We start from the raw sequence: 121896 nt of genomic DNA on the forward strand, positions 1-121896 counted from the left end.
AGCATAAATCTGAAAATTTCCACACGAAATAAAGGCCTAGTACTAGAACATAAATGCACTGTGGAACGAACATGTCCACTTAAATTTAAATTTAAGGCAGAAACAATGAGCGTATTGAAGTAATGAATACTTGTTTGTTAACAAATGATTATGAAAAATGTAGTATTGGTGCATGTTGATTCCGAGTTTGCATTATCTGAAGTCTTCGCAGAACTTGCTGTATCTGAAGTCTTCATAATAGGCTGGGTACAAATTGGAGCTGGCATACTCTCTAGTTACCTCAGATTGGGCATCCCAAGATAAAACAGAGAAGCAAATAGAAAATAATTAGCGTAGCTGCTGTTCATAACATTAAGCAAGGATAATCATGGGCATTTGATCTGATAAGGTTATGAGATCATTATGTGAATGCTTGGTTAAAGAGATGTGTCTTTAATCTAGATTTAAACTGGGAGAGTGAGTCTGATCTGAACATTATCAGGAAGGCAATTCCAGAGTTTAGGAGCTAAATGCGAAAACGCTCTTCCTCCTTAAGAGGACTTAGATATCCTATTAATAGGTACTATCAAAAGCCCAGAGTTTTGTGATCTTAAAGCTACAATATGTAAGATTTTTGTAATAAAATATCCAAAAATCACTTGCACAGTGATATATTTCCTGCAGTTGTGTCCTTAAAATATCCCAAAAGTTCCCAAAGATTTTTAATTTCAGAAAAATTCAAATTTTAAATAATGGCACGTCCCTGTCACTTGTCGCCTGTCAATGACGTAATATCCGCGTTATACCTGGTTTCCGCTCACACTGCCATAGTAACCACGGCGACAGACGTGGACCACTGCGTTGCGTCTAGCGGCACGCTCACGCTGTTGTTGTTTCATTCAAACATTATGGACCATGGCAAGCAGAGTTTGAGACAAAAGGAGAAATAAAACAAGGATCAATATCAGCGTGGCGTTTTTGAGATGCCGAGAGCTGTGACAAACTTCGACTTGACAGATACCCCTCAGATTACCCGCAAGCATTTCTGGGAAAGCTAAGATGTATGGCAACATACACAGTGACGTAAAGACGTCATTCACTGGGCTCTCTAGTCAGTAGAAAAACAAACAGGTTCTGAGAAGGTTCGCAAGTTGAACCAACTTTTGGTGCTTTTCCATTACCAGTACCAGCTCAACTCGACTCGGCTCGGCTCGCTTTTCGCTCCGTTTTCCATTGCAGATAGTACCTCCACAATAGTACCTGGTCGTCATAGCGACACCGCAGGAAACTGCCGAGACGGAATCTTCTACGTGACACACACCCGCTACCCACACACACAGGACAATGTTGGAAATCGAGTGTATGCTGTTTTTGGATGTTTTTGTTTTTGCTGTTTTTTATTCAGGATACTCCGTCTGGCATGTGCAATGATGACGCAGTGAATAGTGACGATTCTCTCTGACCAATCAGCAGTCTGCCGTGTTTTCACATCACATTTTAGTATCGCCTTAGCTCGCTCTAAACCTCGCCGGAGGTGGTACGAAAAAAAGTAGGGAAGCAGGTACAGGTACAACTTTTACACAGTGGAAAACCAAACAAAGGCGAGTCGAGTCGAGGCGAGCTGGTACTTTTCTGTGATAGAAAAGCGAACCAGCACCAGTTCCGAACCAGTTCTTTTTTGGTGGAAAAGGGGTATCAGACGCGCAAATGTAGAGGTGAGCAAATGTACATAAAACTAATCAATATACTATATACTATATAGCTCAACAACATGATGAAATGTTAGAATATGATCAGTATGTTATTCTAATGTTGATCTAGCTTACTGCTAGTCTCATACAGATAAATAACATTATAACTTTCAACACACTCAAATGCAGTTTAGTATGATAGTGTAGACCATGTGAAACAGCGCTGCGTTACCTCACAAGTTTCATTCGTCTAATAAACTGACCTGTGTGAGTATTATTCAGCACTTGGTAGTTCGGTAGAATCATTCCTTTATATCCGCGGGACTCACGTGTGTTGCTGATATCTGTCTCTCATAAGCAATTGCGACCTGCTTCATACCACAGTCATGTTAAAAAACATCAATGTATTCACTCATCCATAAACATTATTAGATCCTTCGGCATGATGGCAAGTTCCATAATTCCGCTTATGCATCATCAACATACGCCTTTGTTATTGTAAGAGGTTAGCGACCCCTAGCGATGAAAAAAAATACATTTTGTAGCTTTAAAGAGTGTGATGGATTGTAAGGCGATAGAAGATTAGTTAAATACACAGGATCTAAACCAATATATAACTGAGTATCATCGGCATAATAGTGAAAACTAATTTAGTGTTTATGAAGTGGCAGCATATATATTGAAATGAACAGAGGGCCTAACACAGATCCTTGGCAATAACTCTATAGCACAGTCATAGGGACGATGCGGGGGAAGAGAAGCAGCCCGAGACTTACTGAACACCTCATTCAGGTCCAGGTACTCCGCGGGCATCTTAGATAAATCCACTGCCTCCTCCTGAAACACAGGGACAGAAACAGATGGACAAGCAGACACAAGACAAGACTTATGTCAAAAATTACTCCACGCCGACACAGACTTTAACTGCCAGTCCACTTTTGGGGTTGTGACGGGTGAGCCAGGGGTGACCAAGGACGATGGGTGCGAGAGGAGTGTCCAGAATGTAAAAGGAGATGGTCTCAGTATGATTGCCTGATGTGATGAGGGTGATGTCTTCGGTGGCCAGTGAAATGGTGGGGAGCTTTTGACCATTGAGGGCGTGTACTGCAATCTGGTCTTCTCGGCAGAGATCCCACCCGACAGTAGCCTCATACTTACTGTCGGGCTGGGCCTATTTAACGGACAACTGTAAGCGAAATGTCCAGTTCCTCCACAGTACATGCAAAGGCCCAGGGATCTCCGCCTCTCCTTCTCCTCCCAGGAAAGCCGGGCTCGACCCACCTGCATGGGCTCGTGATCGTGGACGGTGCTCGCCGCGTCCCCGCCTCCGCCCCGCTGTCCCTCGATCCCTCCAGAAGGACGGTTAGGTTGACAACGTCGATCTACACAAGAAAGACGTGCATCCACTCTCTGTAACGGATGACAGACAGGATGTATATGCAACAATGCTCTTTATTGAAAACACACAGGTGGTCAGAAACTCAGAACACAGATGAACGCCAACACAGCGGGACAGGTGGGCGGACACAAACGCTGGTGGTATGGTGACGCAGGGACCATGGTGGGCAACTGGTGCTGGTGCAGTAATCCAGTGATGATCCCTCGTGAAGTGCTCGATGATTCCGTGAAGAGTGCAGGTAATCCAGGAAGACACGACAAAGACAAGAAGATTCAAAACGGCACAGGGAACACAGGAACAGGCACGGGAAACACACCGGGAAACCACAACGATCTGACAACATGAGACACCAGTTACTGAGCTTATAAAGGGACATACAATTGAAACCAGCTGGCGCTACTGATTACTGATGATCAGTGACCACGCCCACAGACACACACACACACACAACAGCACGTTAGACGAGAGAGAGACAGTGAATTCATAAACCGTGACACTCTCAGGGCCAGAGCAATGAGGTCATTGAGCTTGGTGGGAAGGTCCATGGCGTAGATCTCCTTTTGGACGCGGTCAGCCAGCCCATGCAGGAACATGTCCCACTGCGCCTCCTCATTCCATTGGCTCTCTGCTGCAAGGGTTCGAAACTCAATCGAAAAATCTGACACGGATCTCTCACCTTGTCATAAATCTGCCAGCACTCTAGCAGATTTAACATTGTCCCGGTCCAAAGCTACCGGGACAATGTGTGTAAAACGGCCAGCCATCTCTGTATGCGAACCGCCGTATTCAAGCACCGAGAGCGTACGCGCCTCCGAATCAGGTCCCCGAGCCTATGCATCATGGCTGTCGGAACCAGGAGGTCATTCTGCCATTAGCTGTACATGCGAAAGCATGGGAAGCTATTCCAGGCGTGTCAGAATGGGTGCTGAACACAGTAAGAGAGGGCTATTCACTGCAGTTTGCTCTCCGTCCCCCGCGCTTTCGAGCGCGAACCGAGACGAGAGTGAATGGGGAAGTAGCACACCTACTTCGTGCAGAAATAACGAAGCTGCTGTGCAAAGGGGCTATAGAACCGGTACACCCTTCTCTGAGCGAGGCAGGCTCTTATGAGAAGACCGTTCAAAATGCTCACAACCAGACAAATTCGCGCGCAGATTCGCCCGAGAGACTGGTTTATTTCCCTCGATCTGAAAGACGCTTACTTTCAGATCCAGATAATACCCCGTCACAGGCCATTCTTGAGATTCGCCTTTGATGGCCAGGTATATCAGTACACCGTCCTGCCGTTCGGCCTGTCTTTAGCACCCCGTACATTCACAAAGTGCATGGACGCGGCTTTCGCTCCCCTGAGAGGTCAGGGCATGCGAATTTTGAACTATCTGGCTGATTCTAGCACAATCAGAGGAGGAACTTCTCTCTCACAGATTAGTGCTTCTCAGCCACCTGGAAAGCCTGGGTCTCACAGTCAACTGGACCAAGAGCTCATTACTGCCCAGTCAGTCAACCTCTTTTCTGGGTTTGGAACTGGACTCTGTGGCATTGACGGCCCGGCTGTCGGTACAGCGCGCGTGCCGTATCCAACACCTGGCCGCGTCTTTCCAGATGGGCAGCACCGCACCCCTGAGAACATTTCAGAGGATGCTGGGTTGTATGGCATCAGCTGCAGCAGTGCTTCAGCTGGGTCTACTACATATGCGCCCTCTACAACGCTGGTTGAACGCTCGTGTGCCTCACCGAGCATGGGCGTCCGGCGGCATCCGAATCAGAGTGACTCAGAGCTGCGTTTCAGCACTGAAACCCTGGTTAGCGGCCGACTGGTACCAGCGGGGAGTGACAATGGGAGCCGTCTCACACCGCAAAGTTATCTCGACGGATGCATCCAACTTAGGTTGGGGAGCTCTGTTCGAGGGCAAACCGGTCTTTGGCCTGTGGTCAGATCGGGAGAAATGTCTCCATATAAACTGTTTGGAGATGATAGCGGTCGAGAACGCGCTCAAACACTTCCTCCCACATAAACGGGATCACCACGTGCTAGTCCGCTCAGACAACATGTCTGTGGTGTCCTATGTGAATCGACAGGGTGGTGTCAGATCCAGAAATCTCTGCAAACGTAGATGTGAAAGATATGTATAAAAATGATGTTATTTAAGCCAGCGCAAATACCTGTGTTTACATCCTGTTTTCGGTTGAAGTCCATAGTAATCGATTGCCGAGTTCACGCGCGTGATCATAGGTAACTAAACCTATGCGCGTGAACTCGGCAATCGACTACTTTGGACTTCAACCGAAAACAGGATGTAAACACAGGTATTTGCGCTGGCTTAAATAACATCATTTTTATACATATCTTTCACATCTACTGCAGTCAGATTCACTCGTGTTCACTCAGAAGGAATCACTCACATTTTCTGTGCACTTGTAATGACACATCAAGGATGTTAAGAGGCTAAAAGCAGGTTTAGTACTTGCCCCATTGAAGTCAACAGGGTGCAAATTTTAAAAATAGAATAACTCGGTGTAGGCAACACCGATTTTTGTCGTTGTTCTCTGTATTGACAGCACTCCAAATGTACAAAAAAATGAGCTCAATGTTAAAATTGACCGGAGTTCTCCTTTAAGAACACATTACATAAACTTCCCTGAAGCTTCAACCCAGGCTAACCACAAGGTACAATCCTATGAATATGGGAACTTACCAGGGACTCAGAGGTTGCATATTAAACCCATATTCCCATAAAATGTCCCTTAACTCCAGATGCTTAGGAATACAGGAACTGAAAGAATTGGTTTTCCATAAATGTCCAAGGTATGTGCACTCCCCAATTGCAGTTTTCAAATATTGTTGCACATTGGAAAGGTGCAACTCATGATTCCCGGATTTTCCTCAACTTATCACACTCAGTTTGAAGAGGAGATAATCATGGAATATTGCTACAGTGGGTATGCTCAGAAGAATCTTTAGTTTACACCATACTTGCACCCAACAACAGCTGAACAATGGCACTACAACCAGGCTCATCAGCGCACTAGGGGTCTAGTAGAGCGCATGTTTGGTGTTTGGAAGAGTCACTGTCAGTGCCTTCGGAAAACACTTTGGTTCAAACCAAGAAGATGCTGCACTATCATCATTGAACAGCAGGGATGCCCAGATCCCCCAATAGAAGAAGATGACAATCCAGATGTGCCACCATTTCTATCAGACCATGGAGAAGGACATGCATACAGAGAAGCTTTTCCGTTGTGCCACTTTAAATAGATATATTTACACTGTTTACCTTTTCAACCCTCTCAGATCTGATACATTCTCACATGTAATAAGCAAATAAAATATATTTTAAAAGTAAAATGAATATTTTGTCTGGTATGTTACAGAAACAATATTTATTTCACAGATTTAAGTATTAATGTGACATTTGAGACTGCTCTTTTTCATCTTCATCTCCAGTTCTACTTGCAGTATCTTCATCTTCATTTCATGCTCCTCCAAGATACTTCAACGTTCATGGAATTCAATAGCCAGCCTTCATATGACTTTCTCCTTAAAACAAGACAAGTTCATATATATATCAGCTTCTTTATTTGCAGGTCCTCCGCCAATCCTAAATCTCTCTCTTCGGGCTTCAGCAGCAGTTTTTTTAGGTTTATTTTTACATTCATTTTTACATTTACAACCCCTGGATATATAAAATGACTACTGTAGCTTAACTACTTTTAAGCTTTTCATGGTTCATTCCATGTTTTATAGGCAAACTCCGGCTAATACAGATCTGCACAGGTGGTTTTAAATTAACCTAGTTTATTTTAGTTCAGGACTCCATAGTCCAGGTGTTAGTAATCTGTACTTAATCTGGGTTTCAGAAAGCCATTTTCGAAAGATGAAAGATGGTGATGATGGGGAGTGCCCGATGCCACAGACCCAGAGCACAGCAGGGATGACAGCCCACGGAGGAGTCGAGGGAGTGAGGAACCAAGGCATAGATGTGGCTGATGACATCCTGGTGAAGACAGACGGAGGTGGAGCCGAAGGATCCCAGGGCACAGAGGGAGAGCTGATGGTATTGAGCTACATAGCTGGCACAGGGGGTCTATAGGCAAAGCTGCAGCGATGAGCGTCTGATGCTTTCTCTGCTTCTACCCTGCCTATCTCTCCAGTAGTTGTTGCTCTGCTGCTGTCACTTCTCTGCAGTGTTCGACTTTGAACTCACCTAACCTCTTTGACCAACTATTACTGATTGCTTTCTGGTTATTGATACTTGTTTACCATTGACCACCTTGGCTTTCTTTGTTTTCCCCCTTATGTTCTCTGGCCAGGTGTTGTCCTGATCATTCGGTGACTCTGCCCTAGGCTGTTATTCACTTCTCCTTTTTTTTCTTTTTTTTTTTTTTTATTAAAACTGACCACCAACAAATACTTTTGAAAGTAACTTGAAGCTTCAAATAAAGATTGCATCAATCACATTGTTACAGCAGTAGGTGGTGACAAGTGACTTAAAAAAAAGGCATTTGTGTATTTCCGAGTAGGCCAATAAATCATTTTTAATAATATATATATATATATATATATATATATATATATATATATATATATATATATATATATATATATATATATATATATATATATATATAATATACTGAAGCATTTATCATTATGTCAGAACCTTATTTTGTTTAGTTTCATGCTTCCAAATACACATATGATAGACATTTCTGTAAAAATTTATTAGCCTTTCTTTCTTTCTTTCTTTCTTTCTTTCTTTCTTTCTTTCTTTCTTTCTTTCTTTCTTTCTTTCTTTCTTTCTTTCTTTCTTTCTTTCTTTCTTTCTTAGCTAGAGAGATGATATTCATATTACACATGCTCAGTTAGTTTCTCAGTTAGTAAGAAAGCAGCCACATGTGACCTTCCTTCTGATAAAAATTAATTTGAATTTAAAAAAGTTTTTTTTTATGATCAGATCTTTTTGTCATACTGTCTAAACTTTGTGCGTGAAGCATTGTAAATTCATATCATTTTAATCATGTTTTCTTAGCTTCTAAAAGGCATAGCTAGCATGTGTTAAAATCTATTGTGTCAAGCTAGCAAGTTTTGTCATGGCTGTCAGTGTAGCAACTGTCCCTTATCACAACATTGATGCAAAACCTTGTCATAACATAACATAAAATTAGAATTGTATGTATTAATAAACAACCCCGGTTAATAGTCAGGTATCTCCCCTTTTTTATTTAAGTAAACAGTTTTTGAGTAAAAATCAGACATACAGGCTTACATTTGATCTGTTTTCAGTATATGCCACAAAAGAGGAAATGCACACCAGTGTTGCTCAGTTCTGATGCAAACATAGTGAAGCATAAAGGCAGGACACTAATCAAAACCAACTTTAGCTGGACAATAACTTTATTCTAGAGATGCTGTAAAGCCAAACCAATCTCCGTTACTGTAATTTCCTATTATCACTGTAAAGCTGCTTTGAAACAATCTGTATTGTTAAAAGTGCTGTATAAATGAAGGTGACTTGACTTGACTTGACTTGACTTGACTGAGGTCTGACACAAAAGATTTGCCATTTGCCACATAACCTTGCAAGAATATAGTGCAAAATTAAACGCACACAGTCCAGTAAGCTTTCATAGAAGTTTACAGAAGTATTATTAAATTTCAGTGTTGATTTTGGTTTTAAAAAATTATTTGGTAGGTCAAATGTATTGTAAAAATTTACCAAAACCTGACTTTAAAATACCCCCCCCCCTTTACTAGTCTTTGTCTTTATACAAGTCTGTGCACAAGTAAAATAAATAAATTTGAAAATGATGTTAAAGAATGATTTTATTACATTTTAATAAATGTTGCAACCGTCCCCTGTTATGGGGTCAGTTGCAACATTTATATAAGTATATATTCACATGTTGCAGCAGTGTGGGTGGGAAGCTGACAGATGTGGGTTTATTGTATTAAAATTTTGTCTTTCCAATACAGTCTCCGAGAAACTCAAAGAAAAAGCAAAAAGTGTTGCAACCGTCCCCACTCTCCCCGAACATGATTGTATTCAACACCTTTTTTGCTGGAAACAATAAAAATATGTGAAAAAGTGGAAACAATGAAAACGTAATATTTAATATTTTAAATGAATGCAACAATAATTTCTGTATTTTAGTTCATTAAAATTGACTGCTTGTTTCTTGGATCAACATGTAATTGGTCTCGGTTTGGGGCTCTTCAAAAGACCTTGGTCTAGATCTGCATTTCAGTGGGTCTGGTATTAGTCTGGGTTTTGGAGAATCTGGGGCCAGTTAAACACAGTCACTATGTTAAGTCTAAGAACTAGGCTGACCAACTTGCAGTTAGCCAAAGGGTAATCAGACTTACTTTTCGGATCCAAATTAGACCAACCTGTTTAAGTAACTCGCTTAAAAAAAGTTATAACCAGAAAAAAATTCACTAACTTGTACGACTAGTCTAAGCAGTTTATGCGTCTTGACTACATCTGTGCCTATTTGGTCAAGGGTTCATCCTAATCTAAAGCAAGAAAACACATAGACTAGCCTACCTCCTAGAAAGAATGCTATGCTGTTATGTGTTTTAATCATAGACGGTTTTAATCCAAGTAGGCCTACATTAAACTGTGAACAATTCAAAACATTTAGGTGTTCTAAATCATTTGATCAGCAGTGTATGCCATACATTCAATTTGTGAACATGTGTGAACATTTATGAACCTGGTTTGGCAAAATCTTTTACATTTTACAGAAATGTAGGCTACTTCACTTTTGTGAGCAGAAAACGCACCCCTGCCACATTGACGGTATGGAGCATCCGGACCCACAATTCACCGCGGCGCTCGTCTGAGAGTCACATGACCATGACATTAAAGCGGAAATGACAGTTAGCGATCCACAGTCTCACGGCAGATAAAAGGTAGGGATTAAAACATTTATTGTCTGTTATTATTGACAGAAAACGTTTAAATTGCACATGAACTTGCTCGCTTTTATAGTGGTTCTTGACGATTTCAAGTATATTGTGACTTTTCTCTATAAATTATGTGCAGCTAGTCAAACATCGTCACTGTCTTACACATGCATTAAACTTAAGATTATAAATGATCATAAATCTGTATTAGCTGCAGAAATTATATTCGGTTGAGTCTTTCTGATGTCTAATTCGGAGGCGAAAAGAAATGTGTTTATAATCATCCGACCCTGATGTAACGTTACATACCGAACAGTTAACGTCAGATGATTACTGTTTGTTTGTGTCTGATCATCACAATCGTTTCTGACCCATGAAGCTGTCAGACTCGGATATTCACAGATTCACCGTTTATAAACCATATTTTTGGTTTATAAACCATAACCATACAACCCGGCTTTACTGTTGACCAGCCTAACATTTTTTAATGCTTTCACAGTTTATGTAAAATTTTCCTGTATTAAACTGTAATATTTGTGTGTGAGTGTGAGTGTGTGTGTGTGTGTGTGTGTGTGTGTGTGTGTGTGTGTGTGTGTGTGTGTGTGTGTGTGTGTGAGGTGCTCTTATGATCACTGTGAGTTTAATGCTAGATGAAGCTCTCAGTAAACGCACACGTCTATGGTTTATTATCGTCTGATTATATTTCACTGTAGATGAGTGAATATGAGTGATGATGAATGTGTGTGTGTATGTGTGTGTGTGTGTGTGTGTGTGTGTGTTTCAGGGCTGTGATCTGTGATGTGATGTGATGTGATGATGGCAGCTGCCAGTGTGTCTCAGTTTGCCAACGTTCAGGCCACAGAGAAATCACAGTTGACCTTGAAAGGTAAGAAAATCAGCTTTTTTTTCTGGATCCAGCCTGTGTTAACATCAGCACTGTGCACTGTAAATGACTGATCTGAAACTGATCATTTTGATGGGATTTACCAGCTCATATGACGCATCAACTTCAGCATCAGAGCTTCATGTGTTTTTGCACTTTGCAGTGTTTCCTCTAGAGGGTGATGTGTGCTGAATAATTTACTTCATAACTGCTAGTCCAACTATGAGCATTCATGTCAGGACACATTACTCACATTTCCTGGTACAGCAATTAAAATTATAAATGTTTTTGCCACGTTGGAATCATGGTTTCACTTTAATTTGATGGTCCCTTTAACACATTCTGTTGATTATGAGTAACGTTGCAGCTACATGTCTACTAACTCTCATTAAAGTGTTAGTAGAGTATTAGTAGACTGGTAGGGTTTGGGTTAGAATAAGTTAAGACATGTAGTTGCAAAGTTACTTGTAGTCAGTAGAATGTCTGTTGGGGGAACATCACAAAGTGTTAGCAGATATTAAGCAGACAGTCTGCTAATACTCTGAGAGTTAGTTGACATGTAGTTGCAAAGTTACTTATAGTCAACAGAATGTTCAAAAGCGACCATCAATATAAAGTGTTACCGGAATCATAGTCATTGCCACATGCCACTTAGTAATTATTGATATAAATCTGTTGTCCATTAACCGCCTCTAAGCAGTAATATGTCTTGTACGCTGAAACTTTTCATAAACGTTCCCTACTCTTGAGAAAAGTGATATAATAAAGGAAGCAGTTTGTTATGAATTTATTATTGTTGTTATCAGAGCCGGCCCTACATGGCCTCAGTTTGCTTGGTATAAATAACTTTGATAAAGTTTGCTCGTATCACTCTGTGCATTAATGTTTTAAAATAAAGAGTCACCACAATCAATCTGGTGCAGAAAACAGGAAAAAGACGAAAGAAAGGAGCAAGACAAGGGTAGTCTAAGTACTGCATTTTGACAAGATATACATTTGTTGAAATGGTGGTTGCTGCAGCGTGTCTTATCGGTTCAGTTCAGCATTTCAGGACTGCTGTTATTTGAAGACGCTGTGCTTTTGTAACAACAGTGTCACTGTCACCTTATAATATATTGCGGCACTGAAAATGCACAGTGTTGTTATCGTGGGCACTTAAAAATTCAGTGAATAATTCTAGACACCTTCTGAATTGTTCAGATTTTAGTTGAATGAAATTGCACATTCACACTCTGACAGTAGGTGGTGTATATGGAACAGCAGAAAAACAGTAGTTATTCAAATTACCCCTGTACACAAAGCAGTGCAACTTTCTGGACTAAACATGCCAGTTCAGAAAATATTTCTATATATATTGATTGAAAATATTCTCATTCTTTAATAATTGTTCTTTATAGTTGTGTACTTGTGCACTTTAATCTGTTTGAAACATTTGTTTACTATATACTTTTTATCAATGTGTATTGTTTGGTAATTCACGCTACAAAAATGGTATTATTACTCAGCAGTTTATTTATTATTTATATTATTACTTACACTTTACATGGGACCGACCTATTTTGAAAATCTGCTTAGGGCCCCCAAAATGCCCTGTATATGTTACCTGGTCTGTTATTTCTGGTAAGTTGTAAGTTTAATAACAGTGAATATGATGTGAGATGAATGGCTCTGTAATGATTTGGATCACAGTGAAATGCACAATTTCTCATTGAAAATTTGAATAATGTTTGGTGTTTTTCTGTTGTACTCATTTGACAGTGCTGTCTGCTAAGCCTCAGTCTCCTAAGCTCCCCAGTCGTCACTCTCGTCTGAGTTCATTTGTGGAAGTGACCGCTGATGGTCTGACCAGTGAAACGAAGAAAACAGGCAAACGCACTGGACACCTTGAGCTGCAGTGGAATGAAGACCTCACCCTGTAAGGCATCACATGACTAAGTTTATATATATGTTACTATATATGTTATATATGTAAATGTTTTTCATTTCTCATTTAAGTATACAATTTGAAAAAATAACAAATAATTACCTAAGACCATTGGAATTGCTCTTTGTAATCAGTAAAGTGAAGAAATCTGCTTTTCTGAGTTGGTTGTGTTCTACCTTTTGGTTTGTTTTTATTTACATCTATTAAATAACAATTTATTAATTAAAATTTTACAGGAACGTGACTCCTCAGAGTCGTTTGGATCTGAAGTTGTGGAGTTGTCACACTTTGAGGAAGGAACTTCTGGGCAGTGCCACCATTGACTTACTGGAAACTCTACGAACACATGATGGCAAGAGTAAGTTGTCATCACAATATAAAACCACCATAAATATATTTTTACATTGATTCTCCAAGTTAATGTTGAAACAACAGAGACAGTGTAACGAGGTTCATTGATAAGGGAAGAAGGAGGCGGGAACCAGCAGACATTTCAAAACTTTAGTCCAAAATAAACAAACACAAAACGAAGGTAAAAGATAAACAAAGCATTACGTAAATAGTCTAGGCCTGCTCCTCTCTCTTCATTCACTGTCGTCGCTCCTCTTTTTATACTTCTGAAGCTCCTCCGTGAGGTCCTGCTTGCCACAGACAGTATTTTAAATATTTATTTAATGGTGTCTTTTTTCACTAAGTTCTATGAATGAAGCCCAGTATTACTGATAACAATACTGATGCCTTTTTTAAACATATATATATATATATATATATATATATATATATATATATATATATATATATATATATATATATATATGTTTGTTATGGGGATAAAATAAGAAATTATAGCCATTCAACATTAGAACTAAAAGCATACAGATTCTGCGTTAATTGTGGTAATTATTTTAAACAGTTTAAACATTTAAAATCAATGCTGATCACCTCAGATCTTTTATAACTCCTTGTAACTGACATTAAAGCAAAACAGGTCTTATTTTTACAATTTAAAATATGTCACCTTTATTTCTATAGCACTTTATACAATACAGATTGTTTCAAAGCAGCTTTACAGTGATAAACAGGGAAATTATGCTTTTTGGCTGTTGTTAAGATCAATAATCTGATCAATAATATGTTTGAATATGAAGTGTCTCCAACTGTGACCCCCCTGTTATTAATACTTTTGCATTCCTGTTTCTTTTGACACTACTGGCCAAAAGATTTTGCATAGGTCTGTATGAATTCCTTTCCGCTCAGTGCAGTGTTTTTCCTGAACATTTGAGGTTTGACTTTCAGCAGAGTCACTCCGCAATTTTAGTCCTGTGTTTTTGGTCAAGTTGGTAAAGTTGTTTCTGAGTCAGCTGTTGGCTTCACATTGTTCAGAGAAATTCTTGAACTTTTGTCTGTCTAGCAGAAGACAGCTGGGTTTGCTTAAAAAAAGATTATATTTAGATTCAAATCACTGTAAAATATCACTATATTTAGATTCGCAGCAATAAATGTATTTACATATACATATTTTTTTTTTACATTTACAAGACAGGATATTCTTCAAAGATGTTCTTTATTGTTGCACAGAAGAACTTCGTACAAGTTTAGATGACATGAGTGTAAATGATTTTAATTTTAATTTTGATTGAACTGTTCTTTTACTTTCTTAAAAAGAGAGGCTGTTTTTATATTTGCTGTTATATAAGGTTCTGACACGTGTCTGAACAAGATTATTATGTCAGCACGTGTTCAACAGATCGCAGTGTCAGAAATGCATGATTTCTATGATTCAAAGACATGTTAAGGCTAATGTGGGATTGAATGAAATCTCAATGAACATCTGAAAACTCCCCCTTTAAACCAGCTTCACTTCTTCCCTGCTATTTTAAAACACAAAATATGAACCTGTGAGTGTTTTGCCAAAACAATGAGTCTGTCAAATAAAATGTCATGAATGTAAGTTGAATATTTAGGTTTTTAATAAAAAAACACAAATGTATCTACCAGCACTACCAGCACTAATGACAATGAGTGAGTCTGTCAAATAAAATGTCATGAATGTAAGTTGAATATTTAGGTTTTTAATAAAAAAACACAAATGTATCTACCAGCACTAAAGCCCCTCTCTCTCTCTCTCTCTCTCTCTCTCTCTCTCTCTCTCTCTCTCTCTCTCTCTCTCTCTCTCTCTCTCTCTCTCTCTCTCTCTCTCTCTCTCTCTCTCTCTCTCTCTCTCTCTCTCTCTCTCTCTCTCTCTCTCTCTCTCTCTCTCTCTCTCTCTTCTCTCTTCTCTCTCTCTTCTCTCTCTCTCTCTCTCTTCTCTCTCTCTCTCTCTCTGACTGGCAGTGGAGAATGTTCAGCTCAGTCTGGTTCTACAGACCGAGAACAAAGGCTCGGTTGTAGCAGGAGGTGAGCTCAACGTCTGTCTGGACGGCCTGGTTGTTGATCTAGGATCTCTGCCCAATGGCAATGCTGCCTCAGACAGTAAGTCCTGTTCACAGACACACATGCACACTTCATAGAAAACACTCGTAGAACACACAGAACACATGAACAAATGCACATTCATGAGTTTGCAAAGCCTTGGCTGTGACTCCACCTAAACTAACTGCAGGAATAGAGGAGGTTGTGGTGAGAGGGGTTGGTATGGAAAGAGTTGAGTTTGACCAAGCGGATGCTCACAAGAGGGCTTTTCTCCTCTGTGTACTCACAACTGACAAACAGAGCCCAGGAGGTCAGTGGGTCTATTGACCACTCACAAACCTAATCTGTTCAGACTCACACACACTCATTTTTGATTAGAAGTAAGTTGCTTTGGAAAGCACAAAGCATTCATGTGTCAGTTAGAGACAGGTACTAAATTTATTCTGTTCCTGTAAAAAGACTGATATTGTGAGTTTACATTTACATTTATGCATTTGCCAAAACATTTTATCCAAAGTGACTTATGTTGTGTTCAAGGTACCGAAGGTATTGAGGTACCAAGGTACCCTGGAATCGAACCCTTGACACTGGCATAGCTAGCGTGGGCCACGCTCTACTGCTTGAGCTTCAGGAAAGCGAGTTTAGTTACTGAATGACCATCTCTAGCTTGTAAAAAGATTCATGAGACTTGCTCTTAAATACTCTGTGAAACATAAGGTCGACGCATGTTATAGAGCACAATCAGTCAACATATAACAATTTAATGTTTATTTGAAGCCACGAGTAGAGAAATACAGAGAATGTGCATTAAATGTATCTAGAGTTGTCTTTAAACTGTGAGATTCATTCATTCAAGATTTATTTTCAGAAGAGTTTTTATTTTCCTGGAAGGGTTGGTTGAGATTTCACCTTCAAAACATTCCCATTGCTAAACCCTCAACCTGCCATTATTTTTTTTTATATCTAACTCTATATAACTACTGTAGATGATGAGTACGTTCTCACAATGGAACCTGCCATTCAGTAGCCTATTATTGCTTTTTAGCCAAATTGAAATAAAACAAATTCTATAGCAAAACATTTAGTTAAACAGCACAAATAAATAAGCATTATTTTGAGCAGAAAATATAATTAGGACATAACAGTTACAGCAAATAAAGCATGTGACAACCCCAACCTGAGAAGTGCTATGGCAGCTGCTGACAAGTTCCCCGTGTGAGAACTAACCCGGTCTGCCCTCTAATGCAGCGTTAACTAGTCTTACGTAGCAAGACCTTTGACTCACGACAGAAGGTCTGGACCTTTTTACAGCATGTCTTTTCTAAGTGAGAAAATGTACCAGAAAAACAGTATATATAGACAAACACTCAAACAATATTACAGTAATATAAAAATTGGCATGAAATCAAAACGGTCCCAATTTATTTTGTCAATGCATGTTATTGGTCTTTTTTGTGATATTTATGCATTCATAATTCATGATAGCTATAAAAACTCAAGGTTTATGGAAAATGTTATTCAAGTTCAAGTTCATTTTATGTATATATAGCACATTTTACAGCAGCCACTGGCTGACCAAAGTGCTTTACAGAACAGCAAAATTAAAAGAAAATAATACCTGCATAACAACACAACACAACACAAATGAGCACAGCAAAGCTAAGAGCAGCCTTATAACAGGTATATCAAAACAGTATCAGACTCAAATATAAAATAGTAAAACAGAGATGGCAGTATCAGACTCAGATAAAAAAATGGAAAAACAGTGTCAGACTAAAAAAAAAAAGTAAATCAGAGGTGGCAAGGCAGTATCAGACTCGAATATATAATGGAAATAACCAGGAGTGGCAAAAACAATATCAGACTCAATGGAAAATAGTAAAACCAACCAACCTTAATTATAGGCCATGGAGAACAAGTGCGTTTTTAGAAGTGACTTAAAAGTGATCACGGAAGGGGCTATCCTAATTTCTAACGGCAAATTATTCTACAACTGAGGCCCGACCACAGAAAAGTTATTGCTTATGGTATAAAAGTTTTACAAAACCATATTAAACCAACATGACCACAAAGAGTGCATTTCTTCTTCACATATAGAAGGGGTGTAAAAATGTATCTGATAGCAAAATTCAATGTATCGATTCCAGAATTTAATAATTGATTATGATAACAATAATGTGTTACAGGCCGTCTCAGATTACACCGGTATTCTTACAACAGATGCAGAGCTTGTAAAATTGTGGAGGCTAAGTGTGTGTTCTGTTCACATTTGGCAATGGTTGGTTTGATTAAAACGAACCCTGGTGTGATTGCTCTGTTAGTGCGGTTCATTTGAATGAGTATGAACGCTGCCATCCGAACCCTGGTGCACCAAGTACGTTTCCTAAAAAGGACAGAATGCACAAGCGTGTTTTTTCTCGTCATAGTTGTGATGTTCATCTCAGTTCGGTACAGGCGTCCCCTCTTCTCTCATATCTCTCCAGTCGAGAGCCTGAGGGCGCAGATATGTCGGTGTTGTTCTGTCACGCAATGTTCTTTTATAATTGTGTTTATTAAAATAACATCTGAATGAAATTTTATATCCTTAATATTTCTGTTATGTGGTAATCATTCTATAAAACTACTCTGCTACACTCTTAGCACTCTTCTGCCTAAAAGCTCTCTTCTGTCGCGACTATAGTCACAATATAGCATAGCCTTGTGTGTCACATTGCTTAATTATATTATGGTCTGATTATATACTCAAATTCTGATCGGCTGGAAGGTGTGCGTTAAAACTGTTTAATGTATCAGCAGTTCGAGTCAATTTAATCCCCATTCTATATTAATACACTGCTTTCATACACAGAAACATTCAGGACTCAGGAGTACAGAAAGTTATCAACTCTGCCCATGACTTTTATTATTAAAATAGCTTTGCTACTTAATTGCTACATTGTTTCTCAGCAACGAGGGAGTAACATCTCTGGTTTTGAAGTAATTCAACTCACATTAAAATTAATTCAAATAAATTCTATAATTCATACATTACTACTTTATCTCTGTTTAAAGTGGGCAGATTACTAGGTCTAAAGAGAAATCTTTACCCTTCCAGTCAAACATTGCACTGCAAACTTCGCATTTTAATGCACTTTGCGCTTGGTGGTTCTTTGCCTTCATGTCATTCATTAAAATCGTTTAATGCACAGCTAGTCGTGGATTATCCCTTACTTATACCACGTTTTAGAATGTGCGATTCTGATTGGCTTACAGATGTTTGGAGGTGTTGATTGATTTTTCAAAAACTGCACAGCTAAAGTAGTTCCAACCATTACAGTTCCATATCACTTTGCGAAATTATTTTAGTTAAAGAACTACCACAGCAAAAGTCACAAACACAATATTATAAACAATAGGATAATTATCTGTTAAAGCATGTTGTCTTTCTCCTGCTCTCTCTCCCACACACAACACAGACATTCACATGCACAGAAACTTCTCTTCAGCGCTGCCTCATGACTTCATCAGTAAAATGTTGACTTTCTTGTGTGCATAAGTACAAATAATCCATGCCATTATTACACGTGTCAAGCCATCCTCCGTATTGTGTGTGATGCCAGTAAAGATTATCCACTTCCAGGCTGATTCTTAACATCTCCAATTTTAATGTCTTAATTATTGATAGTGGAACTGATAGTGGGCATTTTAATGGGCATTTTCAACAATTGTTCCATTTTCTTATAGCCCTTTACTGATGTGTTTCATTTCTGCACATTGTTACTGTATTCTTTGGACTTTTCTATTGTGATGGATAGGAATTTGGCCTGCATATTTACACCCCAGTTAAAAAACAGGAAGTCATGACTCATGGCTGACCACTGAAGTATTCCTAATCAATCAAGTAACCTCAATGTACAAAATGAATGGCAATGTGACCAGTTAGATTTTTTACTCATGACGCATATTTTTTTCGGCATGCATGTTTACCAATGAGTGCATTCACACCGGGAGCAGGAGCGGCGTGTGAGCAGCAGTGGAGCGGGGCTTTCGGCACAAGTCTATTTTTACTGCGCTGCTCACGCTTAATTAAAATAAAAGCACACTTGGACAAAATAAATATGATTTCACACAAAAAGTGCCAAAATGCACAGAATAAGCATGTCTTATGTGTTTAAACAAGAACTGGAGTATGTCAGAAAAGAAAACTTCCCCATCTTAAAATTTCAAGACCATCAAGTTGTTGATGTAGCTGACGATGAGGTTAGATGGTGTTGTTACGCTGGCTGTGTTGTTACACTGATGGTGTAGATACGCTGACGGTGTAGATACGCTGATGGTGTAGTTAAACTGATGGTGTAGATACGCTAATGGTGTAGTTACGCTGACGATGTGGTGTAGATACGCTGACGATGTAGTTACGCTGACGATGTGGTGTAGTTATGCTGACGATGTAGTTACGCTGACGGTGTAGATACGCTGACAGTGTAGATACGCTGACGGTGTAGTTAAGCTGACAATGTAGTTAAGCTGACAATGTAGTTACGCTGACGGTGTAGATACGCTGACGGTGTAGTTAAGCTGACGGTGTAGTTAAGCTGACGGTGTAGTTAAGCTGATGGTGTAGTTACGCTGACGGTGTAGATACGCTAATGGTGTAGTTACGCTGACGATGTGGTGTAGATACGCTGACGGTGTAGATACGCTGATGGTGTAGATACGCTGACGGGTTAAGCTGAAGGTGTAGTTAAGCTGGCGGTGTATTTACGCTGACGGTGTATTTACGCTGACGCTGTAGATACGCTGACAGTGTAGTTACGCTGACAGTGTAGTTACGCTGGCGGTATAGTTACGCTGACGGCGTAGACACGCTGACGGCGTAGTTACGCTGGCGGTGTAGACACGCTGACGGCGTAGTTATGCTGACGTAGTTACGCTGACGGTGTAGATGCGCTGGCGATGTAGTTATGCTGACGTGAAGCTGATGTGGAACTCAAGCTTGCGGTGTGAAATGGCTAATGGTGTAGTTACGCTGACGATGTGGTGTAGATACGCTGACGATGTAGTTACGCTGACGGTGTAGATACGCTGATGGTGTAGTTAAGCTGACGGTGTAGTTAAACTGATGGTGTAGATACGCTGACGATGTGGTGTAGATACGCTGACGATGTAGTTACGCTGACGATGTGGTGTAGTTACGCTGACGATGTAGATACGCTGACGGTGTAGTTACGCTGGCTGGCGGTGTAGTTACGCTGACGGCGTAGACACGCTGACAGCGTAGTTACGCTGACGTAGTTACGCTGACGGTGTAGATGCGCTGGCGATGTAGTTATGCTGACGTAAAGCTGATGAGGAACTCAAGCTTGCGGTGTGAAATGGCCATAAGACTTTGTGAATATTTTGAACAAAAGACCAAGAGCATAGACAGCAAAGACACTAATACTCAATCTAACTAATACAGCATTTTTCTGTTCATCAGAATTATTGATGAGCATACAATTGTCAATCCTACCTTTAGGGCAGGTTTACTAAATGAGGCGAATTAGTGAGAGCGAACAATCCTATAAAAACTCAGATGGGAGTGTGTAGTTCTGCAGGTGATCTACTGACAGAACAGCTCTTTTCCATTATGACCAACACAATACCAAGAGCGTAGGGTCGCAAACAAGCAGAGCCTATGATAATCAGGTGCAGATAATCTACTAACACAGGAAATTTAAAATAACAGTGTTTGGCAAATGATATGTTTGGATAACATCTTCCTCTGACATTCCAAATAAATCAGCAAGTGGAGGTATCAACAATGACCGCGTCGGTCCGCGCGGACTAAGATTGACAGCTCGCTCACGAGTCTGTGTTGAAACGCTGTTTCAATCAACAATTGTGGGAGGGGCGTCGATTTTGTGACGTCACAGAATCGAACGGCTTGATTTGAGATGGGGGAAAACATATAAGAAGATTAAAAAAAAAAACACTGGATGGATTTTTTATCATTTTATGATGGTTGTGTACAGGCACTGTCAACACACATTTCAGTACAATCAACTTGCAAAAGTGCATGTACCATTACGTAACGTTCAGCCTTCTCGGTTGAATTACATTAACTAAAATTGGGGTCAGATTAAACTGTGAGAGTTTGTAAGGTGTTTTAAAAGATGAGACAACAACAGATATATCCGGAATAAAAGTGCATTAAACAATATTCACAAGGAACTTAAAACAACACAATAAATACAAGAAAACTAAGTCTGTTGAAAGCGTGGAGTCCGTGGCACCATACCATAAAACAGTCCAAAGAATCCTGGTGTATTGCTTGTCCCAAAGTGAATGTGAGTAATGTCCACCGGTGTATATACAAAGTCCACAGAAGTGATAATCCAAAGTGCTGGAAAGGCAAGTCCACTGAAGTAACTCCACAGTCCAGTTTGCTGGTGATCACCTGGTCATCTTGTGAGCAAGACCTCAATTGTTTGGCATGTTGCCTTCTTTATACGGTCTTGTTCCTGTTTCCTGTCATGTGATTACTCACATGACAGGCAGACCAATAATAATTTAAAGACATACACACATACAAAAGATAAGAGGAATAAAATGGATTAAAATGACTAAGACAACATGTAAACCTATTAAAACTCTAATATACATAAAATCAATATAATATATAGAGTGGTTAAAACATGTGTCATGTGTGACAGTGTCACAATTATATGACCCCTTTAAAGCTAAAGTCCCAAAAAGTTGGCGTGTTCCTTTAAGTTCAACGTTGATTCATTTCGGTTGTAAAAATCATTAGTTATTAATTTGGTTGATTTATCTATACAGCAGCTTTAGAGAAAACAGTGTTGTCATCATCCTGCTCAGTTCAGTTCTCATACAGCAGCGTCAGTGCAGTCAGATCAATAATATTGCTGAATATTAAGTGTCCCCAACTAAGCAAGCCAGAGGCGACAGTGGCAGGAACCCAAACTCCATGGAGAAAAAAAACTGTGGAGGTTTTTGGTCCAATACTTCTACTATCAGCTGTGCATTTCGTTAATTTTGTGAGTTGGTAAGTTTCGTCAGGGCGGTAAGAAATATAGAGCTGAGTTTTTGTTCCTGTTGAGCAGATTGGATTGAAGCTGCTTAAAATATCAATGATGTTGCAGTAAAAACCAACACACACTCCTGCAAATGCTTCTTATGTGTGTATGAAGGGTTTTATTGTTGTTCTGAAGATAAATGATCTGTTTTTGATAGTGTTCCAAGCCAAGTCAAGTCCTCTTTCTTTATATAGCGCTTTATTCAATACAGATTGTTTCAAAGCAGTGGTAACAGGAAAATTATGCAAACAGAGTTCATTTTGGCTCTAAAAGAAAACAGTGTCATTGTTCAGCTGAAGTCAGTTCAGTGTTGATTCAGTTCCGTTATAAAAGATCATCAATTATTAAATTAGTTTGTTTCATCTATAAAGCAGTTCTGCAGAGAACAGTGATGTCCAGCTCAGTTCAGTTCTTATCTAAATGTCAGTGCAGTCAAATCAATAATACTGTAGAATATTAACGAACTAACACTGTGTGATTATGATTCAGGCTGCATCACAAGTCAGAAATCATATTGTGGATCAGTAGTTTTCAAATATTTTTTATCCAGTTCCTATCAGGTTAATGATGTTTTCTATGGCCTATCCCTACCCCTGAACCTACCTATAACAGAAACGTGCAAAATAATAGGCAATAGTTTTGCCTGATTTATAAGCCTTTTTAACTAGTGAGGACCAGTTTAATGTCATTACTAATTAGTTGTCATAATATTTCACAATATAAGTGAGGACATTTGGCTCTCACAAGTATAGCCAAACCTGTATACACACACACTTCTTCATTTGATCCTTATAGCGCTTCTTCGGCCCCCCTGCTAAGCGTTGACCATGATGTAACTGGCCATATAGTACTCTGCGGGGCAGCCGACATGGGGGCATCCTTATCACATTCCCCAACCACTGTAATTTGCGCTGGGTAATCATGGCCTCAATACTTCTGCAGTTGGTCTTTTTAAGTATTTTAATGTGAGGCACATGATTACTCCAGGTGATTCCCAGAATGCGCTGGTGGCAGGACTAGGTGTGGCAGCTGTAGGGTACCCACGCTTCACAGCTATAGAGGAGGGTAATGACACAGGCCGCTTGGTATACAGCGACCTTTGTGGAGGGATGAAGGTTCTTATTATGAAAGACTCTACACCGAAGTCTCCCAAAGGCAGCTGATGCCTGTTTAATTAGGCTCTGGATTTCATTTTCGATGCCGCTATCCTCAGAGAAAAAACTCCCCAGATATTTGAAAGATGGCACTACTGACAACTGTTTATCTCCAACAGTGAAGGCAGGTAATGTGGGTGTGACATTGGTACTCCATTGGCAGACCACTTCTGTCTTGGTGGTGTTGACAGTCAGCCCCATCCTTTTGTACGTCCTCACTGCCACAGCAAGGACAGTTTAAAGATCCTCTGGAGTATGGGCCACAAAAGCACAGTTGTCTGCATACTGCAGCTCCAGGACCTGTTCTCTACAGATTTTTTTGGTTGCGTGTAGCCTCCTAATATTAAAGAGGTTGCCATCTAATCTGAAGTCCAATGCCACACCACTGCTGTTTTCAATCTCGTTGTGGAGAAGCTTGGTGACACACAGGAGGAAGATGTTAAAGAGCACTGGCGCTAGCACACACCCCTGCCTCACCCCTGTGTATACAAGGAAAGGCTCGGACTCTTGTCCGCCTATGGTCACCCGAGTAGTCATCCCATCATGGAACTGGCGGAGGATGTTAACAAACTTATTAGGACAGCCAAACCTCAGGAGGACATGCCATAAGAAAGGAAACAGACCAACAGAAAGGAGTGATATGCTCCTACTATGCAGCAGACAGCCTTGTCACCCCTGTTCTTAGAGATGACTACAATGTTTGCATCTCTCCATTGCTGTGGGATGTTTTCATCAGTCCAGGCCTTGGTGATGTACTGGTAGAGGGTGCGCATACATATGTACCCTCTCTCCTTCAGTAGCTCAGCAGGGATGTTATCAGCGCCAGGGGACTTGTTGTTCTTAAGGGAATGGACAGATGATAGAACCTCCTGGAAGGTTGCCGGTAGACTGAGATTGTGGATGGGAGGATGTTCAGGCAATTCGGTGCGCGCGCGCGCGCACGCACGCACGCACGCACGCACGCACGCACGCACGCACGCACGCACGCACGCACGCACGCACGCACACACACACACACACACACACACACACACACACACACACACACACACACACACACACACACACACACACACAAACTTGAAAAATGACAGTTTGGCTTATATTATTATATTATTAGTCTTTTCACAACCAAAACAACAACTGGCTTTGTGATCTGATCTCAAATCTTTGTTTTAGCCACACATAGTATAAAGATCTGGAGTGTGTTCTTTCAGTGTGCAAGTTTATAGTTGACCTTCAGCAGTGGATAAAGGTTGGAGTGTGTGTAGGTCTGTTAGGGTCCTCTGTTCACTCTGAAGTCGCTCTTGTTGGTTTAAAGTTTTCCCTCATTTCCCCTGGCGTTTTTTTCTGAAACACATGTACTACATAAACAGGCCTTTGTGTACAGGCCTGGGGAAAGCCAGAAAGTCTCTCTCTCTCTCACACACACACACACACACACACACACACACACTCACACTCACACTCACTCACTCTCTCACACACACACACACACACACACACACACACACACACACACACACACACACACACACACACACACACACACACACACACACACACACACACACACACACACACACACACACACACACACACACACACACACACACACACACACACACACACACACACACTCAGTAAACAGAAACTTGTGCTTAAACTTTCTAAGCTTTCTTACAGTAACTTTTTATTTTTGTACTATAAGCTTTAATGTCACTCGATTTTAAGTTTTTGTTGTCGTCCAGCTCAGTTTAGTTCTCATACAATGTTGTCAAAGCAGGCAGATAAAAATATTAAGAATAATAAGTATCTCCAACTAAGCAAGCCAGAGGTGGCAGGAACCCAAACTCTATCAGGTGACAGAATGGAGAAAAAAAAACTGGGAGAAACCAGGCTTAATCGGGGGGCCAGTTCTCCTCTGGCCAACAAACGAACAGTGTATGATTATGATTCATGCAGGATTATAGGTCAAAAGTCAGATTGGGAATCTGAATATTCAAAATATTTATCTAGTTCAACTGGTTGAAGATCGGATTCATCACATTGGTATGGAGACAGGTTTTTTGATACAATCTCTGCTGACACTTCAGGGCTGTGTTGTGGTTGTGTCTACACGCAAATCCTCTATCTGATCTTGATACGGCCTGGATCTGGTTGACCACGGTAAACCTCGGGATAAACAGAGAGACTAATATTAGCGTAGATGTCATTCTTCTTATGATGTAACGAGTACATCACGTGTGTTATAGGAAGTGTTCCCGGTTCCGGCTGACTTCATTTATGCAGGCTTTGAGGTCATGAACACATGAACTAACTTTTCTGCATTTGTCAGAGCATATGTCATAGTGTAGATATATTTTTAAGATGGAAGAATGCGGTTTTACAGATGCTAGAAATGTGGCTTTCAAATGAAAGATTGGTATCAAAGAGCACACCCAGGTTCCTAACCGACGAAGAAGACTTGATAGAGCAGCCATCAAGCGTTAGACAGTTTTTTCGGTTAGTACGTGCAGAGGTTTTTGGTCCAATGATTAGAATCTCTGTTTTTTCAGAATTAAGTAGTAGGAAATTACTAGTCTTCCAATTTTTTACATCAGCTATGCATTCCGTTAATTTTGTGAATTGATAAGTTTCGTCAGGGCATGAAGAAATATAAATCTGAGTATCATCAGCGTAACAGTGAAAACGTATCGGTTACTAAACGTAACCTCTGTTCTCTCTAGAAGAGGGAACGAGTATTGCGTAAGTAGCTTACGCTGCGGGAAAGTCTTCTTTCTCGAGATACTGAAGCCAAAAAATTATCCTTAATTTTTAATAATCTTGTCAACGCAGTGCGGCAGACCTAGGGCAGGCTTACTAGCGTGCCCATTGGCTGCCCTGCTGTAACTGCAGCAGCCTATCGCTGAGCCCATTGGCGTGACGTCACGACCAATGAGCGCGCTTGGCCCGCTTCATGTGTCACAGCCCGCCAAAAGGTGTGTGGCTTAGCGTATATAAGCAGGGCTCAGAGGCTGCTTCACTGGTTTCTGTCGCTGAAGCGAGTGAGCTCGTGGCGTGAGCACGGCGGGTTACGCAATACTCGTTCCCTCTTCTAGAGAGAACAGAGGTTACGTTTAGTAACCGATACGTTCTCTTACGAGAGGTTCTCTCGTATTGCGTAAGTAGCTTACGCTGCGGGAACTCCCTTGTCAACGCCGTGCGCGCCCAGCATCCACTGAATGAGTCCCAGGGAAAGCCCGGGGAACGTGATAGCAGGGAGCCGGGCGCCCAACAAAAGGCTAGCACAGTACACAAGCACATACTAGGGAGCACGGAGCGGCACAGCCGGTCCGAACTGACAATTCCCTGCACAGTGCAGCTCAACCAGTTGAGCTAAATCAACCAACGTAGCCCAATATTTTGGGAACGTAACCATGCCTCGGTCTGAGAATAACTTTAGAGTTGTTAGGTCCGAACTCAAGGCATGCGGCGTTAATAGATAACGCGTGAAGACAATACTTGCGATACCCCACATGTCTGTGGATCGAGCCCCTTGGCAGTGCACCATTTGCTAAACACAGACCATTTTGAAGTGTAGATTGTATGGTCGTGTTCATAACCCCTTTTGGCAGATCGTTAACCGTTGAGGCTCCATGCATGCAGAGACCAGCGCTCTGGATGGGGATGCCAGATCGAGCCGCGGGCTTGAGAGAGAAGGTCTCTCCTCACCGGTATCGGCCAGGGGACTGTGTCTGCCAGCTGTATCAGTTCCGGGAACCAAGCTTGGTTCTCCCAGTATGGGGCTATGAGGAGCACTGTGTGGGGCGCTTCCCTGACTCTCCTGATGACCTGAGGCAGCAGAGAGACCGGGGGAAAAGCATATAGCGGGCCGCTGGGCCAGGTCTGGGCCAGCGCGTCCTCGTTCTTCGTAAAGAACTCTGGGTAGTGAGCGTTGTCTTTTGATGCAAAAAGGTCGACTTTTGCTTTGCCGAAACGGCGCCACAGTGACTGGACTGTTTGGGGGTGTAGAGACCACTCCCCAGGGGGAACGTTGTCCCTGGACAGTCTGTCGGGGCCCTCGTTCAGGTGGCCAGGCACATGCGCGGCTCTCAGCGAGCGCAGAGAGTGCTGAGCCCACACGAGGAGGCGTTCCGCCAGGGTGCAGAGCGTCGTTGATCTGACACCGCCCTGGCGATTCATATAGGCCACTACCGATGTATTGTCCGTGCGGACTAGAACATGGTGACTCGGCCAGAAAACCCGAATTTATACTCTTTCTGAGATTTATCTGGGCCGCCGTAAAAACGGCGTTTGTGTGCAGGTGAGCGAGTGGTATTACTGGCTCGTTGGCTGCGGTGTAAGCTGCTGCAGTAGCCTGATTTAAGGGGACTGACAGAGCTGGGCGCTTTGATGGCGGTCCGGCCGCAGCGGGACTCTGCCATCTTTTCTTCCTTACGGGTGCTAGGAGGACTTTGCGGGCTCAGACTTCAGCGCTATCTTGGGCTGCGGTCCCCGGGGGGGCGGCGGTCTGTGACGGCTGGTCGAGCGCGACCTAGGGCGGCCGCCCTGACGTCGCTGCGAAGCAGTAGGTGGCCGAGACGAGCGCTGTGTAGAGCTGCGCGCAGGAGGCTGAGTTTGAGAGCGGCCTGCGGCTGGGCTCGAGCGGCGGGGCAGGAAGAGGTTCATGGCCTGCGACGCCTTCTGCACTTCGGAGAAGCGATCCACAATCCCGCTGACCGCAGGGCCGAAGAGGCAAGTGGGCGAGAGCGGGGCATTGAGGAACACAGCGCGCTCTGTCTCACTCATATCTGCCAGCGTCAACCAAAGGTGTCTGTCGATGATGGTGAGCGCGGCCATAGATCTGCCGATGGCTTGTGCAGCGGTCTTGGTGGCACGGAGCGAAAGGTCCGTAGCGCTGCGCAGATCCGTTAAGGCTGTGTGATCTGGGCCCTTCTCATCCAGTTCACGGAGGAGGTCGGCTTGTAGGATCTGAAGCACAGCCATCGAGTGCAGGGCAGAAGCAGCTTGGCCGGAGGCGGCGAACGGTCTGCGGGCTTTGGACGGCAGGGCAGACTTTAAGCGCCATCTGGCAGACGGCGGGCAAAGGTGCGTTGCCACAGCTTCCTCCACGGAGGGGATGCTAGCATATCCCTTCTCGACGGCCCCGTCCACCTGGGAGAGAGCCGAGGAGACTGAAGAGCGGAGTCTAGCGGAGAAGGGCGCATTCCACGACTTAGATAGTTCCGCGTGGAGCTCAGGCAGGAAGGGTGCTGACCTAGAGGCTGGCGCTTGGCGGCGGCTAGGCAGAAAACACCCGTCGAGCCGATTAGGTGCAGGCTCCTTCGGTGGGGACCAGTCAAGTCCCAGTTGATCGACCGCTTTGGTGAGGAGGCGGAGAAGCTCAGCTCCTAAGCTAGACTCCTGAGTCGAGGAGGCGGAGCGGTGAGAGCCCGACCACTCCTCGCTGTCTGAAGCAAGCAGAGAGCAGCTGTCAGCGGCGTCATCTGCTTCGTCCCCTGAGGCGACGGCAGTGCGGGCAATGGCCGGCCGCTGCGCGTCGGTGAAGGGCGGGGGAGAAGGAGAGAGCGAGGCTTGCGGGAGGGGCTCCGGCGAGCGCTCAGCTGTCATACCCGGCTCGGGAAGCCTTTGAGAGCGGCGTTTCTTCTTACGCGGCCCGGAAGAGGCAGCCGGAGAAGGGGGAGGATCATCAAACATGGCGAGTCGAGCCCGCAGGGTCGACATCGGCAAATCCTCGAACTGTTCGCAGCCGCCCGAGGAAAGGGCGCGGGCTGCATGGTCGAAGCCCAGGCAGAGAGCGCAGATCACATGGCGGTCTCCGTTGCTGAGCGTGGCTCTGCACGAGCCACAGGATGAGCGAGGCATTTGAAACAACGCCTCGCGCTCTTTTAGATGCAAAGTGTGTCGCGGGGTGAACACACAAACACACACACACAGAGCAAATAAAGGATATATTCGCCGGATAGCGAAGCAGGCAGGGAAAGCTGAAGGCGGCCGGCTTCCTCAGTCTGAGATCCTCGGCGTGCTGGTCGCTTGATTCGACGGCGGCTTCCTCAGAGTCCAGCGATGCGGAGAGCTTGAAGCAGAAATCAGTGAAGCAGCCTCTGAGCCCTGCTTATATACGCTAAACCACACCCCTTTTGGCGGGCTGTGACGCATGAAGCACGCCAAGCGCGCTCATTGGTCGTGACGTCACGCCTAGGGCTCAGCGATAGGCTGCTGCAGTTGCCGCAGGGCAGCCAATGGGCACGCTAGTAAGCCTGTCCTAGGTCTGCATGCTGCCGCACTGCGTTGACAAGATTATTAAAAATTAAGGATAATTTTTTGGCTTCAGTATCTCGAGAAAGAAGACTTTCCCGCAGCGTAAGCTACTTACGCAATACGAGAGAACCTCTCGTAAGAGAACTAACGCCATGCTTCCTAATGATATCTCCCAAGGGTAGCATGTACAGAGTGAACAGCAACGGTCCTAGTACTGAGCCTTGTGGTACACCATACTGAACTTGTGATCTATATGACTCCTCTTCATTTACTGCAACAAACTGATAACGGTCAGATAAGTATGATTTGAACCATGGCAATGCAATTCCACTAATGCCAACATAATTTTTGAGTCTATCCAATAGAATGTTGTGGTCGATAGGATCAAATGTAGCACTAAGATCCAGTAACACTAATAAAGAGATGCAACCATGATCGAATGATAAGAGCAAATCATTTGTAACTGTAATGAGAGCTGACTAAGTACTATGATACGGTCTAAATTCTGACTGGAAGTCCTTGCAGATACTATTTCTTTCTAAAAAGGAAAATAGTTGTGAGGATACTGCCTTTATCCTTTAACTAGAAAAGTTTTCGGTACGGATCCTGATGACAAAAGGGGCTTCGCACCGGAGAAACCTTTTCATAGTTCCTAGAACTATCGGCGGAAGTACCCGGATTTTGCCGTGTTCGCACCGCAGGAACTAGGAATGATTTTAGTTCTAGGAGCTCCTTTTGGAGGAACTAATTTATTTCCTACTTCAGAGTAGGGTCTAAACCAGCACTATAGGAACTACCAGTGACGTTAGTGTATGCTGATTGGCCGAATGCACGCGAAACACCAGCACCCGCCATTTTTAAAAAATCTGTGTAAACACACAGATTATAGCCTGTATATGTACTCCACAAACTAACTCTACGAACATGGAAAACCGTAGATTGACCTCTTCACCTTTTGGAGAAAATCCAACGCAACTTTGAGGGGACCAAGCCAAACAAACATGATTATGTATTTCTGCTCAGCTAGCAACACTGGACATCAACCACATGGCATACGCTAATGCTTTTTATATACTGTCTACTTTCTATGTATAACAGTTCTATCTAATAACATATTAGACAGGACTGTTAGACAGATCGTAAACTAATGAACATGGAAAATGCGAGCACTGTGTGCTCTGGCATTCTCAGTTCCGTCAAAATAACGGTCAGCCGTGCCGTCAAAATAAAAGTCATAACAACAAGCCTGTGCTATTGTTGTGGCGGAAGTACCCTGATTTTGGGACTTACGTCACTTCAGAGTTCCTTCTGCCGGTGCGAATGCAACCAGGAAAATGTTCCTAGGGGAACCAATAGTTCTCTGGGAACCACACTGGTGGTTAGTTCCTAGAACTAAGTTCCCAGAACTACCTGGTGCGAAAGCCCCTAAAGATGAATCAATGATATTAAGAAAAGGGTTTATGACTTCTGGAAGCTTCTCTTTCAGTAGCTTAGTCCATATAGGGTCTAACATGTTGTTGATTTAGATGATTTTGAGTTTGATGAGTGTAGCAAATTAGGGAAAAAAAAAGGGAAATATGAATAATTAATCATAACTCGTTATAATTTTTATAAATATTTGGATCAGTTAATCGAGTTAACTTCATGTAACTGAATTAATATTACAATCAAGTATCGTCTATCAACTCTTCAAAAAGGATATTTTCAGTAGCCACATAAAAATAACTTTCTTAGCATGTGACTGTGATCATGACCATTAAATCGACATCGATTTATAAGCAGACCAGAATCAACTCGCATGAATGTGCACAAAAGTTTTAACTAAATGACGAACACATAACTAATCTAAAAAATGGGTAAAATGGAAAGTGAAAGTGACTGAAAAACCGAAACAGAACAGAAGAATGAAGTAATTTAACCTCTTGGAAGAACAATCAGTCCCTTACTTCAAAGCTCCTTTGTTAACAAAGGGGTTCACAACTTTAGCTAAACAGCGATTTTATATATCTCAGTGGGGAAACCCAAACATCGCGGAGTCTGCCTGGGTGAGGGGTTGTGAAGATTAAGTGGAACAGTGGTGTGTTTGATTGGTCATGTCGTTGCAGTCGTTGTTGTCCGTCCTGTAGACAACGGCGAACGATGATGAAGATGCAGGAAGATCAGACACACACCTGGCACACAGGGCTGGAGGTTGTGGTGGTTTCCCTGGCCTCTGGTGTAGCCAGGAGCAAGGTTTAGGTCTCTGAGTTTGCTGTCAAGCAGCAGGTGTTTTGAGAGAGTCATTATCGTCCTCATGTCAGTTGGTGTGGGGCAGGTGGTTTTTTGTGGTTGCAGGAAGTGGTTATGGGAGTTGTGTAGTGTGAGGAGAGTTTCAAACAGACCTAATGCTGATGGCAGAAGGGCAGCAGGTGGTTGTTAGCTTCTGCTCTCAGTCACAAGAAGTCTGAAGTTTGCAGTGTCACTCTGCTCTTGCGGCGTCGCTGACTTGAGCTGGTCTAAGTGGTGTTACGGTCAGAAGCGTGCTCTTCCCAGTACTCCTCAGATGAGTACTGTTCCAGGAGCTCTCTTACTAGTGTTAGAAGCTCCTGTAGGTCCGATGCAGGTGTGTCCAGTCGTCCTTGTGCAGCCTCTGAATGGCCGCTGTATGAAGGTCATAGAGGAGGATGTTGTTGCTGCCTGCTGTTGGAGATCCTGTGGTGTCTGCAGGATGAGGATGCTCCCATCCATGGCTCCTCCCAGTGGTAGGTCTGGTACCTGGGTCTTTTGCCATGGTTACCTTTCTATCCTCGGCTGGCTAGGAGCCTTTTGGAGAAGCGTTTTGCATTTTAGCTATGCTGTGTGCCTTCTGGTGCTAGCTCTGGATTCTGAGTTTTGTAGTTCACAGTTGCTGGTATATTACAAACCCTTTTTGAGGAGGTCATGTGTTTGTCAGAAACACCCATTTCAGGTCCTAGAGTTTCTTCTAATGAGCTGATGAGTTGAATCAGGTGTGTTTGATTAGGGAGACAAAGAAAACATGCAGTGTTGGGGGTCCTTCAGGAGTAGGGTTGGGAAACACTGCTGTAGTAGACGGCATGGTTATAATTCTCTCTATAATATTATCAATCTTGCAAGTAAAGAAGTTTGTAAAGTCATTACTGCTGTGCTGTTTGAAAATATCTGTAGCTGAAGCTTTATTTCTCGTTAATTTAGCCGCTGTATCAAATAAATACCTAGGGTTGTGTTTGTTTTCTTCTAAGAGGGTCTAAAAAGCAGTTGGTAAGTCCTTTCTGTATGCAATAGTGCTGTTTTTCCACAAAATGCAAAAAACCTCTAGTTTTGTTTGTTTTCAATGCCATCAACTTCAATTCCATGTGACAATATTAGATCTAAAGTATGATTACGACAATGAGTGGGTCCTGACAAGGGTCCTAACTAGGGCTGGACCCAAATACTCGAATATTCGAATATTCGTTCGGTGGGGTGGTATTCGATTTGAAAATTTGACATTCGAATATTCGTTTTTTTTTTTTTTTTGCACACCTGGGATCCCCCGCGAAACGGTTCACAGTCGCGCTTGAATAAGGCCGGCGACACACTGGCTGCGTGGCATGAGCGTCTCAGCTGCGTAGCGTGTCCGTTTTTATTTCGGCTCCCATGTTAACAGGTTGGAGTTTGTACACTGCCTGCGTGAGACACGTTCTCAGCTCGAGCCACGCGGAAAACGCGTGCATGCTAGAAATAGAACCGACGCCTAAAAGTGTTCCAGCAATGGGAGTGTTTTCTGGCTAGAGCGCAGAACAGCGGAGTGTGTGTGGACCGAAGTGCATGCCTGAGCTTGTATTTTGGGTTAAGCTGCGTTGCTTTGACATTGTGGAAAATAGAATAATATAAAACAAAATGTATTAGCCTTTTTACCCGTTATTATCAATCTAAATTAATCTCGTTTTTAATTTAACGTAATTTCGTTTTTCTTTATTTAAATTTCGTTTTTCTTTATTTAAATTTCTTTTTTTTCTTTATTTAAATTAAGTTTTTTTCTTTATTTAAATTTTGTTTTTCTTTATTTAAATTTCGTTTTTTCTTTATTTAAATTTCGTTTTTCTTTATTTAAATTTACCCTTTACTGTGTCAGTAATTTGTTAGTCAGAAAAATATAAAAAATATTAGACTACCTTAAAAGTATTGCTTAAGTTAACAGACCTGTGTGTGTGCGTTTTATATCACTAGTGCAGTGTCCGTTAGGAGCATATAAGCCCTGCTCACGTGAGGTGCGCCGCTTCCCGCTCGCGCTGTTCTATAGTTTACTAAAAGTTTATTAATTCTGAATGTGTCGCGTCTCGCGTGTCCATCTATATTGCACCAAATGCAACACTGCACTCCCTGTGAAGTCGATTGGATGAACGGTTCTCGAAATAATCAAAATGCAAACGAACATACAGACACATAGAGTTTCCTGCCTTTATTAGAGAGAAGGATATGTTCAACCCTCTCACTCCGAAGCTTCGAATATTCGATGTTCATTACGACCGAAGCTTCGAAGCTCAAAAAACAGTATTCAGACCAGCCCTAGTCCTAACTCCAATATAGTTTAGATTGTCTATAAATGCCAATCTCAATGCATAGTGCTGGGTACCGAGGTACCGACCGAATTGCCTCGATACTATCGAGTATCGAAAAATTACATGTTTTGTTCGGTACCAGATTTCGATACCTAAGGGGTTAACTCGTCAACGTCAGTGCTCAAACAAATACATAATGAAATGCACAACGGCACACCTAAAGTCGCTCACGCACATACACGCAAACTCTACACACATGAGATGCGCGGAACTCTCCGCGCACATACTCATATGAGACGTGCGCGCGCACTCACAAACTCTCCACGCACATACTTCTGAGACGCGAGCACACACACACAAACTCTCTGCGCACAAATTCATATAAGACGCGAGCACACACACATAATACCTTAAAGATGTGGAAAAGTCGATCAAAAGATAAATAACAAAAATAAATTGCATTTTGAAATATATTCAAATAAGATTTTAAATTGTAATACTGTTTCACAATGTTACAAGTTTTACTATATTTTTTATCAAACAAATTCAACTTTGGTGAGCATGAGCTCTTTATAAAAAAAAAAAATTGTTCCTATGTGCTTTTTTTGTTCCTTTGTGCACTGGCTAAGGAGCATGAGTCAAACTGAAAAAAAAATAAAACCAAAGTTTTTCTGAGGTAATGTGTTATGTAATCTTGTTAAAATGGATTTCATAAAATTGGTATCGAAAAAAGTATCGTTCAGGAACCGGTATCGGTATTGGTATCGAAAATGTTTTAACGATACCCAGCCCTACCAATGCATCTTTTTCATTATCTACATGAATATTAAAATCATCAGCAATTAGGACTTCATCTGCAGCCAGTACAAACTCTGATAGAAAATCAGCAAATTCTTTAAAGGGCACCTATTATGACTCTTATCACAAGATGTAAAATAAGTCTCTGATGTCCCCAGAGTATGTATGTGAAGTTTTAGCTCAAAATACCCAACAGATAATTTTTTACAGCATGTTTAACCCTCAGGGGTCTGAGGGATTTTTGGGGTCCTTGAGATGTTCTGACATGCCCTGACAATTGTGCTTTTTTCAGTTGCTTATAAACATATTAATGGCAAAGGTGTAATTACACTCTATTTAGCACAAACAGGGCTAGCATGATATGTGAGCAACATGCATGTACATGTTTGTATTTTTGAGAGAATAATGTTTATGCATGGTTATTGAAAAAACTAAAAACTAAAGTTTCTGAAATAAGGCCACAAAACACATACTAAATATGTGGCAATAAGACTTTTGACGTTGTCGTTGCCTAGAGTTTTTTCTTCAAAATGATGTGAAAATCATCCTGCCTAATCATTGACATAACACAATACATTGATTTAAATCTTGTAAAACACTTTTTGTTTGGAAAGGCCATATGCGCAAAGGGCGTCAACAATTCAACACCATCATGCATATTTAGTGATTCACACCTGAGGAGACAATGGGGCCTGCATACTTAATGAGCCATTCATTCAGGTGTGTCACCTATAGCCACAAGAAAGAATGCAAGAGCAGTATATATATATATATATATATATATATATATATATATATATATATATATATATATATATATATATATATATATATATATATATATATATATATTCTACCAAATTGGTTCACAGTTGGAAGCATCTCAAATTTTAAATTTTTTTTTCTTTCACAAATTGTGCTTGCAAATTGTATAATATCCAAGGAAAACATGTCTAGTAATTGTGCAGTTAATTCTTTGTATTTTTTGCAATACTGTATTTTCAGTTTTGGAATATTTATCCTCTCCCCAAATTTGTGAATAATAAAACACAATAAAAATGATTTAAAGAAAAGGCTTATATTTACCTTTTAAAATTTGTTTACATCTACCTTGTAAATATATTTTTTTATTAAAAAGGTTACAATTACAACAACAATTCAAGTGTAATCTTTCTTTGCAAAAACTAAAGTATATATTTTATCATACATATTTCAAAGTTAAGGATTCATTACTTTGAATATAGCTTACATTGACAAAACATACTATATTTAACATATTAGCAAAAATTGGCAAACAAAAGCTTATTTGAGGTGGCAGATATTTTACAGTAAAAATGTATAATCTATCCAAAACTAGTCAACGAAATTTTGTCTTTCATATGTCTGTAACATAGGTCTTTAGTTTTTATTATAAGGAATATAAATGTTAATTTGCAGTTTAATACGTTGCTTATACAAATACATTTTATTTCAGCATATTTCAGTCGATTTTTACTCAGTATAGCAAAATAGTTTGCTAAAAGCAGATCATTCATTCACACACAGAAACGCAATTCAAATTTAAACCGTCTTTTTGCGAGTTGTGGTAAACAGCGTGCATCTCAGCCGTTCATTCATTCACACAGAAACGCGATTTACTTGAGAATGAAAAAAACTTACTACAGTATTCCATCTGTTGCTCCTCAATACCAGCACTTCTAAGGTACATTTTCCATTATTATTATTATTCCTCACAGCGCTGCGAGACACAATGATCTGAATAAGCTTGATGTGTTTTCTCGAGCTGATATGGGGGCGTTCACAGTTTGCACGGATCGCCTCAGTCATTTGCGTTTGAATAGCGCGCGCTCTCCGTGGGCGGGGCAGATTAAAACGTAATGAGCTGAGATGAGAACGACTGACATCTCTCTCTTTTCATAAAGATTACATAAACAGAGAATTTTTTAAAAAAAATAAAAATTACTTCATTTAAAAGAAGATAATTCAAGCTTCATGCCTGTGTGTCTGTATGCCTGTTTGACTGTTTTTTAAAACTATTAGTATTCGCTGAGTTCATTTTCGGACGCGTTTCAGAATGGACTTCACTGACAGAGAGGAGGCAGAACTCGCATCATGTTTATTTTTCTTTATTTGGCGAAAAACACAACACTTTGTTTTTATTGTGAGTATACACAAAAATAATACACACTTAACAGGATCGATTGATGTATAACACAAGCATATAAGATAAAAAGTAATTTTTTTTTTCCTTTTCTTTTGCACTGATAAGGAAAAAAACGAGCCTATCGCGCCGGCGCGATAGCCTACCTCAGGGGGTTAAATTGTCATTTTTTGGAGCTCAGAAAAACATGCTGTTTTAGTGTGTATCCCTTTAAAAGCAAATGAACGGCTGCTGCCGGCCCAGGGGGCGGAGCATCACGAGCTCGCGCTCAGAGCCAGGACAATCTCATCTGATAATATCAGAACAGAAACTCTCAGTTGCGGTGTTCATTTCGACTCAGAGAATATATGCTGTATGGAGATAGAACAGTTATAGTTTAGTTTAAAGGGGGGGTGAAATGCTATTTCATGCATACTGAGTTTTTTACACTGGTAAAGAGTTGGATTCCCATGCTAAACATGGACAAAGTTTCAAAAACTAAGTTGTACGTTTGAAGGAGTATTTTTGTTCCAAAAATACTCCTTCCGGTTTGTCACAAGTTTCGGAAAGTTTTTTTCGAGTATGGCTCTGTCTTACGTAAGATAGAGCGGAATTTCCTTATATGGGTCCTAAGGGCACTTCTCCGGTAAGATCACGGGCGCGCGTGCACTCGTAGACTAGAGCAAGAGCGTGAAAGCAGTTCACCATCAAAGCGCCCTGCCCGGCTTTTGGGAAGTCAATGTCACCAAAGAAGTGTGTTTTTGGTTGCCAGGGCAAGACAACCCTGCACAGATTCCCAAAGAACCCAGCGTTAAGGAACCCGTGGATGGAGTTTGTTTTCCTGAGCATAAACGAAGTTGTGTAAGACTGTTGTTCCCTGCATTTCGACGATGATTGTTTTATAAACAAAGCCCAGATCGACGGATTTGCAGATCGTCTAATGCTTAAGGATCGAGCAGTCACAATGATAAAGGTTCGCGGTCGTGCGTTGGAACGGTGTGTAAAACTGTTGAACAAATGTCTCTGTGTGTTGTTAGCTAGGCGGGTAAGCACAGCTAAGCTTCGCCCACACGACCCGCCTCCAGCCGCTCGTTTTTTTCCGGAAAGACTCGGTACAGCCTATCTTTCAATTAAAAATATAATAAAACAAAAGACTTTTTGGAGATATGAAGGATGCAATATTACTCTATAGGTACTCAAGATTAACAGGAGATTGAGTGAAAATGAGCATTTCACCCCCCCTTTAATTATGGTTATAACTTATTTGTCATCTGCTTTTATCCACTATTAATACAAGCCTGCTGTAGCAAACCTCGTCCAAATGATGACCAAAATATACTGACGAGTTCATTGAAGTTTATTGTACATCACACAAAAGATGAAGCGTTAGTTTTACTCCAGAGAATCACTGTAAGAGCTGAATAAACACAGTATAAGAAGTGCGCATTAAAGTCTTATCCATAAACTCTCTCTCTCTCTCCCTTTTATTATCATCAACATACACAGCGAAGTACACAAAACACTTGTTACAACTAACAGTAAACAAATATATACACACCTTTTCAAGTGGGTGCTTAATAAACTGGTAAACCTTATATCCGTAAAATGACTCGATGAGCTGTCATAAAGTGTGTGCTCTCACTTTCATTTCTGCCGTGGTCAGTAACGTTAAGCCTGTCGCTCCGGAGACCATAATATAAGCTGGATCACAAACAGTACAGATCCATCCTCGAGTAACAACGAGAGTAAATGAAGACTGCTATGTTCATTCTTGCATCCAACAACAAAACACCTCAATCGCTTAGGAGACATTCTTGTCTACAGCTGCTCAAGCGTCGAAACAATGGCAGACTCTGCGTCCAGCTTACTTAGGGCGGGTCTATGCTCAAACTGAAGTGTCAATCAACAGTCGTGGGAGGGGCCTGTGCAAAGTGACGTCACATTGCCCTGAATCTGAGAACAGCTTGTTCTGATACAGTGCTTATGATTTATGGGGATTATAAAAAAAGCACTGGGTGGATTTTTATCATTATAGGGTGGTTGTATACACACACTACCAACACACATTTATGTTCAAACACCATGTAAAAGTGAATGGTGGCCTGTATACAGTAGCCAGAACAAATGTCAAACAGGATTTATCACTTACACTAAGATAGCATTCTATAAAGCACCATTAATTCAAAAGAATTATATTTGAAACTAGACTTCTGAGGAATACTGAAGATATAGCTATAAATTACAGCAACACCTCCCCCTTTGCCTTTCAGGCAAGGCTCATGTCTATAACAGTGATCTTGGAGGGTGGACTCATTTAAAGTAATGTAATCATCTGGTTTTAGCTAGGTTATGATCTGTAATTATATAATTTACAATAAGTGCATTTGAAGAAAGGGATTGAATATTCATCAACCCAAGCTTTATCATTTGTTATCATTTGGGCTTGCGAGTTAACACAGCTCTTTAATGTTAATTTTAGTGATTTCCCACTGGTGAAGTCGAACATCCATAAACATGCAGACGTGAATAATAATCTTAGAGTATTTACCATTACCATTAGCATTAGCCAGCACATTTAAATTTGCTTTAAAGGGCACCTATTATGCAAAATTCACTTTTACATGGTGTTTGAACATAAATGTGTGCTGGCAGTGTGTGTACAAAATAGGGCTGTCAACGAATATTCTAAATTCGTATATATATTCGAATAGTTTTAAAAAACAGAATTTCAAATTTGAAAATTAATATTCGAATGTGGAAAAACGCCCACGGTAGCAGAGGCGCGGCTGTCTGTTTTGCGAGTGGGGACAGGTCACAGGAAGAAGGCGTTAACGTTAAACAGAAACATACATTACTAAAGTGTAGTCTACTGTACTGACTGAATAGATATTGCATGAATAAGGTAGGTTAGATACAGCAGTTTCATGCACTGCAGGCTTCCACTGGTTTGATAATTTACCGTTTCATGTCAAGGAAAAGTTCTATGTTTACTACAGCACAGCACAGCTGGCTCGGAGCGTTCAATGTCGGATTCGTGTCTACCGCGTCTAGTTGGACTCTTGAACATTTTGAATCCATTCGCGCGTGCGTCAAAAGCAAAAGTTTGAAGCGAAATTGACACGCGGAGTGCGTGACGCCTCATTCACGCCGCAAGATCCCCAGACGCGCGTAAATGCGTCTTTACATTGACTTAACATTGAAATCACTCGCGCCAGACGCTGCCTGCGAGTGAGTGAGCGAGCGAGAGTGAGGTCTGCGGTCTTGAACATTAGTTGATTTACTTGTTTTTGTGTAGGTAATACGTTGTCAGATATGTTTAAACTTAAATAAACTACCTATGTAAAAATCCACCCAGTGCTTTTTTTGAAAATTCCATACATCAGAAGCTCTGTCTCAGAACAACCCGTTCTTAGATTCGGGGCAATGTGACATACTTTTGCACAAGCCCCTCCCACAACTGTTGATTGACACTGCAGTTTGAGCATAGACCCGCCCTGAGTGAGCTGGACACAGAGTCTGCCATTGTTTCGACAGAATGAACATGGCAGTCTTCATTTACTCTCGTTGTTACTTGAGGTTTTGTCTGTACCAACTGTTCGTGATCCTGCTTACAGTCTCCGGATCAATAGGCCTAACGTTACTTATCATGGCAGTAATGGAAGGGAGAGCGCTCACTTTATTACAGTTCATCTGGGTTGTTTTATGGATATAGAGTTTACCAGTTTATTAAGCACTCCCTTAAAAGCTGTGTATATATTTGTTTACTGTTAGTTGTTAGAGTGTTTCTGTTTAATTCGCTGTGTATGTTGATGATAATGAAAGGGAGAGAGATAGTTTATGGATAAGACTTTAATGCACACTTCTTATTCTGTGTTTATTCAGCTCTTATGGTGATTTTCTGGAGTAAAACTGACGGTTCATCTTTTGTGTGATGTACAATAAACTTCATAAACTCATCAGTAAATTTTTGGCCATCATTTGGACGTGGTCCTCTACAATAGACTTGTACTAATAGTGGATATAAGCAAGATGAAAAATAAGTTATAACCGTAATTGAACTAAACTATACCTGTTATCCATACAGCATATATTCTCTGGAGAGTCTGGGTCGAAATGAACACCGGTACTGAGAGTTTCTGTTTTGATATTATCATTCCGTGGGGCTCCGCCCTCTGTGCCGGCAGCAGCAGCTCAGTTGCATTTAAAGGGATACACACTAAAACGACGTGTTTTTAAACGTGACACAAAAAGTGACAATTTAAACATGCTGTAAAAAAATGATCTGTTGGGTATTTTGAGCTAAAACTTCACATACACACTCTGGGGACATCAGAGACTTATTTTGCATCTTGTGCAAAGGGGCATAATAGGGCATAATAGGTGTCCTTTAATGTCTGGAGCTCTGACTCCCAGCAAACATGTGACTATGGTGGTGGATGTCCGTGTAATGGAATTGCCAATGACTACGTCACTTTCAACAGGATTCTCAGTGGGTGCGTCACTGAGTGGAGAGAGCCTGTTTGATATTCGAATCGGAACAGAACAGCTGTGTTTTGTACCGCAACTAGGTTCATAAATGCTTCTCATGTTTAGAAAGATGTTTGATGCGTGTTGCTTTTTCAAATGCACATTATAAACAGCATTTACTACTCATCACAGAGGCGTACGTCACTGACAAGCTGCACATAAAAATAATCGCGGCCGTTGCGATTTTATAATCGCAATAAGCCAAATTGGTTTAAGTGCAATTTCATGTTAATTGTGATTAATTGTGCAAACCTATTTCTTACCATCCTCGATTAAAGTTTGGATGTGTGTCTCTAGTTCTGAAATCTTCTCTGTCAGCCTGTCTATTTCACTGCATTTATGACATGTGTAACCCTTGTCGCTGAGAGAGAAGGATATGCTAAACGTGGCAGGCAGTGCAAGTGACAATAACAGGAGAAGAAGACATGACTCACCATGTTTGTTGACTGATCCAACTCAATGCAGCTGTTTGATGGACTAAAAGGTGCGAGTGCGTACTAAGCACGGCTGGCAGGTAGCAGGCTAGCAAAATTTTAACGTGTTGTGCTAGCGATAGAGATTTAGATTAAAGCTTTAGATTAAAGCTAGCGATGTCAGATTAATGTGGCAGACAATATTAGATAATATCAGATATATTGTTATGATGAAGTTATATTAAGCAATATAAACAGCATGGAAAGATAGAAAATAGTGATTAACAACAAAGCTATACGGAGCAACAAACACAATCCACTGTGGCAGACAGGAAACCGCTGTGCAACAGTGAAAACGGACTGTCTCAAAATTAAACAAAATTAAACCAGAACTGGGCATTATAAATGTATGGGCATAATAGTATAATTTAGTATTGTATATATCAACTCTCTCAATATTTTCTATTGTACAGTACTTTTTTCTGACTATGACTTGCACTTTGCAAGTTGTGCTTTTGTGTTTTTTTTATCCTTTTTAAGCATTAATTTCCTAAGTAATGGAAAGTAGGTAGTTTTAAACACACAGAATGCATGTTTTTAGTGATCCCCCCCCCCCCCCCCCCTGTAACACATGGCCTCTCATGGATTATTACTTTGAAATAAACACTTAAGTAGGAATGACAAACCGCATGATGTATGTGAATCAGTTGTCCTATTGCACTGATTTATGATGGTTTTGTGTGTTTTTTTCTGTGCAGAGGTAGTTCACTCGAGCAGGTCTAATCTGCACAGAGCTCATAGTGAGGAGACTCCCAGTTCCAGCAGCCCCCATGGACGGTCAGCATAAATATCTTTATTTTACCATTGTTTATGTCTGACTATTTTTTTTTTTTGTGTTTTATACTTATGTTTAATGTCTTCTGCTGTTTTTTTCTCTCTCATGTACTAGTCAACACATCCTTGCGTCCTAGTTATGCATCTAGTTTTGCAACACTAGTTATGTATCCTTGCATAACATCCTAAATGGGCTAAAGAATTACAAGTGTGTGTTAGGGGTTGGTGGTATGACCAAATTTTTATCATGGCAATGATCTGTATATAACAATATACTTTTGCTGGAAATTCTTCTATGGTTTACATATTAAATAACTATAATTATATGTACATATTTAAGTGATCCAGTGAATTAAACTTTATTTTCTTTATAATATTTGGAATTTGAGAAACGAAATCCAAAAAACAAGATTATTAATAACAAATGACCTTTATTCAACAAAAGACTCAAAATGGTTTAACATACATTATAATATAGTTTGGTAACCCTTTTCATTTAGTGAACATTAGCTAACTACATTGGTTAACATGAACTAATAATGAACTACACTTTTACAGCATTTATCATTATTTGTTAATGTTAATTTCAACATTTACTTATACATTATTAAAATCAAAAGTTGTATTTGTTAACTTTAGTTAATGCACTGTGAACTAAGATGAACAAACAATAAACACCTGTATTTTTATTAACTAACATTAACAAATACAGTAACAAATGTATTTTTCATGGTTAGTTCATTTTAGTTAATACATTAACTAATTTTGTAACTCAAATTACGAAAATTTTAGTTCTATCAAACCAGGAGCTTAGTTGCCGTACCCACCACCAGTATCTTCCAAACAAGCATGACTGGCATACGGTGGCCCAGTAGTGCACAACACAACTCAATTTAAACAACACAATGGAAACAAGCTACAACAATCCGCGCTTCGTCTTTTTTAATTAATCGCTGTTAGAATTAAATGAGCCGAGGGATTTAATGCAGGGTCTAATAATCTGGTCTAATAATCTAACAAAATCCAAATTTCAATATCCAATATGTTACAATATGTAACCCTTGAAATTTCTATGGGGCAATATATTGTCATTCTATTGCGCATTCAGCCCATTTCACGGTGCCGTTTCTTAACCACATGTGTTAAAGTTAACATGCAGGATTTATACTAGTGGCAATGGACTAATGAAATCCAAATTTTTAACAGTTTTTACCTACCAATGTTTTGTATAGACCTTTGAACACATATTACTGTTTAATTCATTTCACATAGCTGTTTCTCATGGCCACGTAAATTATGTTTTAAAGCTAAAATTTGGGCTTCGTACTGAGGTAATGGTCTAACAATATTACTAATTTTAAACAGCTTTTACTTTACCAGGCTTTTTAAATTACACTTTAAATTAATGAGTTTCTTTAGACCATTATCTCTGGTATAAAGTCCTTAGCTTTAACACCCTTCTATAAGTGGCCAAGAAAGGGAGCACTTCCGTTGTATTGTGGCTTGTTTCCGTTGTGTTGTGGCTTGTTTCCGCTGTGTTGTTTACATTTCCTTGCATTGTGCACTACTGGGTCACTGTACTGGCAAGCAAATGTGTTGTGTACATTTTAGTGATAAACATTATCTAGCTTGTTTTAGGCCCGATTTACTAAGATCCTAAATAAAGAAATATCCTTGGATAGTTTAAAATAGTTTCATTCACTTTTGGTGGGCACGCAGCCGATTTACTAAAAATATTTGCCCCACGTACAAAAAGGTTGTACACACCCATAATTAAAATTATTCACTTTGTGTGTGGGATTACAGAAGCATAACAAGAAATACACAGCACCAGCATAACCAGCACACGTGCATACAATCACTCCACTGTGTCTTATATGAATCTCTCATATATTTTCAGAAGTTCAGTTCGTTCATCTGGGGGTTCTTGTGGAGATTCTCCAGCTGACATGAGAGGAGCTGTTCTCACTAATGGTGAACTGAATGGAGAACCCGCAGAAACCCCATGCCGTCGCAACTCAAAGACGACTATCAACAGCCTGAGCAATGCTGGTTAGATACACACACGTTCAAATTTACAAACATACAAACTCACTCAGGATGCTGTGAAATATGATCAAAGCACACTATGATACAATGTGATGAGGGCTCATTTCAATCTAATACTACAATCAATGTGTTAATTCACAAAAGGTGCTTTTATTTTGACAAAGTAGTATTGAATTGTTAAAGTTTTATGAGAATTATTGTGCTTATAATATAATAAGCACATCCTGCCATTTATTTTCTTTCATCCGTGTTATTTTATTAGCTCTGATGTGTCACTAGCTTTAAGAATTCCTGCCTACTAAAAGCTAGATATGTTTACAAAATGTGATATAAATATATAGCAAAAACTCTTTCAATTGACACTTAACATCGTCACCATGATAAATATTACCCAACCCTTCTTAGGCCCTAGTAAACACTCTTTGAGGGCTCTGATTTGTTAAGATGTTAATTCTGACTTTTTTGTTGGTCTTTTTGCCTGGTGCTAAGGTAAAGGTGAGACACCTACTAATGGGATCGAGGGCGGTCACCTGTCACGTCCAGCTCTGTCTTCAACATCACTGAGCTCAGACCCCCCTGCTGGGACGGACAGTCCTGCCCCACCGCCAGCCACAGACGCCCCACCCACCACTGACCAGACCAGTATAACCACAGAGACACAAGCCACTGATGCACTGCCCACTGGGTACGTCAGAGAGATGGGGTTGATTTTAAACATGAACACATGCCATATCAGTTTTCTTAATGATTTTCATCTCTTGCAGTTGGGAACAGCGAATTCTTCCTCATGGACGAGTCTATTATGTGGATCATAACACAAAGACCACCACATGGGAGAGACCCCTCCCACCAGGGTGTGTATCTGTCTTTTTCACGTGCTTTTACATGCTGATAGCCTGGTAATGTTTATGAAAGGAGTTTGTAGTCTTCAATCTCTAACAATTTGCACATTAACATCTAAAATTACTTCACCACCCTAAAAGATGATGTTATCTAAGATTAGGGGTGCAATATTGTATTGTCTATGATGACAGTGTTTCTCAACTGATGGGTCGCAGAGTGTGTAGTCAATGAAACAACCACAATGAACGTAATTCTAAACGTTTTTCCGCATGATTTTGAAATGCGTGCCAGAATATACCCACACATGCCCACTGTGCCTGGCAAGAGGTTCCTTAGAGCTTGAGCTGATGCCCAAAAGCTTTGGGAGAGGGGAGGTACAGGTGGCACAGAGCAAACATCAGCTTCCAATATTGCACAATATGGCCTTTGTCAGGGTGGGAGAGAAACCTCAGGTGGAGCCCATGGCCTCAACTAGCCTAAGCTCGGGATTGGCAGCTGAAGGTTTACCTAGGGAAGCAGCTGAAGTTTCCGGATAACATTGCAAGGACAACATTCAGGCCAGATTTGGTCTGACTGTTCCAAGCAAGAGGTCATGTTGGAACTTATCTTCGCTTGGAAAGACTGGATAGAGGCTGCATGGGCTTTGCAGGACAGTCTGTACATCGGACACGCAGTCTCCTTGGTATTAGAGGGTTTTAGGAAAGAAGAGCCACGAGAACATAGAAGCTGCAGAAAAAGCTTCAAGGTGGCTGTGGATCAAGAGGGGTGGTCAATGGTGAGGGTGTCTGATGATCGAATATCTGAAACACCCTATGACCCTTTGTTTATCACTGATGATGTGTCCAAGTTGCACCATTGGGTGTTTCAGAAACCAAACTTGCCCTAGGTTTGACATATCATGCCATTTGTATTGCTCTTCTTCTTAGCTTTTATTCTTTTTAGCTTTTTAGTCTTAGTGCTTCGGATGAGACGTTAAACTGAGGTCCTCTCTGTGGTCATTAAAAATCCTAGGATGTCCTTCGGGAAAAGAGTAGGGGTTTAACCCCGGCATCCTGGCCACATTTGCCCACTGGCCTCTGTCCATCTGATCATCCCCATATACTGATTGGCTTCATCACTCTCTCCTTCTTTGCGTTCTGATGCAATATCATCCAAGTGGTGCTGCACATTGGTGGCGGTTGAGGAGATTCCCCCCTTCCATATGTAAAGCACTTTTTGAACACAGAAAAGCGCTATATAAATGTAACAAATTAATAAGCTTGAAAAAGAATGTCTGCCTTTGACTGTGTCAAACCAGTGTGGTGAGTCTGGTTTGAGCAACAATATCGCAACCAAACTTTTCCAGTAAATGTGGGTTAGTTCTGCACGTCAGATTGAGGAAGTTTAGCCTACTTCTCCTTACAGCACTGTTTCAGCTCTGTGATGTGGGTCAGATTCATTGCATATATCAGCTCTCTTTAATTCCATTGAATTATTATTGAATTATGGTCAAAACTTTTCTGCCGTTTCAAAACATTTACATTTCTTTTGCTTTAATCATTCAGCGTGTTTAGGGTGACTGACACCTTGAAATGTTCCTGTTGATTTTCCTGTTATAGCACAGAATCTATCTATCAATGATGGGAAGTTGCCCTAGTCCAGAGGCAGCAAAACAGCCCAACACTACTATACCACAACTGTGCTTCAGAAGTTCTGATGTAGATTTTTGTGCAGAAATGCGGAGGGTTAGCAAAATTTCTAGCATAACTGTTCTGTAACGTGCTGTTCACACAGGAGTTACAGTGGAAGGGAGGCTTTTGAAACACATTTTTAAAAGTTGATGCTGAAAAAACATGTGTGGTAAATGTCAATGGTGTTGTCTGGTACATGTTTGCATTGGAAAATATGCAAGATGTGTCCTTCAAGAACAGCCCCTGAAAGTTCAACACAAGTAATAAAGCTATAAAAGTGGTGTCAGTGGATCACAACATTGTGTGAAAAAGAAAAAAGAAAACAGAAAACATAAGTTTGGCTTCAGCTTAAACTCTGTTTGCATACATATATTTACAATTCACTTTTTTTACATGGCCACTTAATACACCTATCTGGAGCTGGTGTTAATCTGTGATTCGTGTCTGTATTGTAGTTGGGAGAAGCGTGTGGACCAGCGTGGAAGGTTTTACTATGTGGATCACAACACCAGAACCACAACATGGCAGCGGCCCACAGCAGAGTCCGTGCGCAACTATGAGCAGTGGCAGTCTCAGCGCAGTCAGCTCCAGGGAGCCATGCAGCAGTTTAACCAGAGATACCTCTATCAGGTAAACAACATATTCCACTGACCTCATGAGCAAATGTTTTTTTTTATTACTGTGTGCACAATCTATACAGTAGTGACTAGTTTTACCTTATAAAGTAACCTAGCCAGGGCTCCAGACTGCAACCAAAATGGTCGACATATGCAACCATTTTTTGAGAATGTGCGAGTTCAAATTCAGTTCGAGTTCATGGTCACGCTCTCACTCAATCGGTGTCTGCCTACCTGCTCTTGCATTAGGGACTTATCTAATCTGTCACGTATTATCGACTAGGCCAAATCGGCTACTCTCCCGTAGTAGTCGGTTACAGTAGAACGTCAAGAAGTAGCAGTTTCACACCGCAAGCGTGAGTAGCGTGTATTTTTTTCGGGATGTATGTTAACCAATGATTGCGTTCAAACCGGGAGCAGGAGCGTCACATTCAAATTAAGTGAAAGCACCCTTTTGATGGACATAATAAATATGATTTCCCACAAAAAGTGCTCAAAATGCACAGAATAAGCATGTCTTGTGTGTTTAAAAAAAGAACTGGAGTATGTCAAGAAAAGAAAACAAAGAATCAAAATATTTATAGAAGATTTACCCAAACTTGTTTTTAATTAGTCAGTTTGGGTGAAAGTATGGTGTATTATAAAAAACTAAAAATATGATATATAAACTTTCTTTTCGTTATTATGTAATACACAGACAGGTAGCCTATATAAGCTCTAGCACTAACCAAATCAAACGCGAGTGTGTGTGTTTTTTGTTTTGTTTTTCTCATCCGCAGAGTTTGCTGTCTTGTAAACATATCGAAGTATGACTGAAACAACATGATCTGAGCTGTTTTCTTTGTTGTGTTTGTTGTTCACAATTTACATGCGATTGTTACACCTCTCCATGTTAACAAACTTTCAAGACTATCAAGTTTATAAAAACAAATGTAGTTGTTTTTGTAAAAAAAATGCTCACTTATATGTAGCTTTGGAGCCGCTGCTGTGACGCTGTACAAACGCTTCCGGTATGAATACGTGCACCTGCAGCTTCAGTGACAATGAAACACAACAGAGCGCCGTTGCAGTTGTATCAGTTCCTATTATCAGTCACGTACACGCTCATGCCGCACTGATGATGAAACTCACAAATTAGGATTTTTTTTAAATCTTTTTTTTATGGTTTACATTTGATATTTAAAAGATTAAAACATTTTGCCAACACGAGGTCTCGTGTGAATCATTTTTTTGTGCAAAACTAGGGTATGCAGATTAAGACAACTATTCATCGGCATGCACTGATTAATTCCATGTTGTAGCAAAAAAAAAAAAAAAAAGGTGCGACCAAATCATGTGCTGGTGCAACCAACTGAAAAAGTTGTTAGCACCAGTGCAACCAGTGGAAAAGTTAGTCTGGATCCCTGCTAGCCATCATATATGGTGCAGTACTGGCAGTGAGTGCCTACAGTGGACTTTAAAAAGGATTTAAAGAACTAAAAACATGGATGATGATGATGATGAAACTAATCAAATTATTATTTCAGTCATAAAGGTTTTTAAAGTTTTGTAAATAATGTCGTTTAAATCCTTGCTCCTAAACCATATTTCAAGTTAGCATGTCATAGCCACTTAAACTCTGTAAATAACCAAAAAATTGCTGAATGGATTTTGAAATGGCTGAATGAAATTGGCTAAATACTGTCCATTATATCTGCTTTTCACTCAAGCAACGGCTTTCCATCTTTTTAATGTTAAAGCAGGGCTATGCAGTTTTGTGAATTTCTTCGCTGTATTCTCGCTTTTTGCTCGCAGGTTTCTCTATAGAGCTCCCCCTACAGTTTCGGAATAGATACACTGTCGAAAAACTCGTTGACGACTCTTAGATACCAGAGGCTCATAGATCAACGACATCAAAGCAGATGGGACATTCTTTAAAACGTCTTCTTCATTCGGGTTCGAACAGCGTGAGGGAGCGCAATAATGACAGAATTTTAGCAGATTTTTTTGCCGTAAAGCAATTTGTTACATCGCGAGACCTGATATCACGCGATACTTCCTGACGCTGTGGTCGGCGGCCCGCCGGCTCAAAGTTGCAAGGGTGGTTTTTCGGCTCACAGGCGCTTGGGGGGTGCGAGACGACCACCATTCAACCCGAAAAAAGTCATATAACTATTCCAATGACTCCGAAGCTGTTCAGTTAAGGTAAAAAAGTTACATAGTTCACCTTTAAGATACCATTCACACGCTCAATACTAATACTAATAAAATGTAAAAGAAATTCAGTTTTAGGATAAATTGAGTCATTTTAGCTGTTCAACATCATATTTAAAAGCCATAATTTCACATTTAGGAGGCCTAAACTGCAAACTCATTATTTTATGAATCTTCATTGGTGATAAACACTCTAAACCTTGTGTACCAAAATTAGCTCATTATAAACAAATATTAGAAAGACTGTCCTTATCCAAAATGCTTCTGGATTTCTCTTCCAAAATTTCTCTTCTGTTGACCGAGTTATGCAAGCACTGTATTGTTTCAAATGAAATCTTAAGTGTGTAAGTCTCTCCGCACCGCTGAGAGTCATCAGTTCATTGATAATGAGATCTAAAGACATGATGATCCATCACCCAGTCTCTCATTGGGTTTCTCTGGTTGTTAAACGATTTTTAATGTTTTTAAAACAAGTCTCTTTTGCTCACCAAGGCTGCATTTATTTGATTAAAAATACAAAAAACAGTAATATTGTGAAATATTTTTACAATTTAAAATAATTTTTATTAAATAAAATAATTAAAAAAAAATTTCTATTTTAATTATATATTAAAATGTAATTTATTCCTGCACTCAAAGCTGAATTTTTAGCATCATTACTCCAGTCCTCAGTGTCACATGATCCTTCAGAAATCATTCTAATATAAAATAAATCCCTACTTTTATTCAGCAAGGATGCATTAAATTGATTAAAAGTTACAGTAAAGACATTTATTATGTTACAAAAGATTATTTTTCAAATAAATGAAATATAACTTTCTATTCATCAAAGAATCCTGAAAAAATAAATTGTACACAACTGTTTTCAAGATTGCAGGGTTTTTCCTACATTGAAAATTTTTTGGCGGCCGCCAAAACAATTTTTTGTCCCGCCAAAGCCTTATTTGATCTGTAATTGGGTTTTGTGAGTGAAGCAGGCTATTGACGGAGTGACGGAGAGAACGATCACAGCGCCCCACCCCCGCGCGTGCACTCTCCGTCTTCTTTGCTCTCTCCCTCGCATCAAAATCAACTGATCCTAAAGGTCGGAAGACCGAATCCATGTTTCACGTGGTGCATTCGGAGAATATTTTTGCTGAATTAGCGCTGGGTGTGAATTGCAGTCAAAAAAAAGTTGCCTTATCTTCTCTTACATCTTGTGACAAGCATTCCGCACATGCAGCTGACATAACTTTAAATAAACGCAAAAAATCTATCCAGTTTGAAGTGGTTTAGGGGTCTCGATATGACGATTTTTGATCGTGGATGATTATAATGTCTCCACGATCTGCTTTTAAAGAAATATCGTAGAATCGTGCATTATATCTGTTCTGGCGCCTCTTTTTTTTTTTTACAGTCTACTATGGTCCCAACATACTGAACAACGCGACGTATATTCACATAAAATGTTAACGCAGCGGAACGGAACGGGACACTGCAGTTCATAATTTACATGTGCTTTAATGCCTTGTCGGTTAAACATTTAGGCTAATTCGCGTGCTGGTGCACTGTTACGTGTGAGTTCCTCAGCGCGTACATGTGAAGCTCACATGCACTAAAAGCCTGTCTACCAGCGCCTGGATACTTGACTAAGTTATCTTTCGAGTCTTATTGTGCTTATACTGTTAAATACACACAAGGTTTACAAAAAAAAATGTCGGTTATGTCTAAAGTGGAAGCAAACTTGAGAAAATTGAGAGAAAATCTGCTTGTCAAATGCGTGTATAGTAGACGCGTCGCGCACAACTCTTAAAGAGACAGTAGTAATAGTAAACACGCTGCCGCTTGTCCTTAAAGGGATAGTTCACCCAAAAATAAACATTATCTCATAGTTTACGCACTCTAATGTTGTTCCAATCCTCTATTAATTTCCTTCTAATATTTTTCTAATATTAATATTTTGAAAAATGTGGCTATCCAAACAGTAGCTGGACCCCATTGACTTCCATAGGAGAAAAATATACTATGGAAGTCACTGGGGTACATCAACTGTTTGGTTACCCACAATCTTCCAAATAACTTTTATTTTCAACAGAAGAAAGAAACTTATTCGAGTTTAAAACAACTTGAGAGAGTAAATTATGATAATTTGAATTTTTAGGAGAACTATCCCTTTAATGTTAATAAGACAACAAAATGCAAAGAGAAAATCACTCACTGCTCTTTTTTCCTGAATAAATAGGTTAAGAAAAAAATCACAAACTGTTTCTTTGTATTTATTTTAAATTTAACATGTATTGTCAATATTGGGCTTGCGGATCATGTGGGTACTAGGGTACTCTTTGCTGTGTGTGGATGACCATGTCGGTCAGCCACCACCGAAGACCAGTTTTGACCCAGGAAAAACCCTGGATTGATAATTATAATTTAATGTTTTTTGAGCATCAAATCATCATGTTAGAATGATTTCTGAAGGATCATGTGACACTGAAGACTGGAGTAATGATGCTGAAAATTCAGCTTTGATCACAGAAATAAATTACATTTTAAAATATATTCAAATAGAAAACAGTTATTTTAAATTTTCATAATATTTAACAATATTACTGTTATGCTTCTGTTGTAATCGTTTAATGTCTGTAACATACAGTAAGGCTGCTCTGTGCCTGCTCAAAATTCTTTGTAAAGACATAATGCCGCATAAAAGCCAGACTAAATGAAAATTGTAATTGCTGTGTGAATACATTTATGCCACCTCTGAGTAGCATTAAATACAGTCTGTGTAAAAACACCTAAATGCTACTACAGAAGCATTTCTGTTTCTACTTTTGCCAACGAATGATTATGTTATGAAGTTTACCTGGTAGTTCACTGCATTTATTCATGAGGCCTTTGGTTTAATCCTCACATGAGTGTCAAATGTGACAGCTGATTCCAACATTACATGCGCTGGCAGTGTGCAGTCGAGTTCGAGGACACAGAACGCTGCCATTGACACAACACAGCTCACTCTATTGCCCCCGGCTCACGTCACAGCACACACAACACACAGCACACTGGGCTTTTTGTGTGCTAATTGCAGCTCATTAGGTTCTCCTGAGAGAATTATATAATTTAAAAGGTGCTTCCGGCCCTCAGCTTTCACTGTGGTTCCTTATGCTTACACTTTATATATACCTGTGTGTGTGTGTGTGTGTGTGTGTGTGTGTGTGTGTGTGTGTGTGTGTGTGTGTGTGTGTGTGTGTGTGTGTGTGTGTGTGTGTGTGTGTGTATGTGTATGTATGTGTATGTATATATATATATATATATATATATATATATATATATATATATATATATATGTGTATATGTATGTATGTGTGTGTGTGTGTATATATATATATATATATACCCCAAATCAGAAAAGTTGGGACACTGTACAAATTGTGAGTAAAAAAGGAATGGAATAATTTACAAATCTCATAAACTTATATTTTATTCACAATAGAATATAGATAACATATCAAATGTTGAAAGTGAGACATTTTGAAATGTCATGCCAAATATTGGCTCATTTTGGATTTCATGAGAGCTACACTTTCCAAAAAAGTTGGGACAGGTAGCAATAAGAGGCCGTTAAATGTACATATAAGGTACAGCTGGAGGACCAATTTGCAATTTATTAGGTCAATTGGCAACATGATTGGGTATAAAAAGAGCCTCTCAGAGTGGCAGTGTCCCTCAGAAGTCAAGATGGGCAGAGGATCACCAATTCCCCCAATGCTGCAGCAAAAAATAGTGGAGCAATATCAGAAAGGAGTTTCTCAGAGAAAAATTGCAAAGAGTTTGAAGTTATCATCATCTACAGTGCATAATATCATCCAAAGATTCAGAGAATCTGGAACAATCTCTGTGCGTAAGGGTCAAGGCCGGAAAACCATACTGGATGCCTGTGACCTTCTGGTCCTTAGACGGCACTGCATCACATACAGGAATGCTACTGTAATGGAAATCACAACATGGGCTCAGGAATACTTCCAGCAAACATTGTCGGTGAACACAATCCACCATGCCATTCGCCGTTGCCGGCTAAAACTCTATGGGTCAAAAAAGAAGCCATATCTAAACAGGATCCAGAAGCGCAGACATTTTCTCTGGGCCAAGGCTCATTTAAAATGGACTGTGGGAAAGTGGAAAACTGTTCTGTCGTCAGACGAATCAAAATTTGAAGTTCTTTTTGGAAAACTTGGACACCATGTCATCCGGACTAAAGAGGACAAGGACAACCCAAGTTGTTATCAGCGCTCAGTTCAGAGGCCTGCATCTCTGATGGTATGGGGTTGCATGAGTGCGTGTGGCATGGGCAGCTTACACATCTGGAAAGGCACCATCAATGCTGAAAGGTATATCCAAGTTCTAGAACAATGCCAGACCACATACTGCATCAATTACAATATCATGGCTGCGTAGAAGAAGGATCTGGGTACTGAAATGGCCAGCCTGCAGTCCAGATCTTTCACCCATAGAAACATTTGGTGCATCATAAAGAGGAAGATGCGGCAAAGAAGACCTAAGACAGTTGAGCAACTAGAAGCCTGTATTAGACAAGAATGGGACAACATTCCTATTCCTAAACTTGAGCAACTTGTCTCCTCAGTCCCCAGACGTTTGCAGACTGTTATAAAAAGAAGAGGGGATGCCACACAGTGGTAAACATGGCCTTGTCCCAACTTTTTTGAGATGTGTAGATGCCATGAAATTTAAAATCAACTTATTTTTCCCTTAAAATTATACATTTTCTCAGTTTAAACATTTGATATGTCATCTATGTTGTATTCTGAATAAAATATTGAAATTTGAAACTTCCACATCATTGCATTCTGTTTTTATTCACAATTTGTACAGTATCCCAACTTTTTCTGATTTGGGGTTGTATATAGTGTGTGTGTGTGTGTAGTGTGTGTATATATATAGTGTGTGTGTATATATATTATATATATATATATATATATTAGTATATTAGTTGTTTTTTATAGTATATTAGTTGTGTTGTTTTTAGAATCTTCAGACAGATTTTCTGAGCAACAGTATTAGTGATCATGTCTCTCAAGCTCCAAAAATGAGCTTCGGAGGATGAGATAAAATAATGAGTAATGAATTAAATGTGGGTCTGTTTAAAGCTACCGTAAGATTTAGAATATTGTTTACAAGTTGCAAGGACTGCATTTTGGAGCTTGACCGCTGTTAATATGTATTTTCATTCTGTGGAAAACAATAGAATGTTTTCTTGAAAAATGATATGCTATTGAATTCTGCAGAAGCTGACCCAACTTACCTCACGCTGTGTCATTATAAGCCTGTCTTGTGGGAGTTTTTAATGTTGTGGAAAGAATTGTCACTAAAAAGGGGCTTCTCCATCCAAGTGGATAAAGGAATTAGAAAGTACCGGCATAAAGGAATTAAAGGGTTAGTTCACCCAAAAGTGAAAATTCGGTCAGTAATTACTCATCCTCATGTTGTTTCAACCTTGTTTCAAATTAAGATATTTTTGATGAAATCTGAGAGCTGTCTCACTCCTCCATAGGCTGCTAGGTAATTTCATCTGCCAGCCCAGAAAAGTTAGTAATGACATCGTTAAAATAGTCCAAGTGACTACAGCGGCTTAACCTTAAGTTTATCAAGCGACGAGAATACTTTTTGTGTACAAAAACAAAACAAAAATAACGACTTTATTCAACTATTCATTTTCTTCTGAGTGAGTTCACATAGTGTAACAGCGCAGCGCTTCTGGGTTGTACATCAGCACGTAGGCTCACTATTGGCCGACGCTGGTCATGTGTGTGTGATGCGTGTGATGCTGGCCAATAGTAATGATATAGTTATAGCTCACTTTTAACGATATAGATTGTTTCAAAACAGCTTTACAGTGATAATAGCAAATGAAAGTAACAGAGATTGTTTTGGCTTTACAGCAGTTCTAGAAAACAGTTATTGTCCAGATAAAGTTAGTTTTGATTGATTCACTTCCATTGCAAAGATCAATGGAATTATTGCTCAAAGGCGATAATTAAATCCCAATATAAACTAGAAAAGAAAAAGAATGCAAGTTGGTGCAAGTAACTAGCAACATAAATAAAAAATGAAAACCAGTTGTAAATGTAGCATATATGGTAGAAAGCTAATTCAACAATTTTACGGCATATTGAATTTTACGTAAATGAAAATGAGACTGTGAGGGATAGACTTCTGTCTTTACAATGGTGCATACTGCATTAAGGTTCTAGATCATGTAATTTTTAAAACTCTCAACTTTCAAAACTGTTTTATGAAAAAAAAAAAAAAGTTTTGTCAGCTGAACAAATGGCATGTTGTTGAACAACAGTACAATCTATTGAATGCACTGTACTTTTGTCCCTCAATGCCTCGTTTTCATTCCTGTCAAACATTAAATATGGCGCCACCCTGACTCGTGGCAGAATTAATCTGGGGGATGAACTGTTCCTTTAAGAGAAAGGAAAGTTTTTATTCTGTTGCCAGTTGTATGGACATTGGGCCTTCTATATCTTAGTGAGTTATATTCTGTTTTGTTCTGTCTTCTTTTTTATGTATTTGCTCACTCTCTCTTTCTCCAAGCCATCACTTTTCTTTCTCTCTCTCTCTCTCTGTATCTTTGAGGGTTGGTTTGGATCTAATGGTCGTGCAGAGGGAGTGAAGATGATGTCATGCTTTTCTTTCATTTTTTTCCTACCTTTTTTAGTCATAGAAAGTGCTGAGGGTGGGGCATACTGACACACACTAGTTTTTAACATCCCCCTCATTTTTGACCATCTTTAGCCCAGCTAGGGCATACAACTGGTAATGATTCATAAATGAAGATGTGGGCTTTCAGATACGCCTCAACCACAAGCACAACTGATGAAATAACTTGCTTGAAAAAGGGTAAAACAATATTGAAATGGCTATTGTGAGAAACTTTGCTTAGTCAGAGCTCTTGGCTGCAACCATAGGAACGCCTCTGGAGTTTAAAATGAATGTAATGACACTGTAAGGCCCATAGGAAAATGGCAAAACTTTCATGATTCTTTAGTGGTCATTGCATTTTTAGTGCTTTTCTCAAGCTAGAGTAAACTGGGAAAAAGGATTTTGTCCCCCAGAAAGATCCTTTATTTTTCTACCTATATAGCAACATTAACACTTCCTTTAATGGGTAACTCTAGGGTCCAACCTAGGGTCTTTTTGTTAATCTACCCGAGGCGAACTTTCGTTTAAAAGCATAAATAGAATGGAAACGGCACTTTTAAGTTTGACCGTCTTTTCGATTGTCATAATATATACCATAATTTTTGACTGAGAAGTTAGTAAACTCTGTGTACACAAACAATGTTCTCAATTCTCAAGTTCATGTGTAGAGCCCCTGGTGATACTTTGAGCAAAGTTTCATGTTGTGTCGAGCCTTCTTAGTGTTTTAAAAATAGCGTTTTTGATGCTATAATAGTAGTGCCCCAAGCACTCCCATTCAAAAGGCAATTTGACCGAAAACGAAAATATGGTCAAACTTAAAAGTGGCGTTTCCATTCTAATTATGCTTTTAATTTAAAGTTTGCCTCGGGTAGATTAACAAAAAGACCCTAGGTTGCGTTTTGGCGAGAGTTACCCTTTAAAGGTGAAGCGATTAGATGTTAAAGTGCTAATATACCAGCAGAGACAACAATAATGAAGACTTTATGGGTTGATTCCCCTGAAACTGTTACTCTATGAGAGCATTACTCTAGGGTTTGTTAGGGATGTCACGGTGAGGAAATGTTCACAGTGGTATTATCGATAACACGGGGCAGGCGAGCTAAATGTATTCGTATTTTAAATGCGCGTATGCTCGCTTTTCTCTTTTTCTTTTGAATTTGCAATCACACATACACTGTGTATAGGCCTATAATTTGCAGTAATGTAATCAGTGAACGGACGAACACCGGGAACACAGATGACCGCAGCGAGACTACTGTTTCTTAGAGCAGGGGTTTATATATGATGTTCTCTTTGTCCTATCCTAATTCATATACATCATCATGTTTCAAGACTCATTTGAACAATCAGATAAACATGCAATATTATCTGGAATATATTTACATATTCATATGTACTGTCTCCTTTTTTTCTACCCATCATTAGGGTGCTGTTAAGTTATATAAACATGAAGAGAAATCTAAAATATAACTATTTAAAATATAAGTAACCGTAATCTTTAAGTCTTTAGAAAACTGAATAAAACGTTAATGTCAAATTCTGTAAATTTAATTATATCTATTATATTATTTATTTATAAATAAATATGGTGTCATTGTTTACGGTGTATTTATATATTTAAGTACTGAGTAATATTAATTAACAACATGTACTTACTGTAGGGTTAGGGTAGGATTAGGGTTTGGTTGAGGGTTAGTTGTATGCAATTATGCATAATTTACTGTTAATACTATGGTTTGTACATGTAACATATATGTAACAGGAACACTGTAAAATAAAGTGTTACCATAAATATTATAATAATTTGTTTTATTTGCTTATTCAATTATATTTTTCTCTGAACTTTTTCACGGACCCCCTAACACTGAAAGTGATAAACTATTTACCTGGATTTTGTGTAGATAAAATTGATTATTGAAAAGTAGAAATTCTCTTTCAAAAAGAGTTTCATGACGTTGGGTAGTTTCGCATGTATGAAAATATTTGGATTTAGCCAGCGGTTTTAAAAGCCTTCGATTCATTTAGCTTTGTAATGTTATCTTAAAAGAAAATAAAGTTTTTAAATTTACTCTATACGTTTTTATACCACGTTCAGGGTATAAATTCACAAACATGCCCACAGAGTGTGTTTGTCTGTTTTTCATTTATAATTATGCCTAAAGCACACACACTGGGTGGATGTTTTCAGTGCCAAACACACACATGTGCGCTCCGAGTAAACACGGCCACGGTGTGTGAATAAAGGTGCTTTTGTCCGGTGGGGGGCTGGGCCATCTGGAGCACTCATGAATGTTCACTTCAGTGCGCTCAGACATCGCGCCTCCCTGTGTATTTCACAGCTCTGCTAGAAGAGGACGAGGCATGGGTGGGGTCCCGATTGGGCGGATGGAGACAGGGTGGGGTTTTCCAGCAGCCAGTGAGATCACTGGAACACTGCATGCGTGTGTGTGTCAGTGTGTGTGTCGTCTTCTGCCTGTAGCGGGCATGTAGCATTTGGACGGCGCTAGCTAGGCACTTGAACACCTCTGTCCGCCTCCGTTCTGAGAAGTGGAGGCAAACTCTGTGATCTGTTGGGTTCATAGCCTTCTAGAAACACCTCTTAGAGTCAGCACCTTGTCCCACAGGGGTTTTTGCAGTACAGCTGTAATTTGTCTATTCCTGCTGTTATTTGGGTTGGTAGTTTATTTGAACTGGTTTCTGCGGGTTCTGGTGTGTGAGGGGGGTTCAGAAAAGTGTGTCCTAACTCCAGTCTCTCTCTCTCTCTCTCTCTCTCTCTCTCTCTCTCTCTCTCTCTCTCTCTCTCTCTCTCTCTCTCTCTCTCTCTCTCTCTCTCTCTCTCTCTCTCTGTTTGTCCCTCACAGCCGTCTGGAGTTGCAGTGGAGAATGACCCGCTCGGTGCTCTTCCTCCAGGATGGGGTAAGTCGTCACTCATGCTTTATCTTCAGGTGAGGTCTCTTATGAGCTCAATGTGAGTTTTTATTTATGTTAACTTTAGTAGAAGAGAGAGGCCTATAATCAGCTTGGCCTAAGTTGTTTTTTCCAGTATTCATACTTTTCTAGTACTGTATCTACTGATAAATAGTAGAATAATAGATGAATAATAGATCACATCACCATAACAAAAACTGACTGTGGTCTACAGGAAACAACAGCTATCAAGTGAAGTAACTTACCGGTATTTTATGTATTGCTTTTTACGTAACGCATAGCATATTATGATTAACAGTTGAACATAGCCCAAAACAAAGAATAAATTTGCAACCATTTTGCTCACAAAGCAGCTGTGTACATGCATATAATAGTAAAGATTAATGTACAAACAGCCACAAAATGAACCCCAACATGAAGCAGAGGCTGTTATTACATGGATACTTGCTGAATAAATAAAGTATCCTTTGGACGCGAGTGATATGATTATAGACATGAGACTTGCACATTGTAGGAAACTGCTTGTCAAGAATACAGTTTAGTGCTAATTATGCAATTTTTTTGTTTCATTAGAGACGTGTAATACAATTCATTATAATTATTATTTAAAATAATGTTTTAATGATGTAATTAAAATCATATCTTTACATGTTATTTTTTCTTACACTTAAAATTAAAAATATATCTGTATCCTTATCTGTTGTTGAAAAACAAAACAAATATTTCAATTCTTATTTCTGTTAAAACGGTAATTTTCTTTTTTCAGAAGTATAGTAGAGTTGAGGAATATAACTGTGAAAGGGAGCTGGGAACGAGGGGGTTAAAGAAGGGAAAAGCAGAAAGAGAGAGTGTTGTGTGTGCAGTAATGTGAGGGCTACTGTGTGCTCCACAAACCACTGTTAATGAAAACAAGATGTCAGACGGAGAGTGGATGAGGGGGTGAGGGGCACGGGACACACACACTTCTTTCTGTGTGGAAAAGCAATTGGCCAGCAGATTTGCTCTTTTCTTTTTTGCTCTTTAAATCGTGAAGGTTTCTTTCTGTCTCTGTTCTTGTTAAACTCAATCAAAAGCTGAAGTGAGATGTGAGAAGGTATGTTGGAGCATGCGCTAGTGAGATGCCCCACTGACTCGTGAGTTTTCAGTCAGCTCTGTCAGATTTGACACCGTCTTACCCATCAGCCCATGGGGAGATTACATTACTTTTGTATATTTTTCAATATGATAAGGAATCGTTCACCCAAGCCATCAAGATGGGGGAAATTATTAGTGGAAAAACAGCTTAAATTGAGCAAATAGCAGTTATTTTGTAAAAAAGAAAAAAAAGGTAAATGGTATGTGTGTTTGTAATGACATAAGGGTGAGGAAATAATGACAGATTTAATTTTTAGATGAACAGTTCCTTTAATGAGCAGTTTAATATGAATATGTGCTCAATTGACTTACTTTTGTAATGCATAATTATTGCATAACCACCTTATACATAATAACACATAGCATTTTATCTTGGTTTATTAGACTGACCGTTAAGCTTAAAGTATGTTTGCAACCATTATGAATGCAAAACAGCTGCCCGTAATAATATGTACGCTGAAAATGAACTTCTAAATGTGCTCTCTTTTCCCTCAGAGAAACGCCAGGACAACGGAAGAGTGTACTATGTCAATCACAACACCCGAACTACGCAGTGGGAGGACCCTCGAACCCAAGGGTAATCATGTCCTCCTCCTGTCACATGATCCTTACAGTCCATAGCAAGTGATCTGTAGATTCCAGTGGAGTTTGTCAGACTTCACTCAGTGGGTGTAAATAGTGTGTTTGTCTTGGTCAAGCGTCAGTTTACCAGTTGGGGAAGTGACTTTGAATTATGACCTGCTTGTAGCTTAGCAGTTTCAGTTAAGCTACCCTTTAGAAAATATAGTTGGCAATACAAGTTACTAATGAAAGGTAGCTAAAAATATTAACTCTACATGCAACATGCTTTGATCAATGTGAGACATTATTATTTAGTGTCAGTATTTGAGATGTCAATAACAATGTCACGCCATATAATGTGCCAAAGAAAAAAAAGTTCTAGTCTGATTTGCTATCGCCCACATGGAAACAAGGTCGTGTTTGTAGTTTCCGGGCTGTTAAAATGAGCAGCATAAAAACGTTTTCCAAAAAAAAGCAGCATGATTGTTTAGGCAGCTGCGTTAGCTAGCTTTGTCTAGTTGCTTGCTCACCCACACTGGTATGTTCTTATCAGTCCTTTGATAGAGACCCAGTGAATACCACACATGATCAAACTCATCCACTTAAGCTGCAAAACATTGTTTATTTGTTTGCTCATTCTTTTTATTTTTGCATTTTGTTTATTTGTACATTTGCGTTTTAGATTGTTCAGAAAAAACGCATGTTACTCTATATTTTAGCCCCCCCCCCCCCAAGTCTTGTGTGTGTAGCGTCCAGCAGGGTGCGCTGCTCTCACTGCCCTCCTCCGTTTGCAGGATGATCCAGGAGCCGCCCCTGCCGCCCGGCTGGGAGATGAAGTACACTGCAGAAGGGGTGCGATACTTTGTGGACCACAATTCTCGCACCACCACCTTTAAAGACCCTCGACCGGGCTTTGAGTCAGGGTAAACATCACACACGCTATAGTTTAGAGTGCTTGTTTTGATTGCATGTGAAGGCAGGAGTTCACTGCGAGAGAGAGAGACACACACACACACATACAGTAGATCAAGGACCTGATGGTGAAAGGGGTTCACAGCAACTTCACAGTCTGCGGGAGGTTCACATCCACGTATATGAGCTTTTCAATATATCTTGAGGAAATTAGAGCAGATGGCCAATATAATGTAGGTCTATGACACACAATAAAGTTCAACATTTTTATATAAACTATATGTACACTACCATGCAAAAGTTAAAAATTTTGGTTACAATTTAAAATTTTTCGTTTGTTAACTTTAGTTAACTACATTAGTTAACGTGAAGTAACGATAAACAATACTTGTACAGCATTTATTCATCTTAGGTTATGTTAATTTCTACATTTACTAATACATTATTACAATCAAAAAGTTGTATTTGTTAACATTATTGAATGCACTGTGAACTAAGATGAACAAAAAATGAACAATCATATTTTTATTAACCAACATCGACAAAGGTTAATAGATGTTGAAAAAAATATATTTTTCATAGTTAGCTCATGTTAACTAATGCATCAACTAATGTTAGCAAATGAGGCCGAAAGATGTCTCTTCTGATCACTAAGTAATATTGTGAAATTTCCATATAAAATAACTGTTATCAAAAATTTTCTTCAGTGTCACATGATCTCTCAATATGCTGATTTGGTGCTCAATTATTAATAATGGTTCTTAATGTTAATAGTTTTTGCTGCTTAATATTCTTTTGGAAACCATAGTAAAAAGATTTTTAGGATTCTTTGATAAATAGAAATCTTTTGTTACATTATAAATGTCTTTACTGTCACCTTTGATCAATTTAATATCTCCTTGGCTAATATTGTAATTGTAATTGCCCCAAAACTTTGAAAGCATATCACAGTTTCCACAGAATATTAATCAGCAAAAACCATCTTTCCAATGATTTCAACATTGATTATAAAAAAAAAAGAAATTCTTGAGCACTAAATTAGCATATTAGAAGGATTTCTGAATAATAATGTGGCACTGAAGACTGGAGAAATGATGCTGAGTATTCAACTTTGCATCAAAGGCATAAATAACATTTAAAAATAGAAAACAAATAGTAATATTATTTCACAATGTTACTGTTTTTACTGTATTTTTGATTGAATAAATGCAGCCTTGGTGAGCAGAAGGGCTTATAAATTATTTTGTTATTATTATTTTTTTTACTCAAACTTTTGGTAGGGTAGTGTATAATTTGTATATATACATCAGGTCAGGTCACCTTTATTTCTATAGCGCTTTATACAATACATTATACATACATAAAACAGCTTTACAGTGATAAACAGGAAATTATGCATTTCGGCTGTTATTCAGCTGAAGTCAGTTCAGTGTTGGTTCAGTTCCGTTGTAAATAGTTGTTCTCATACAACAGCGTCAGTACAGTCAGATCAATGATAATGTTGAATATTATATATATATACTTACACAGAATGTTAGTGTTATTTTTTCTTTCTTTGTTTCTCTCAGTATCTCCTTTGTTCCTTTCATGCATCTTTTTGTTGTCTTAAATATGTTTCATTCCTCAGACTTTCCCTCTCTCTAAATTGAAGTGAAATGCCTTTTGCTTGTGTTATCTTGTGTTATCACGGCTGTGCAGCACCAGACTCCCTAAATCTACCCTGTGTAAACGACAGATTTTTATCTGATCTGAATCCCATGTCTTGAATGATGCGTCACTTTCACCTGTTTATGGAAGTGGTGTCATGGCTGACTTTATTCTGCCATTTGTAAACTCTTAGTTTATCCTGTTTTCCTTTTTATTGCTCATGTGGGTTTAAGAGCTAATGTTGATCTGAAGTCTGTGCCAGTGTCTGAAGCGCCACACACTCATGGAACAGATGACATCAGAATGTTCTCATAGTGCTTTGGCTTTATTTTCTGTGTTCCTGTTTAGTTCGAGACAGGGTGGGTCTCCGGGAGCGTACGACCGCAGCTTCAGGTGGAAATATCACCAGTTCCGCTTCTTGTGTCATGTGAGTTCTTCAAATCACCACCGGCCTTATGCTAGTGCAACACTTTTGTCATTTAGCATCTGCAAATTAATGTATGGGCTCCTCTTTTTTCTGGCCTCTTTACGCAGTCCAACGCGCTTCCCAGTCATGTGAAAATCTCCGTATCCCGACAGACTTTGTTTGAGGACTCGTTTCAACAGGTGAGTGGATAAGGATGCGGTGCAGCTCAATTTTGGACTGCTGACGCTTCTTTTATAATCACCAAAACTATCTACACTGTTTTGTCATAATTTGTGTTGCAGATTTATTGCAGTATAAACCTTGGATGACACATTTTTACTGTCATACGTAAGCCTAAGTAGATCGTAGAACCATTGCCAGCTTTTGTGGTTACCACGATGATGATGAAGACATGCCTGCAAAACGGCTTTAGTGACGCATGTTGAGTAGCGTCTATATAGAGGTTGTCCCAATAAATATTTTACAGCAATAAAGGCACAGAAATTTTTTGTCCCCCAATTCATTATCATAGATCATTATGATTTTGGCTTGTATAACCTCAAATAACTTTCTTGTCTGAGTACAACGACAAAACATGATCTGTTATATTCATTCCATTAAAACCTCTTACCAATTTTATTTTAAGGAAAATTGTGACCCTGACACAAAACCAGTCATGACTCTCACGGGTATATTTGTGGCAATAGCCAACAATACATTGTATGGGTCAAAATTATAGATTTTTCTTTTATGGCAAAAATCATTAGGATATTAAGTAAATATCGTGTTCCATGAAGATATTTTTAAATGTCCTACCGTAAATATATATAAAAAAATATTTAACATAAAGTTAAAAGAAAATACACTTTAAAGGCAATTTTCTCAATGTTTAGATTTTTTTTGCACTCTCAGATTCCAGATTTTCAAATAGTTTTATATCAGCCAAATATTGTCCTATCCTAACAAAACATACACCAATGGAAAGCTTATTTATTCAGCTTTCAGATGCTGTATACATGTTCATTTAAAAAAATTGACCTTTGTGACTGGTTTTGTGGTCCAGGGTCACAATTGTCAAACAGTATTTTTTTTTTCTTTCATTTATGGCCAATTTGAGATCAAACCAAATTGGTCTCCTAATTACGGACATCTTCATTTAGGCTAAATGGCTCATATCATTTTAGTTTGATCTCCTGAGATGGACAAGCAACATTCCCTCGAACGACACTTTCTTTTCAATTTTTAAGACTTTTTCAAGCCCTTGTGTGTGTATTGAGGCTCTAATGAGATGTCCCCCTGTCTCGTCTCAGATCATGAACATGAAGCCGTATGACCTCCGTCGGAGACTCTACATCATCATGAGAGGAGAGGAGGGACTGGATTACGGAGGAATAGCCAGGCAAGTTCACTGTGACGTCTCGCTGTTGGTCATCTTCATGTTCCTGCTCGTGCTGAATGTTTCTTGTTTCGGGTGTAACTGCTCGTTTGGTGTCTGGACCTCATAGTTGTCTTCCTGTGTCTGTGTCTGTCTCCTGTGTCCTGTCAGTGGTTTTACCCTATGGTAGGTTACGTCATGCTGTTCTACCACAGGGTAGAACCACGGACGGGATGTCTGGAGGTGTCTGCGTCGTCCTGTGGTGTGACCAAAACCCCTATCACCCCCAATCATGGTCCCCTCTTTGCCCCTTTACCTTCTTTCCAAACACCCTCTGGGATCAAAGGTCAGGCCTTGGGTTCTGGTGAATTGGTTAGGATTTGATGTGTGTGTTTGTGCTGCTGAATCTGTCTTCATCTTCATCACTGTGTACACTGTCCATCTCAAGAAAATGTTTTGAAAATGTCAAATTACAATGTTTTGTTCTATTTTTATATTCCACAAAAAGGTTTCCTTTTATTATTTGTGCATTTTTCTGTAAATCTGTTTTCTTTTCTTTGATTTGCTTCAAGTGGCTCCGAATGATTTCAGGTTTATAGGCAAAAACAACTTGTGCCTACATATCACTTTCTTCTCAAAACTACATTTTGTAAAAACAAAGCTTTTTTTTTTTTTTTTAATAAATGACTTGGTGTATTTTCAAGGAAAAGCTACCAGAATGTTTCCAGCATAAATAGACATTCTATGCTTTTTTAAACAGTACTGTATTGTCTATTCTTTCCCATTACTCTCATATGAAGTTGTTGTATAATTTAACACTTTGTTGAGATTTAAACAATTAAATGTTCCCTTTTACTGAAGACATCGGTTTAAATCATTCCTAATTTAATCTATAAAATCTAAATTGTAATTGAATTTTTAATAAAAAATGTAAAAAACATTTTGATTTGTTAGTATCCAAAAAATTCTCCAAACTATCTTTATTCTGGCATAATTTTCCTACACAGTTTGTCTCAGTGTTGTGGGAATATTTAAGTAGAGTATGTCTCATTATAATACCAGCTAAAGGCAATGTTCAGAGTGTTGTGTGACTGACTCTCTTCTTCTCTGTCTCTGTCTGTAGGGAGTGGTTTTTCTTGCTGTCTCATGAGGTGTTGAACCCCATGTACTGTCTGTTTGAGTATGCCGGTAAAAACAACTACTGTCTGCAGATAAACCCTGCTTCTTCCATCAACCCCGACCACCTCACTTACTTCCGCTTCATCGGACGCTTCATTGCCATGGTGAGAAGGAACGCCTTAAGACTCTAGTAGTTTCACATTAAACTGAAGTTTTGTATTTCTGTACGTGTGTGTGTGTGTGTGTGTGTGTGTGTGTGGATGAGTGTGAACCTCATGGCATGAAAATAAATCTTTGTGTTCTGATATAGTGACTGGTGTTATATTAAGATCCAGAGAGTTTGTCTCACACCCTTCATGAGCCCATGCACGTCTGGGTTTGACATTCTCAAACATATATTATAGAGATTCTCTGTGCTGTGTGTTGAATTCTTTCTCAGCCCTTGTGTTTCTCCTATTTTGAGCTTGTTCTGAACAGACTGTGTGACTCTGGGCGTCTGTGTTGTTTTTGGAGATCATTCCCAGAGTCAAGTCAAGTCACATTTATTTGTATAGCACTTTTTACAATACAGATTGTTTCAAAGCAGCTTTACAGAGATAACAGGAAAATAATGCAACAAAATTTGTTTCCAGAAGAAAAAGAAAAAAAGAAAAGAGCTCTGTGCTGTTAAATTAAACAGTTTGCTGTCTATATACAGTATGTATACACATTGTGTGTATATCTATATCTATCTATCTATATATATATATACACACAGAGAGAGAGAGAGAGAGAGAGAGAGAGAGAGAGAGAGAGAGAGAGACAGAGAGAGAGAAAAGACAATTTAAGCAAAGGTAAACCTGCAATGTTGGATGATGTAACTCAGGAAAGCACATTCAAATCTTTACAATATTCATGATTGCTTAATGTATTATCAAATATTATAAAAAGTGTATAAATGGGTTTATCTGTAGTTTATAATGGTGCACCAATCATGAAATTTGAGGCTCATGTTGATTACTTTGCCAATTTAGATTCCAAATGATTTTAATTCATATACACGTTTAACTATCAAGTCTGAGGTTTACGGAGTGTTTGTGAATCCAGAGGAGAGTTTTTGGGAAATTTGTGCATAATTACTCTGAATTTACTTAAATTATTAGCGAAAGTTTCACGAATGAGGCCCACTGATATTTAACATTAAGATCAGATGTGCAATCACAAATATTTATTTTTCAGAGAATCACAGTTGTACAGTACATGCACTACATTGTGCTGTAGCAAATACATAACACACATTTAAAGGGTAAATATATTGGGATAAAGTATATTATCCCATAATTTACTCACCCTCAAGCCATCCTAGGTGTATATGAGTTTCTTATTTCAGCCAGTCTGAGTTATATTAAAAAATATCCTGGCTCTTTCAAGCTTTATAATGGCAGTCAATAGTAACTTAGATTTTGAAGGCCAAAAAAGTGCATCCATCCATCATAAAAGTAATCCATACGACTCCAGAGGGGTTAATAAAGGCCTTCTGAAGCAAAGCCATGCATTTTTTTTGTAAGAAAAATATACATAATTACAACTAATTATGAACTGTAATCACTAGCTTCCGGTAACGTCCGTCCTCGCGTTCATGAGAGAGTCGAGTTCTGGCGGAAATGTGACCTCTGACCCGATGTAGGAGTAGCATAAGCTTAGGTGAGAGTTAAAAAAAATAGGGCTAGGCAACAAAGTCAAACTCCTCTCACATTTCTCTTTAAAAATTCCCGTTTTAGACTTCTAATTCCTGACCGGTGTTTTGCTTTCCTCTATCCTCTGCGCTTCCACTTTCTTCAGTATGTCATGCGTCGGGTCAGAGGTCACTCTTATAGTTTATAAATGTATAAATATGGATATTTCTCTTATGAAAACGCATGGCTTGGCTTCAGAAGGCCTTTATTAACTCCCCGGAGCCGTGTGGAGCACTTTTATGATGGATGGATGGATGCACTTTTTTGGGCTTCAAAAAAGGTACCGTTAACTGCCATATAAAGCTTGGAAGAGCCAGGATATTTTTTTATATAACTCCGATTGTGTTTGGCTGAAAGAAGAAACTCATATACGCCTAGGATGGCTTGAGGATGGGTAAATAATGGGATAATGTTCATTTTTGGGTGAACTAACCCTTTAATTTCCTGACAATTTTGGCATCACACAATCTAGATAAATTCACAAGCAATGTGAATGTGAGTTCACTTTTCTTGAACTGCAAGCAATATGTCCAGTACTAGCTTCAAAATTGCTGGTCAAAAATTATTATCATTTATGATTCGTTAACTTTTTTTTTCTAGTGTTGTAAGTAACACAAATTACTACTAATAATGTAAGGCAATGTTAAGGTTCCTTATGGTTCCGTTGTTGAAGGTTAAACTGTTATTGCAGCTACAGTATTTATCTTATCGTGACAGACAGGTTTCTGGTGATATTTTAAAATGGTTTGTGTAAGTGTGTATGTCTGCTTAAACTGACTGACTGCTGCACTAACATTACATGAAGCTTTATCAGATGTACATTTGCATAATTGTTTGATATTGAATTGGATTTACCATTTGCAGCTTTCTTTTCCTCTCTTTTTCTCTTTTCAATGATGCAGCAGAATTGCCATAATGACTCTTAAAAACCGATAAGATGCATCTCAAACACATTAAATTAGAACATGAATGTTTATAATGGCCATCAATTCACCCTCCAGCCACGATGTCATAGTGTATGGCCACTCAGAATGAACTCATTTTGTTTCTCAAATTACAGTTTATGTGTGAAATCTTGCCTGCTGCAATAAACAAAAACCTGGTTGGACAGAATTTGACCAATCAGCTGTTAATGATCTGTGACTGCATTCCTAGTTGATGATGCATAATGTTTCCATGGATTTGTTTCTAAATTAATTTTTAAAAGGTGAAAAATTCCATGTGGCCTCAATTAATGATCTCATAAATGCTGCATGCATAATAATTAAAATATTTAGCAAAATCCTTTTAAAAATAAATGTAGATAGCATGACATTTTGACACAATTGACAATTATTTCTTTCTTATGGAATGTTGCAGAACCTGCAGAATTATAAATATCTATGCATATTATTATTATTTAAAATGTGTATTATAATCATAAACAAAAGCATTAATGAAGCCTTCCACTCACACACCGGCGCAAAGGGTGTGAGTTTCAATCCCTTGCCCCCAGAAACCTGTCATACATAACGACTGCTGGAAAAAGGAGTTGCAATTTCTGTTTCATGCTGACTTAAAACTATTTTTTGTTGGTTTTATGACCTTCAACCTGTGATTGGCTCTCTGCAGGCACTGTATCATGGGAAGTTCATTGACACTGGCTTCACTCTACCCTTCTACAAGCGCATGCTTAACAAGAAACCCACCCTGAAAGACCTGGAGTCCATCGACCCAGAGTTTTACAACTCCATCATGTGGGTCAAGTGAGTATCAAGCCTGCAGCTGCGTTCATTCATTCAGTACAGATGACAATCAAAACAGTTCTCTGACAAAATGTGCATCACTGATCTCCATGCTGGTGTTCATTCACAGAGAGAATGATTTGGAAGAGTGTGGCGTGGAGCTGTACTTCGCTCAAGACATGGAGATTCTGGGAAAGGTGACGACACACCAGCTGAAGAACGATGGAGAAAATGAGCTTGTCACTCACGACAACAAGGAGGAATATATTGGGTACAGCTGCCCTATTCATTTATTTTTCACTATAAAGGCCAAATCACAGTGCACCGACATAAGGCTTCCCCCTGATAGCCGATAGAAGAGGCTTAGTCGACCCAAATTTCATTAGTTATCCACAGGAAGTGGAGAAGTCACGCTGCCTGTGAGGGACAGATTGTTAACGGCGGGTAATTACCGTATGTCAGGCAGGAAATCCAAATGTTCGCCTGTAATCCATCATCCTCAAAAATGGCTTATCATTTGAAATAGCAAGTAGCAGAAACTTTACTTGGCCACTCGCTCTAATGTTAGCCTAGTCATATCTAACATCCGAATGAACATCAAAATGAACCGAAACTCAGCGTATATAGGCTAGCCTCACAGAAATGAGAAATATATCTATAGAAAGCTTGAAATGTCTACTTTTAAACGAACCAATTCAACTGGAAAACAAAAACTCTCAAATTTTGTAATCCGAATGAAAGCCCCCCCCCCCAGTATATGTTTAATTAATTAAATTAATACAAACGTGCAATTAGTCAACTAATTGCTTAAATTAACGACTACTAGTCGGCTAGAAATATCTTTAGTCGAGGGCAGCCCTACATTGACAGATGGCAAAAGACAGTTTGTCTGGTTGTGTCGAGTTAGTGTGTCACCTCTGTTGGTGTCTGTTGGCGTCTGTCGGAGCTTGTTTTCCCCGGGTGAACATGCTGAATTGGCGTTTGTAGGGTCGTGGAATGTGACGTACTGTAATCTGGTGATTGTGAACTGGTCTTAAGAGTATTAATGGCCAGTTAACAGACACCTTTCATTCATTGGCGTTTCGTACACTAATAACAGGAACTTTCCTTAGAGATAAAGTGCTTTTTTTATGTTGGATTCCTAACCCAGTTTATTATTCAGCTCCAGTTTAAGAGTCTGTCGACTGTTAGAGAAACCTGTTCTTTGCAACTTTCACTGGTGATGCTAGTTGTGCAGAAATCCCACACTTCACTTTTAACCATGAAGCTACAATCACCGTCATCTATACACCTTTTTTCTCTTTTAAATAGGACTGTTCCTTTAACACAGTGATTTTAAACTCATCACACATTTTTCTTGCAGTCTGCTGACTGACTGGCGGTTCACACGGGGGGTGGAGGAACAAACTAAAGCCTTCCTGGATGGCTTCAATGAGGTTGTGCCTCTGGAGTGGCTGCGTTATTTTGATGAGAAAGAGTTGGAGGTGGGTGGTGGTATTGTGTTTTTAGCAAGGACTTGACATTTATAGATGTTTAACGGTCCAATAAAAAACCCTCATCCATACGAAGACACATCACTGAGAAAACCGTTGTAAATAACTGTGTGATTGTGATTGTTTCTCGCTCTAGCTGATGTTATGCGGGATGCAGGAAATCGATCTGAATGACTGGCAGAAGAACACCATCTATCGGCATTACACCAAAAACAGCAAGCAAATTCACTGGTTCTGGCAGGTGATTTACACACTCAGTCTTGTGTGTTTTTATGCAGTCACAGCTACTCCCGCGTTTCTCTTTTTACTATATATGTCATTGTGTGTCACACAGGTCGTGAAGGAAATGGACAATGAGAAGAGAATTCGGCTTCTGCAGTTCGTCACAGGAACTTGTCGACTGCCGGTTGGAGGTTTTGCAGAACTGATAGGTACAGCTATAATATCTTAATGTACCTTTACACACAACAGTGCATTTTGATAACGCTATTTACTGTAGTATTAATAATAATAATAATAATAATAACATTAATTAGTTAATTAGTTAAATTTTCCTTTTTACTATAATTACTATTATTCTGAGTAGTCATCGATTCACCAGTAGTATTTGTCTGCAAGCTGAACACATTAATTGAATAATTTTGCCCTATAGACATTTTTCATACAATATGAAATTACTGCATGCTATCAAAATCTCAAACATGGAGCATTTTATCTTTGGCCTTATCGTGTTTACCTTGTGGTTTAGAGGAGGAGGATTGACAACTTTTTGGTTGATAAGCTTAAAGGATTGGTTCACTTCAGAATTAAAATTTACTGATAATTTACTCACCCCCACATCATCCAAGATGTTTATGTCTTTTTTTCTTCAGTCGAAAAGAAATGAAGGTTTTTGAGTAAAACATTCTCCATATAGGGGACTTTAACAGGGCACAACAGCTTATTCCTCGGCTGGGATCGTGTGAAGCTCTTTGAAGCTTCACTGAAACTGCAATTTGAACCTTCAGACCGTTGGACCCCATTGAAGTCCACTATATTGAGAAAAATCCTGGAATGTTGTCCTCAAAAACCTTCATTTCTTTTCAACTGAAGAAAGTAAGACATGAACATCTTGGATGACGTGGGGGAGAGTAAATTATCAGGAAATTTTAATTCTGAAGTGAACTAATCCTTTAACAATGTTGATGAAACAAAAGCAAAAGCTTGAAATGGTGGCACTGTCCATGAATATGGTACAAAATAGGGCCTTAAACAGAGTCAGTGAAAGGAGATGCGTAACCTTTGGAAAATTTTAACGAAGTATCATGTGCTAATGCTGCCTTCACGTGCTATCGGAAATTTCCTATTTCCCACAAGTTGTGATTACGAGCTTTGTCACATTCAAGCGCTTTGTTGTTGCAAAGAACAGGAATCATGAAGGACACCAGGTTTTTTCTTGCATATTTATTGGTAAAATCTTATTAAAGCCAAAATAATATTTAATTATATTCATTGACATCCATATAAACATTCACTGTGCTTTAGATAGCTTGCTGACAGTTCTGGAATTTCAGTCAAATACAGGCTATTTTCACTGTGTATAAAATCACATTTTATTCACCCTGTTTTGCTGTGTTCATGACAATTATATTAAAATATTAAGCGGGTAAGAATACTTCTCTTTTGGCTGCTGATCTGTCATCTAATTAATTTCAGGTAACATTTGGAAATGTTGAATTTTGGAGGAACAGTCTGTAATTACTGAAATTGCTTATGATACAATAATTTATTAAATAATATTAAATAAGTTAATAGACTATACATTTTTTAGAGTAACGGATCTAAAATATTTCAGTTAACTATTGATCTTGTGTAGAGAAAAATATGCTTGTAAAGCATAAGGATGTCCAATATGAGTCGATCAGTCTTTGGAGCGTCCTCAGTTTCACAGGTGGGCCACCGTACCGTCCATCCACCTATTACCCCGAGAGTCATGTTATATTATAATTAAATATGCACTACTTGAACAACTCTCCCTCCGCCATGTTTAACGTTTAGCCCCGTCCAGCTCAAAATTATCCCAGAGCCTCCCAGTGGGAAATACGACTTGAGAAGGGCGTTCATGTCCAATTTTTAACTAGGAAATTCGTATTTACGATAATTCCGAAAGCACGTTACGGCAGCATAAATGCAGTTATTCAATTAAAGAAAAAACATTTGTTTGATCAAGTCTTCCCACCATTCAGCTTTGACCTGAAGTCTGTCCACATTGTACATATTCAATGTTTAGAATTGTAAATATTTCTAATAGTTTATCATTTTATCGCCTCATTGTCTAGGAAGTAACGGGCCACAAAAATTTTGCATAGACAAAGTGGGGAAGGAAACGTGGCTGCCTAGAAGTCACACTTGGTGAGACGCAAATGTTCAATTTTCAATGTTCAAGAAAATAACTGTTTTTAAAGAAGTGTTTTGTGACTTATTTGTTCCTCCTGCCTTACATTTTCAGCTTTAATCGTCTGGATCTGCCACCCTATAAGAACATGGAACAGCTCCGAGAAAAACTTCTGTTTGCTATCGAGGAAACCGAGGGATTCGGACAAGAGTGACGAGCATGGAAAGGACAGGACCAAGAAAATTATTAATCAGTTTCTTGTGACTAGGCCATTAATACCACTAATGTGGACTGAACGGACAGACTGTTGAAGAGACTGGCTGCAGATTTACAGTTCAATTACTAGTTTATCTAAAAATGAGAACTCACCCTCACATCATTCTATTCTGATATACTGTTATTTTCCCGTGCAACAGAAACGAAGAATTTTAAGGAATGGTCATTATGATCTGTTGTTGTATGGAAAAGAGGAGTGTGGGATTCTTCAAACTTCAAATAACAGCAATGCTGGTGATGACACGAGGATGAGTAAAACAAAATGAGTTTCATTTTTGGATTCAACTATCACTTTAAACAGCAGAGCAGAAGCACTGATGGACCAGCGTTTGACTGAATGTAATATTTCATTTGGCCTCTTCTGGGAATGGTAACTTCACCTTACATTTCTATGCAGAGAAAGCAGTGCAAATTAGGACATAGGTCACTGCATTATTTCATTATCAAGATTTTTAAAATGAATTCCCTGAATTGCCTAAATCTAAATGTGATCAATCCTGATTTTCCGTGTGAGGTGAAATTCTCAACCCCATCATTATAATGCAGCATTCAACACAGAAATATTACTACTACTAATAAAAAAAAACGCAGCAAATGTCATGAACCGCGTAGCTGGAGCTCATGTATCATATCAGTGTATATGGGCTAGAGGACCATTGAGATAATTGAGAAAATAATTGTTTTAAAGAGATTGATCAGATATGATTTCATTATTTTGTGACATGCCATGCTACACTGTACATAGTTGAAATAAAATCCAGTTATGGACTGTGAAAACATTTTGGATTGTGACAGAAAAATCCTTTTTTACTGTGACATATTGGGTAAAGAAACCAAACTCTTCCAGATGTACATCTTAAGGTTTGTTTTTCAGCAGGACCATCAGTAGGTAAATCAGTCTCATTTTCGAACAAAACGTGTATTCATTTTGACCATTAATGATGTTTTAGGAGGTCTTTGTTTTTGTAGGAATTATAGGGTTATTTCCCTAAGTGAAATGGTCTGTCCTTGAATGATTTAAATAATACGGTAACAATATTTTAAAAAGCATGTATCCAATTTGGCATTTGTACACTTTTTTTTTTATAACAAAGAATGGCTGTCCACGATACTGCCATTCATCTCAAGCATTTTAAAGGTGCAGTAAGTGATTTCTGAGAAACAAACAAACACACCAAATGCAAGAATAAAGCGAAGCAAAATAATGCTTCAATGACACTCAAAACTGTCTTGTGACTATAGCTAACATTACAACAACAGCATCTTGGTTCTGTGAAACATAGCAAAACCAATGTTACTCCCATACGGAGAGGAAACAACAGAACTTCAGTGTTTCTATATAGAGGTTATGCACGTGACGTCACTGACTGCGGTTACGCCCACTGAGTGGCAGAAAGACTAAGAGGCAGCATTGGTTTTCAGTGTGAATGCTGCGAAAAACACTCAAAACACATCTAAATGGGAAAGAGCTTTGAGACTGACTGAACAAATGGATTTGACAAGAAATCTGAGGTGTATTTTTACAGACTGCCGAAAGCTACAGAACAGAGAAGCAAATGGATCGCTGCAATTCACAGAAACAACTGGATCCAGACAGCGAAAAGTGGATTTGCAGTTATCAATTTGTGTCAGTATGTTGAATTTTGGGGTAAAAGTCATACCCTATATTTTGTATTGTTATATATTGTATTGAAAACTTATCAATGAAATATTTACCATCTTACATAATGCATAAGTGGAGGTTTTTAAATGAACACTGACAAAAACTATACAAGTTTAAGGCTGGACTATATGATGATATATATGACATTGATATTAGTGATTACCTGGATTTAGACCTATCTATATTGTACTTATATAAAGCGTTCACAGGCAAATTTGCTTTATGTATTTCCCCGGCATCGAAATCAGGCACAAATAAATGTCAGGAAACACGATTCCTGCTGCATGTATATCAATAGATCACTGGATCTTTGGGAAGTTGTTAGGAACACTTATATCGAGTCCAACCTTTAGTTTAAACTGATAATTGTTTGTTTTACTCGTGTTTTCGAAGTTTTCCCTATTAACTCCAGTCACGCAGCAACTCTTCTGCCACTCAGTCCGGATGAGCGGGTGTGTTCCGGCGGGAAAGTGACATCAGTGTAGACTCTCTATTCAGGCCTTCCCGCTTATGTCTCTCCAGCGTTCAAAAGCTTTATTAATATTAATGTGGTTCCTAAAGTTCTTGCCTGATCATATCCCTTATTTTCCCAGTGACATTCATCTGACCTTTTCTCTTTTGTATTGGCTCTCTTTCTTCCCTCTCTCTCCTCCCCCATCACCAGTGAACACGCCCCCTACTGCTGATTGGCTGATCCACTGTTAACAGCTATTCTCAGAAATCACTTACTGCACCTTTAAACAACTATTATCCAAGTTAATATGTGAGTTTATATTTAATTATAATGGAAATGAGTAAATGGGAGCACTGTTCTCCCTGTGCAGCAGAAGTGAGTGTTAGAAGATCTGACATTTATGTTGTGATTAACATAATTGTTAGCGGACATCTTGGAGGTTCCACATCCTTGGACTCATGATTATGCGTTTCTGGCTGTTTTGCAGATGCCTTAATTGCTACGTTTAAACTGTTTTAAATGTTTGTTTTTTTTCAGGTTTTTTAGTTTATTTTAAGAACACTTTCTACAAGTCAGAATTTCGTAATTACAGTAATTCCAAATTTGGCTTTAATATATTTTGCGATTTCTACCTGATGATCTCAGAGCCGCTTTTTGATTGTCATTACCAAAACAGTCAGTAGTAGATCATTTTCATTCAGAAGCAGACAATTTACTGTTTTTTTAATTTTTAGAATTTCAAAATTCATAGGTTAGGTTGATTGCCAGTTAACTAAGTTGTATACAAGCCTATTTAACGTTTTTCCACAAAATTGAGATAATTATTGTCACATTACTTGCACACAATATCAAGAATAAAATTTTGAAATATACCAAAGTTAATTTGAAGGCTAATGAAGGCCTTAATTATATTTTATTAGTAATGTTTAATTTCAAGTAGTCAGAAGTGCCTTTTATTAAAGAACGACTTCTTTTTTTGCTGTGTTTATGACAATTATATTAAAATATCAAGAGGGCAAGAATATTTCTCTTTTGGCTGCTAATCTGTAATCTTTTTCATTTTCAGGTTAAATTTGTAACTGGTGACTTGGAGGAACAGTCTACAATTACTGAAAGTGCTTATGATACTATATTTAAGACTTCCATCAATAGACTACATTTTTTGAGTTATCTTCAGCTCTAGATCAGCTATTTCAGTTAAATATTTTTCTTAGAGAAAACATTGCTTGTAAACAATAAGGATGTCCAATATAAGTCGATCAGTCTTTAAAGCATCCTCTTTGGAGCATCAGTGTGAAATTGAATGTTTATGTAAAAAGATTCTTTATTCTGTAATCACAAACAGTTGACGTCATGAAAATGAATGATCAAGTGTGTGAAGTCTGATGTAAGGACCAGTATCGTTGAGCTGTATGAAGGCTTGAGACATTTGTTCATTCAGTATACAGCTTTCTGCAACATCAGTCAGTGTTGGTTATTTATTGGCATCAAATCTTAACTGTAAAGAACTGTATCGTAAAATAAATGAAAATAAAAAAAGGTCATAGGCCTAAAAGGCGTTTACTCCAGTCATGTCTTTTAGAAAAGATAAAGACCTATAACGTAATCATTTAACAGCAACTGTTTTTGATGTGATAACCTATACTCATCTAAAAACGATAATTTATTAAAACATGTTTATTGAATTTATAATAGTTGTGAAAAGCCTTATATATATTCTATTCATAATATATGTTATAATTATATTTTCATAAATAATTGTAACAAAGTTAAAATGCATTATACTATTAGCAGATTTCTTGCATCTGAAATTGGTTGTTTGTCTGTTTTATTGCATTATATTTTCTAAAGGTGTGATGATAAGTATTATGATGTATTGCACTGGATGAATAACTGTAAGCACATTACATTATAAGGCACAACAAGGCATAATTAATGCAACAATGCAACAAAATACGTTTTTGCATTATATAAAAGCTTTAAGTAATTAAATAATTATGTATTTACCTGAGAACAAATGCTGTCCTTTAAAGTGAACAACATTTTTGTAATAAACGTGGGCCTATTTTAACCCCCAACTGTGTTGACTGAGATGCAAACAAACAGAAAACAAAATGTAACGAAGTAAAGATACACTAAATAAACGTTTAAAGCAAGTTTTGATTCTGCCACTGCTACTGTCACTGAATAATAATAATTGCCTGTTTGTTCACTTTTGTTTAAGCTGTTGCTTTACTTAATTTATTTACAAATAAAACAATAAATTAATATCTAGAACTCTGCTTTCAAGACATGTATACAGTTCAATGGAAGAACAGGCCCTGTCTTGTATTAAAGCGCCCTCTATCGAGCGAATGTGGAGACTCTTATTTTGAAATCTTCGATGTTGTATTCTACTTCTGCTGTGGGTGCAAGACTTCTTCCCAAGACACGAGAAAGCTCACGAAGAACACTTTTATGACCTACTGAATTTATATTTGCATTCGTAACTCGCATGAGTGTTAACCAGACATTTAAGTGTGAGTACACAAATACTGCGTTAACAGTAATGTTGTAAAAACACATGTTAAGTCTCATCATGAATTTCTACTGTTCATGTATACCATCAGATCATGTGGAGTCCTGATGAAATAGCCAGTTTGTGTTATAATCACTTTAATAAACTCCCTAAGAGAGGAAAGCCAGAGGCGGGCAGAGAGTGGACTCTACTGGCTGCTGTAGTTCTGCTCACTGACAGCTCAGACCAGAAGAAAGGTTAGCGATACTGTTTAACTAAGTGCTCATCTCATAAACACTGATATGAAAACTACAAAATGCCCTTTTAACCATTTAATCTCAGTTCAAAAGCAGGTTGTGTCTTTGGGGACGGGCACCAAATGCATCGGCCAGTCTGCTATGAGTGTGAAGGGTAAAAGTAAAAGATTTAAACAATTTGTCAAATACGAACCTACTTTGCCATCTCATATATTTTGTATTGTGATGATTTGCAGGTGATATTCTGAATGACAGTCATGCTGAGGTTATTGCTCGAAGGGGGTGTGTCAGGTAATTTAACTCATGACATCAGAACTTCGGTAACACTGAATTTGTTCATCTTTGTAAGTTTAGTTAATACAAATACAGCTGTTCATTGTTTGTTAAATTTAGTTCACAGTGCATTAACTAATATTAACAAGATTTTAGTAAATGTTGAAATAAACATATAAGATTAATAAATGCTGTATAAGTACAGTTCATTGTTAGTTCTTGCTAACTAATGTGGTTAGCTAAAGTTTGTAAAGCATTACCAGAACTTCTTTGCATTTGTGATGCTTCACAAACACAAACCCAGCTGCTTCTTATATCACAATTCTTCACAGTTACATGCACACTGTAAACATATCTTATGGGCATATTTGATGGATTTATGCGTTTACCTTTCTGTATTTGGACATGGATTTGACAAGCGTCAAGCGGATGTTATGTCCTGTAACCTGTGTTCTGGATGACTGAAGTTCATGTGTGTTGTTGTAATGGAAGTCCATTAGAACTGCTGTCCAAATATAGACCACATTTTTAAGTTTTTTATTTTATTTTATTTTTTTACTTGGCTTGCTTTTGATGTTTTTACAGTGCAACAAATCAGTCTTAACAAATATATTTCTTGTTTTCCTTAAACATCTAAACATTCTTAAAACAAGGAAACTATACAAATTCTCTAACCATATAGTTTATAAGACATTAGACTTGTTTTCAGAAGATTTTATTTTTCTTGCTCCAATAATCAATCTGTTGATCGAAGATAAATATTTTTCAAAACATAAGAAATATATATAGAAACTGATTACAAGAAATAAAAATGGTCATTTAATGTAACAGTACTAAAATGAAAACAGTTTTATAGATGTGAATTAGTCATTTTTCTGCGAGGCAAATAATAATGAAATGTCTCGATTCATGAGACACCAATAATGCAAAAATTAAAATCAAAAGAATGTGCTTCTTGGTCTCACTGTTGAGACTAAATTTGGTTTTAAAGTAATAACAGTTGAAATTAATCTGTGCACTCGAGTGTTTGCTCGGCCACACTGATGTTTCTATGCTCAGGTATCTGACGGAGCAGCTGCACAGGGCTGTGAGTGGCCAGAGCTCCGATGTCTTCTGTCCAGGAGCCGGAAAGGGAAAATGGACAGTTAAGCCAGGAGTTTCTTTCCTTTTCTTCACCAGTCAAACACCCTGTGAGTCCAGCTTTATGTCTTACATGTAAATATTTGTTTAGTTAAAAAGGGTCTCTGCTGTGCACTACCAGTCAGATATTTGTATACTCTTTCTCTTATATTATTATTACTATATTTCCTATGTTTTAGAAAATTAGTCATCAAATATTTAAACCAAAAAGTAAAACAAGGAAAATTATCAGTCAGTACATTTAAAGGGTTAGTTTCTTTCATTAATTACTCGTTCCAAACCCGTAAGCCCTTCGTTCATCTTCAGAACACAAATTAAGATATTTTTGATGAAATCCGAGAGCTTTCTGTCCCTCCATTGACTACAATGTTATTACCACTTTTAAGGCCCAGAAAAGTACCGTATTAAAGACATTGTTAAAATAGTCTAGTCAAGTCAAGTCATCTTCATTTATATAGCGCTTTTAACAACGTAGATTGTTTCAAAGCAGCTTTACAGAGATAAGCGTATAATTTAAGGTAACAGATATTGTTTTGGCTTTATAGCAGAGTTAAGTTATTTTCCATCTAAAGTTAGTTTTGATTGATTTGCTTCCGTCGCAACGATAATTTGTTATTAAATTAGGGCCGCTCAGACGACACCATTCCCTCTACACAGACTTTAAACGCGAACCTGTGAGAAACACTGATGGCGTTCACATGCGCATTTAGAATGGGTTCTATAGTTATGTGCATTTGAAAATACGCAGGTTTGGAATTCCCTACAAGCCAAGCCTAAACAAGTACTTGTCTTTCCTTATAAATTTTGATAAAGAATTTTATTTTATTTTGTTGCTTTGGGGTAGGAACGCGAAACGAAATTTTCCCGACAATGCCTTATCTGTATAGTGGTAGAGGGATCCTCCATAGGGAGAGACTAGTTGGCACTTCAGCACTGCATTGTCATCGGTCCAGGCGAAGGTCCTTCGTCAGATCTGGATACGGCCTGGATCCGGCAGGCTGCAGGAAAACCTCGGGATAAACACAGACACTAAAATTAGCGTAGATGCCATTCTTCTCATGATGTAACGAGTACATCAGGATTTATGGGAAGTGTTCCCGGTTCCGGCTGACCTAATCTATGCAGCCTAACATTAAATTATAGAAGTCTATAATGTATTATGTGAATGCTAGGTCAAAGAGATGTGTCTTTAATCTGGCTTTGAACTGACAGAGTGTGTCTGCTTCCCGAACAATGGTAGGAAGACTGTTCCAGAGTTTTGGTGCTAAATAGGAAAAGGATCTACCGCCAGCAGTCGATTTTGATATTCTAGGTATTAGTAACTGGCCGGAATTTTGAGATCGCAATAGACGTGACGGACTATAATGCGTTAAGAGCTCGCTCAAGTACTGCGGAGCTAAACCATTTAGTGCTTTGTAAGTAATCAGCAATATTTAAAAATTTATGCGATGTTTAATAGGGAGCCAATGCAGTTTTGACAGAACTGGGCTAATATGGTCATACTTCCTGGTTCTGGTAAGAACTCGAGCTGCTGTGTTTTGGACCAGCTGTAGTTTGTTTATTAAGCGTGCAGGGCAACCACCCAGTAGAGCATTACAATAATCTAGCCTTGAGGTCATGAACGCATGAACTAATTGTTCCGCATCTGTCAATGAGAGCATATGGCGTAATTTAGATATATTTTTAAGATGGAAAAATGCAGTTTTACAGATACTAGACACGTGACTTTCAAATGAAAGATTGGTATCAAAGAGCACACCCAGGTTCCTAACCGACGACGAAGACTTAACAGAGCAGCCATCAAGTGTTAGACAGTATTCTAGGTTATTACGTGAGGAAGTTTTTTGTCCAATAATTAGAAACTCTGTTTTTTCAGAATTTAGAAGTAGGAAATTACGAGTCATCCAATTTTTTATATCCGCTATGCATTCCGTTAATTTAGTGAATTGGTAAGTTTCGTTAGGTTTTGAAGAAATATAGAGCTGAGTATCGTCGGCATAACAGTGAAAGCTAATTCCATGTTTCCTAATGATATCTCCTAATGGTAGCATGTACAGAGTGAACAGCAGCGGTCCTAGTACTGAGCCTTGTGGTACGCCATACTGAACTTGTGATCGATGAGACATCTCATCATTTACTGCTACAAACTGATAACGGTCAGATAAGTATGATTTAAACCATGCTAGTGCATTTCACGTAATGCCAACATAATTTTCGAGTCTATTTAAAAGAATGTTGTGGTCAATAGTATCAAATGCAGCACTAAGATCGAGTAACACTAATAGAGAGATACAACCACGATCGGATGATAAGAGCAAATCATTTGTGACTCTAACGAGAGCTGTCTCGGTACTATGGTACGGTCTAAATCCGGACTGGAAATCCTCGCAGATATCATTTCTCTCAAGAAAGGAACACAGTTGTGAAGATACTGTCTTTTCTAATATCTTTGACATAAAAGGTAGATTCGAGATCGGCCTGTAATTGACTAATTCTGTAGGATCAAGTTGCGTTTTTTTAACAAGCGGTTTAATCATAGCCAGCTTAAAGTTTTTTGGTACGTATCCTAGAGACAAAGATGAATTAATGATATTAAGAAGAGGATCTATGACCTCTGGAAGCATCTCTTTCAGTAGCTTAGTTGGTATAGGGTCTAACATACATGTTGTAGATTTAGATGATTTAACGAGTTTAGTAAATTCTTCCTCTCCTATAGCAACGAATGAATCAAATTTTTCCCCCGGGAGACTACAATGCACTGCCTGATGTGATGCTGTAGTAGACGGTTGCATAGTTATAATTTTGTCCCTGATATTATCAATCTTATGAGTGAAGAAGTTCATAAAATCATTACTGCTGTGTTGCTTGGAAACTTCTGGGCTTGAAGCTTTATTTTTCGTTAGTTTAGCCACTGTTTCAAATAAATACCTAGGATTATGTTTATTTTCTTCTAATAGGGTTGAAAAATAAGCAGATCTAGCAGCTTTTAAAGCCTCTCTGTAAGTAATTGAGCTCTCCTTCCATGAAATGCGAAATACCTCTAGTTTTGTTTTCTTCCAGTTGCGCTCCATTTTTCTGGCTGCTCTCTTAAGGGCCCGAGTGTGCTCGTTGTACCACGGCGTTGGACTATTTTCTTTAATCTTCTTTAAGCGCAACGGAGCAACTGTGTCTAACATGGTCAGAAACAATGCTCAGGTAGGCCGTGGCACTTAAACGATGCCCAATTGGCACTAAGGGGCCTAAAGTGTGCCAAGAAAACATCCCCCACACCATTACACCACCACCACCAGCCTGCACAGTGGTAACAAGGCATGATGGATCCATGTTCTCATTCTGTTTACACCAAATTCTGACTCTACCATCTGAATGTCTCAACAGAAATCGAGACTCATCAGACCAGGCAACATTTTCCAGTCTTCAACTGTCCAATTTTGGTGAGCTCGTGCAAATTGTAGCCTCTTTTTCCTATTTGTAGTGGAGATGAGTGGTACCCGGTGGGGTCTTTTGCTGTTGTAGCCCATCCACCTCAAGGTTGTGCGTGTTGTGGCTTCACAAATGCTTTGCTGCATACCTCGGTTGTAACGAGTGGTTATTTCAGTCAAAGTTGCTCTTCTATCAGCTTGAATCAGTCGGCCCATTCTCCTCTGACCTCTAGCATCAACAAGGCATTTTCGCCCACAGGACTGCCGCATACTGGATGTTTTTCCCTTTTCACACCATTCTTTGTAAACCCTAGAAATGGTTGTGCGTGAAAATCACAGTAACTGAGCAGATTGTGAAATACTCAGACCGGCCCGTCTGGCACCAGCAACCATGCCACGCTCAAAATAGCTTAAATCACCTTTCTTTCGCAAGATTTCGAGTGTTTCTGTGGGAATTTTTGCCCTTTCATCCAGTAGAGCATTTGTGAGGTCAGGCACTGATTATGGACGAGAAGCAAGGCCGCATTAATGCACAGGCTTACCTGGGCTGAAGCCCAGGGGCCTCCCAAGTTCAGGGGCCTCCCATGTTCAGGTTCATGATGAGCAGAAAAGGTCATATTGTTTTGTAACTTGTCAGGTTTTCTGTCAATCACTCTAATCAATCACTCTAATCGCACTCTAAACGTGTCCCCATAAGCCCCATTCACACAGCCAGCGCTGTATGTCGCTAGTCTCTATACTGTGAAGTCGCTTGTGGGCGTTGGTAGTGCTGTCGCTCTAATCAGGGTTTCTGCAGGGTTTGGTCAGTCAAATTTAAGACTTTTTAAGACCTTTTTATGACCATTATGATTGAAATTTATGACCTACACGAATTACAAAAAATTCATTAAAATTCCTTTCAAAAGTTTTTTTTTATTTTTTTTATTGACTTTCATTGAAAGTAACAAGATGTATTATTTAAATGCCTAAAGACAGCTCCAACGCCTTCTTGCAGTGTGCAATATGCTTGATACTGATTATTTGCAACGGGCTTGAGCCAACTACTAAACACACCATCTTTGAGCCATGGCTCGTTAAATGTACACTTTCCCATTGTGATAGACCAGGAGATTTCAGTTAGGGCTGGGCAATATGGCCAAAAACAATTATCACGATAATTGTTTTATATTAGTCAATATCGATAATTATCATGATAAATGTCAAATCTTTATTTCTTTCAAGTTTAAAGGCAGACTGTTGCTTCTAAGTGAAAGTTGTAGAAACCAGAGCGTTAATTGTGGTTTTAAACTAACTTTACTCTTTACTGTCAGAAAATATAATGACAAACACTTGCTAAAACAGGTGAACATTTCACAAATCTGAGGTAGGACATTCAAACATTTGTCATTTGTCCTTAACAAAATAAATATCTTTATTGGGAAAATAATTACTTAGTTTCTGCATGTGCTAATAGGGGTCAAGTCTTGAAACAGGTTTGTGTTGCCTAACTTTGATGGCACGTATCTTCAGGAAATGTATGAAAAACAGTAGCCTAAATACATTATTAAATACTGTAAATATTCCATTAGTCCTTTAATACATTATCAGCACTAATAATATAATAAAATTCAATATGTATATCCCACATGGTGCAGTTAATTTTACTAGGCTAACGTTACAGTATATCCATGATAAATGATGGGAGATTGTAGATGGAAAAGCCTTCTGACTGTATCGTTGCGCACAGTGTTTCTTATGGGAAGCCAAACAAACCAAAAGTGGGACGAGACAGCGGGGGTTTACAGAGCTCGCGCCGCGCTGACATGTCATCTGAGCGGTTCAATGGTCCGAGCCGCGCGGCCGATTCGTCAGCGCAGCGCGGACGTGTTTCCTAGCGACACCCAATGGGCAGCGCGGCGCGAACAATCCTCACCAGCGCTGCGCTGACCAATTTATACAGCGCAGCGCAAACCATACATGCAAATAAATGTACAATAAAGAAAGCCCTCCTTCCTTACAAAAAATTGGTTCTCTGCTTAAGTTTAGGAGTTTTTCCCTACAGAAGACAAAGAAGAAGAAAGACAAGATGAAATGCATACATTTCTTATGTTTATTATCTTTAATAGTGTTAGTAAAGAGTAGTGCTGTGCGTCGATACTTTGAAGAACTGCACATATGTATAGAGGCTACGGAAAGAGCTGTACAAAGCAGAAACTTCAATGACTTTCAATCAGGGGCGATTCTAGGATTTTTTCAACTGGGGGGCACAAGAGGGGTCACAATTAATACAGTGGGCCAATCTTATGTTGTGTTTATATGTAAAACTGTAGAGATTTTTAATGGCATTTATTCAATGCTGTAAATAAGAACAGTCAAATTCAATTTGTATTAACTTTTCGCTGTTCAGAAGTGAAAAACTGTAATAAATACAAGAATCCAATCTGTGAATATAGTACAACTCACAAAAATAATAAAACTCAACATTAGGTTATAAACTTTACACAAATACTCACAACCTTAAATGCCTGGGAAAAAATAAATAAATAGAACAGCCTAATTTATACAAATGCATAAGTAGGCCTATGTTATTCATATAATAAATACACAATTAATTAATATAACTTTAATAATTAAATACAACAATAATAACTTGTATCCACATCCTATTAAATTTGCATAGCAGCATTTGCATTGATGAATAGACAAAATCTAAATATGCCAGGGCTATTAGCCTTGTGCATATATGATTGTACTATATCCATACTTTCTGTACAGCTCTTTCCGTAGCCTCTATACATATGTGCAGTTCTTCAAAGTATCGACGCACAACACTACTCTTTACTAACACTATTAAAGATAATAAACATAAGAAATGTATGCATTTCATCTTGTCTTTCTTCTTCTTTGTCTTCTGTAGGGAAAAACTCCTAAACTTAAGCAGAGAACCAATTTTTTTGTAAGGAAGGAGGGCTTTCTTTATTGTACATTTATTTGCATGTATGGTTTGCGCTGCGCTGTATAAATTGGTCAGCGCAGCGCTGGTGAGGATTGTTCGCGCCGCGCTGCCCATTGGTGTCGCTAGGAAACACGTCCGCGCTGCGCTGACGAATCGGCCGCGCGGCTCGGACCATTGATCCGCTCAGATGACATGTCAGCGCGGCGCGAGCTCTGTAAACCCCCGCTGTCTCGTCCCACTTTTGGTTTGTTTGGCTTCCCATAGTTTCTCCTGTTGGTCAGCGCTGTTTCATCTGCCTTTAAACTGGTTTAAATCACTGAGACACTTGTGTTCCTCGCTGAATTCAAGCACTTCTCACTGGATCTTGTGACCGAGACCGATCAGAGTAAACGCGTCTGCTCTATTGAGCTCGCGCTGCGCTGCCGTTTGGACTTGGAGCCGAGCGGGTAAATGGTCCGTGTGGCGCGCGTTTCAAATGAGCGTTCCGCTTTTGGCGCATTTAACCTGTGCATTTAACATTATGCCGCCAGCGCATTTTCAGGGGGAAAAGGCAATGGTAGAACCAACGAATGAACGAGCATATCAATTTATGACGTGGCTAAATTAAATTTATGAACTTGTATGGAAAATCCGGACGTTTTTATGACTTTTTATGGCCTAAAATTCTTATTATTAAATTTAAGACGTTTTATGACTTTTTATGACTCCGCGGAAACCCTGTCTAATGTTATTGGTAGCTCGTCTGGCCACATCTATGCAAAACACCATCACAAGTGATACAACTATATTATTTTAATTTGACTAGGAATTAGGCTCAAAAGCGTCCTTGAGCCCTGGAAAGGCGCTATATAAATAAAACTTATTATTAATATTATTTTTATTATTATTAAAAGAAACAGTATGCTGTTGGGAGAATGTTTTTATATTACCACACAGCAGTGTTCAGTGAATTAAATAATTTACTAGATTAACGATCGATCAATCTACAAATTAAACTCACTCATACTGTCATAAATTACTAAAACGTCATCCGAATTTGACAAATAATCAATTTTCCCTTATAATCCATATAATGCAGGGGAAACTGTAAAATGAACTGCAGCAGTGCTAAACTTGCATCATAAAACTACAACACTCGAACTATAAATGTATGAATTAAACTCACTGAGACTGTCGACTGTTTCTTTTCCATGCATCATTTTATTATACCGTATCCATGTTTGTGGTTAGTTACAGTCAAATCATATAAAACAGTGAAATCGCCCTCGAACTCTTCTGTCTTGCCTGCACTGCACTCGAGATGGTGACGGGAGCTGAGCTCCACTGAAAGGCTATTGGTTGTCGCTCGCGAAAATCGCTTAATTTGCGAAATTTGCATAAAGTTGAAATTTAGTTGCTGTGTGTGGTTGTTAAATAAAGTGTCTTGTGTTTATGCTCAAGTGGGCTCAGTGATATGTTAATAACAATATTATGGTGTTTTCTGGCTCAAAGAGGGAAAACTCACTGTTAGGTCTCGAAAGAAACTAATGCATTTTGTGATGTAGATTACCTAGATATTACACTTTTTTTAAATGAGACTCTATAAATCGAGGGGATGGGGGGCCTACAAAACCTCTCAGCCCCGGGGCCTAACATTAGGTTAAGGCGGCTCTGACGAGAAGCATAGGCGGAGGGTGAACCAACTCTAGGCTAGATGTAGAAAGAGAGGGAAGAGAGCCAATACAAAAGAGAAAAGGTCAGATGAATGTCACTGGGAAAGGCTAGATTCGAACAATAAATAGCCTAACCATTGCCTTACCCTTACCTAATGCAGCAAAACATACGTTTTTTCGTCAAATTCTGAATGGATTATATATCGCCTAAGCATGCATACAAGGGCTAATCACTAAGCTATCACTCCTCTTTACACAAAGTTCTGCTAATCGATTAAGCTGACTGTACAATGAATAACTTATTTAGCCTACATAATGTCTACACTTTTTTGTCACATTTTAAATTATAACAAGAAAATTTGAGTGTGCGGATCTCAGCACTGGACAAAAGCTCCGGCGTATTAAGTATTGAGGGGATTCTAACTCAAACACGTCTGATTGACCATTGCATTCAAGAAATCATCAGATATATTTGTGATTGGCTACATTGCTCAATGCTGCAAAAATACATTGTAAATAAAAAATCCTATTTATATTAATTTCAACGCTCTCAAGAGCACAATCACCAAATCTGTTTATCGGTGTATGATTAAAGTATACATAATCAGAATTCAGTCATAATTCAGAGTTCAGCTCGTGCACTGAACAAAACTCCGGTGTTTCAGCGGTTATCTTAATGCCTCTGATTGGCCATTGCATCTCAACAGATCAATGTAAAAAGTATGATGCAACATAAGCAGATCTAAATTTAATGCTGCAAGCCCGCAATCAACACTTTAATTTTCACTTTATTACCAGATTTAGTTTAAATGTGCTGGTGCATTTTTGGCAAAGCATTCCCCAGCCTTACACACGAGAAGGCCTGGCTCACAATCTCTGTTCCTGTTCATCCGGTTCATCAGGGCTCTGTGTGCGCCAATCAGGTTTTTCCACACCAAACTCAGCCAACAATGTCTTTATGTACCTTGCTTTGTGCACTGGGACACAGTCATGCTGAAATAGAAAAGGGCCGTCCCCAAACTGTCCCACAAAGTTGGAAGCATAGCATTGTCCAAAATGTCTTGGCATTAAGATTCCCTTCACTGGAAGTAAGGGTCCTAAGCTAACCCATCCCCTGAATAACAGCCCCACACTCAATAACACCCTTTCTACACCAAACTGTACAGTTGGCACGATGCAGTCAGGCAGGTAACGTTCTCCTGGCATCCGCCAAACCCAGACCATTCAGACTGCCAAACAGAGAAGCGTGATTCGAAGTTTCCACTGCTCCAGAGTCCAGTGGTGATGTGCTTCACACACTCCGGCCGACGCTTGGCATTGAACTTGTTGATGTGAGGCTTTCATGCAGCTGCTCGACCATGGAAACCCATTCCACGAAGCTCCCGCCTCACAGTTTTTTTTTTTTGTGCTGATATTAATGCCAATAAAAGTTTGGAACTCTTCAGCAGTGGAATCAGCAGAAAGTTTGGTGACTTTTACACACCATGCGCCTCAGCACTCGATGACCAGTTTGTTCTGTGACTTTACGTGGTCTTCTGCTTCTTAGCTGAGTTGTTGCTGTTTCTAAACGTTTAATAAAATCACTCACAGTTGACCGTGGAATATCTAGCAGGGATGAATTTTCACAAACTGACTTATTGCCAAGGTGGCATCCTATCACAGCACCGTTCTTAAATTAACTGAGCTCTTTTGGACAACCCATTTTTTCACAAATGTTTGTAAATGCAGACTGCATGGTTAGTTTTTTTTTTTTTTTTTTACACCTGTGGCAGTGGGTTTGATTGAAACAACTGAATACGATAATTAAATTGTTCATGTAGTTAGGGTCAGTATATGTGTTTTTATCCTCATAATTATTGTGTATATGTGTGTATATCTTGTCAGTCAGTGCTTTGCTAATGTATCCTCAGGTGGTGATGCCTCCATATTCCCTAGGACTGGCAGTCAAGCGCAGCCCTGTGAGCCAGTAAAGGCAGTTCAGAACGAAGAATCAGAGAGACGAGGCCTGAAGCGACACGCTGAGAGTGAATTAGAGGAGACCAGACAAGGTCCTGGAATGAAGACAAGCGACAACCATTCATCATTCAGAAAATCAGGGGATGCCGATGAACATGAAGTTATAACAGAAAACAAAGAGCATAATCAGTTAAATGAAGTCTCATACTATCAACCGGATGTAAAGAAAGTCTACCTGCCGGACCTCCATCGCACAGGGGCAAAGTGTGTCCCTGATGGCCCAACCGACCCTCTAAAGCCTGGATTACTCTATCACAATGTTGGGGTTTTGAGGGTTAAGCCAGGCCGTGGGGAACGCACACTTTCTCTCTCGTGCAGTGATAAACTTACCCGCTGGGCCATTCTAGGCTTCCAGGGTGCCCTGCTGTCTCATTACCTGCAAGGACCGATCTGTTTCAGTGCTGTGGTGGTTGGGAAGGGTCCATACAACCATCAGGCAATGCAGAGAGCACTGATAACACGGTAAGTGTTGCTATGTTTAAATACTATACTAACATTGTGCAACGTTGAGTTTGTGTAATTTACACTGCAGAGCAAAATACCCAAGTGTCATTTATTATTATTATTATTAAATTTATCAAAGGCCTTATTTTACCCATAATTGTAAAAACCTCATTATAAAAACCAATTGTAAAAACCTCATTATAAAAACCCATAGGAAAATCTTGAGGGAACCACTGGCAAATTAACAGATGTAATATATGTACGCACACACACACACACACACACACACACACACACACACACACTCACACACACACACACACACACACACACACACACACACACACACACACACACACACACACACACACACACACACACACACACACACACACACACGTTATACATAATATAGGCTAATATATATAGGCTAACATTTAAAATTTAAAATACACATTTAAATTAGAGTTTCCTCCCCACTGCTCAAATAACACTTGTGCTGTAACAGCTTTCAGTGTTGTGTTTAAAGTCTCAGCTTACTAGACATACAGGATACAGGCCATATAAAAGCTTAACCAGAGATCAGATTTCTTAGTGTTTTTTGGATTGCTGTTATGCTTAAACTGGAATTTCGTCTTAGTTCAGGTGTTCATTTTGTTATTTTTCCATTTTTCATTTTATGCTGTTCTCTTTTATTAGGAGTTACACCCAAAAAGCCAGAAATTACCTTATAAACCCTCTGTTTAATAGCACACGTTTTCCACATGCTAGAGCTCCAGAGGGTCTTGTATTGAAACTGGGTTCTTTTTGTTTTTCTTGCTGCCCTACACAAAATTCAGAATTCTGAAGAACTAAACTTGTTCTTAGATGTTGCTAATTTAAAAAATATATATATTTAAACTGTTTTTATTAATTTTTCTTTAAATGTAGTTTTTATAATAATTTGAAAATAAATGTTTTGTTACATTTAAAAAAAATATATATTTATGTAGCAACTTCAAAATAAGTAATGTAGGACACCACTTTGCATGAAGTATACTAGTAGTTTTGTAATTGGTTTAGTCAGAATGCTTAAACAAACAGAGCAATGCTTGAGCAACTTGATGTGTCTGCATATTAAGAAGAAAGTATTTTACATACAGAACTTTTAGAGAATTATGCAAACACTGTATGCACATCAAAACACAATATTAACACAAAATTAATATTCAATAAATATTTGTAACATTTAATAATAAATATTATTAATTAATAATAATTTAATAAATAAAATATTAACATATTTATACAGTTATATTTACAATCATTTAAATGAGGAAGGGGATTTTTTTATGCATTTTATTTTCTTAAAATATTTTTTTCATCTGTAAAAAGACAGATTTCAGGGAAAGAGGAAGAGGAATGACATAAACAAATCATGTTAAAGTCACCATTTTTTTTACAGAATGTTGCAGTGTTTATTATAAATGATTTATCTGTGTAAATCATTTATTTATTTATTTTTATTCATGTGCACTCATAATATTTTAGCAAAATCCTTAAAGGTACAATATGCAAGATTTTTGTATTAAAATATCCAAAAACCACTTGCACAGTTATATATTTCGTTCAATTGTGTACTTACACTATTATAAATGTTTCCAAGAATTTGTAAATTCAGAGAAATTCACAATTTTAAATAGTTGTATAAATAGTTAAATAGTATCCTGGTTTCCGCTTGTACTGCCATGGTAACCATGGCGACAGACATGGACAACTGCGTAACGTCTAGCAGCATGATCACGCTGTTGTTGTTTCGTTCAAACATTATGGACCATGGCAAGCAGACTTTGGGACAAAAGGAGAAATAAAACGAGGATCAATATCGGCTTATATAGCTTATGTTATATAGCTCAACATGATGCAATGTTAGAATATGATCAGTATGATATTCTAATATTGATCTAGCTTACTGTTAGTCTCATAAAGCCAACAAACTAACACAAAGAATAACATAACTTTAAACACACTCAAATGCTGTTTAGTGTGATAGTGTAGGCCAAGTGAAACAGCGCTTCATTATCTCACAATTTTAAACAGTCTAATAAACTGACCTGTGTGAGTAGTAATTCAGCACTTGCTGTTAGTTCGGTAGAATGAAATGTCCTCATTCCTTTATATCCGCGGGACCCATGTGTGGCGCTGATATCTGTCTCACATTAGCAATCGCGACCTGCTTCTGTTAGATCCATCGGCATGACGACAAGTTCCATGATTCCTCTCATTCACTGCATCATCAATCTACGGCTTTGTTATTGTTCTGAAGAGGTTAGCGATCCCTAGCGGCGGAAAACTACATATTGTACCTTTAACCTTCCCCTCCCCCTCGAAACGGTTTTCTTCATGACGTTTGTGTCAGTGGAGGGCGGGACTTAATATCCTCCACAACTGCCTGCAAACTGCCATTCAGATCTGCCTTTGTTTAGTTAACTTCCTACGATCCAATTAAATCCCGAGGACAAAATCAAGTCCCACTCCGACCCCACATTTTATCTCATTCTAGAGGCCGTTTTACTCGGATATACATCACAACAGGGAAGAAAAGACATTAAATTCATGCTGATTTTAAATTGTTCCATTAAAATAATTAAAACTCACTTATCTTCTCTAATAGATGTTCTCATGTGAGGGGTTTGCCATCAGGTTTCTCCATACAAGCTCCAGAGCTTCTGCAGGCCAGTCTGGAATTTACTCACAACCACACACACACGGAGTCCAAACACACACACACACAGGGCAGAATATCTCCCTGTGGGGCAGGTGAGCACACAAACATATTCATTCATTCATTTTTTTATTTTATGTAACTGCACAAATTTTTGCAATTAATTCAGCTGGAATTTCAGGCTTTGAGTTTCAGGCTTGTATCCTGAGTGGCATGTTACATCAAAAGCAAATAAAGCCAGTGACGCTCTCTACACTGAATGTGTCAATGGACACACTCGGTGTAGACAAGTTTCACAATGTTAGATTTTCAAACATTAATCTTAAATGTATTGTGTACATAATCCCGAAGCAGATTTCACAACTACAGTGACACCATGTCTACAGCGGACACGTCAGTTGGTGTGTTTCCACCTGCGCCCAGTCTTAATTATAATGACTCTTTTTTGCTTTTGACGCAGTGTGACGTTCGCTGTAGACAGGGTCACAATGGCCCGTCTGTTTCAGCTGCTGGCGTTTCCTTCAGATCTGTCATATATCATTCTTAAGACTGTGTTGTGCAGGCTGTGTTAAAGGGATAGTTAACCCAATAATGAAAATTAGCCCATGATTTACTCACCCTCAAGTCATCCCAGGTGTATATGACATTCTTCTTTCAGACGAATACGATCGGAGTTATAATAAAAAATGTCCTGGCTCTTCCAAGTTTTATAATGGCACTGAATGGCTGTTTCTGTTTTGAAGTACATCAAAGTGCATCCATCCAACATAAACAAACTTCACACTGCTCTGGGGGGTTAATAAAGGCTGAAGTGAAGTGAATGAAGTGAAGCGATGAGTTTGTGTAAGAAAAATATTAATATTTAAAACGTTATAAAGTAAAATAACTAGCTTCCGGCCAAACAAACATACTGATTCCTCTTAAGTCTAAAGTGCAACTTATTATTATTATTATTTTATTTTTTTCATAAGTAGACAGTGTACGCCCATTTGGCAGGAAGCTAGAATTTTACTTTGTAACATGTTAAATATGGATATTTTTCTTATACAAACACATCACTTCAGAAGGCCTTTATTAACCCCCCGGAGCAGTGTGGAGCACTTTTATGATGGATGGATGCACTTTTATGGACTTCAAAATGTAAACTGCCATTATAAAGCTGGGAAGAGCCAGGACATTTTTTAATATAACTCTGATTGTATTCGTCTGAAAGAAGAATGTCATATACACATAGGATGACTTGAGGGTGAGTAAATCATGGGCTAATTTTCATTTTTGGGTGAACTATCCTTTTAAGCTAAACATTTCATTAATAAATAAAAAATCTTGCCCTTGCTTGGTGTATATGATACATTCTTTAATTTCTGTCCCCTGTAATGATAAAAAAAAAAAGTGACAATTTGAAAATTGTGTCATCACCCAAACCGATTAACATTTTAGAATATTTTTTTTTAATGAGTTTAAAATGAATAGAGCACTGCAGTGATAATTTTGTAGGCCAACCCGTAAGTTAGCTGATTTCCATTGGCTTCAATCTCACCACCATTAACTTTTTCAGTCTTTATAAAAAAAACAAAAAAAAAACATTTTCCCTGAAAGTTTGAGTTATAGTTTGCAAGAGCGTGATTATAAACACAACATAGCTGTGAAAGTGGACTAGTGACTAGAAGAATTTACCATGTTCAGTCGATGATGTTTAATGTTCCCGACAACTTCTGTAATTCCATTTAGACACTTATTAACTTATTAACAACTGCCTTTTTCAAGACAAGTAAAATATTTAATATATTAAAATATTCTAAATGCTGGAATATTCTTACTGAATGTTGCAGTGTTTATTATACATGATTTATCCATGTAAGTCATTATCTAAAAAAAAATATTTTATAAAAAAACCTTAACCTTCCCCTCCCCCTTGAAACGGCATCTGTTTTCTTCGTGACGTGTGTCTCGGTGGAGGGCAGGACTAAATATCCTCCACAACTGCCTGCAAACTGGCATTCAGATCTGCCTTTGTTTAGACAGCAACGGCCAACTTCCTTCTATCCAATCATCTCCCAAGGATGAAATCAAGACCCGCCCCACATTTTTTTTCACATTCCAGAAGCTGTATCACTCAGATATACGTCACAAGAGGGAAGAAAAGACTATATAAGAATATTTAAGAAATAAGACTATTAAAGGTAAGGGTAAGGGATTTTCAGAGAGGCTAGCAATAGCGAGCTAGCTTTGAAAGCATAAGATCCTGCCCTCCCTTCAGAGCATCTCTGAAGCCACGCCTCCTTCAAAACACATGAACACGCACAGCAGAGAGCAAACTTAAGTGTCATGAGAGACGGTGTTAAACTACCTCATGTCTCAAAGCACACAATATTACAATAATAATGAACATAAACAATTTAGAGAGCACTGACTTGTACCAAAGTCCCTTTAGGACAAGTAATTTCACTCGGCGGCCATCTTTGAAACGCCTCCCGGGCGTGCAAGTACAGCTCCTATCTCTTTGAATGGGGAAACATCAAATTCTACAAAATTTTGCCCAATTTTTTCTGTTTGCCAAGCTTACGTTTAAATTTCATATTTGAAATCACCAATGAAATCTGACAACAACTATCTCATATTTTTTGTTTCTAAACGCTTGAATCATGACAAAAACGAATTTTTTCAGGCGGGATCAAGCTGGTGCGCAGTGGAAGTGCATCTGACTGTTTCTATAGGATCCGGAGCTTCTAACAGCAGCTTCAGTGACGCAATGACTTTACCAATCGGCGATTGGCTCTTATGTAGAAGGCAGGACTTATTCCGCCATATTGAGCGTTGCACTTTTCCCCATTCAAAACATTACGAGTGACGAGTCTTGTGTTATTCTATAGTCTTTGCCTGTACCACCTGACTGCTGCAGATTCATTTCTGCGTTGATAGCGTTGCCATTGAAACGCATAAATTCGAGTCATTAATCGCTTTGAGTATAACATCACGGGTTTCCATCTCTTCCAGATTACAGTAGTTAGGGTGTGAACGTGGCATATGCTTCTTATTTTGGTTCAGGAGGAACTGTAAAAGATGGCTGCTGTTTCGTTTGCGGTGCTCAGTGACTGACGTCTGTCTAACTCTGCATAGCATAAAACGCACTGATGACGTGTGATGTCAGGCAGGTAGGACATCGCATCGTTGCCCTCGGAACGCAGTGGACGAACATTTTATGGTCCTACTCCTTCCACAGAAGATATAAACTGACATATTAATACATTTAGACTACTTAACTTAGTGATTGCTATCAGGATGTGAATTTCAACCAGCATAACAAAAAAACGTTTCTGGAACAAATCACCTATCCTGCCTTTAACCACAGACCTTTCCCCCAGCATTTAATCAAAGACCTCATTGCCTTTGAGATGATGTACATGTAAATGCTAAAATGCAAAGTAGTCTCCGGGTTTTAGCCTACAAAAATACATAATCCCTGCAGCACTGCTGCTACTGTAGAGAACTTCTTTCAGTAAGCCCAAGACTATGCAAAAAAGGGATTACCATCACATAGAACATCAAAAATCTCCTCCAAAGTAGTTCGGCAGAAGAATCATTTTTGAGGGTTTCGTCATTCTTTGGTCTGTTATGATTTGGTTTCATTCATTTTCTTTGCAGATATTGCATAGTAAGGCCTTGATCTGTTAATGATCTGGGGTTTTCTCCTGCTTTCCTGACTTAACATATTTATGAATATTCTTGCAGCCATCAGCTGGTGTGCAGTGTCCCAGCATCCTCTAGATGTCACTGCCAACGGATATAAACAGGGAGTGACGAAGAAAGCTTTAGGAACATTGCAAGCAAGGTGATCTCAGGATAACGAATATTTTACATTCCAAGTATAACATATGACAGTGGTTCTCAACTCCAGTCCTCGGGACCCGCTGCTCTGCACATTTTGTATGTCTCTCTTATCTGACACACTCTGACACACTCTTATCTGACACATGTGTCAGTTGAGAACCACTGACATATGATAAGATGTGCTGTATGCATTCAGAATGTTACTTTGTAAGTTGACAGTCATCACAAAACATTCAGTCACCACAATAACCAGTTCTGAGCTCAGGCATATTTTGTTTCATATTTCTCCATATGTAGATCTTTAATCAGTAAAGTGGAGCTCTTTCATTCGTTTCTGAAACTGAGGGCAGCAACTGAAGACTCTCAGCTTCCAGAGACCCTCCGGTGAGTGTTTTAATATAGGGGAGACCTGAAATAGTTTTACTCTAAAGTAGGGGTGTAACGATACCCTCAAGTCACGATTTGATACATATCACGGTATTAAACTCATGATACAATATTATTGTGATACTCCAACACATATGATAAGAGATAAACAACATTTTTATTGTTGATTAAAATGCTAAATTTGGTATTATGTTGTGTGTGTAAATGAATAGGCTTGGACTTGTTGCTGGAAACCCAATGCACAGGACAATATAGACACCAGAATAAAAATATTCATGATTCTGAAGCTGAAAATACAGAATTATTTTAGATGAATATGCTTGCACTCTGTCACTGACTAGATATATTTAAAATAATGTAGGCCACTTATTATTGGTAACAGAAGATATCTGGCATTATCAGGACACACATATCCCCCCATTGCATTATTATACATTATATTCAACATTATATATAGTAGTTTAATGTAGTACTGACACGAAAACTCTTTCTTTGACACAAATTTTATTTTCTGACAATAATTTTTATCTTGGGTGAACTATCCACAATACATATTGTTGCAGTTTTGTATTACAATATATTGTGACACGATATATATTGTTACACCTCTACTCTAAAGTCAAGTCACTTTTATTTACATAGCGTTTTATATAATACAGATTGTTTCAAAGCAGATTTACAGTGATAACAGGAAAATAAGGATTCAGTGATGCAAACAGAGTTCAGTTCTGCTGTAAACAGCTCTAAAAAGAGTCTCGTCTACAAAAGCTTTTGAACAAGAAAATAGTTCAATGAACACAAATGACCCACGTGTTGTCACACTGTGAGGTTAGGGTTCACTAATTAGGTTAAAATAATAATAAATTGTAAAACATGACTTTCCCCTACCTGCCATTTATGGATAATATCCTCGTCTTAATACTTAAAGTGTGGTTTTATGTCCCAATGCTTAGCCTACAGTTATTACTAAAATATGATAACATTTTAGAGTGGAAGACATCATTCACAAAAATGAAACCAACATACAAACCCCTATAGAGAAAGCAAGCCTGTGTGTTATAAGACTCTTGACTCATAGGCATCAAGATGGAGTCCTTTCCCACATAGCAACTAGCCAGAGCCTCTCAATAAATCCATATTGACATAAATCTTGGCAATCAGATTCATTACTCTGTTTGGTTTTAGACTATTGCATCAGGGTGTAAAATTACACATTTTCTTTTGTACATTTGTGTTATGTATGTAATAATAGGTGTTTTATTCCTGTAAAGCAACATGATTATTGAACAGTAGACTTTTGTTAGTTGTTGACCTCAGGGAACAGTGTTCTTCTGTTCAGAGTTCTTGAATCTTTGAAGTGATCCTGCCCAATGTCCAGCTCTTGTTACAGCGCTGACAGACTCACACTAGAGCAAAGAAAAATCCGTCCACAAAGATCCCAGGACACACATTATATATACATACACTCCATGTGCAAATACATCCATCACCCTGCGTCCACTTTCACAGTCTCATCATCAAAGGATTTCTTCATTATTCCGACAGTAAGATTTTACTGAGACTGATGGCTGGATTTCCAGATGATTAATAAGGTCCCAAACACAAATGCTTTGTTGTTGTGTTACCGAAATGTGTCTAAGTGCAGTGAGTGAAATGCAGTAGATGTCCTTAACATCTGTGCCTGCCTATTGGAACTTGGGGTGTTTTTCTTGATTTTTTCTGGGCTTTTGACAATAATTAATATTCAACTGACTTATTTTTACAATTAGATGATATTTTGTGTGTTTCTGTGCTGGTACCATTTCAGGTTTTAGCCTGTTGTGGACAGCTGATGCCCAAAGCTTTTCATATTTTCCATATTCTGTGTGGCGGTTAGTTAACAGCAGTGACAAATTAACTTTTCCATTTTTTCTGTGGCATTGTTTGGAACTATTTCTTGGTAAAATAGAGAAAAAAAAAACAGATATTGTTTTATGTAAATATTGAGTCTTAAATGTAACACAATATGAACTTCCTGTTTATTGAAATGTTGAATATAATCAATCCCATGTGTCATCACGCTGATATTTGAAAAAAAAAACAAACAAAAAAAAAAAAAACAGCTCCCCCGCTCGTGATATTGCTTAACTCTATCATATGAAATAAATATAATATAGGCAAAAACCCATACAGGGGCTTTTTCTCTGACCATATCTTTAAATTTGGGCACATTTTAACTGCATTTTAAATTCATGAACTCTCAAGGCTTGTTATTGTTGCGAAAGTTTGTGTGGCATCATCAAGTATCTATTTTTTTATAGACATGTCTAGTTAGACACTGCTGTTCATCACGGTTTTTAACTTTTTGTTGTATTTTGTGTAAAAGTTTAATACTGTCGAGATTCAGTTATTCGAATACCAATTTTTAAATCAGAGTCAGCCATTTGCCTGTTTGCAAACTTGTGTAAAGTTTCTTTCTAGCCTTAGATTGTGTGTTTGATACAGAAATGTGATGCCATGCATGCACGTTGACCTCTGACATCTCATGCGGTGCGCAGGTGTTGTTTGTGTATGTGTTGTGTCTGATGGACGTGTTTGTTTCTTCTCTTTGCTTGCTGAAGTGGGGAAGATTTGAGGACCTACTGGGACTATAAGCAGGCTGCAGGAGTGTATCAGCAGGCCTGGACACAGCTGCGACTGCAGGCCTTCCCACTGTGGCCCCGCGGCCCGCGAGAACTGCTGTGCTTTCATTAGCGGATCGCACATTACACCATACAAGTGTCCTGAACCAATCACATGAACAGAAGCCGCAGCTTGTCCTTTCAGCACGGTTCACATTAATAAATGTAATAAAAGTGACTTTCGCTGTTCTTTTCCATACATCAAAAGCATGCAGTGACCAGGGACTATAAACCAAGAATGTGCTGCATCCCAAGTCATAGAGTAGCTCTGTGTGAGGAACATTTGAGCTGAAATTTAAATCATTATTCACTGACATAGCAATTCATTTAGGCCAAACACCACTGGCTTTCATGTCTCATGGCCAACCAAGTTTGAATGTGCTGACAGAGGGGAAGATTTTAAATGATTTTTTTTTTTTTTTTACACAAAAGCTATTGTATTACACTTTCATAGTACTTGTTTGTAGATTGAAAGCCTCTCGTCATGAAGGGCATCAGAATGAGAAAGAGTAGATTGTACATTTAGCAAATATGGGTTTAGGACAATAACAGGTTTTCATTATTGGGAGAACTTTGCTCAAAGGTATATAAGTTTTTTCCATGTTTGTATTTTTACTAATAAAAGGAAGGTTCAAACTAAAATTAAACTTCTGTCACCATCAGTTATTCACCTGCTTCATGTCATCCCAAACCTGTATGGCTGAACCAAAAAGTAGACATTTTCTATAGATATTTTAATACAATATCTACAGATGTTGTCTATACTACAGAAGTTATTCGGGTCCAAAATATATTCCATGGAAGAAAGTCATACAGGTTTAAAACGACAGTAAATGAATGAAATTATGAAAATGATATATTTAAGAGTGGCGGGTTTGTCTCAATAAATCATCTTGATGATCTTTTTGGGTTTGGTTTTTATTGGTTAGGTCATCCAGCTACCTTACCTTTCAATTATCTTAAATATATAATTTACAGGGGGGATAAAATACAGATAAATTAATACATTAAAAGTTACTATATATTCTCAGTGTGAAGATTAAGCGTCTGTAATAATACTGCAACACCATTCACCAAAAGAAGAAAAATCACTAATGGAGTCAATCTCATTCAGAGCACAATATGACAGGTGACGATAGAAGTACAAACACATCTGCTATGTGATTATTTCACAGATGAGTCTATCCTGTTCCCAACCACAGAACAATCGAGCTAGTCCAACAGAAGTGGGAGTGATGTGTTGCACAGCCGGGGGTGATGCAGGGATCTTAATATCCAAACGTGTTCTCTCCACTGTAGGCCACGTACAAAAAGCCGTCCTCATCTTTTTCTTTCTCGTAGAGCTGCCCCATAGTCAGACTGAAACAAGAATGAAGATTGTGTTCTGACTTACAATTTATCCATACAGATGAATGTATTACATTTAAGAAAACATAACTCTGAATATCAGAATCGTAACCACTATAGTCTGAAAATCTGTCATTCAAACTTTATGTGACCCTGGACCACAAAAGGGTCAATTTTTTAAAATTGAGATTTATACATCATATAAAAGCTTAATAAATATATATAAATATTTGGCTGAGATACAACTATTTGAAAATCTGGAATCTGAGGGTGCAAAAAAATCGAAACATTGAGAAAATCGCCTTTAAAGTTGTCCAAATGAAGTCCTCGATGTTGCTGCATCCACTCACAAAAATAAAATTTTGGTATATTTACGGTAGGAAATTTACAAAATATCTTCATGGAACATGATCTTTACTTAAAGGGATACTTCACCGATTAGCATTAAGCTTTGTATCAGTAGAAACCCGGTAGTATTTCCAAACGACCGTGCTTTCCTCCCTCATGTCCCCCTGAGACGAGAGATTTCTGTATTGTGTGTCTGGAAAAAAACCTCTGATGACACAAAAATCATCATTTAGCTCATCAGAGGCGAGAGACTACAGCCAGTAGGAGGAGCTCGTTCCGCATGTGTTCAACCCGCCCATAGGGGGGTCTCACGATAAAACGCTGTCTTTTCAGTTTCCAGTCGACTAGTAGCTTAGTTGTATCATTTCTTCCGATACTGCCCTCTGTAACCGGTAGGCGTGGCTTGGGAGTGGCCTCGTAGGGCAGCGAAGCAAGTGCATTCTGGGAGTTGTTGTCTTTCATCCACATGAACCAAAAATACATTTTCTGGCTTTTCTCAGTCTAGAAGGCTCCAACTTCTAAAAATAATTTCACATTTCTACTACATAAATGACCCAATTTAAATACACATTCATCTTTCCAGCAGTGAAACATCCTAATGATTTTTGGCATAAAATAAAAATCGATAATTTTGACCCATGCAATGTATTGTTGGCTATTGCCACAAATATACTGTACCCGTGCGACTTGTGACTGGTCTTGTGGACCAGGGTCACATATTTCATGAGTTAAAGTACATTACACTGTTGGAAGTTGACTTCCAATGTTCAGGGTTCAATTTAGATTTTAAGCATGTCAATTTTAAATATGTTTATATTTTCTGCTGCATGTCATGACAGAAATGTAATGTATGAGTTGATGAGTGATATGTGTGCGTGAAACAAAAAATATATTCAACACACTGGTATAGGAAAGGAAAATTACAAAAGGAGGAGGCCCTAATGTCAACGAATCCCTCTGAACAGATTAATCCAAAATAATTCCTTGCTAAATAAACTCTTCTTTCCCCTTCTGTGACCTGTCTTGTTCTCACCACTCAGTGAGCTGTAACCTCCAAGCTAAAGAACTTCAGGTGAGTGTATTTGAGAAGGCAGGTGGGGAAGGCAAACAGAGATCATTCAGGATTTCAGTGGAGGATGTTGGGTGTGACCAAAGAACACTGGAACATATTTCACACACTTTCATACGAAACCTGATGCTATATTTTTAGCTATTGGCCAACAATCACAGCCCTATCTAGTTTCATCAGTTTGAATGTTGCTTGTTCAGAATGAAATTCAAGTCAATCTAAATTCCGTACAAGGAAACGGATTCCTGAGGATGATTAATTAAACTGAATTCCAACAGCTGTAATTGCTTAGCAAGATTACCACTGTCCTCTTCACTCACTGGAATGTTTGTCATGAGATGTGTGGGTGGAAAGGAAGGTAGTGCCTTATTAAAAGTTTTCAACCCCCTTCTTAAATTGTTAAGTCAATTATTATTCTTTAATTAAGATAAACCACAGATGTCCCCGTGGGCACGGTTTGTTCCATGTAAACAGGGCTTTCACAGTTACAGCAAGTCAGGCCAGTTACTATTCTATCACACATATTTAATTCTATCATGCCTCATTTTTGAAACAGTCACCACAGATGTTGTAAAAAAAAAAAGAGCTAAATAAATGTAGGTGTCTTGCATCAGGTTTTCTCTGTATCTGACACTCTCAAGCCTTCAAGGACCTGTCATAACAGCATCATGTTGCCGTGTGGTGTGTTTCTGCCAGACGTCAGGCACTTAGTCTGATTGCTAAACGGGTGTTATTTTGGTCTCGTCAAATCATAGAACCTTCTAGTTGGCTTCAGGCTTTTGCCACATATTTTCTAGGAAACTATAACTGAGATGCCATTTGATTTTTGGCAACAGTGGCTACTCTTAGCTGAGCGCTGGCTAGTTTAAGCACCAGCAACTGCACAGTATGCCTGTTCTCTCTAACATGAGCCACAAAAGCTCCTAACTTTCACAGATGTCAGTGGTCTCTTGCTGGCCTCTCTCAGGCTTCCTTCTTGAATGGTCACTCAGTTTTTAGTGCTTTTCCATTTCTTAATTATAGATATGACTGTATTTGAAAGGATATTCAATGGTTTGGAAATCTTGTGGCATTGCTTAGAGAGTTCTTTTTTTCTCTTTTGTTCATGCGAGTTCTGCCATTATCAACCTTATTTTTAGCATAAGAGCGGCAGAGGCCATTTGTATCTTGAAAGTGTGAGTTCCTGTTTCATCTGCTTCCTATTCATATTTAGGTGCGCTATATTATTATATAGATTGATTTTTATTCTTTTAGATCAGTAACATTAGACACATCTGCTTTGACTTTCAATCGTTAAAACCCCACAAAAGTCCAGTAAAATGACAAACCGTGTGCACGTCCAGGAAGTGAAAACTTTTTATAGAGACTGTAATTGGTAGAACCACTGTAATAAATAAAGCATGATTTTACCTGGACTGAGGGACAGTTTTGTCGACAAAAAGAAATATGGCTTTTTCAGAAGGCAGTTGGATCCGCTTTCTGATGATCCACATGAACTGGGCCACTGTAATGTCAGACGGGACCAGATACTTCCGCTTGTCAATGTCCACAATCTGTGAACCAGATACTTTCTCTACAATAACCTGATAAACACAAGAAAGAGCAATTACAGCTAATAATGTTTTAAATATAAAGCCCTGAGGTTATGACGATATAAAGTTGTTTTACTGGTTTCACTCGTACACAGAATAAACAGACACACTCCAACACAATAGATGGCTCAACTTTTCAGATGGTCTGTCAGGTTCAACACAAATTGTAGCAATGAATATACAGAGGAAACACAAACAGTCATTTGTCTTTGGGGTTTTTTGTATAGTGGAATTTAATAAAAGTCACTGCCAAAAAGTGTTCATTCAAACTTCACAGTTTTCCAAAACTGCATTTTGATCCAAAAACAGAATCTGTTTTCTTTGTGATACAAGAGCGAGAGACTGTCCAGTGTCTTTTATAATCATATATACTTTACTACAAGCATCACTAGATGAATTGTTGAACCCAACTTTTAAAATGGAACTTCATTAACTACAATAACAAAATACAGTGTATTGTAAAAAATAAAATAAAAAGAAATCTTTCAATTGTAAGAGACACAAAAGACTACAAGCGGCATGTCTTATGCAAGACAAACGTGTGAATGTTTGCAGAACATTTTATGAAAATAACTCACTGGTTTGTAGTTCAAAGGTTTGCAGTCGTAAACTGCAAAAACATTTTTTTTTTGGTCTTTTGCTTTAATATGTCTGGCTTGGGACACTTCACATCTATCCTCAATGCCAATTTAAGATTCTTTGGTGTTAAATGCTGTTTGGAAAAACTGCTTTCAGTGCATTAGCACCATGAAAACCTCTGATATGTGTATCTTTCATTGCAGGACAAAGAACAAAAAAAATCGAAATCTTGTTTGCGCTGAATGTTCACATTTGGTGTGGAAATACTGTCGTTGTCTAGATTTGAAAGGGTGTGCTGTTGCAAATCAGTGATGAGCTTTGTTACTATGACTTATCATTATAAATGATAAAATAAAGAAGGCTATACACTTGTTTAAATCGTTGAAATTTTCATTTTTATACTCACAGGAACTCTGTCTGGGTACTTATTGCGGATTTTGGCTGACTCCACACACCTGTGCTCTAAATGACAGAAGAAAGAAAAGAAAAGACATCGATCAGTCAACATGCAAGCTCAGCATGCAATGCTCTCTGCATCATTAATATTCATCAGCCAGTGTTATCAACAGCACTCAGTTGAATTCTCATTGATCACCAGACTCATCTGCATTCTTTTTAATAACTCTATCAATATGCATATACTGTAGCCTATATGTATACATCAATATATAAATAAAATATACATACATACATATACATATATATATATATATATATGTGTGTGTGTGTGTGTGTGTGTGTGTGTGTGTGTATGTATGTATATATACACACACACACGTCACACACATATTACACACACAGTTTGACAACTACCAAAGCATAGACATGTTACTGAGATATTCTCATCAAATAATACATTTGTATATCATATATGGTTTATAAACAAGTGACATGCTAAATGAAAGAAAAACCAATGCACACTGTAATCAAATGCACTTAAACAACAACACCAGAGACAGACTGTCAGCCTAGGCCGTAATCTCGGTTTACTTTCATTATTAAGACGTTATTATGAGCAAACAACAGGCCTGCCAAATAAATAGAGTGGTTGTTCTTGCATGGTAAATGCTGTTAAATTAGATCAAATTAGCAGGTTGACAGAATAAAAACATCGGTTTGACAGATCAATAATTACACGTATCTGACAGGCCGTTGTTGATAATAACATGGCATTTTCGATTATTTACCCAGAGAATGGTCCTCTTTAAACATCCATTTCATTTTTGCAGAGGTATAGCTCGAAGAGCGATCTGTTGGTGAAAAAATAAGTCAATTAAATGTTAAAACTAAAAACGTCAACAATGTAACAACAGCAGACATTCGTCTTCAGACGAGCCGTAATGACGTCAGCCCGTCAGAGGGAGGGTACGTCACAGCGGGGCCGTACCATTCAGTCGATTCGGGGGGTTTCATGCACTAATTCGCTTATCTCTACAGCAAGAACACCTCTGCGATTGTAGAAATCACACGAGCGAACTCGTAGTTTTTGTTTTTAAACATAATTCTGATGAATAGTGATCAAATAATGATTATGCACACACTTCGCGCACTGCTGTTGCTATGGTGAACAGACGACGCTGAGCCACCGGAACCACCAGTGCGCGTGTTGTTTGTTTGCTGGACTGATTAATCTTTACTAAGTTTTTGTTTTCAATAGTGTAATACTATTAAGCCAAAATGCTTTTGTTTATCGTTGTTAGTAAATATATTTGACAACGCATGCACAATTCAAATGATATACGTGTGTTTAAATGGTGTTGTGAATTGTTGGATGGAAGTTCATATTTACCGCAATATTAATAACAATGGCCTTTTATGACGTTTACGCCCATCCTGCTTTAATAAGATACAGAACATGTGTTTGCACGAGAGCAACGCTGTTTGTCTGTGTGGTTTTATGCCTCACGTATATTTCACCTCTTCTGGTGGCTTATAGAAGTCAAGGTAAGATGCATTTTATTCCAAGCTAATTATTTCCCAAATATAGGATCAAATAAAGTGACTCAGTTTGTTGCTATGAACAGGGTTCTGGCTGAAGAGGAGCACATATGAAGAGCAGCCGGTCATACAGTTCCAGTATGACATGATCCTGATGGGAGCAACAGACACAGCAGGGAATTATGTGGCATGGAGCACATTTCCCAATTTTAATCGACTGATCGGAGATAATTTACGCATCCCATATATCTCTGTGAGTACGAAATTTTAAAACCAAATTAACTTAGCTACCATAGCTATTTCAATAGTGAACTCTGGAAGCAAAGCTGCACTGGGTTTGTTCATTATTCAGGCCCAGGAAGAGGACAGGAACCAGGATGGGAAATCGGACTTTCTCAGGCTTCAAATCAGCGTCCCACTCAAGCCAGAAGAGCAGATGTTCAGCATTCAGCTCCTCCTTACCTTCTCATACCAGCTGTTTGTGTGTATTCAGTGCATTCATATAACACCACAAACGAAATGCCTCTCTGTAAATTGGTCTCTCTCTCTCTCTCTATCCCTCTCTCTCTCTCTGTCTGTATCTGATTCATTTGTCTGTCCATCTGTCTAGCGAATGTCTACTGTAGTGATGCAGACGCTTGCCTTCGTGCAGCACTCCTCCCCTGTCCCAGGTTCTCAGCTCTCCATCTGTGGAGACCTGAAGCTAAACCAGCGAACTCCTCTTCCTCACCGAGGCTTACATAGTACCTACAATGTGAGTACATCTGAACAACAGTTCATTTATGCATGACCTTTTTTGACATACAAATCAATGTGGTGATTCATCCATTGCTGGAACTGAAGCTTTGATACTGAACTGGTTTGACTGGTAATGCCATAATCGTGTCAAACGTGTGTCAACCGGAAGATCGTAAATTGAAACATGATGAGCAATGGAAATATGATATGTATTTGCATAGATTTTCCTTATAGTTCTAAATTCTAAATGAACAAACCTGACTATACATAACAATGATGGCTTTCATATAAGCAGGTCAATGTCGTCAGATTATGATTTGTGTGAATAAACATAAGGTTTATTTTGAATTTCCTCTTCCAGGAATCAGTGATTGATGGATCCAGTCCGTTTGCGAGTACATATGACCTGGCCAACATCATTACACTCTATCAGCAGAGAAACTGTAAGATTATGAACCTGTTCTGAGAAAAACTAAATATATTCATAAACAGATGCATTTTATTATTATTGTTGTGAGTATGTTTTAAACCTGTGTTCTTGAAACCTTATTTATCAACTCTTTCTGTCAATTTTAAACGTCAACCCATCATAAGCATGCATTATGTGTGTATTGGTATTGTAGGCATTCCTGTGCTGCTTCGCTGCTTGTGTTTTAGCTGAAATGTCACTTTTGCTCCCAGCAGCCCCTCTATCTTTAAACAGTCTATGTCTCACACACAGTGACAACTCATCTCTCCGGCGTCATTCCCGTTTGGACGGTGGGAAGAGCTGCAAACGCTCCATTCCAGATCAGTGCTCAGATCAACTATCCTGTAGAGACTATTGCATATCCTTTATATGCTCAGTGTGTGTGTTATATGTAAGGGGTAATGTAGAGTTGTTGTTATAGCGAATACAACCCCGACAGGCTGATCAGGACTTGATTCAGCCTGAAGGGGTTGTATTCGCTATAACAACCGCCTCGCTCTACGTTATACCGCTTATTACATGGCTACCTACCAAATAAATCAATAATTTGACACAAAATATTGATTTAAAAAAGGAGTTTATTGATTTAAAAGTGATTGTATTGCTTCCACTAAAGAAAATAGTCCGTTCCATCTCTATGGTTAGAATCCTGCGTCCATAGCAACGCTCTGTTTTGCATGGCAACGGTGTGGTAACTTATACTTAGCAGTGGTCTGTTATCAAGAATTATTACATGGCTTGGTTAAATTCTAATGTAGAATTTGGTCTGTTACACTGTTGCCATGAAAAGCAGAGCGTTGCTATGGACGCAGGATTCTAACCGTAGAGACGGAACAGACTATTTTCTTTAGCGGAAGAAATACAATCGTTTTTTTAAATCAATAAACTCCTTTTTAAATCAATATTTTGTGTCAAATTATTGATTTATTTGGTAGGTAGCCATGTAATAAGCGGGATAATGTAGAGAGAGGCGGTTGTTATAGCGAATACAACCCCGACAGGCTGATCAGGACCCCGACGCGAAGCGATATAACAAATATATATATATTTGTTAAATCGTTTTAACACATTTTAGTACAACTGTCGTTATACATTAATTAAAAAAAATCTTGTTAAAAAACATAAATGTAAACCATTTTGTCGTAGTAACCAAGTATGAAACAATAAAAATATGCAATAAATATCTTTAAATAGAGTATGTTTTACAACAATGGGATAGATTGTGTCCTCATTTCTTCCTTCTGTGGATTACAAATGAAGTTGTTTTGAGGAATGTTGGGTTCAAAACAACATTGTTCCACAGAAGAAAAAAGCCATTATGCTGTGTTATGACTGTTTCGCATTCCTATATAGTAGAAAAGTATTAGAATTTTCGGTGAGTTAACCCTTTGTTGTAAAACATACTCTATTCAAGGATATATACAGGTGTAATACAATGAAGGCAGGCGGAGACGTGGTACTAAGCACAGGGATATTTCATAAAAACAAAACGGGAACCTAGGAGCAAAAAAAGACAAAGAGAAGGAAACAAGGATACAAGAAACAACTGAGAATCAAAAGGACTACAAAGCAGGAACAGGAAACTCAAACTAAAGTCCAAACAGGATATTGGGTACTCTATATAATACATATTTTTATTGTTTCATGCTTGGTTACTAACATCAACCATCTGGTCTACAACAAAATGCTAATACCAAAAAAATAATACAAAATAAACTAGGTCTGAAGTTTCTTTCAGATAACATTATTTTGATATAAAACACATGATAGGAAATTGTCCCATTATGCTTTTTATTTTGTGGCTACAACCTAGTCTCTCATGACATGAGCACATATTGGACACATAAAGTAACTTCCTGACTTCTGTGCATTCCTAGACTAGCCTTTCATGCTTCAGTTGAGCAACTCAAGTTTAATTTCCTTAACACGTTTTGTTCTACCTATCGACCAGGCTTTTGGGAAATGATTAAGTTTGCCTGGATTCAGTATGTCAGCGTCCTGCTCATCTTTCTTTGGGTTTTCCAGCACATTCAAACTTTCATCTTTCAAAACCAGGTTTTACCGACCAGCACAGTACCACCGTTTAAACAGCACAGCTCCTGATGTGACCTGGGTTTCTTTTTCTTCCTTTTTTTATGATATTTTTAATCTTCATTCATTGATGAGGACTTGTTTGCTAGCGAGTTTTTCGATATATAGTTCTCTTTGTTCAGTTCAAGTACATCATGCAGAATTCCCAGCAGGATGCCTGTGGAGTCTCTGGCTTTTCTGGTTTCCTTCAAGTTCAGCCGCATACTGTACAATATATATTTTTTGCTGTGTGGTTGCAATGTGAAAGAATGATAGAATAAATATGTCAAAACCTTACACAAAGTTTGTTTTTTAAGCATGTTTAACTAACTGTTGAACTGTTAAACATTTCATAGTGTTAGCGTGGTGTCTAAGATACTGCATGCTTTGGGGTTGGAAATTTAATGTCGTTCGACAGGCTATGTTACACTAAATTATGTGACAAACATAATGTCAGTGGTTAAGCTAAAGTAAACAAGAGGATATAACTGTCAATAATGTGCTTTCAAACTACTGTTGAATCAAACCAAACAACACCACATAATGTGTTTGCTTTAGGCTCTTGCCTTTGTCTCGGTTTGTTCCACAGATACACATTCATAAAAACTGTATAAATGTATTTCTAATATTCTCTATATTCTCCTCCATATCCCCCAGTGAGATCAAACACAGGAAGTTTGGCACAATGGACAGGATGCAGATGTAATGTTTTCCTGTTTCGTTCATCCTTTTTGTGACAATGTGACACAACCAGCTCTTCTCAAATATGGGGATTTATATCTTGCAAAGATTTAGTTGGTGTATATTAATATTTCAGGAAAACTTCTCAGATACTAGCTAGGTAAGTCAGCAATGTGTGTCTTAAGTAGTCTACAAAAGGGTAGTTTCCATAAGTACACACACACACACACACACACACACACACACACACACACACACACACACACACACACACACACGTTTTAAATGAGATTTGTATTATTCCTAACACGAAAGGTATCTATACAATGAAGTAAAGGAGTAAAGGTATATATACTATTTGAAGTTGATTAAAATATCATCTTACATATGGCATTAGTTCCGCCCACTCCTGCCAGTCCCCCTTAAAGGCCACGTCTCAGCTTTCCCCACATCTAGAGAGTTCACGGCAGAAACTTTATAACACTGAATACGGACACATTACTCAACAGGAGGTAAGGTAAAATAGGCCATGCTTTAATAATATACGTATACAGTAGACATACGGTATTATAATTTGGCTATGCATTTTAGCTAAAGTATTTGTTGGATAACTCTTTAAATGATCTGTTTGGTGGGAGCGTTATTTTTTGTAGATGACTGAACATGGCAGCCGAGTTTCCTCTAGGTCAGTGGAAGTCGCGTGTGTCTAATATAACATTTATATTCTCATTTAGGCGATGTTAACAGCATTTAGACTTAACAATGAAATTATTCAAATAAGAATCCCTTGATAGCCCGACAAATGAATCGTTAAAAGGTTTGTGTTGGTTTGTTTGTGTCTAATGTCCCCAAACACTAGTTCCCTCAATAAGCATTTTTTAGAGAAATGTACTCGCATAAAGGAAACAAACGGAATCTAATCATATTATTAATTTATCACACCTTATTTCCCATCTGTTTTCCCTGTCAGGTGTATTACACTATTAAAGCGACAATTCGCCCAATAATGAAATTAATATTACCTGGGGCTCCAAACCCGGAAATGGTCAGACTCATAAAGTCTTCGGAAGCCATTTCATCAGAAGATATGTATAATAACCCTCGGATTGTACGGACCGCTTTTATGGAGTATTTGCTTTTCAATTACAGGTTTTGAATGAGGGTGAGTAAATGACAATTACAATTTTTAGGTGAACTATCCCTTTAAAACAAATATCTAAAAGTTACATGTTTTGGTCGTTTCCGCGAACACGTAACACGCTTTTTATCAGAGGGAAGCTTTCCGTTGATGCATTGTGCGTTTCCATTTCATTTGATATCCGTGCCTCCAGTGTGTGTATTGGTTTCATGGTTTTTACACAACATATTTCATTTGTTTTCTCTTCTTTTGATTCATATGATTGAAAGTAGTAGCAGAAATATTTTTTATGACTTTCGCTTTCGCGTCTCTATTTTTTATTTTGTCTGTTAAAAGTAAACCGCACCTTGCAGATTAGCGTTCACTTTATCTCCTCATTTGTAGTCTCACTGCCACCTGCTGGTTAGCGTTAGAAGTCTATACCTTTAAATTATATATATATGTATGTGTGTGTGTGTGTGTGTGTGTGTGTGTGTGTGTGTGTGTGTATGTATATATATTTTTTCTTTTTTTAAATTATTATTATTATTATTATATATATATATTTTTTGGAATATAAGTGTTACATTTGAGAGAGAGAGAGACACTGATTCATCCTAGCTGAATGTCTGATGATAAATCTTTTCACTGAAATAGATTTTAGGTGTGTGACAAATAAGCTAACTGGTGACTTGCCTATCTATAGTGGGTGGTTTTTATCTCTTAGATTTGATTCCATAAATGAGGGGCATCTTATTGATCTTGCTTTGTGATTTTAAGTGTATAAAGCTGGATATAATTCAATTTACTTTCTAAAGTCAATTTTACTCTCATTTGGCCCAGTTGTTTATAATAAGTAATCTGATCGGATAGATCTACCTGATCCTGGATAGCAAAACATAGGATTTTGAAATCCAGATCATTCTAATTCAGATTAAACATTTTGAACAAATGAGCCTTGGTAGCTGTGATCCTGGGTCCAGTTGTTAATAAATAATCTGGGCGAAGTGGATCCATCCAATCTCGAAAATGGGTTCTGTAATCAGATTACATCACATAATCTAATCTTGGTTTTGATCTGAATCAAACCTTCATTATATGTTTAAAACTTTTTAGTTTTAGATTGGGATTCTTTGATCCAAAAATCATTATCTTGATCCCAGTAAAGGGTGGATTTCAGGAAAAACATTTGTATCATGTAGTATACGTATTTAATGTTACTTTTTTTTAAATTTATACTTAATTTGTTTAACCGTTACAGTGATACACATTAGGTTTTTAAGCCTTTCAGTAGAGTAAAGTAAAAACAATCCCCCAAACAGCTGTCAAGATCAAACAAAAAGATTTGTAACAATAAAATATTAATATAATATTAATATAAATGTTTTTTAATCACCTTATAGTAATTACATTGGCACAGTCATCAGAAATAAGCCAGTCAAAAATATGACTGGTCCTTAAAGGAACATGGTAATGGAAAAAATCAGAGATGGGAGGAAAAACTATCTAACAATGATTTTGCAATATCTCGCATATGTTTTGTGTTTTCCAGAGAAATTTGTGTTCCCTTTTGAGAACGGTTCACTTGTATTGCGTTGCTAGACGCTATGGGAAAACTCTTTTTCTCGATAATATTGAAGCCTTTATTTTAAAGGCTGTGCATTTCTGCCCACCCACCGGCGTTGGATGGAGGTCTAAAGTGAGTCACCCATCCAAGCCGTGCAGAACCACTTCAGCTCTTGCTGGCCGAGCCTATGCGTCCGCTGGTCAAGCTGCTTCAGCCCTGCACACTATGACGGTCCTCCAAGTGTTCCAGACGTACCTTCTACGCTCCATGGACGAGTCTGGACCGGACCCTGCAGCGTTCCGCGATCTGCACAGCGCCCCCGTTGGTTTTGACTTTTAGTTCTACTATAAGCCTCGGGCTTCACAGCCCCAGATTGTAGTTTAGAGCGAAGTTGTCAGCTCGCCGTTTTGAAATGGGTTCCCATAGCAATATGAGTGAACCGTTCTTGAAAGGGAACGTACTAGAGATGCGCGGTTGGCGGTTACAGTCGCGGACTCCGCGGATAAACCGCGGATCGGGCGGATGACATGACGAAAAAAAATATTTTAATTAAATTCGGGCGGGTGGCGGGCGGTTGAACCAAGTCATCAGCCGCGCTTTGCATCGCCCAATCAGCGGATGGCGGGCGGGTGCGGTTTTGAAAATTGGTCAAAAACGTTGGTGCGGATGGATGGCGGACGGGTGATGAGTTTTGTGATGCGGTTGCGGATGAAATAATAGCCCATCCGCGCATCTCTAGAACGTACTCTGTTACTGACGTAACCTCGGTTCCCTGAGAGTAACGGAACGAGTATTGCGTAGAGACGGACGTGCTATTAAGCTTCACGTTCAGCTACTGTCGCTTCAGTCAATTTAACCTGGTTCCTATGGCGAAATGGGCCGCTTAAATAGTCAGTTGACCCGCCCCACACGCCGCCTGCCTGGGCCTGGCCCACGCCGAGGCGGCCTTCTTGAACTCTACGTGCGTGCACTGCGCCGACCTGCCGAAATGCTCCTGTAAAAAGGAAGTACGTCTGGTATTTCCAGTCGAGCCGCCGCCAGGCTGCTTCAAGGAGGAGGTCTCCGTTCTTCCACAATGTCTACGAGCACATGGTAAAGTTGTGATCTGCACCACAATCGGCACGCTTCTAAAGGGACGAGGCGGAAGCCCACGGCTCTGTGTGCATGCAAGGAGATCGTCGCCGTGCATCTGTGCCCGTCCGTTCGTCTCTGGGCGCGGATCTCAGCTTGCAGTCCAAGCCGTGCAAGTTCACGGCTCATCTGAAAAAAGAAAGGCTCCAATCACTCCCTCCTGCCTCCTTGGTGACGCCGTGGAGTCAGTTACTGAGCATTTTTCTGAGGCGCAAAAGCGCAAAGGCTATGAGTCACGAATATTGCCCCGTCGCTCGTTCCAGCCCTTGTTAAGGTCTCTCTCTTTGTCTGCACCTCGTCCTGCCTAAGATCGGCTAAGCAGCCCGCTGCGGCTCCGCCCTGAGCCGGATCTTCGCCGTAGGCAGTGGGCGGGACCAGGAATGTAGCATCACGGAACACGGAAAGCGCCGTCCTCGGCTGCCAAGCCTTCATCCTATGGACCATCCAAAAGGAGGAGAGAGTTTGTTTGAGGCCCCGCCCCCAAGCGCAGTGTTCTGCATCATGTCCCCTCTGTTCCTGTAGGCGACATTTGCAATGTTTGTGTGCTGTTTGTGTGAGCTCCACAATAAGAGCACATATCCCTTCAAACAAAGGGCCGTTTCCTCCTCATACACTCAACACTGTATCACTCGCCCTGCCCCGAGCAGCGCGGAGTCGCACTCCGTGGCTATATTGGCCTCCCGATGGAAAAACGTGAGAGTGCCAATGTTCCCCCGCCCTGCACGACACAGGCAGCCAGCCTGGCTGGGGTAGGGCTCCAGTCTACAGACTGGCAATAGAGGCCATAGAACTAGAGACTTTCTCACTGGATTGTGGATGCTTTCGTGCTGGCTTACGCGTGCCAGGGAAGGCTTATGCGCACTCATTCGACGAGGGCTGTTACCTCTTCGTGGGCCTGGCCTTCTCAGAACACCTTCGCCAGATTTTGCAAGCTGGGTTTACCGTATGTGGCGTCTTTCGGTGAGTTAAATTCCTTACTCATGTATTGTGAACTGTTCTAGTTGTACGCAGTGGTTACCACTATGCGGTTGACTCTGTGTTTATGGCTACTAGTGTTTAATACAGTTGTTACCGCTAACGCCGTTGACACTGTGTTTACTTTCATGCTTGAATGCTTATTGTGTTGTGTCTGCCCTGGATCAGTGCAGCCTTCACTTTCATTGCGTTTGTATTTGCAATTTTCATAGGATGACGTCTCATTGGTCTAGTCCCGTCTATCAGATGCAAGCACTCCTAGCGGTGCGGCTATTGGCTCATTGTCTGTCTCTTCCGTGGCTGGTGTAGCTTGGCCCCATTTTACCTGGGCTTATCTTCACTACTAGAGGCGGGGGAGACATTGCGTTAGCCATCATGTTCGCTGTTTGATCAGCTGTGCATCGTTCAGTCGTGATTCTTGCATACTTCGCGACAATTGGCCAGCTGTTCCAAGCTGGCGTCAGCCCATAAGATTTCAACAAAAGTGGAGAAGGGAGGAGTTCCCACAGCGTAGCTATGCAATGTCTCGTTTCCGCCTCTCAGGGAACCGAGGTTACGATAGTAACGGAGACGTTTTCCTGAGAAACTTTTGCAAAACTTTTGAGTTAATTCAGAACGAAAGCAAAGTTTCTTATGGGAATCCAAAACTTTTGCAGGGAAGTGGAAAAGTTCCACTTTTTTTTTTCTCCCATCATGCTTTTCATCACCATGTCCTTTAGTGGCTCCGTAGTCTCTCCTTAGATTTTCTCATCAAATTAAAAACTGACCCCATGTTAACTATTCTACCTGTTGTTCTTTACATAGTAAGTAGCCTACATACATTGTGAAATGTAAACTCATTTGGAGCACTGGAAACCTGGAAAAGTGTGTATGGGTTTAATTCTGATCCAGATGAATCTTTTTGAACAGCGGGGCCCTGGTTTCATCTCTTACTTTGATCAAGTATTTCCACGTAGTACTAAATGTACTAAATGTGATTTCACTTGGTAGTTGGTACTCAACAATATTATTGATCTGACTGTACTGACGCCATTGTATAAAAACTGAACTGAGCTGGATGATGACATAATTTTCTGCAGAACTGCTTTATAGATTAAATGAACTTGTTTAATAAATAATGATCTTTTACAATGGAACTGAACCAACACTGAACTGACTTCAGCTGAACAACAGCCGAAATGCATAATTTTCCTGTTTATCACTGTAAAGCTGCTTTGATACAATCTGTATTGTATAAAGCACTATAGAATAAAGGTGACTTGATTTGACACTTAGATTGTCTCTTTTCTGCGCTATCGTTTATATTTAAAAACAAAACAAAAAAACATCTGAGCCAGTTAAGTCCTGTCAATCAAAAGGGAGAAGACGTTTACAAACTGATGCAGGAATAAGATGTCTATTATCTTAGTTGAAAAATGACAGCAGAGTTGTGATTTTGCATCATATAAATAAAGTATAATCATATCACTTAAAAAAAAAAAATTCTATACAGAGAAAGTGAAAAGTGTAGCTTAAAAGTTTAAAACTATTATAATTAATCCTTTAAACTAGAATGATAGTTTGTTTTAAACCTTTGTTTTTTGTGCTTTGGTAGGTTTATAAAGTTGCCGTAATGCTGCGGTGGAGAGCGCCGAAACCCCCTGTGTTGAGTCTCCTGCTGATTCCAGCGGTCGCTGGTGTGCTTCTGTACAGCTGGTACAGTCGCCCGCCTCTTCTAAACGCCTCTTCGTCTGAGGGCAAGGTGCACGTGCTGCTGCTCTCGTCCTGGAGGTCCGGCTCGTCCTTCCTGGGACAGGTGTTCAACCAGCATCCAGATGTGTTTTATCTGATGGAGCCAGGCTGGCACGTGTGGACGTCCATACAGCAAGCCGGCGCTCGTAGTCTGCGAATGGCGGTGCGCGATATGATCCGCAGCGTCTTCCAGTGCGACATGTCAGTGATGGATGCGTACATCCCCCAACCACAAAACGTCTCCAAACTCTTCATGTGGAGCCACAGCCGTGCACTCTGCTCTCCGCCCGCGTGTTTTCTCACGCCTCGTGACGAGATTAGCAAAGAACCAGAATGCAAGAAGCAATGCAACGTGCAAGGTTTGAAGCTTGCGGAGGCGGCGTGCAGGACTTACAGCCATGTTGTGTTAAAAGAGGTTCGCTTCTTTGAGCTGGAGTCCCTTTACCCCTTACTGCGGGACCCCTCTCTGGATCTGCGCATCATCCATCTAGTTCGGGATCCGCGAGCGGTGCTTCGCTCCAGGGAGCAGTCGGTCAAAGCCCTGGTGAAAGATAACGCCATAGTACTAGAACAGGCTGATATTCCAGAGGACGATATATCGTACCAAATCTTACAGGAGATTTGCCGCAGTCATGTGCGCATTTATGAGACCGCCATGTTTAAGGCACCCGATTTCCTACGGGGGCGCTACAAAATGATACGCTATGAGGATCTAGTGCGTAACACGCTGGCGGAGATCGAAGCCATGTACCAGTTTGTGGGTCTGGAGATGACGGAAACTCTGCAGGAGTGGATTTACCGCATCACTCATGGTAAGGGCAAGGGATCGAAGAAGGAGGCCTTCAAAATCACTTCCCGAAACGCAGAGGACGTCTCCTTGGCTTGGCGAACCACCTTACCGTTTGAAAAAGTCCAGCGCATCCAGGATGTGTGCAAAGGAGCCATGTCTCTGCTGGGATATCAGATGGTGGATAGTGAGAAAGAGCAAAAGCTGCTGGATTTAAACATTCTGACGCCGCGCGAACGCTATAAGTTCAGCTGGATACCATCCAAAAGCACCACCCCTAAAGTATAGAGTTAACCTAGTGATCAAATGTCTTAAGACTGAGCCCTGCACGGGCCTCAAATCTAGGCCCGAGCCCGGCCCTGGCCCGAGACGCTCAGGCCCTAGCCCGACCCGTGTCCGACAGCTCATCAGAATTATCAGCCCGAGTCCGACCCGAGCCCATATTTTTTTTTTTTCTCACAGCGGCAGCCTGCCCTATTTGCAGCCATTAAAATATGTCCATTTTGTTAGTTATGTTTCTTTTCTTTTCATTTCTTTAAGTTAATTTAGACAAATGTTTGGAGCTTTAAAAAAAAAAAAAATAAATAAATAAATGACGACCAAGCAAGCCGAGCCAACAGCGAGTAACAACATGTTTGATCAATTTAGCCTCTCAAATCAACGCTAATACTTTACTTGGCTACAATAAAATCCATAGATATATAACACTTCAAGCATATCACACAGACAGTTAGTTTAAAGGGGTCATGAACTGGATTGTTTTATTATTTTATAATGTTGCCTGGGGTGCCCTTATAATGTTAGTATGATTTTTACATCAAAAATTTTCATAATTTATAAATAAAAGCCATTTTTCCAAGCCTCATTTCAGCTTCAGATCTGAACGCTCCGTTTTAAGGGGCGTGTCTGCTGTGAGACTGCAATGCAAACGCCCACTGCTGTGATTGGCTGACATGCTTGCATATGAAATAGCTATTATTACATGAACTCTCTCAAACTTTTACTACGTTTTTACTATTACAGCTATCGAGATTAACACATCATGAAAAGTATCGTTTAAAGCATTATATTTAAATCTATTCCATCACATGAAAGGTTGCAGCATGATGAGCACTGAGCAGATGACAGACAGTCTGTTGATCGCGCAACGCAATTTTTGCACTCTCACAAATGCTTACACCAAATCACAATGCAAACACGATGTGAATACACAGTAAGAGCTTCGTTGTGTAGTGTAACAGTGTCATTATTTCATCACGAGTTTGGTAAGTGTCCATAAGCTCTCGCGGCTCGCGCTGTGCTGTTTGATTGACAGCTTGGGCGAATGGAAAGGGAACGTTCTTTGATCGCTTTCTGTATATAATTTAATTAAGGTTAAAAAAGATGATTTTCATAATACTACGAGAAATTATGTGAAGTTGATCGTTTAGTCACTGATGCATAAACAGTATTGAACGATTTTAAGAGAAAGATATCTGAACTTGAATAATTACACATCAGAAATCACTGATCGCAGATCAGGCATTAGAATACACATGGTTACTTAAGTTACATGTTGCTGGCAGATCCGTGTCGGGAAATTGTGATTGACTGATTTAATAAAGTTTAACCATGCTGGAATCCGAAGGAAGCTTATGCAGACTGTCTTTTTCCACAACCAGGCACTGCACAATATTTAGTAAACCGCATGTTTATTGCTTGGAAGTAGCTCAATCCGGTTTAGCAATCATCATGTCGTCTATTTAGCATGTTTGGGCGAATCGGTGGGCGGGGCTAAACAGGCCGTGTTGAAGTAGGCGTTGATCTTCTTTTGTGGAGGCGGTGTTTTATCCTCTTTGACGTCATAGATCCCCACTTTGAAAAACGAGTCGTTTGCTGAGCCTGATGTCTATAAAAGCTTTTATTGGACTAACAAGGTAGTTTTCAGTTCTGAAACTTACAGGATATTATTATAGTATTATGATCTCTTATATGTCAAAAGCTCAAGGAAAATTTGATTTCTCAGTTCATCACCCCTTTAATGTTTATTTATTAAACCACAGTGAGTAAAATTTTTTTAAATACTGAGGCAGGCTCAAGCTGCTTGCAACAGCGCTCGCAAACGAAATGAGCTATAACCAATCTAAACAAATTAAATTAAATAAATCAAAAGCAAACTTGCAGGTTATCTTACCTCAAAAATGCACCACAGAACATGGCCATTCTTTTTTCCAGTAGTTTCCAACAGTTAAACGAAAATAAAGTCCAATCAAACGAAAAGTTAGAACAGTCTCTTACAGAGTAGGGGAGACCGGGGACAGTTGCAACACTTTTTGCATTTCTCTCAGTTACTCAGAGACTATTTGGAGTAGACCAACCAAATTTGTATATATTAAAGGGGCTATATGCAACTGTTTCCCCAAAATAAACGTAACAATAGCCTTTTTATTTGACCATGTATGACTCAAACATCTCCTGATGAGCATACTGACACCTTGTCAGCTCACAGTGGGTGCACCTATAAGCCTGTATCCTATTTTTCCTATTTTCTGTCGGGTCGGATTTTTCGCGCGCTGTCTGCGGATGTGACGTCAAGCGCGTTCATGTTAAACGTTTCAGATCACTCTGCCACCACCGCTAGTCAGCAAACAAACTTAGTTTCTCAAACAATATATGTATTTGACTGTTCTTACCTCTGTAAACATAATGTTGACTTCTTTGCAGCGGATGACTTGTGAAGTGTGCACGTACGAGAGCGAGCAGAAAGGAAGAGCAGTTCCGTTT

General features: G+C 39.1%; 5 protein-coding genes across 11 annotated transcripts; 4 read left to right on the top strand and 1 right to left on the bottom strand.

Annotated features, from left to right (window-relative positions):
• The first annotated feature begins 9913 nt into the window (after positions 1-9913).
• wwp2 (WW domain containing E3 ubiquitin protein ligase 2) lies at positions 9914-75438 on the top strand. 4 transcript variants are annotated; one of them, XM_081355655.1, is made up of 24 exons: positions 9914-9982; positions 10761-10862; positions 12618-12774; positions 13020-13141; positions 15118-15255; positions 42849-42927; positions 44825-44976; positions 45463-45658; positions 45738-45827; positions 47942-48116; positions 59857-59911; positions 61553-61634; positions 62413-62541; positions 64526-64604; positions 64712-64783; positions 65894-65982; positions 67082-67241; positions 70404-70537; positions 70647-70787; positions 71880-72000; positions 72146-72250; positions 72344-72440; positions 74328-74400; positions 74498-75438. In XM_081355655.1, the coding sequence occupies exons 2-24, from the start codon at positions 10790-10792 to the stop codon at positions 74595-74597; spliced, it is 2619 nt and encodes an 872-aa protein (XP_081211781.1). In that variant the 5' UTR covers positions 9914-9982; positions 10761-10789; the 3' UTR covers positions 74598-75438. The 4 variants fall into 4 exon arrangements, with proteins under 4 accessions (XP_081211781.1, XP_081211780.1, XP_081211782.1 ...); XM_081355654.1 differs by having other exon boundaries at positions 9918-9982; positions 65894-65986; positions 67086-67241; XM_081355656.1 differs by lacking the exon at positions 62413-62541 and having other exon boundaries at positions 9918-9982; positions 65894-65986; positions 67086-67241.
• A 3696-nt stretch (positions 75439-79134) lies between these two features.
• On the top strand, positions 79135-101641 carry adat1 (adenosine deaminase tRNA specific 1). Its single transcript, XM_081356097.1, has 10 exons — positions 79135-79295; positions 79386-79530; positions 79616-79684; positions 79767-79821; positions 80863-80993; positions 90863-91430; positions 94066-94211; positions 97849-97948; positions 98245-98331; positions 100935-101641. Exons 2-10 carry the CDS (start codon positions 79389-79391, stop codon positions 101065-101067), a joined length of 1431 nt encoding a protein of 476 aa, XP_081212223.1. The 5' UTR covers positions 79135-79295; positions 79386-79388; the 3' UTR covers positions 101068-101641.
• A 255-nt stretch (positions 101642-101896) lies between these two features.
• gabarapl2 (GABA(A) receptor-associated protein like 2) lies at positions 101897-107314 on the bottom strand. Its single transcript, XM_081356100.1, has 4 exons — positions 107117-107314; positions 106336-106391; positions 105169-105341; positions 101897-102353 (listed from the first exon to the last, which is right to left on the bottom strand). Exons 1-4 carry the CDS (start codon positions 107148-107150, stop codon positions 102263-102265), a joined length of 354 nt encoding a protein of 117 aa, XP_081212226.1. The 5' UTR covers positions 107151-107314; the 3' UTR covers positions 101897-102262.
• Positions 107297-111606, top strand: tmem231 (transmembrane protein 231). 2 transcript variants are annotated; one of them, XM_081356099.1, is made up of 7 exons: positions 107297-107873; positions 107954-108120; positions 108220-108348; positions 108478-108621; positions 108967-109048; positions 109327-109432; positions 111015-111606. In XM_081356099.1, exons 1-7 carry the CDS (start codon positions 107735-107737, stop codon positions 111175-111177), a joined length of 930 nt encoding a protein of 309 aa, XP_081212225.1. In that variant the 5' UTR covers positions 107297-107734; the 3' UTR covers positions 111178-111606. The 2 variants fall into 2 exon arrangements, with proteins under 2 accessions (XP_081212225.1, XP_081212224.1); XM_081356098.1 differs by having other exon boundaries at positions 109309-109432; positions 111015-111440.
• Positions 111607-112279: 673 nt separating this feature from the next.
• Positions 112280-121257, top strand: chst6 (carbohydrate sulfotransferase 6). Of its 3 annotated transcripts, none has more exons than XM_081356589.1 (2): positions 112280-112337; positions 118210-121257. In XM_081356589.1, the coding sequence occupies exon 2, from the start codon at positions 118228-118230 to the stop codon at positions 119419-119421; it is 1194 nt and encodes a 397-aa protein (XP_081212715.1). In that variant the 5' UTR covers positions 112280-112337; positions 118210-118227; the 3' UTR covers positions 119422-121257. The 3 variants fall into 3 exon arrangements, with proteins under 3 accessions (XP_081212715.1, XP_081212716.1, XP_081212714.1); XM_081356590.1 differs by having other exon boundaries at positions 112330-112510; positions 118210-121251; XM_081356588.1 differs by lacking the exon at positions 112280-112337 and adding an exon at positions 112903-112987 and having other exon boundaries at positions 118210-121251.
• Positions 121258-121896: the final 639 nt, after the last annotated feature.

This window comes from Scardinius erythrophthalmus, assembly GCF_964197995.2.
Source record: "Scardinius erythrophthalmus genome assembly, chromosome: 24".
Lineage (NCBI taxonomy): Eukaryota > Metazoa > Chordata > Actinopteri > Cypriniformes > Leuciscidae > Scardinius > Scardinius erythrophthalmus.

Excerpts from the sequence above, each read along its gene's own strand:
- gabarapl2 (XM_081356100.1), bottom strand. The coding sequence starts at position 107,150 with ATGAAATGGATGTTTAAAGAGGACCATTCTCTGG. Across the intron at positions 106,392-107,116 it reads TAAAGAGGACCATTCTCTGG|AGCACAGGTGTGTGGAGTCA; the intron begins GTAAATAATCGA and ends TCTGTCATTTAG. Across the intron at positions 105,342-106,335 it reads AGTACCCAGACAGAGTTCCT|GTTATTGTAGAGAAAGTATC; the intron begins GTGAGTATAAAA and ends TGTGTTTATCAG.
- wwp2 (XM_081355655.1), top strand. The coding sequence starts at position 10,790 with ATGATGGCAGCTGCCAGTGTGTCTCAGTTTGCCAACGTTCAGGCCACA. Across the intron at positions 12,775-13,019 it reads TGGAATGAAGACCTCACCCT|GAACGTGACTCCTCAGAGTC; the intron begins GTAAGGCATCAC and ends AAAATTTTACAG. Across the intron at positions 59,912-61,552 it reads TGCTCTTCCTCCAGGATGGG|AGAAACGCCAGGACAACGGA; the intron begins GTAAGTCGTCAC and ends CTTTTCCCTCAG.
- adat1 (XM_081356097.1), top strand. The coding sequence starts at position 79,389 with ATGTGGAGTCCTGATGAAATAGCCAGTTTGTGTTATAATCACTTTAAT. Across the intron at positions 79,685-79,766 it reads GTCTGCTATGAGTGTGAAGG|GTGATATTCTGAATGACAGT; the intron begins GTAAAAGTAAAA and ends GATGATTTGCAG. Across the intron at positions 98,332-100,934 it reads CAGCTTCCAGAGACCCTCCG|TGGGGAAGATTTGAGGACCT; the intron begins GTGAGTGTTTTA and ends TGCTTGCTGAAG.
- tmem231 (XM_081356098.1), top strand. The coding sequence starts at position 107,735 with ATGGCCTTTTATGACGTTTACGCCCATCCTGCTTTAATAAGATACAGA. Across the intron at positions 108,349-108,477 it reads CCTTCTCATACCAGCTGTTT|CGAATGTCTACTGTAGTGAT; the intron begins GTGTGTATTCAG and ends CCATCTGTCTAG. Across the intron at positions 108,622-108,966 it reads GCTTACATAGTACCTACAAT|GAATCAGTGATTGATGGATC; the intron begins GTGAGTACATCT and ends TTCCTCTTCCAG.